A 142592-nucleotide genomic window follows, 5' to 3' on the forward strand; every position below is an offset into this window, starting at 1 on the left:
CATCTTCCTCCAGCTTCTATAGAAATTGCCTTCCTGTCAATAAAATCATTCAACTCTTCTTCTGTATTGATTATATATTGGGTGCCAGCTGTACTTGGTGATTTAGAAATAAAGGAGACATTGTCACTGTTTCATGTAGCTCACTGCCTAATGAGAATGACAGAGAAGGTAGTATGTGTCACAGATGGAATGTCATAGGTAAGAATAGGGCCTAAGAGGGCACGTGGGAAAAGATCCAAATTAAGACTTAGAGAGACAGGAAGTGTTCTGGAGAAAGGTGATGCCTAAAATAAATGTTAAAAAATGAGTATGGATTTGATAGGAGAGAAAAGAGGTTTTTAATGGAAAAAAGCAGCATGTGAACATAGTACATTCCGGCTGAAACACGAATATAAGATGTGGAGTAGAATGAGATAGAACTAGTCACCTCAAAGAGGACTCTTTCTGGCTCTCTGTGAAAATATTTCCACTGAACTGAACCTAACTGTATCTTAAGTGAGAGGAAGATGAGTCCCAACCTTAAATATGGAAGGAATCCCTCCTACCTACCCCTGAATCTCCTTGATGTGTCCATGAGGGTGGGAATCACCTTGTAAGAATTCTCTTTCCCTTTTTATGACTCAATGGTCTCCTCCACCCTGGTCCTTTTCATGCCCTGTCATGTGAGGCTAACAATACCCTGGAGTTCCTAAGGATGGGCAAAGCACTCGGGAAAACAGGCAGCAATTGGATAATCTGCTTCCTCTCTTGTGCTTTTCTCTCGGGTATAATTCTTCAGATGCTGTACTTCTGCCTTGCAAACAAAGGGGCTTTCTGATCCCGAGGCGGCCCTGTCTTATGGCCATGTGCAGGTCAGCCATCAGCCCCACATTTCCCTCTCTGTAGAAACAGTGTCTTCTGCAATGTGATCACTGCCTTAGGCTTGAACAGGCACACTTCAAGTGAAGGACAATGTCTCACCATGCTCCAAGTATGGAACTCTAAGAATAAATGGGGTTGGAATACAAAGGGTGAATATGGAGGGGTTAAACCATTCATATATGAAAAGACTTACTGCACTTACCTACAGTTCCTTTCATCTTTAATAGTTGAAAAATATTCCATTTAAAGCCAGGTCTTCACTTTTTTGCTGATGAGTTTATGTACAAACTGCCAGTTTTCCTCCCTGAGTCCTGGCATTAGCCTAAGGGCAGAGAAGGAAAAGGCTGAAGAAGTCATTGATTTCTAACAAATCCCTCCATTGTAGGATAGGATCCTTTATGCATAACTTCAGTTTCCAATGGAGATTTCTCCAAATGAGGACTGATTAATCTAGACATCAGGAGCCTGGCTAGCAGCAGTGCCTGCTAGAGAAGGGAGACCCAAGTATTGAGGTAAAATCATGAGAAGGAAAGAGAAAATAATTCCTAAAAGACCCAAGGGAGATTTGCAATTCAATGGAAATTTCCCAGACTCCATCCGTGATAAATCTGAAAGAGGGTGACCCTTCATTCAGCAAGGGATGACTGGGAATGTTTCTGCCTCCATCTGCCAACACCGTCAAGCCCAGCAGCCCCAGAAGTCCTGGGGGGCAATACAGTGGGAATGAGAGAAAGGATGGAGTTTGACCAGTTGCAGAAGGCCATAGTCATCATCCAACTTTCTTCTTCAAGGCACTCATAGGAAATGTTTATTCCCCAGATAACACAGATACTGTGTCTTCTCCCTGAGGTCTTAAAATGATATTAGGAATCCCTATTCTGGCTTCTGGGTTGGCAAGTGATAGGAGCCCCCAGGGTATGATAAGATAGGGAAAGATTCCCTGAGCCATCACTAGTTTCTTCTGCTTCTCCCAGCCTTATACTTTATTCTCTAATAGTAGCACATACTGTACCACAAACCCAAACATTGTGTAGAATTCTGGACCATTGTTCACATTTTTCCATTTGTGTCTACTCAATCCCCCTGACTGAAGACTGGACTAATTCCTATTCATACCCAGTGTATTCTGGTGCATGTCTGTTCTTCTGAGAATCTTCTCCTACCTACCCCCCTCAATCCCACCACTCTGCCCACTCTCCAACCTGAACTGGGGCACATTCTGCTCACCTCAATCTCAATACTTAACCTATTTTATTGTAACTCTGCTTTCTCATCTGTGTCCCCTCCAGGCTCTGAACTCCTAGGGCGAGAATTATGTTTTGATCTCTGTATTTCCAGCACCAAACACAGTGCCTGGCATACATTAGGTGCTTAATAAATGGTATGTGAAATAAACTGCTCTGAACCTCAGACTTGAGGAGCAGCTGCTTTTGTGAGGTGAATACCAGTTAAATGATGGGAGGAAGAGTACACAGATCCCCCTGGGGCTAAGTATGGCTGGATTTCACCCTGCTGGACATACTCCTTTTTAGAGAAAACAAAAAACCTAAATGGAAGCATGGATGAGGCATAAGAAGTGTCATCACTTTATATTTTGAGGAAAGAGTAGGAGCAGGGACCAGTAGAATTGGCTGAGCTAAACCAAACCAAACGAAACTAGAAACTGAAGCTCTTGTTTGTGCAGTTATAGGAGGGAGAGGTCTCAGCAGGAAGAGAGACCCATGAAGTCTGAGAGCTAGTAAAGCACACTTAAACTATATGCGTTTTTAAATTCTGATTGGGGGCGCCTGGGTGGCTCAGTCAGTTAAGCATCCCACTCTTGGTTTCGGCTCAGGTCATGATCTCGGGGTTGTGAGATTGAGCCCCGTGGGGGGCTCCGCACTGGACGTCGAGCCTGCTTAGGATTCTCTCCCTTCTTCTGCCCCTCCCCATCTTAAATTAATAAATAAGTAAATAATAAATAAATAAATTCGGATTGAATTGTAACAATTAAAAGTACAGCAGAACAAGATGAGATCAAAGTCAGGTAATTTTTAAATGTTACATAGCTATTGGTCCAACTGACAACAGTTTTTTGTAAGTTTTCAGCTTACAACACTTTCAAATTGACTTGGTCATAGGAATAACCTAGTTTTTGCATGAAATAGAGCATTTGAGAAGAAAACATTTATTTATTTTTAAAACATAAAACATGCTTGTATGACTCAAAAATAAAAATATAAAAATGTATAGATTAAAAAGTCCTGGTCATCCCCCTCCCCATCCACCTTATATCCATTCTCTTATTAATTATTTTCATTATTTTATTGTACATCCTTTCAGTGTTTTTGTGTATATAAGCAAATATCAGAATGTTTATTTACCTGTGACTTTCTTATGCTGCTCTGTACCTTGTTTCTTGTTTTAAGATACCCTGGAGAACTTTCCCTGTCTGTACCTAGAGAGCAGAAAGAAAATATTTAAATAAGGAGACTACTAGCTTGACAAATGTGTTCAATGAATGGATGGCAACATTCCTGAATTATACTTCTGCTTTAATCATTGTCTGATATCTCTTCACCAATTTTCCTCATCAGTAGAAGTCCTACTGTGGTAGAAATTGTATCAAAAAATTTAATTATCATTTTGTGAGAAAAAATAAGTTGTAACAAACTTCCGGTTATAAAATAATTAAGACATGGGGATGTCATGGAAGCAAGGCGACTATAGTTAATAATATTGTATTGCATATTTGAAAGTTGCTAAAAGAATAGATCATGAGGGAGTCTGGGTGGCTCAGTCAGTTAAGCATTTGCCTTTGGCTCAGGTCATAATCCCAGGGTCCTGGGATCGAGCCCCACATTGGGCTCCCTGCTTAGTGTGGAGTCTGCTGGTCCCTCTGCCCCTCCCCCCACTTGTGCACTCTCTCTCTCTCAAATAAATAAAATCTTTTAAAAAAGGAGAATAAGGGCGCCTGGGTGGCTCTGTCTGTTAAGCGTCTGCCTTCGGCTCAGGTCATGATCCCAGGATCTTGGGATCTAGTCCCACATCGGGCTCCCTGCTCAGCAGGGAGCCTGCTTCTCCCTCTCCCTCTGCCTGCCACTCCCCCTGCTTGTCCTCTCTCTCTCTGTCAAATAAATAAATAAAATCGTTAAAAAAATTTTTTAAAAATTAAAAAAAAGAATAGATCTTGAAATCTGTATCAAAAGAAAAAAATTTTGTAACTATGTGGTGACAGATGTTAACTAGATTTATTGTAGTGATCTTTTAGCAATATATACAGATAACAAATCATTATGTTGTACACCTGAACTAATATGTTATATGTCAAAAATAATAAGTTATAGCAAAATAATATATATGGGATTTGCTTCAAGACAAAGTGATTGGGGGTATGGGTAAAATTAGCTTGGCCATGAATTGGTAATTCATGGAACCGTGCACTGTGATTCATAATATTTTCTATTTTTAGTATGTTTGAAATATTTTATAATAAAAAAGCCTCAGAAATATGACAATCAAGTCTCTAAAGAAAATTCTAAGTTTTTAGAAATTAGCTAAAAATTAATGAAGGTCAGAAATACTTTCCTAAAGATAGCAACTCTAATTTCACAGAATTAGCCAACTAGCCACTAGGGAATGTCAAATATCATGTGGGCTACTCAGAGCCAGAAAATGTAAAACTATAATGAACTACCAACTCCAAGAGGAATTCAACTCTCTCCTCTCTCAGCAACACCCTGTTTTCTGATCCGAGGTAATGGAGGCAATGTAGAAACACACACATACACACAGAATCATAGTTCAGAATGGGGAGATTGGATTGGAATAATACACTGAGCACAGAAATCTATCTTTTTTGCTATGACGAATTCCTTAAAATGAAATAAAAATTATATTTTCTCTTTCTCCTTTTCTTGCCTTTTCATTTCTTAAAAGGGTAACTGCATGACAACACAGAAAAACAAGGCAGGGTGCCATCACCAAATCTATATAAAAGGAACTTCCAGGAGGGAAAAAAAAAAGTCAGATAATTGAATTTAAAAGAACAGAGAAATACAATGGAAATCTAAAAGACAAACAAGAGATATCTATCCCATAGTCCTTAACTGATACATTTTAACTGATATCCAAATATCACCTGGCTTTGAATATAGCCACAGTGGAAAAAGAAGGATAAAACAGGACAAGTGACCTCAGAGGAAACAGGTACTTAAAAGTAGAAAAGCAAACAATCTTTAATTTTTCAAATTTGTATTAATAATATAATTTAAATTTTCATAAATCAAGAAAAAGTTGTTATAAAAATTAGATTCTAAGAAGCAAAGATTTCTTTAATAATGAAATTATCAAAATTCACATAATATAAACATATAGCAATTTTAAAAGGGATTTGGCTGAAGACAATTTTCTTTTTTTTTTTTTTTAAATTTTATTTATTTATTTATTTATTTATTAGAGAGTGAGCAGGAGAGAAACAGCATGAGAGGGGAGAGGGTCAGAGGGAGAAGCAGGCTCCCCGCTGAGCCGGGAGCCCAATGTGGGACTCGATCCCAGGACCCTGGGATCATGACCTGAGCTGAAGGCAGTTGCTTAACCAACTGAGCCACCCAGGCGCCCTGAAGACAATTTTCTACAACATAGAACTAAGATGAAATATGAGGGAAATGTTAGGTGACATAAAGGTAGACAAGTATCTATGAAACAAATAGAGGGTGCAGGGGCCCCTGGGTGGCTCAGTCAGTTAAGCATCCGACTCTTGATCTCAGCTCAGGTCATGATCTCTGGGTTGTGAGCTTCACCCTGAGTGTCCAGCTCCTTGCTCAGTGCTCAGCGGGGAGTCTGCTTGAGATTCTCTCCCTCTCCCTCTACTCCTCCCTCCACTTGCGTGTACTCGCTCTCGCATTCTCTCTCTCTCTCTCTAAAGTAAATAAATAAATTTATAAAAATATTTAGAAAAAAAAGAATAGAGGGTGCAGAAGTAGACCCGAATATACATAGCCACTTGATTTTCAATAAGAGAAAAAGATTCAGCGCAAAAAGTACTGTCTTTTCAACAGATGTTGCAGAAATATTTGGATATCCATATTCATAAAATGAACTTTGGTCTACACCTTAGCCCATATACAAAAATTAAGTTAAATGGATCATAGACTTAAATGTAAAACTGAAAAATTTTAAACTTCTAAAAATAGAGTAGAACATAATCTCTGTGACTTTGATTTAGTCAGATTTCTTAGAAACTAAATCAATGCTCAGCCCATAAGACAGAAAATGATAAACTGAACTTCATCAAAATTAGAAGTTTTCTTTCTCAAAAGAAGCTGCTAAGACAACGAATAAACAAGCCACAGGCTGAGGAAAATATATTGAAATCATATATCTAATAAAGGACTTGGATCTAGACTATATTTAAGAGCTCTTAAAACTCATTAATAAAAAAACCAACAACTAATTTTTTAAATGGAAAAAATATTTGAGCAGCTCTACAATAATAGTTGGAGATTTCAACACCCCACTCTCAAAAACAGATAGATTAAGTGGACAAAAGATGATGTCAGCACTGTAAACCAACTGGGCTTCATAGAACACTCCACCTAACAACAGGTTCACATGGAACATTCCCCAGAATAGACCATATGCTAGTCTACAAAGCTAGTCACCATGAAATAAAACCTTGAAATCATATAAAGTGTCTTTTTTTTTATCACAATGGAATGAAACTACAAATCAGTAACAGAAGGAAGTATGAAACATTCACAAATGAGTGGAAATTAAACAACACACTCTTAAGCACCACTTGGGAAATTAGCTACAATAAGGGAAATGAGAAAACTGCCATTCCCCCTGCTTGTGCTCTCTGGCTCTCTCTCTCTCTCTCTCTCTCTCTGTCAAAAAAAACAAAACAAAACAAAAACAAAACAAAACTCAACATAATCTACAGATGCAATGCAATCCTTATCAAAAATCTCAACCGCATTTTTTTTTTCAGAAATAGACATGCTGATTTTAAATTCTTATGGGGTTGCCAAAGACCCCAATTATCCAAACTAGTATTGAAAAATAAAAATAAAGTTGGAGGATTCACATTTCCTGATTTTAAAACCATCTACAAAGCTACAGTACTCAAAACAGTGTGGTATGGGCATAAGCATAGATATACAGGCCAATGAAATAGAATTGAGTTTAAAAATGAATCCATACATCTATAGTCAAGAGTGCCAAGACTACTCAATGAGGAAAGAAAAGTCTTCAACAAACAGTGCTGGAATAGATATCCAGTTGTTGCAAAAGAATGAAGAATGCAGGGGCACCTGGGTGGCTCAGTCGGTTAAGCATTTGCCTTCAGCTCAGATCATGATCTCAGGGTCCTGGGATCGAGCTCCCGCATTGGGCCCTCTGCTCAGCAGGGAGTCTGCTTCTCCCTCTCCCTCTCCCCTTCCTGTGCTTGTGCTCTCTTTCTCCCAAATAAATGAATAACATCTTTAAAAAAAAATGAAGAATGAAGTTGGACTTTTAGCTCACACCATATGGAGAAATGAACTCAAAATGGATCAAAGACTCAAATGTAAGAGCTAAAACTTTAAAACCATTAAAAGAAAACATGAGGGTAAATCTTCATGACCTTGGTTTGGCAATAGATTCTTAGACAAACACAAAAAGCACGAGCATCAAAAATTTTTAAAATAGATCTATTGTACTTCATCAAATATAAAGACCTTTTTTTTTTTTGAAGATTTTATTTTTAAGTAATCTCTATACCCAACATGGGGCTTGAAATCACAACCCTGATATCATGAGTCACATGCTCCACCGACTGAACCAGCCAGGTGCGCCCAGATAAAGAGTTTTGAGTATCAAACAACACCATCAAGAAACTAATGCCCTTAAAATATGGTAAATTTTCATGGGTTATTTTGGCACTTTCTATGCCTCCACTTTTTCCTTCTCCTTTTTATTGATTGGAAATACAACTTCCTCTGTTGACCCTCAAATGTTCTTACCTTTTCTATCCTATTTTCTATTAGTAATCATTTGCTTTAGTTGCCCTTACATTAGGGCATATATTAAAAATCTATCATATTTTTTTTAATTCATAAGAGCTCTTTTTTGTTCTGAGTGGCTTGTTTGTTTGGTTATGCAATACCCCTTTTTATCTTATGATTGCAAATATTGTCATTGAGAACATTAATGACATTTTTTGAAAAATGAAATTATCAGGGTGCCTGGCTGGCTTAGTTGGTAGAACATGTGACTGTTGATCTTGGGGTTGTAAGTTTGAGCCCCATGTTGGGTATAGAGATTACTTAAAAATAAAACCTTAAAAAAATTTTTTAAGTAAAATTATCTTCTCCCTATAATAGTCACTGTTTCCTCCAAGTTACCTTCTCCTGCTTACTTGTTTCAGACAAATAAAATCACATTAGATGATTCTTTTCCCAGCAGTTGGCTGATCCTTGGTTAAATGTTTATATTTAAGAGAGGGAAACTAAGTTGTTTGGAAGCTCTGAGTGCATGTGATGTGGGAAACAAAGGCAAAAGAAAAGAAATTAACTTTCCTTACTGCCTACAGCCAAGTCCTTGAAACAGGTCGAGTGACCTTCCTCTGGGAGCTCAGCTGCCTCAGTGTTGACGCTTTGCTAAGGCAAAAGGCAATCTTAGCCTGACCCCCAGGATCTTGTAAGTCTTCTTTAAGATACAAATATTCCTTTGGAAACTCCTTTATCTCTACCCCCCAAGATACATGCTGGCAGTCATCCTCCAAGCATATGGTCCACTGATATACACCTGAAGGGTCTCATGACTGAGGGATTCTAGACAGTAATAAATGACCTTTTTCCTAACAATAGCTAGCTCCCTCAAGGTACTAGACACTTGTTTCCAAAATACCTGGGAGGCTTATGCTGTCTGTAACCCCCTCCCAACTTGAAAGTATATAATCAGTCACCCCTCATAACCCCAGGGCAGCTCTGTCTGCCCACAGGTCCTGTCCCCGTGCTTTGATAAAACCACCTTTTTGCACTGAAGACATCTCAAAAAATCTTTCTTGGCCATCAGCTCCGAACCAACCTTCAAACAACATCATATGGATGGTACTTGATGATTCTGGGCCTCACTCTGCGGTGATATGGCTGGCTTGTATTTTAGGAAGCACCAATGCTAGTATCTTCATATCTTTCCTTTTGGACTTGTCAGATAATGCAAAGAAAATTCTTCAGTTTCCTATCTAGCTGCCAAATATGTGGCATTAAAGTAGGAATCACAGTAACCAGTAGGCATAATTTATTTAATCTCCTAGTTTCAAAAGTAAAAGACCCTATGCTTTACCTGTTCCAGAGACAAATCATCCAGTCTCTTGCTGGGAGTGGGAGAGGGACAACAATCAGCCTGGGTAATAAAGAAGGTATAGAGAATCAAACTGTTTCTTAAATGTTTTCCAACCAATTCTTAATTTAGCCTTCCATTCTTTCTACTTCCAAAAATGTAGAGGGACTCTGAAACAAACTGAACTGATTCTTGGTTTTTCTCACTGCTTGACTAGAATTCATCTTTTTCAGCCAATTTTTGCATGTCATTTACTGCTAAATTATCTGTGTTTCATCTTCTGAAATTTTGTTGCTATTGTTTCCTTTTCTGTGCTATAGTTTTAGTGGGGCTTCAGGAGAGAGTGAATATAGATGTATGTATTCAATCTACCAGATTTATGCCCATTAAATAATTTTTTTTTTTTTTACCAATTTCTTTGTTGACCTTTCCTTTTTGTATCTCAGTCTGTCTTTCAAGGCTCATTTTCATTTTTAGGGTAAATTTTTTTGGATGTTCCTTTAATAAAGATCTGCTGATCATTAACCCTTTCAGTTTTTATTTATTAGAAAATGTCTATCGGACCCTTGTTCTTGATAGTTTTTCTGCATACATGATTTTATGCAGTTGTACCAGCTTCTCTTCCCAGATTCTCTCCTCTTCCTTCCACTTCCCAGCCAGTGGCATGCATATTAATTCTGCTGTACTGATCCATCTCTCCATCTCCCTCATCAGTTTTCACCTGGTTTTAGCTGTCTGTGCTTCCACCCAGACCCTCAAGCCCACTCTTTCATGCTGTTGAGAACTAGCAAAAATTTGCCAATAGGCTGATTGGATCAGGTCTGGTGCCAGTTCTTTTTTGGTAAATTTTTAAATTTTTATTTTTAAATTTAAATTCAGTTAATTAACATATAGTGTTTTATTAGTTTCAGAGGTAGACTTCAGTGATTCATCAGTCTTATATAATACCCAGTGCTCGTTGCATTACGTGCTTAATGTCCATCACCCTCAGGTTCCAGTTCTAATTTAAAAGCGCAACTGTGGGGTAGCTCCATTTGCAAAGGACAAGATTGTATAGGTTCCTTCCAGTGGGAATCAAACCAGTGACCTAAGGATTCCTACATAGATAAAACTATAGTCCTGCACTCTACCAGCAAAGGCACATCCTGAGAGTGTTTGGAAAATTCTTTGTTTACCACAGGCAGGAACCTTGTTTGGAAAGGAGGCCTGGAAAGATCTACACACCCTCCTAGAGTGCCATAGTCACCTGTGCCCTTCGGGTCCCACCAGGCCACTTCTCTCAGTCCCTGGCTTAATGTTATGACCATCAGCCACCCAGAGAGGTGAGGAATGACTCTTTTAGAACAACTCTGGATTTGAAGAGCAACAGTGGTGAAAAATGCCCAGAAGAGGCCAAATTCTGTAAGCTCAAGGCTAATGTCACCGTAGCCTAAGGTAGTGGGCCCTGGCAGGGTGTTTAATTGCAGTCATCCCTTCTCAATAGTCTCCACCAAGTGCTGCTTCCTCTCTTTCGAGCTTATTGTTCCAACTTGGTGAAAATGACTGAGAAAAGAAGTCTCTGCTCTGAAGGAGCAGGAGAGCTGTTTGCCCAGGCCAGGCCCTTGTCAGAGCCCCACCTCAGTTCTGCCCTTACCCTGCAGGCTCCTCAGTCACTCAGTTTTTTACTGGAGGTGTCTGCTTCTTGCAGCAGGTCAAGGTTTAATAGCATGATTGAGACGGCAATTTGCACTTCTAAGGGGAGAGGGTAACAGTGGCAGGATTTTTTATTTGGTTCAGAAGACCTTTTGTAAAATCTCCTGGGGTTTAACCCTGGGTCTTAAGGCATTCCAAGCAAGAAACATACCCAGATCAATGACCACCTGACAGAGCTGCTACATTAATTTAAGGGCTTTTAAGGGCTTCTACTGACCCTGCCAGTCACGTCAGGAACCCATGGACCAGCAGAAGTTTCCCTAGGACCTCCAGTGCTGCCTTCTCCTGGAGGACAATGGTGGGTTCTCTTAGCCCCTCCAAACCTACAAGTCAAAGCTCTCTGAGCTCTGAGGTTGCCTATAAGGGTGTTTCTCCAGTGTTGACTTCTCTTTCTGTATTCCTTCAGTCTTAAAACTATGCTGACCCAGGATTTGACTTGGCCCTTTCATATCCAATGTCAGAATTATTGACCATAAACCCACAAGGACATAAATAGGCCAGCTCCTCCTGGGCATCAGATCATCTGCCCATGTGCTCTGTACCCTACCCACCCTTTCTTCCACTTTTTGGTATTGCTCTCACTTTCACTATTATTTATTCTTGAATCTACTTTGCTGGTCATTGAGGCCTCAGCTCCTTCTGAAGACCATATCTGACCTGTGTTCTACATCAATCACACCTGACAGGAGCAAGAAGCCCCCATCTCTTACCAGAAGCCTTCGCATAATAGAAGCTATAATGTTTGTGAATATTCCACTGAGAGAGATTCATCTCTTTCATGAATGTGTGGACTCTCTCTTTGATCCCCAGAGGCCGACATGGTCTCCGTAGTCAAGGTTCATCCTCCTTAGTCTCCCTCATAGGAACTATAATAGACAAGTGAAGACTCTTTATGTTCCCCAAGCCAGTACACAGGAATCCAGGTGAGTGTATTCAGGAGGGATTCTAGGGGAAGATTTGGTTGGCTCAAGGCAGTCTACCTCAGTGAGACTTACAAGGTTGTCACCTTATAGGTCTTGCATTCCCAGGGGAAAGAGTGATCACTGTGGCCTGCTGATTCCCAGTGTCATGTGGGAGTCTTGCCTGGCAGGCCAGGGTTTCTTTCAGACCCAGCTGTCTCTCTGTGCTCTAAATCTGGAGTTGCAATTGTTTGCACATGGCGGGCAAGTATTCAAGTTGGGTTAACTCTATCCTAATTTGTTCTGAAGCTCAATTTAGAACCTCTCCCAAATGGTGCTTGTAAAGAGGCTATATGCTCAGAAGTTAGTGATGGCAGTGTAAATCAGGGCTCACAAGTTCAAATCTCAAGGGGGCTTTGGGGGCTGAATTGTGCATTAACTACCAGATATTTTCAGCTTCTTTTTTTTTTTTTTAAGATTTTATTTATTTGACAGAGAGAGAGAGAGCAAGCGAGAGCGAGAGCAAGAACACAAGCAGGGGGAGTGGGAGAGGGAGAAGCAGGCTTCCCGCTGAGCAGGGAGCCCGATGCGGGGCTCGATGCGGGGCTCGATGCGGGGCTCGATGCGGGGCTCAATCCCAGGGGATCATGACCCGAGCCGAAGGCAGACGCTTAACGACTGAGCCACCCAGGTGTCCCCGGATACTTTCAGCTTCTTAACTCTCTCCTGCTGCATTTGACAGAAAGGAGTAAGCTCCTTCTTTACTGAAAAGGATTTTGCACTTTAGGATTTTGGCTAGAAAAAAAATCATTTTGGTGCTCTCTCCTTGCTGTACTGATGTAAGTTGATTTTGGTGGACCACATTCTGGGTCATGGGACACATGTTAACAATTTTAAAAGAATAGAAACTATATAATTCTCTCAGATCACAATGGAATTAAACCAGAAATCAGTAACAGAAAGTTGGAAAATACCAAAATATTTGGAGATTAAGCAATACACTTCTAAGTAACTCATGGGTCAAGAAAGAAACATAAAAGGACATTTTAAAAATATTTTGAACTAAATTAAAATGAAAACACAGCTTATCAAAATGTGTTAGATGCAACAAAAGCAGTGACTAGGGGAAAATTTATTGCATTAAATACATACATTAGGAAAGAAGAAAGATCTAAAATCAATAATCTAGACTTTCACCTTAGGAAACTAGAAAAAGAAGAAGAAATTAGATCCAAATAAACAGAAGAAGAGAAATAATAGTAGAGCAAATATCAATGAAATTGGAAACAGGAAATTAATAGAGAAAATCAATGAAAGCAAAAGATGGTTCTTTGAAAACATTAGCAACATTTATAAACCTCTAAATAGGCTAACCAAGAAAAAAATAGAAAAGACACAAATTACTAATATCAGAAATGAAATAGAGGTATCACTACTGATTTCATGGACATTAAAAGGATAATATGAACAACTCTATGCCTATAAATTTGATAACTTAGGTGAAATGGGCCAAATCCTTAAAAGACACGTTTTACCAAAACTCACACAAGGAGAAGTATGTCATATGAATATGCCTTTATATATTAAAGAAACTGAATCAAGAATTTATAAACTTCTAAAAAAAACAAAACAAAACACCGTGGTTTCACTGGTGCATTCTACCAGACATTTAAGAAAGAAAATAGAAACAGAAGGAATACGTCCTAGTTCATTCCATGAGGCCAAAATTACTCTAATATGAAAACCAGACAAAAACATTACAAGAAAGGAAAATTACAGATGAATATCTCTCATGAACACAGATACAAAAATATTCAACACATATTAGCAAATCAAATCCAACAATGTATTATATACATCATGACCAAGTGGGATTTATTGTAGATATGAAGGTTCAGCATTCAAAAACCAGTTAATGTAATCCATTACATCAGCAGGGTAAAGAGGAAAAATCATATAATCATATCAACTGATACAGAAAAAGGCATCTGACATATCCAACATTCATTCATGATAAAAACTTTTAGTAAACTAGGAATAGAGGGGGACTTTCTCGACTTGATAATGAACATCTACAAAACCTACAGCTAACATCATACCTAATTGTGAGGAACTAGATGCTTTTCCCCTAACATCAGGAACAAAAAACAGCGATAACCTCTTTCATCACTCCTATTCAACATCATACTGGAAGTCCTAGCTAATGCAATCAGATGAGAAAATAAAGGTATACACATAGAGAAGGAAGAAATAAAACTGTCTTTGTTCACAGATCATATGATGGTTTATACAGAAATTCCCAAATGGACAAATAAATAAATAAATAAATACACTCTCCTGTAACTAATAAGCAATTATAGCAAGGTTACAGGATACGAATTTAATATCTAAAAAATCAACTGCTTTCCTATATGCCAGTTAGTATATAGGAACAGGTGGAATTTGAAATTTAAAACACAGTATCATTTATACTAGCACAACAAAAGAGAGAAATCTTTAGGTATAATTCTAACAAAATATGTATAAGATCTATATGAGGCAAACTACAAAATGCTGATGAAAGAAATCAAAGAAGAACTAAATAAATGGAGAGTTATTCTATGTACATGGGTAGGAAGGCTCAATATTGTTAAGATGTCAGTTCTTCCTAACTTGATCTATAGATTCAACACAGTCCCAATAAAAATCCCAGCAATTTTTGTGATATCAACAAACTGTAAAGTTTATATGGAAAGGTGGAAGACCCACAATACAGACCCACAATTCACATAATACTGAAGGACAAAGTTGGAAGACTGACACTATCCAATTTTAGACTTAGCATACAGCTACGGTGATCAACTCACTAATGGTATTGACAACAGAATAGACAAACAGATCAATGGGATAGAATAGGAAACTCGGAAATAGATCTACAGAAATATAGTGGACTTTGAAGAAGTGGCAAGGGCAATTCAATGGAAAAACGGGATAGTCTTTTCAACAAATGGTGCTGAAACAAGTAGACATCCACATGCCTTCCCTCCCCAAATGAATCTAGACACAGACCTTACACCTTTCACAAAAATTAACTAAAAATAGATCATAGATCTAAATGTAAAACACAAAATAACATTTCTAGAAGATAACTTAGGAGAAAATCGAAATTACCTTGCCTTTGGCACTGACTCTTGGTATAACACTGAAAGCACAATCCATGAAAAAGTACTGTTACAGTGGACTTCATTAAAATTGGAAGTTTCAGCTCTGTGAAAGACACTGTTAAAAAGATGAAAACACAAGCCACAGACTGGGAGAAAATATTTGCAAAACATGTATATATGGTAAATAACTTGTATCCAAAGTAAAGAACTTGTATCCAAACTAAAGAACTTGTGTCCAAAATATAAAACGAACTCTTAAAACTCAACAATAAAATAGCAAGCAGCCTAGTTTAAAAAACGGATAAAAGATCTGAAGAAACATCTCAACAAAGAAGACATACAGATGGCAAATAAGCATGTGAAAAAGCATCATGTATAAGTAGGAATTGCAAATTAAAACAATGAGATACCACCACATACCTATCAGAATGGCTGAAATCCAAAACACTGACAACACCAAATGTTGACCAGAATGTACAATAACAGGAACTCTCATTCATTGCTGGTAGGAATGAAAAAAGGTACAGCCACTTTGGAAGACAGCTTGTCCGTTTCTTGAAAAGCTCAACATGGACTTACCATATGATCTATGATCTAGCAATCATGCTCCTATGTATTTACCCAAATGAGTTGAAAACTGATTACACAAAAATCTGCACATGAATATTTATAAAAGCTTTATTCATAACTGCCAAAACTTAGAATCAACCAAGATATCTTCCAGTAGGTGAAGGGATAAATAAACTGGTACATCCAGACAATGAAATATTATTCAGTGCTAAAAAGAAAGGAGCTAGAGTGCCTGACTGGCTCAGTTGGTAAACTGTGTGACTCTTGATCTCGGAATTGTGAGTTCAAGCCCCACCTTGGGTGTAGAGATTAAAAATAAAATCTTGAAAAAAAAAATAAATAAATAAAAAGAAATGAGCTATCAAGCCATGAAAAGACACAGAGGGAAAGTTAAATGCCTATTGCTAAGTAAAGGAAGCTAGTCTGAAAAGGATACTGTGTGATTCCACTATATGATATTCTAGAAAAGGCAAAACTATTGGGACAATAAAAAGACCAGTGGTTGGGGTGCCTGGCTGGCTCAGTCAGTGAAGCATGTGACTCATGATCTCAGGGTTGTGAGTTTGAGCCCACGTTGTGTGTAGAGATTACTTAAAAATAAAATCTTAAAAAAAAAGGTCAGAGGTTTGGAAGGGAAGAATGAATAGTGGGGCACAGGACATTTGGGGGGCAGCAAAACTATTCTATGTTACTACAGTGATAGATACATGAAATTATGCACTTCTCAAATCTATAAAACTACACAACCGAAGAGTAAACTCTAAACTATAGACTTTAGTTATATAATAATGTATCAATATTGGTTCATCAGTTATAACAAATGTATTACATGAATGCAACATTTTAATAATAGGGGAAACTGTGGGGAGTATAGTGACTCCTTGTAATTTCTGAGCAATTTTTCTGTAAACCTAAAAGTGCTCTAAAAAATAAAGTCTATTGAATTTTTAAGAGGTTAAGACTCCGATATCTAACAATGTAAATTAAAGGTGAAGAAAAAACTAAGTTTCCAGATTTTATTAATATGTGTTAGATTTTAAAAGTGATACTTTTTAATTGTCTGTCTTTACAATATCAAACTTGAATTATGTATGGGATATCAATGACCTCACATAACTTAAAATACTCTGCAAACCATGCAGTTCCTTCTGACTTTTTTTTTTTTTTAAAAGATGTCATTTATTTATTTGACAGAGAGATTGACAGTGAGAGAGGGAACACAAGCAGGGGGAGTGGGAGAGGGAGAAGCAGGCTTCCCACCCAGCAGGGAGCCGGATGTGGGGCTCGATCCCAGGACGCTGGGATCATTACGTGAGCTGAAGGCAGACGCTTAACGACTGAGCCACCCAGGCGCCCCCCTTCTGACTTTTGAGTGACTAGAAACAGTGGCACTTATGTGGTATTGGCTTTTTGAGCTATTGAAAGCTATAAGGTAGTTCTTTAATTTGTGAAATCCGAGCACCTTTGGCCCCGGGGATAGTTGAAAAATATGATTCATGTAATGTCAAGTTTTTAAACAGAAGTACTTTGAGAGTTTGTTACAGATAATGAAATAGTTTGTGTTTCTCTTAGGTAGATGATAAAGAAAAGCACTTTTTTTTTTTGTATGAACATTCATCTATCTTTAAAAATAATTTTAGTATCCTTTTCTTTAGATATTAAAAGTTATTTTCCTGAAGAAGCTAAATATTTCACATAAAAACTCAAAGAAAAATTTTAAGGCTTTTAAAATGCTTTATTTAAAAACTTCAGGACGTAGATATATTATTTGCTATGTTTTAGGAGAACCCATTTGTTACGGAACCTGGACTGGATTGCCCGACGGAAGAACCAAGCGGCACCTGGAGATCTTGGAGGCTAGGAGGTTTATTTAGCAACGGCGGGCTCCGAGGAGAGTGGTCTCCAAAGGTCTGAGCCCTGAGCACAAACAAAGGGGGCAATTTATACACTTCTACTTCTGCATACTTGGCACTTTGGGCCCATGCGCGAAGCAGGGCAGGGAGAAGAACCCGGATTGGTCTACGCGGGAAGCAGAGCAGGGAGAAGAACCCGGCAGAGCCCCGGGGCAAGGACTGGGACACTCTCCCTGGCTCGGTCGACCATTTCGGACACAGATTTTCCTTATCACATTTTTTCTAGATGAAATAAAAGCTAATCAAAAAATTATTTCAGGAATGACATTGCTTTAAAAACTGATGAAAGAAGAAGCATTTGGGATGGTTATCAATTGGTTTTCTTATAAACTCGTAGGCATTCTTCATATATTTGGGATGTAAATCCTTTGTCGTATATACAAATACATTCTCTACTCTGTGGCAGGACTCTTCACTCAATGGAATTTTTAATTTTATTTTATTTTTCAATGAAATGTTTAAATGAGAAGATCTTTCTTTTAATGCAGCCCAATTTATTAGTTTTATCTCTTTATATTTGTTTTTATATATCTTGTTTAAGAAATATTTGCCTATCTCAAGGTCATCAAGCTATTCTCTTATGTTTTTTAAAATAAGCTTTACTGTTTTACATTTCACAGTTAGGTTTATCATTTATCATTTTACATGTAATATGTGCTTTGTTTTGTTTTTTTTTTTCCTGTTTTTATTTAATTTTTTTATTGTTATGTTAATCCCCATACATTACATCATTAGTTTTAGATATAGTGTTCCATGATTCATTGTTTGTGCATAACACCCAGTGCTCCATGCAGAACGTGCCCTCCTCAATACCCATCACCAGGCTAACCCATCCTCCCAACCCCCTCCCCTCTAGAACCCTCAGTTTGTTTTTCAGAGTCCATCGTCTCTCATGGTTCTTCTCCCCCTCCGATTTCCCCCCCTTCATTCTTCCCCTCCTGCTACATTCTTCTTCTTTTTTTCTTTCTTAACATATATTGCATTATTTGTTTCAGAGGTACAGATCTGAGATTCAACAGTCTTGCACAATTCACAGAGCTTACCAGAGCACATACCCTCCCCAGTGTCCATCACCCAGTCACCCCATCCCTCCCACCCCACCCCCCACTCCAGCAACCCTCAGTTTGTTTCCTGAGATTAAGAATTCCTCATATCAGTGAGGTCATATGATACATGTCTTTCTCTGTTTGACTTATTTCGCTCAGCATAATACCCTCCAGTTCCATCCACGTCGTTGCAAATGGCAAGATCTCATTCTTTTTGATGGCTGCATAATATTCCATTGTATATATGTAATATGTGCTTTGAATCAAGATTCATTTCCCCCATTGTGTTAGGTGAATGATCCATCACCATTTATTGAAGACAGTTTTCTACCCTACTGCAAGCTTTGGGCCCATGCGCTATAGTGTAAGCTTTGTCATAAATCAGTAGCCAACCATTCACCTATTTTTTTAAAAATTTTTTTAGAGAGAGAGAGTGAGGCGAGTTGGGGAAGGGCAGAGGGAAAGGGAGAAAGAGAATCTCAAGCAGACTCCACACCCAGTGCGGAGCCCGACACAGCATTGGACATGGGGCTCAATCTCAGGACCCTGAGATCATGACCTGAGCCAAAATCACAAGTCAGACACTTAACCAACTGCACCACCCAGGTGCCCCAACCATTCATCTATTTCTAAATTGTACTGTTTCATTGGTATATTTGCCTATCCTTTATCACCACCGCACTGACTAAATTGTGTTTTCATAGCAATTCTGATTATTATCTGATACAGCAAATCTTCTCTATTTGTTCTTTTCCAAGAGTCTATTAACTAGTTTTGGCCCTAGCATACCCATACATACTTTAGAATTGTCAAGTTGCACTACCAATTGTGGAATTTTTATTGAATTTTAAGATCATAGATTACTTTGAAAGATTTGACATTTTTATAGTATTGAGTTTTCCAGTCCATAAACATGGACTGTCCTTCCATTTGTGTAGATTTTCTTTCATTTTCCAATAATAGATTTCTTTTTCTTTTCTTTTTTTTTGGGGGGGGCGCTTTATACAGTGAAGATTTATTTCTCACTCATATCACAGTCTTGTGGGCTACAGCAGCGGCTTGGAGATCCAGGCTTCTCAATGTGAGGTCGGCACAGTGACCAAGGATGAGGAAGAGAGCACAGAGTTGGCACAGTGGACACTTACATCACTTGTGCTCACACATCTCTGGCCAAGACTTCTCACCTGATCAGCTTAACTGCAAGGTATGGGGTGGGGGGAGGGTGTATGTGAGCCCTCACACCTCACAACCTCACCAGGGAGACTAGAAGGAAGAAAGAGGGGAGAAGAGAAGGTGCTTGAGACTAACTATTGTCATCAAAAGCCATCCTACCCACCAAGAGGGAGAAACACCTAGGAGGGAATTCATTCATCAGTTGGTGCATCTTAAATCCTACAAATGGTGTCAACAGTATTGTTACTTTGTAGATTTCTTGAAATTTTCTCTTTACACAATCGCTTCATTTTCATTTCTTCTACTGAAAACTTTCAGTATAATGTTGAATAGGAGATTAGTGGACATCCTAATCTTTTTTTTTTTTTTTTTTTGGACATCCTAATCTTGTTTCAGTCTCAAACAGAAATCTAACGCCATTTCACCATTAAATATGTTGTTAGATACAAGATATAATGAAAAATTTTTTTTGGAGATACACTTCATCAAACTAAGCAAATTGTCTTCTATTCCTAGTTTACTTATCATTTTTATCATGACAGATATTGAATTTTATTAAATGAATTTTCTGCATCTATTAAAAATAGTCATTATTTTTCTCCTTTGGTCTGTTAGTGTGGTGAAGTACATTAATTTTTCTAATGTTCAATCATTCCTACTTTTATCTAATAGCTCCAGTTCTGTCTTTATATATATCTCTATTTAGTGTGCTAGCTTTTTGTTTAGAATTTTTATATCCATGTTTATGAATGAAATTGGCCTATAGTAATTCTCTTATGTTCTTGTCTGCTTTTGATATACAATTCACACTGGCTTCATAATATGAGTTATTTCCTTAAATGTGGGGATTTTCTAGTTATTTTCACTCTGAATTTTTACCTCTCTCATATTTTGGCTGAGTAACGATTCTCATCTTTGTTATTTCTCCAGTGCCATCAAGTAGATGTTTTCAACTTTCAGGTTTCCTCAGCAGTAGGGTTAATTTGAATATCTTACTGTGTAATTCCCAGACACTTCCTCATTTGCTTTTCACCACAGAAAACCCTGGGCTCTTTACATGGGATATGTGTCATCTCTGGTTGTTATCTTAGAAGAAATTTGGGCTTTTTTTTGTCTTCCAATAAAGCAGGTCTTTTTACTCCAAGATGTAATGATTCACTCAGACCCCTAATCTTTCTTGAGCTGATGTTAAAATGCCTTAGGCCAGTTAATAATTTCACATTAGCTGGGTGTCTGTCCTGTGCAAGGCAGTGTGCAAGGTACTGATGATACTAGAAAGAATAGAGCACTGCCCCAGATTTCAAGGAGCTCACTCCTAAAGAGGATGTGGACGTATACTATCAGTATAGTGTGATAGGTGGAAAGGCGAAAGTAATCTAAGAGTACCAAAGAGACAAAGAGGAGGAGAACCTAATTGAGACTTGGGGAGCTAAGAAAAGATTCTGTTAAAAGATGATCCTGAAACAAGTAAGAGAGAATAGGAAAGAATTTGATGAAAGACAGGCAGAGGGATGAAAGCAGAGTGAGAACCTTGCCCTCACCTGGTGTTTATTTTTTTTTTAAAGATTTTATTTATTTATTTGAGAGAGAGAGCACGAGTGGGGTGAGGGGCAGAGGGAGAAGCAGACTCCCTGCTGAGGAAGGAGCCTAACTCGGGGCTTGATCCCAGCACCCTGAGATCTTGATCAGAGCGCAAGGCAGACACTTAACCCGACTGAGCCACCAGGCACCCCCACCTGGTGTTTATAAGCCAGGAAATATGGCACATTTTCACTGAGTCACAGAGTTTGGGTGCAGGTGGGAGTGGGGGGAATGGAATTAAGTTAGTTACTTCAGGGGCGCCTGGGTGGCTCAGTCAGTTAAGTGTCTGCCCTTGGTTCAGGTCATGATCCCAGGGTCCTGGAATTGAGCTCCGAGTTGGGCTCCCTGCTCAGGGGGAGCCTGCTTCTCCCTCTCCCTCTGCTGCTCCCCTTGCTTCTGCGCTCTCTTTCTCTCTCTCTCTCTCTCAAATAAGTAAATAAAATCTTTTTTTAAAAAGTTAGTTACTTCAGATGTAGCCCTTTTGGGGCCTCCAATATTTTCAGTAAAATATTAAGATGAGAGGAAGAAACACCCACCTGTAAAAAGAGCAATACTTCCCGTCTTCTAAGGCAGCGTTGGCCTGCCGCTGAGGGTGGGTCATGCTACAGGACAGAGAGGCAGGAACTTGGTCCCCCTTTTTGTGACTCAGATTTTTGCCCCATTACCTGACATACTGAGGGGGACAGTGAGGCTGCAGGGATGAGAAAAGCCCTGGGAAACCAAGCTTAGGAAGAAACTGCTTGTTTTTTAGGCATTCATTTCAGGTGTGGCGTCTCAGACCCTGTTCTTCTGCCTGGTCAAAAAAGAGAGGGGAGGCTGCCTTCTGATCCTGAGTCACCATAATATTTTTCATGGCTACCAGCCTCCAGGACCGTACCTTCCCCTATTTTAGAAAGTTTTATTTATTGGAAAGTGCTCAGTGATTTTAGGTGGAGCAGGCTCTGATTTTATCTGATATCTGACTTTTTTTTTTTTTTAAGTAGGCTCCTTGCCCAGGGTGGGGCTTGAACTCACAACCATGAGATCGAGTCTGACACTCCAGGACATTCTACCAATGGAGCCAGTCAGGCACCCCTCTGATATCTGATACTTAATTAAGGGAACTGTGCCACAAAATGCCCCAAGATATTTCAGTCTGTGTACAATATGGGACTTAGCAGGCAAAAGTGCACCTGAGAGGAAGATAGCCTTCATCCTCCATCATGGACAGATGCTGACGTTTTTCCACTCTCCCTTCCACCGTTACTGATTGAAAATATATCCCACTTGAGGCTGGGTCTTATGTTTCCTCATTTATGGATTTTACATGCCAATAGTCACTCTTTTACCAGTCTTGGACTACAACCTTTTATTTTTTTAATTTTTTTTATTTTAATGTAGGCTCCATGCCCAACGCGGGGCTTGAACTCATAGATCAAGAGTCATACACTCTATCAGCTGAGCCAGCCAGGCACCCCAGGCTATATCCTTCTTGATTGCTGGTATTAGCCTAGTGCAGAGATGGAGGAGAGTGACAAAAGCTTTGGTTTCTAATTAATTCCATTATTGAAAGGTAAACATTTTTATTTGTATCCTGTTTAGAGCCATTTAGTTGACACTGGGATGGCTTTGATCCAGGCATCAGGAACCCAGCTAGAGGCAGTACTTGCTGAGAAAGGCTCCCCAGGTGGTAAACAGATGGTGAGGTTTGAGGAGAAAAGACAATTTCAAGAGATCTTATTTTGGGGGGAAGGCAGGGAGTACCTGTGTGGTTCAATCAGTTAAGCATCCAACTCTTGATCTCAGGGTCCTAAGTTCAAGCCCTGTGTCCTACTTAACAAAAAAAAAGGATTTTTTTTTTTAAGATATTAGTTTTAAGCAATCTCTACACCCAAACCAACACGAGGCTTGAATTCACAACCCTGAGATCAAGAGTCGCATTCTCAACTGACTGAGCCAGCCAGGAGCCCCTCCAGAGATCTTGAATGGAAATTTCTCAATTCCCTATTCTTGTCAAATCTAAAAAGAAGCAAACCCTTATTTTGACATAAGATTTTTCTCTCTTGCCATCTGCAATATTTCTGCCTTTATCTGTCAGCTGACCCAAGCCAGGCAGTGACAAAAAAAGTATGTGCAGAGAAAATGATAATGAATGGAGGTGAATGTTGAAGTACATGGACATTATCCCTTTTTCTTCTGCTGACCATTCTGGTAGAATAATATTCAGATCAAGTGATAAAGCCATGGTATCTTCTTTATGAAGACTCAAAAGAGAAATCTTCCCCTTGCTTCTGGGGTGGGCAGCAATTAGAACTGTAGGGATATGATGAGATTGGATAAAATTTCATGCATAATTATTGATATCTTCATTTCTTGCTAGTCCTGGGGTTGTATGTATGCTCTAGTGATACCATATATGGTAACACACAAAATCAACACTCTTCAAGTGTCTGTTTATTTTTCCTAAAACTGTTCTGCATCCAGTGAACTCACCTGATCACAGATTTACTCTCATTTTCTAAAACTCAACTGAGTTCAGTGCACTGGCGCTACCAGGAGACCTCCCACATTTTCTACTCTGACCTCCACCCCAGCCTGAATTAAAACTTCCCAAGGTTGATTTTAGTTTTAGATTTGCATGGAATGTTCTATTTACCTCTATTGCAGTTTTCAGGACATTATATTGTAATTATCTGCTTCCATCTATCTGCCCCCTACAGACACTAAACAGTTTTAGGGCAATGCCTATATTTTAATCTCTATTTCCCTGGCACAATTACAGTACCTGAGGCAGATTAGGTGTTTATAAAAAAGCCTGTGAATAAAACATACCTGAACACCAGTCCTAAGGAGTGACAGCTCTTTTGAATCAATATGACATAGGTTCTTGAGCTAAGAGGATGCAGGACTTACTATATACCCTTATTGAAGGATACCTGTCTCAGTTCATAATTCTCAGGGCACATTTCTTAGTAGACAAGAAAAAAAAATCTAAATGTAATGGTGGAAGCATTAGCTCAGTGCATGAAGAGGTAGAATTCTAGAATGTTGAAGAGAGGCCAAAGATTCCATCCTTGATTGCAAGACCCTAATTTTTGCATATGGTGACATTCAAACCTCAGGTCTCTTTGTGGAGGAAGAGCTATAAAATCCTCATGTAGATCACCTGTGTGTGCCAAATGGTGTGAACAGAGTAGGAAAGATTATTGCTCTTACAACAAGAGCCACAAGCCTCCAGAGGCAAAAAGTATGATACAAATAAAACCTGCGTCTCCCAGGAGCAACAGTTGAGACACGAGACCAGCCACCTAAATAGGCCACTGACAGTTATAATCAGCCCTCTCAAACTGCATTCACAAAACTGCATTTGCATCCTATCAATGTCAGCTAAAGTGTAGTAGAGAATTGGCAATTACTTGAAAGTTCTCCAATGGCAATTCTGTACAAATACTAGGTTAAGCAGGAAAATGAGCAATTTTTGTCTCTCTAGGTCAAATATGTATACAGCATCAGAGTCAGGAAACAAAAACACACAGAGACAAAGAGAACAGAGTACAACTGGAGGACAGATACAGAGTGAAAGAGTAAAGTCTTCAAGGATGCCATGGTTGCCGGTGACCCCTGTGATGGCCTATATGCTTGTCTGCTTCCAGGGCTTGCCCTGGGCAGAGCCTGTTTGGCCACCTCTTTGGCAGGTATCTGTCCATTTGGGCAAACTGGTGCTGGTGGCAGAGTCCAGAGCACAAGTGGTGGGTGCATAACACTGTAAAGTGCCCGGGATGATGTGGGAAGTGGTCTGGACGGCTCCAAAAAGCAGCAGCAAGGTGGACTGTATTGTGCTGCAGGCCATGGGTCTGGTGACCGCGGGAAGATGGTGCCGGTGTGTTCCCTGGGGAGAGCATACGCGTAGCTGTACGAGTTCCGGAAAGTGTTTTCCTGGCTTCGGCCTGTGTTGCTGGCCTTTGGCACTAGCCGGCCGAGGTCTTCATGATGGCCAGCAAAAGCATCAGGCACCTCCTTCGAGCCGGAGTCGAACCAGCGACCTAAGGATGTCCACATGTGTCTAGTCTACAGTCCTCCGCTCTACCAGCTGAGCTATCGAAGGGCGCACGATGCAGAGGCTGAGTCATTGCCCTTTCTGGAAATGACGGGGCCAAGACACCGCCCGTCCCAGGTGCACGTTGCCTCGGATTGGTCGGAAGCTCCCTTTGAAGAGAGCCAAACACACGCTGCGACCGGACGGTAGCCAGGCACCCCCGGGCGGCGATTTTCAAGACCGCTGGGCCGGGCTCTCACCTGTTGCCTCATTTCTCCTCCCCGAGTTCTTTTCTTCAGTGGGGAGGGGAGTACGGCCGACCGTCGCGGGGCCAGAAATCGGATAAGAGAGGGAGGGGAAGGGGGCGTTGGCGAAAGGGATGCGTGAGTTCGGGTGGGGCAGGGCTTGCGGAGGAAAGGAAAGGGGAACCCACCCCAGTGGGCCCCGCGTAGGCGGCCGCGAACCGCTGGACCTCAGGCTCAGGTGGAGGCCCCTCAAGGAACGCCCCCTCTCAGCGCCCTCGCCCCTGCCCCACCCTGGGTTCCGACGTGCCCGCACCCACCCCCATCCCCACCCCACCCACCCACGCACCACGCACCCGGCCCGGCTGCCCCCCAGGACCTCGGCTCACTTTCGGCGCGGGGACCCTTACTGGGAAGTGGTGGGGAAAGGCTCTGGGGCTGGGCGGGGAGACCACGCCCACAGGGCCCGGGAGTCGCCGCCAGCCTGGCTCCCCTCCTCTTGGAGCTCCCCTCCTTGGCTCCCCTCCTCTGCCCACCGACCCGGATTCCTTTGGCAGAGGCGGCTGCTCCCTGAAGTAGCTCACGGTTCTGTGGGCTTCCCGGAGGCTCACCAAAGACAAGAGGGACAGAGATCACCGGTGGGATCCCGGGTGGACTCCTTTGCCCTGGCTCCGCGTCTTTCACAGACATTTCAGATCCCACCTGGTGTGAGCTCGCCTTCCCCAGAACACCTACCTCAGCCATCCAGCGAAGGTGCCCCAGAGGCACGGCAAGCCTCACCCAGTGCCCTTGCCTGGAGCGAGTGTGTGGTCACTGCCTGAATGGGCGACAGGTCTGTCTGCGCCTGTGAGGACAGGGGGAGGGGCAGCTCCTTCTGTGAGGTACCAGGCAGGAAGGGTCAGCCTGGAAGAGGGGGGCTCACCCTCCAGTGTGCTGCTCACCAGAGACCACTGCCCCCCTGGCCACACTCTCCGACTAGCTATTTATTTCCCCAAAGCTAGGTTCCCAAAGACTGAGCACCTCCACATGGCATCCAGGGGGCATATCCAAGAAGGCCTAAATTTCTATCTTTGTTCCCCTTCCACTGGTCTCTGCAGATGGCGACATTCAAGGCTGGCGATTCTCCGTGGCTGCAGAACAATAGGCTCCTCCTGAAGTCACTTGTGGGCCCCCAATGACGCGGCCTCCTGGACCAGTGCAGACTCCACCGACTCAGGCTTAATTGGAGTTAGCAGTGGGACAGTGGGATTGCATGCTGAGATTGCAGGGGGGTGGAGGGATGGGGAGCAGCTTGTCAAGAAAGGAAGACGTGTGGGGATACACAGTCCACAGTTTGAGAGTCAGAGCCAGAACTGAAAAAGGCACTTGTGGACTCAGGGGTCAGGGGAGGGCAGGGCTTCAGAGAGCCACACTCCAATCACAGTGCCCCTGCAAGTCCTCTCTGTGATGCATCCCAACTGCGCATCAAGTCTCTGCACTGTCCTTCCACATGAGGGAAGAGTGCAAGGGCCACTGCCTGGTGCTTCTCTGCGCCCAAACTCCCCATCCCACCGTCACTAGCCCCACACCCCCGTCACCTGGCTCTGCCCCTTGGTAAAGCCCTGATCTTTTCTACTTCATGGAAGCTTAACCCATTTCCTCCCAGGTGCTTTCTGACTGGACCACCCCCATCTGCTTCTTGGGGGTGGATAAGGTGGCGAGGGGAGGTGCTGTCCATTTCGCCTTAGGTGGTCAGTGCCCAATTTAGCAAGCTGGTTGGAATCCGCAGACCAGTGGCCTGTGTGAGGAGGTAAATGTGTGACAGAGGCTACCTACGCTATCAGCCCCAACCCCCACTCCCTCTACACTTCTGCTCCCTGCCTTCAGCCCCTACGGCCCTCATTCTCAGGGCTCTCTCTGAGTTCGGTCTATGTCTGCCCTTTTGCTTTCAAACTCCCTTTCTCTCACCCTGTTTCTCTCTCTCTCTTTCTCTCTCTCTCCATCAGAAGTAGCAGGGGAATCTGTGCAAGGTGTGTTTACCACCATGGTACCGAGGGTGAGCAGTCACTGCTCTTTTGAAGGAACTAAAACCCACCTGCAGCAAGAACTGATGTGAAGGCATGTGCAAGTTAAGTTTACGAGGGGCCACAGCCCTGTCCTCACACTGACAGCAAACCTGAGCGGGTCACTGAAGTTCTCATGGTGACCCTCCAGGTCGACTGAGAGCCCCGCTGTCTTTTGCTCCTGCCACTGTCAGCCTCCCTCATAGAGGAGTACAGCTGGCATTGGCTTGGACAAGGTCAGGGCGGCGGTTCTGTCCCACAGCTGGATGAAGTAGAGTGGGAAGACAGTTTCCTGTTTCTGTAGGTGTCTCTATTTATAAGCCACTTGAGTGACTAGGAAGGAGACAGACAGAGAGTGGGAAAGAGAGACCCGCAAGTAAGGGCACACAGACAGGCAGAGAGATAGAGACAGAGTCTGAGGTTGGGCTAGACAGAAGCGAGACAGTAACCATCCTAGGAGGAAGCTGAGAAGGGGACTGAGACAGAGATTGAGGGGGTGGGTTTTCAAGAAGGATGCCATGGTTGTCCAAGACCGCTGTGATGGCCTGTGTGCTTATCAGTCTCCAGGGCTTGCCCTGGGCAGGGCCTGTTTGGCCACCTGTTTGTTTGGGAGGGATTTGTCTGTTTAGCAAAAACGGTTGGCAGATCCCAGAGCTGGAGCAGGGGGTGCACAAAAGGGGAAAGGGCATGAGATGAGGGGGCTGGCCAGGGCTGCTTGATAAGGCACGAGTAACAAGCAGGCCCTGGTTTTTGTGCTGCAGGCCATGGGTCTGGTGACCGCGGGAAGATGGTGCCGGTGTGTTCCCTGGGGAGAGCATACGCGTAGCTGTACGAGTTCCGGAAAGTGTTTTCCTGGCTTCGGCCTGTGTTGCTGGCCTTTGGCACTAGCCGGCCGAGGTCTTCATGATGGCCAGCAAAAGCATCAGGCACCTCCTTCGAGCCGGAGTCGAACCAGCGACCTAAGGATGTCCACATGTGTCTAGTCTACAGTCCTCCGCTCTACCAGCTGAGCTATCGAAGGGCGCACGATGCAGAGGCTGAGTCATTGCTCTTTCTGGAAATGACGGGGCCAAGACACCGCCCGTCCCAGGTGCACGTTGCCTCGGATTGGTCGGAAGCTCCCTTTGAAGAGAGCCAAACACACGCTGCGACCGGACGGTAGCCAGGCACCCCCGGGCGGCGATTTTCAAGACCGCTGGGCCGGGCTCTCACCTGTTGCCTCATTTCTCCTCCCCGAGTTCTTTTCTTCAGTGGGGAGGGGAGTACGGCCGACCGTCGCGGGGCCAGAAATCGGATAAGAGAGGGAGGGGAAGGGGGCGTTGGCGAAAGGGATGCGTGAGTTCGGGTGGGGCAGGGCTTGCGGAGGAAAGGAAAGGGGAACCCACCCCAGTGGGCCCCGCGTAGGCGGCCGCGAACCGCTGGACCTCAGGCTCAGGTGGAGGCCCCTCAAGGAACGCCCCCTCTCAGCGCCCTCGCCCCTGCCCCACCCTGGGTTCCGACGTGCCCGCACCCACCCCCATCCCCACCCCACCCACCCACGCACCACGCACCCGGCCCGGCTGCCCCCCAGGACCTCGGCTCACTTTCGGCGCGGGGACCCTTACTGGGAAGTGGTGGGGAAAGGCTCTGGGGCTGGGCGGGGAGACCACGCCCACAGGGCCCGGGAGTCGTCGCCAGCCTGGCTCCCCTCCTCTTGGAGCTCCCCTCCTTGGCTCCATACTCAAAGTCCTAGATCGAGAAGCCCCCAGAAAACTTGAAGTTTCTTTTCATCATTCTTTTAAGGACACGGGCTACCTCCGTTTCTTCACCCCCTCCTTGAAATGAAGTTTCTTGAGCAGCAAGAGCAGTCTCAGGGGGTCGCTACTGCAACGCTGAGATGCCAACATGGAGATCTGGAAGACCACTAAAGTCCTAAAACCGTCAAATTCGAAAGGAATGAGCATCTGCTCTCTCTCTCTCTCTCTGAGAGCAGAAAGGAGACATCTCCAAGTGTTTTAGGAATAGAGTGTAAAACCATATAAGGGCTTCGCCTTCTCTGAAGAAATAATGTAGCAGAGCTGCAAGTGTGAATGAACTCTTTGATACCTCATCTGGTAAAAGGAAGGACTGTAGAGTTCCGCTGGCCTCTTTAGGTTTTTGGTCAGATTCCAGTTCTAAGTAGGTGTTCACGCATTTGCAAATGCCCTAAATCTCCATTGATAAGTCATGCTCCCTCGTGGGTAGGATTTTGTGGCCTTAATTAGCTTGAATCTTCCTTTATCTTCCTAAGAAATTTGTAGCAAGACTGAGAGGAAGCCAACAGGAATAAAACATAGTCGGCACCTGCAAAAGGCCCACAGCTTTCTCCTGTGCTACAAATTTCATTCACTCGGTAAAATACTTCTCTTGTAAGCCCTGGGTGGGGGATGAGCAATCCACAGCCTACAGGGGAAAGGAGGCTTTCTCGATGAGCCCTGCTCTCTCCAAACCCTTCCTCCACTTGCTCTTAAGGTTAGGACTTCAGAACACAAATCTAAGCTATAGGGCTGAGATGTAAAGAAAGGTAGTTACTATCAGAAAAAAAAAGGCAGAGCAACCCTCCACCTGTGGTAGCGTGGCCGAGCGGTCTAAGGCGCTGGATTAAGGCTCCAGTCTCTTCGGGGGCGTGGGTTCGAATCCCACCGCTGCCAAGCGGAACTTTTTGCCAGTTGAGGAACTGAGGTCAAAGGATGACGAATAACCACTCCAATGCCTTGATAGGGTAGCGCTGGAGTGGGTGTCGGGTGAGTGGATGAGTACACGAGGATGGAGGCTGAGCTTTTCAGATCAAACCGTTCAAGTGCAGAGGGCACCTGTTTTCTGGCCAGGTAGTGCTCCGGAAAGCCTTGCCATTTGGCAATGTTCTGATATAAATCTTCAAAGACCAAGTTCACCAGGAGGTTAGGGGCGAACAGAGAGCAGCACTCAAGTTCCCTGCCGACAAATTCTGCCTGTCTCAATGCACCCCTCAAAGCCATGGCCAGGGCCCCGGAAGGAACATCCTCTCGAGGTCTTCCTCCAAGCTCAGTGACACAATGTGCTCATTTTTCCGAGAAAGACGTCTTAGTGAGAAGTGACAGGAGAAAGTCCCCCAGCTGCGCAGACTCCAGACTGGGGCTTCCAATCCCTGCAGCTACCCTCTCTCATCAGGCAGATTTCATAGTCACAGAATATTCTGCCCCTGTTTACAAGTCGCCTTCATTTGCTAGCTGACGCCATTTTTGAAGAGCATTCGGGTTCCGTCCGGTTTTTGGACCCGGCACGTCATGTCCAAAAGAATCACTATATCCCTAGAGCGGTAGTTCTTAACTCTGTCTGTTCATGAGAAGCACGTGTGGAATTTTTAAAAATTCTCACATGGAGGCCGAGCTCTAGACCAATGACACCGTAATCTCCAGGGGTGGGATCCAAGCCTCGGTATTTTATAGTTTCCCAAGTGCAGCCAGCAGAGAAAAGCAGTGCCTCAGGAGATTTCAACAAGCCATTCTATTCCTTTTAAGGACATCTCACTTGTCCTGCCGGTCACGTCAGACCAGCTGGAGCCAGCGACTGTTTCTGGGGACACCTGCTGTGACACAGCCAAGAAAGGTCCTCCCCGGGTTCAATGCCTGGGTGGCAGTTGCCAAATGCTGCTTTGCTACCATTACCAGACCACAAACCACAGCACGTGGATTGCAAAGGACCACAGATTACAATGAGAAGCCACAGATAAGAATGGCTCTTCCCTAGTCCCTCTAGGTTCCTCTATTTGTCCTTCAGTCTTGTATTTTTATGCATCTCAAGATGAACGAGGGCTTCTCACTCCCTTATCTCCTCCCGCACACCTGGGGTGAGCTCTGGATTGAACGCCTTAGTTCTAGGAGCAAATACATCCCTAAATGACAGCTGAGAATGGGCTTTCCAGTACATGATTGCATGGATCTTAAATGGCTCATTTAATCCTCGGAGGCTAACTATCAATATATTCTAAAGTATTCACTTTTCCATGGCCTTTTACACAGTTTGTAGAAGAGGTGGGACAGAGAAGCCTCTCCCAATGTCACTGCGCTCTTCCCAAAGCTTCAGCCCAGGAATCTGGGAGACCGTCGGAGGCCAGGAAGCTTGGGGGAGAGGCTGGAGCCACTCTCAGAGCGATCTGCACTGACACTTGAGAGATTTTCTAGGTTAGGAGAGACTAGAAGTCGTAGTGGGTATTGTGCAGGATAAATCCAAGGTGAGGGGGTGGGGGGGGAGAGGGGCGTTGTAGCTGGGGCTGCCTCCAGACTCAGACGCGAAGGCTGCATTTTCGCAGATTCTGTTCCTCTCTGGTGGGGGGGGGGGGTGCGGCGGGCAGAGCCCGGGGCTTTATCTTAGAGTGTGATTGCCTGGGGAGGGTGAGTTGCAATTTTAGGGACAAGTATCTGTTACTTCTTCCTTCTGCCAGTTTTGTTGATTGCAGATCAACAAATGAAGGTCTCTCTTAGAAGAATACAATAAGAAGCTGTAACTCAGGAGTTAGTGCACCAGGCAGGGGCTAAAAGGTGAAATCCAGTCTCCTCCCCACCTAGTTGAACACTTCAACAAGTTGAATCCACAATATATAAAATAACAATATATCTGAATCCAGTGGTATTTATCCCAGAAAAGCAAAGCTGGTTAATATTCAAAATCAATCAATGTAATTTATTATTTCAACAGACTAAAAAGAAAAATCATATGATCTTACTAAAAAATGCAGACAAAGCATTTGACAAAGTCCACTTTCATTCCTGACACAAACTCTCAGCAAATTAGGAAAAGAAGGAAACTTCCTCAACCTGATAAATGGAAACTATGAAGAACTTCACACTTAAATGATACAAGACTGAATGTTTTCCCTGTAAGATGGGGAGCAAATGTAGACATCTGCTTTCATCACTTTGTTCAACATTGTACTGGGGATTCTTGCCCAATCAATAATGGAAAAAAATTGAAATAGAAGGCATCCAGGTTTAAACAAACAAGTAAATCTATTTTTTATTCCAAGAAAATGTGAATGGCTATGTAAAAATCCGACAGAATCCACAGAAAGCTATAATAAGTGAATCTAGCAAAGTTGTTGGATACAAGGTAAATATTAAAATTAATTGCGTATATTACTGTTTATACTCTATCTACATATGTATAATTGTACCTAGCAATGAACAATCAGAAATTGAAAATTTAAAAAACAATTCAATTTACAACAGAATCATTAAATATGAAATACTTAGGGATAAAATATGTCCAAGATTTGTACACACAAACACACACACACACACACAAATGCTGAGATGGATGAAAGAAAACCTAAATACAAGGAAAATCATGTCACATTTGTGAATGAGAAGACTCAATATTGTTAAGATATAAATTATCCCTAAATTGATTTATAGATTCAGTGTAATTCTAATCAAAATAACAGTAAGATTTGGTTTTTATTTATTTTTTAAGACAAGTTTTTTATTTTAAAGCATATTTATTTTTAGTAATCTCTACACCTAATGTGGGGCTTGAACTCACAACCCCAATATCAAGAGTCACTTGCCTTCCAACTGAGCCAGCCAGGCACCTCTGGCTTTGTTTTGTTTTGTTTTTAGAAACTGACCAGCTGATTCCAAAAATTGACATGGAAATTCAAAGACATAGCATGCCCAAAACAACTTTAAAAAGAACGATAAAGTTGGAGGAAAGTAACTCTGCCATCAAGATGTATAAAAACTACTATAATCAAGACTATAGCATTGGTGGGATGCCTGGGTGGCTCAGTCACTAAGTGTCTGCCTTCAGCTCAGGTCATGATCCCAGGGTCCTGAGATCAAGCCCCGCGTCGGGCCCCCTGCTTGTCGGGAAACCTGCTTCTCCCTCTCCTACTCCCCCTGCTTGTTTTCCCTCTCGAACTGTCAAGTAAAAAAATCTTAAAAAAAAAAAAAAAAAGACTATAGTATGGCATTAAAATATGAAAAATAGATTTATGGAACAGGAGTACAGAGATAGAACCACACATAATATTATCAATTGATGGCTGACAAAGTTTCAAAGGCAATTCAGTAGAGAAAGGTAGCCATTTTTAATTTATTTTTTATTAAGTTTTTAATTTTAATTCCAGTATAGTTAACATACAGCATTATATTAGTTTCAGGTGTACAATATAGTGATTTAACAATTCTATACATCACTGAGTGCTCATGATAAATGTACTCTTTAGAAAGGTAGTCTTTTCAACAAATAATGTTAAAAAAATAATTTTGATCCTTACTTCACACCACATAAAAAATTAACTCAAAATGGATCATAAACCCAAACCACAAAATATTTAGAATGAAATCTTTGTCACCTTGTATCAGGGAAAGATTTTTTTAGATGCAACACCACAAGCATGATCCATAAAAGAAAAATGTGATTAATTGTACTTCATCAAAATTAGAAAACTTTGCCCTTCAAAAGGCACTGTTAAGGTATTGAGAAGACAAGCCACACAGTGGGACATAATAGTTGCACCCTCTGTCTTTAAGGATGATTTTGCCTCCGAGAGGACATTGATAATGTCTGGAAACATTTTTAATTGTCATAACTGGGGCAATGTTACTGGTATCCGGTGGGTAAAGACCAGTGATGCTACTAAACATCCTACAATACACACGACCCCCAATCCCCACAGTAAAGATTTATCCAGTCCAAAATGTCACTACTGTTGAGGTTGACTAGAGTAAGAAGCCACATGGACAATCTTTAACTCTTGCCTCCTTTAGGGCACAGGCCAGTCAGGTTCCAACACCATTTACTAGAATGAGCCCGTAACTCCTTCTTGAAGTCCTGAGGAGGGGACAGTGCCTGGATTCAAATCTGTATGCAGTATGTATTCAAATCTGTATGCAGTATGTATTCAAATCTGTATGCAGTATGTATTCAAATCTGTATATATGTATCATAATCATGCCCAACGCACCCTTTGGGTACCAAAGGCTGTACACATACATGGGGCAGGAAAGGCATTGCCCTCAAAGGCCAGAAAGTGAGAATGTTTCTTAAAGAGCCCTAATTCTGACTTCAAACCCATCCTAGGACTCTTTTTGAGCTAGGTGGGAGTCGGGGTGGTCTTCCTTGCCTGGCTAAGCCTGGTTGTTGAATCACTTCCCTGAGCTGGTGAGCAGCCGCCTCCCTCAATGATTAGCTTCCTGATTAACACATCCTTGCTGTCCTGTTGGTGGACTTGGAAGGAGAGACAGAAAGGGGGGTGGGGGTGGCGTAGTAGTGCGGTCCCCAGAGGCAAGTGGAAGGAGAAATAAGACAGAACACCCTATAGGTAACTCATTAGGGGTCTGAGAGGCAGCACCAGGGACCACAGGGACACTTTGGGCGCTGTGTGCAACTGAATTTTTTACTTCGGCTCTGAGTGGGACTGCCGAATTTTTTCAAGTTAACTCTTAGGAGCAAATGATGAGACAAAGGCTCACTTCACTCCCTGCTCCCTTCTATGCACACCCTTACCGTTTACTGCACTTTCAAAGTTATGTCAAGATCCCAAAACTCTCTCTCCTCTCTAGAGTGCCCCAGGTTAAATGCCATCCCTTTGGCAAGCAAGGCCTTATTCTCTCCCTTCCGAACAGAAGGGGGATCGAGGATCCGGAGGAGTGTGTCTTTTACGGATCAGCTTGACTTACGAGCTGCCTGTCGGTAAACTGAGTCATTCATTCACTAGTCGCATTCCGTCGGTCTAGAGCCGCGTATTCAGAAAATTCAGATATTGGAGTTTGAGATTTGGTCAAAACCCGCAGGAACCTACACTTTTATTTGAAGTGAAGATGAAGGCTGTGACTACTTATGAATAGAAACAAAACCCTGGCAGCGGTGGGATTCGAACCCACGCCCCCGAAGAGACTGGAGCCTAAATCCAGCGCCTTAGACCGCTCGGCCACGCTACCAAACCCGCAAGGGAGTTTTGTCTACACTTCCAATCATATCTTTCTGCTCTTTTTTTTCAGCGTTGTTTTCTGAACCTCCAACTGAGACCAAGACTGTAGATATTGCCAAAGGACCCTAAGGAAGAAATTCTTCCTCCCTCTCCCACCCCCCACCCCGGGACTCCAACCTGCATCCGCCCAGCCAGAACAGCTCTTCTCACTCCAGAAGCTGAAGGGAAAGATCTTTAAAAACAAACTATCCGCTCCGGAAGCGAAGCTCTTGGGATCTAGAACGTAGGAGCACTCCGAAGACAGGGGTCGCGTCAGCTTCCTCCTGGCGCCCAGTAAGCGCTCAAAAAGTATTTATTGAACGGAGGAATGAATTCCTTTTCACTCCAGATCGCTTTGGGGTGGGGGTGGGGAGGGTGCTGGTGGTGTAAAGAAGACCAAAGCTGCAGTCTGCTAAATTTTGAGTTTGATGCTTTTCAGTTCTGAAGCCAGAAAAGAAGTCTTGGAGCCTCCAGGAAGCGTAGGACGTGAGTTAAAAGGACCGAGAAAAAAGCTTGACTCCTAGTCCCCTTTTGCTCCTTGAGACCCACCTGCAGATAGGCGGTGCCAGTCTATGCCCGCTCGCTAGTCTTGGCGGAGCAGAGTCTGCAGAGGCTTCCTCCCCCAATTCTGCTTGCCGGAAGAGAAGAAGCCTGTCTCAGGGTGGGTGGATTCCTGCGGCTGGGAAGCTTTCAGTACCTTTCTTTAGAACCTATAATTCTTCGTTTCCCAGAGAGGTCCCCTTTCCCCTGCGCAGCTGTAGCCCCGTGGCGGCTGTTATTACTGGCGACTGGGGAAGGAGTTGGCTGGAGACACCCTTACCTGGGAACAGAGCCCAGATTCTGAGCCCACACTGGGGCTCCTAGCACACAGGATTCCTGAGAACTCAGCGTGCTCCCGCTCCTCATCCTCCCCAGAAGCCCAAGCCTGCAGGCCCCTGGTGAGGAGCATACGAACAAGGCCAGAATGGAGGAGAAAAATAGATTCTCACCTCCTCTCCTCTTGATACAGGGGAGAGTAGCCACACCTCAGTTCTCCATACTTTAGCGTTTCTGTCTTAGGGCCCACCAAACTTGGGATTTCCATGCACCTTATATGAAAAGAATTCTTGCTCTTTTTGATTGAAACCAAGTGGAGATTACAGAACGCCAATATGCTGATGTGTCTCTTTTGCTAGTGTGTGACAGAAGCAGAGAAATTAATTCACAGTTACTGCCCAGACTTCAGAGAAAAACAGGTGCCTTTCTCAGCCAAAGCTGGGGGATGTGGTTGGAGGATGTTTCAGCCAATCTGAAGGCAGAAATTGTGGCTCCCTGATGACATCCAATCACATTTGGATAAAATTATTTATTTGATAAAATTAAAGATATTTGGGGACAAATTTACACAAAGAGCTTTAAACAGGGAGGTTGTATATGTTTATGCTTTATATTTCCCTCTCTCTTACAAATATCCAGTCTCGGGCAGAGAAGAAGCACCCAGACCTGGCTTACTTTCTTAAAAATAGACAATAGTCATTGTCTATCTTAATCAATTATGCTTCCCAAGAGAAGGGAAAAATAATCCCATGATGGTATTGGGAGGTTCTCAGGACACATGAAAGGGATTTTCCCCCAGATCTTCCTGTGTCCCTCCCTCCCTCCTCAAATATACAGAAGTCCTAATACCTCAAAATGTGAACTTATTTGGAAATAGGGTCTTTACAGAGGTAATCAAGTTAAAATGAGGTCTTTAGTGTGGGCTCTAATCCAATATGACTTGTGTCCTTAAAAAAGGAGAATTTTGGGCATAGAGACAGAGATCTCTTTCTCAAACCCCATAAATTTCAACATAAAAGTGAAGGGAGAGGGATGGGAGAGCAGTGCTAACTCTGAGATGTTCTGTGGACTCTCAGAAAAAGAACTGCAATGCATTTTGAAGGGTATAGGTGTAGGCATATTGGGACCGAGGTTCCCTACTGGTGTGGAGACAAATAACTAAAGAGAGGTGGGCAGGGTTTAAAGCATAGAGCAGTGGTTCTCAAACTTTAGTGTGCACCCCAATCACCTGAGGGCTTGTTAAAGATGTTGCTGGACTCAACCTCTGGAATCTCTGATTTAGTAAACCAGGGGCCTGAGAACTTGCATTTCTAATAGGTTGTTAGGTGATGCTGATGTTACTGAACCAGGGACCATGCTGTGAGAATCACTGCCATAAAGATCATTTTTGTATTTTAGACTTCTGATAGAAGTGAGGAAAAAGAATTGAGGAAGTCAAAAGATCTGCAGACCTCTTGGGAGCAGTGCCTAGGGAAGATGTGTGCTCGATGTGACAGCAGTGGGAATAAATGAGAAGTCTTATTTATAAGTGAGGGAGAAAAGCCTGGCAAAATAGGACATTCTCCCAATACTGGAGAATGGTAGTGGCCAGTTTACCACTCTTGGGATGCCAATAGAACTTTGACCTATGGATGCCCACCTCTAGAGATACTAGAGGTCTCAAATGAGCCACACAAAATGGATTCAAATGGTGCTATCTTCTGAGGTCTCTGGCCATGTCTATTTGTCCTGCTGGGCATGACATAATGATGCAAGTGTGCAGGAGAAACTAGGAGAAATGCTTGCAGCCTTACCCTCTCCTGGACCATTTGGAAAGCTCTGTACATGTCCAAAATAATCGCCCGAGGCCCCCCCAGGAAACTTGCTGCTAAGAATCTTTCTCATCTGTGAAAGAAATTCAGAGACTTGAAGCCTGGGAAGCCTGAGGTCCCAGAACAATGCAAACTGCAAGATCTCAGCCCAAGAATACAGAATCTCATCCACCACTATGTGGTTTCTTTCTTGTTTGACTTTCTTTTTTTTTTTTAAAGATTTTATTTATTTGACAGAGAGAAAGACAGCCAGAGAGGGAACACAAGCAGGGGGAGTGGGAGAGGGAGAAGCAGGCTTCCCGCAGAGCAGGGAGCCCGATGCGGGGCTCGATCCTAGGACCCTGGGACCATGACCTGAGCCGAAGGCAGACGCTTAACGACTGAGCCACCCAGGCGCCCCCTTGTTTGACTTTCAAGAGTAGAATATTTTGTCTCCCGATTTCAAAGACTTAACACAGACCTCTGTATGACTATTGGGGCAGAGATCCTACAACTGTGCTCAGTATTCAAAGAAAACAACCAAATTATAAATACAGTTTATATTTACAATCTATTTCACTAGATTTTCTAAGTCCAAGTATATATATATTTTTAATCATATCCACTCTTTGGGCTTAGACAAGGTGGAGTCCACATCCTTGATAGTAGTATGCTGTACTTGCACTCTCCTTTGATCCTTGATCAGAGACCTAAGGGTGTCTACCAGGATGTACATCCTATCGTCCTCCACTCTATCAACTGAGCTACCAAAAGATGCATAGTAAAATTTGTGGAAAATATCTTTAGGAATCTATCCAGTTTTTTCTCACAATCACGTATTGGTTACTTACTGTGTTGATTAAATCTTTTAGGTCCTTACTGATTTTTTGGTCTACTTGTTTAACACCTACTGAGAGAGGATTGTTAAAATACCCAGTGATGACTGTGAAAAAAATACAAATAAATATCCAGTGATGATTGTGTATTTTTCTATTTCTCCTCTTAGTTCTGTCAACTTCTGTTTCTTATATATCTTATTCTTACAATGCTTTTTATATTTGCTTCTTATATTTATTTTTATCTTATAAAACATATCTTTTTATCTTTATATCTTACAACAACCTGTGTTATTAGATACAGAGAAATTCAGGAATATTGTGGGGTTTTTAAATGGAATTTATTTGTTAGGGCAGTTTCAGGTTCATAGCAAAACTGAGTAGGAAGTACAAAGAATTCCTGTATACCTCCTGTCCCCACACATGCACAGCTTCCTCCGCTATTAACATCCCACACCAGAGTGGTGTATTTGTTACAATAGATGAACCAACATTGACACATCATTTTTACACAAAACCATAGTTTACATTAGGGACTCTTGTGGTTTCACATGAATTTTAGGATTGTTCATTTCTATCTCTGTAAAGAATGACATTGGGATTTTGATAGGGATTGCCTTGAATCTGTAGATCACTTTGGGTAGTTTGGATATTTTAACAATTTTAATTCTTCCAATCCATGGACACCAGATGTCTATTTATCTGTGTCTTCTTTAGTTTCCTTCATTAATGTTTTATAATTTTCAGTGTATAAGTCTTTCACATCTTTACCTAAGTATATGTGTATCTATATCTATAAATAACAATTTTCCTATAACTTAAGAGTTGGTTCTCTTTTATCACAAAGACTACTTCTATTTCCTCTTTCCTCATGGCAGTATATCAAGTATTTGAGCATGGTGATGATGTCCCTCAAGTTTTCTCTTTTGCATATCTAAGATCTTCGGTTCCATTAAACATTCTTCCTCTAATGTGCTAGCCAGCCAGCCAGCCAATCAGTCCTCCGCATTCCTGGTGGTTCACCTGGCATATGCCTGAGAGCAGTGCTTACAAAATCATCCTGATAGAAAGAAAGGTGGACAGTCGTAAGCTGTGTAAGGAGGAAGATATCAAAGTCAAAAGGACAATAGTGGGAAGTCTGAACAGAGGTAGCCAGAGAAAGCTTTTACAGAGACCAGAGTAATCTTCAGGTGACATTTAAAGGAGCTATGGAAGGCAGAATAAGTCAGCAAGAATTCCTGGGCACTGTGCAAGGGTTTATAGGGTAGGGCTTGACTTTTCAATCCTTAAAAGGTTTCCTTTAGAACACAAGCAATCAATTTTGTAGAGAGTCAGCTGAAACCCTTCCTTAGCCTATTGATGGAACCAGTGGCTCAAGGATAGCTATACAATAAACACTACTGTGCCCCTCCTCTGGCTGAGCTATCTATGGATCTATGCCACATTTCCCCACTTTGTGTTTAGGATACTGCCAGGTTTGAGTCTCTTAATAGATGGGACAGAACAGTCCTACAAGTTTGTTGGGTCCAAAAGGGGGGCAAGGGGCACTAATGAAATGCAGAAATGAAGTCTTGGGGAGTCACTATTGTTTTTAGTGTCACAAGGTTGGATCTTACAGGTTTGAACCCTGGCCCTCTGGTGCCCAAAGTGAGAATCATGTGTAATGAGAATCCTATCATGAGCCAAAGGCCTGAACAGCCACATCCTTTGAAGGACATGCATTTTCATTGAGACCCATCCCAGGCAGTTTCTGGTAAGTCTTGTGATGTCCTTTATACACTTTAATTACTCTGATCCCCTTATTACCCAGTCTTAGTTTCCTCACACTCTGTTAAAAACATGAAATCTCTTGCTCAAATCCTGCAATTAAGCTCACCCTGTTTGGGATTGAAGGCCATTCCATCCCGGCCTAAGAAAAGCAGAGTCTTATAGAAGCTGTGAGTCCAAGAAACCTCCTTTTAGCATCCCCGTAGCCTGTCCTACTTGCCAAGACCTGAGAGCATCCAGATGCAGCTCAGATCACACCCAGTGCCGCTCAGTCTAAAGAAAAGCCAAAAGATGAGTGGCACTGGTCATCCACTTAGCAGGACAGAATGAGACTTCTTTTAGTGGAAAGTGTGTTTCCTTGGGAGTCTGAAACCATGCACTGGCTGGAGAAAGGAGGTTAGAAAGTTTTCAGAGGAAACCTGCCCTAGCAAGGCTGAATGCACATGCCATGTTAAACTGATTCTACCTAGTGTTTGGCTGAGGACATTGCCTTAGAGATTCTCACTCTCAATAGGTAACCTTATGTTTATGTTTAGGTAACTCCTCCCCTTTTCTGTATAGATACTCTGTGTGCTGGTATCTGGCACACCATTTAGTGACCACATACATAGGAGAATTGACACCTGAATTCAGATTGGTTTCCTAGAATTTACACTTACACTGGATGAGAGCTGGAAGGCCCTTGAAGATTTTTAGTGCTTGTTTACCAAGAATTCCAGGAAGAGGAAAATAAAAGATTCCATGGTATTCCAGATTTCTGTGGGTTGAAATCTCCTTTTTTTCTCTACACATGCCTCTGCATTTGTTTGCTCTCCATTTCAAATACTTATTAATGCCCTGATATGTGCTGATCACTTTGTTAGGTATGGAGACTCAGAAGTATGAATCATACAACTTTCCCCTCAAGGAGCTGAGGAATAAACTAATGCATATGATTCTTAAAACAAAATGAACTTAGTAGTCTATAGCTAAGTACACTAGAATCTCCTTCCCTTTTTCTTTGCCTTCTCATTTGTTCTTTCTTTGTGTCTTTTGTAGCATTTTCAAAAAGATGGACATCGGTGGGGTGCCTGGCTGGCTAGGTTGGTGGAACATGTGACTCTTGATCTCAGGGTTGGGAGTTCAAGCCCCACATCTCTGGTGTAGAGATTACTTAAAAATAAAATCTTAAAAAAAAAAAAAAAAGATGGGCAAAGGAATAGATAGGAAACCACAACTTAGAAGTAGCTCTGGAAAATTAAAAAATAAAATTAAAATGTGTGCTATCTTTTGACAATCTTTCATATAAGATGAAGAAATATGGGAAGGAGAACAGAAAAATTTGACAATTTCATAAACAACTGAATATATGTTGAAGGGGTAATGTCAATCTGGATGCTTACTTCTAGGTGCCATGGGTCACCTCCATTATACCTGTCTTATTCGGTATCTTGAGAGTGGGAGTGAAGAGGAAGGAATGGTAAGGATAAAAAAAAAAGTATCATGGGTTTCAGAGGAGAGAAGAGATGAAATCTACTCTGTAAACAGCAAAGGCATTGTGAATTTTATAAGAACATCGAGATGGGTTTTCTAGGATAAGTAGTGTTTGACAGGTATGGTGAAATGAGAAATCATTCTAGTTGATGAAGCAAATGGTCACAACTGAAAAAGGTGTGAGTTCTATTTGGGGAATTATAAGTGGACTGGACAAAGATCTGTTGGCAATTTACAGCAGTCATTTGGTAAATGTTGATCTAAATATTAGAAGTTAAAAGCAGTAAGGTAGAGAGACACATACTGAGAGTACTTTAGTGTAGTTGAGAGTCTTTAAATTGAAAACAATTTTTGCTAAAATAAAAAAGGAGGATTTCTGTGATAATCCAGGAAAATCTCATAGATTCCAAAAGTGGAACACACTGAGGCTTCTGGAGTGGGCCATAGCTAGGGACTTAGAAGGTGTCCGGGCTCCCTTTCTTGATATCACCCCTCCTTGCGCTTTGGCATGCTCTCGCTTGTGCTCTTTCTATGGTAATGTTTTCTCTGCTTCTCAGTTCATGTGGTGAAATATGATTGATGTTACAACTCTTACAACTCTAATTTCCTTTCTAGTAATTGTGGGCTAATTAATTTGGACCGAACTCCTTGAAGAAAAATGATAAAAATACTGGATAAGATTTTACCAAATCTTAAAAGCATCAAAGTACTAAAATGGTAGCAAGCAACTACTAGGCCAGAATCTAAGCAAAAGATGGAATCTGAGAGGTAAGGGAAGCACTGACCTTTGTAGCTCTGAAGACATTTGCTAATTACTGCAAAATTGGGCTATAGTTTTGGCGGACTCTTTGGATGGGAGAAACAAGAGGAACAGATGTCAAGATCCAGCACCTACCCAAAATGGAAAATCAAGTAAGACATTCTCCCCAAATATTAAGTCTAATATTAATTTAACATTAATATTAAAGAGCTATTCGCTTAAGGCAAGGATGAACAAGAAGTAAACCTACCTCTATCCTCCCACTTCCAATAACTGTTTTGGAGCTCAGCAGAAATCAGCTGAGCTTAGCAAGGAAAACTGGAAAGAATGAGCTTTCAACTTTTCCTCAGAAGCTGTGACCACAGGTCTCCATTCTCCCCGATTTGCAGTTTGGGTTTAACATCATCTTGAAGGCTCAGGAAATGTCTGGCCAATAACTTTTTTTAGGATCCTTTTGGGTTGATAGTGCTCTAGATGCCTGGGAGAAACAAAAGATATACATATATATATGTATGTATTATAATATATATATTTTTTCAGGAAGTCACCTTCATCTTTGCCTCAAAAATTCACTGCATATAATTTTCCCAAGACATTGAGCAGTGCACAAAGATGACCAATTATACAAGGAAACAAAGTAACATGAGTAAGAATCAAGTAGAACAATAGATAGAATAATATTGGGATTATCAGTTATACATATTAAAATGAATATAATTAATGTGTTTGAAGAAATAGAAGACAAGCTGGTGAATATCTGCAAGGAATAGGAAATTCAACAATTTGACTTAACTGTTGGTAGGATTATAAACTAATACAGCTGTTATAGCAAACAGTATGGAGGATCCTCAAAACAAAAACAAAACAAAAAACAAAACCAGAACTACCATAAGATCCAGCAATTCCACTTCTGGGAATACATCCAAAGGAAACAAAAACACTAACTTAAAAAAAGATACCTGCGTCTGCATGTTCGTGGCAGCATTATTTACAATAGCCAAGATATGAAAACAACCTAAGTGTCCACTGACGAATGAATGGATAAAGAAGTTGTGAGATATATATATATATATATATATATATATATATAATGGAATATTATTTAGCCATAAAAATGAAGAAATCTTGCCATTTGGGACAACATGGATGGAACTTGAGGGCATTATGCTAAGTGGAATAAGTCAGAGAGAGAAAGACAAATACTGGATAATCTCATGTATATGTGGAATCTAAAAACAAAAACAAAAAACAAAATCATAGAAAAACAGATCAGATTTGTGATTACCAGAAGCAGGGGTTGGGGAAAGGGTATAGGAGAGAGGTTGTCAAAAGGTACAAAGTACTTTTTACAAGATAAATAAGAACTTAAGTACATGTAATGGACAGCATGATGACTACAGTTAACATTGCTGCATGATATACATGAAAACTCTTCAAAGATTAAATCCTAAGAGTTCTCATCACAAGGGAAAACTTTTTTCTTTTGTTTTTTTTATTTCTCTTTTTATTATATCTATATGAGATAATGGATTCTAACTAAGCTTATAGCAGTGATCATTTCACAATATATGGAAGTCAAACCATTAGGCTGTACACCTTATTTTTTTAATTTTTTAAAGATTTTATTTATTCATTTGACAAAGAGAGAGAGGGACCACAAGCAGGGGAAGCAACAGGCAGAGGGAGAAGCAGGCTCCCTGCCGAGCAGAGAGCCCCATGTGGGGCTGGATCCCAGGACCCTGGGATCATGACCTGAGCCAAATGCAGATGTTTAACTGACTGAGCCATCCAGGCGCCCCTAGGCTGTGCACCTTAAACTTATATAGGGATGTATGTCAATTATATCTCAATAAAACTGGAAAAAAATGTTGGCTTCATAGTTTTGAAAAAGAATCAGAACTTCTAGAATTGAAAATTACAGTTTATAATTACATTGACTCAGTGGGTGGATTTAACAGCTGATTAAACATACCTGTAGCAAGCATTACTGGATTAAGAATATGTTATTCAGAATGCAGCATGGAGAGACAAAAAGAAAATATGGAAGAGAAGGTAAAAGAAATGAAGGGCAAGGTATGAAGGTTTAACTCCAGTTTCATAAATAGAGAAAGAAAAATAAAGCAAAACAACACTTGAAAAGCTGACCACGAATTTTCCAGACCTGAAGAAAGATAATGATCTATGGACTTAAGAAATCCCATATCTCACCACTGAAAAAATATGGGATTTCCCTATGGTATCATTCACTCCTGTTTTATACATCTAAATTGAAATCTTCCCTGGATGAATCTAACTGGTGGAACCTAGGTCACATGCCCACTCCCAGCTGCTAGCTGGGAAAGCAAATTTTCTAGGACAGACTTACTTATAATATGTGAAATTACCAAATGTAAGGACAATATTCAAAAAATATTGGACATCCACTCATAGGACAAATGCCCGCAACAGAGTTATTCAACTCATGTTCAGGCCTCAGCAGTTTTCCTTTTGTACTCTCTTCCTTCAAGAGCCCCTAACTCTTAGAGGCTCTAACTCAATGGATAATTTATGTAATTTGATCTAACCATGATTTACCAATCTTATGGACTTCTAGACACAAGAGTATTCTGGCTATTGTACAATTCCCATAAACTCCCCCAATCTCACTTCAAATCCAGCCTACCTAAATCCTTGCACTTCATCTTCTGCCCTTTCCAGGTACCCATCTCTCCTTTAGACTTTCTTTTTTTCCCTGCAAACATCATCTTGCTTTTTCAAGGCATAATATTTGAGAGTCCTCCCTGACTCTTTCATCTTTATCATCTCTTACTTACTCTTTATTCATATCTAACTTCAGCCAAATCTGCCTTCCCTCTAGTTCCCTCATTCCTTCCTTCCTTTCCAGGTCCATAACTTGACCCTCTTGCAGCTTTATTTGAGCGTCTGCACCATGGCTAATCTCTGATGTACCTCTGACTCTGGTTTCTCTTCCCTTCAATTCATTCTGCATATCCATGCCCGGTGAGTTTCCATTTTCAATTTTTTAAAAATTTAAATTCAATTAGCCAACATAGAGTACATAGAGTTCTGATGCAGTGTTCAATGTCCAGTTGCAATTTTTTAAAGGGTGTAACTTCATTCCAGAAATCTCTCAGTCCCCTATTAACCTGACTTCTTACCTTCCCTTATTTCCAGGAGGGCAGATATCTGCCCCAGCTGGTGTTCTGCCTCCGCTCCTTAAGCCTCGGTTTTTCTTTCAGACTCTGCTCATACATTTTCTTCTACCAGAGATCACTCGGCCCCCAAACGTGTGTCTTAACCTCTCAAGTGCAGCTCAAACCCCACCCCCACCTGAAGGACTGCCTCTGTGAAGGCTCACACCGCAAATCTGCGAAGCTTGGCTCTGTCCACCAGCCGCTCACAGCAGGCACAGCTACTTTTCACTGTTCTCTTTCATAAAAACTAAAGTTTTCTTAATCCACAAGACTATGACAGGGACTTCAAGTTAAAGACCGTATCTGATGCCTTGTTCCTAGTGCACATCCCAGCACAGAATTGGGAGTTCAGTGTTTGCTGCATGAAGGAATGAATTAAATAACGAATTAACAAATGCTTGCTCTGGCGCAGAGACTCGAGCTGTAAGAAAGGTCCCTACACATAAGGAACTTGAAGGAAGTTGAAAGTCGGTGGCTATCCTGAGTCAAGGAGAAAATCAGTGGGAAGGCCCAGTTTCAGCGGAGAGACCTGTGGCAGTCAACTTCCTCTACGCCGCGTCTCTCCTCTTAATTTTTAGACTGCGGCCGGGGGCGGAGGGAGGGGTGAGGTGGACTCTGTGTTATAATGTGTTGGGTTAGGCAGAGTTCTGCAATCTTAAAATAGTGGTGGCTGTTATCACTGGCCCTCATATTGCGTTGTCCCTAGCAAGAGCCTGCAGACCAAATTCCAACAGTAAACAGATTGAAACGAAGTTCGGATTTTGTCTGCTTCTTACACTTAATTCCTCTAACAAAGACCCAGCATAAAAACTTTCCTTTTCAAAGAAAGAAGCAAGATGCTCGTCCGCGAGGCCCTATAGCTCAGGGGTTAGAGCACTGGTCTTGTAAACCAGGGGTCGCGAGTTCAAATCTCGCTGGGGCCTTCCATCTATTTCTTATCGTTTTAAATCCTTACTGGACAACCCCCCTTCCAGTAACCTTAACCCCTGCGGAAATTCGGTTCATGTATCGTCTCGCCGCAGTCCCGACTACCCGAGTAAACCACGCTGAGCGGATCCGCTTCCTCTTACGCGCTACTGCGCAAGTGCGGCTCTGCTGCCTGGATTGTGGCGGAGTCCATTACAAACTGCGGGAAACGCCGCCTGCCTCCGCGGACGCCCGGGCGGTGCCGACCCGCCGCGAGAGCCCTTCCCGAGGGCCGCCGGAGCCCGAGCCGGGCCGAGGGCGGTGGGGGAAGACCATGGAGTCGAGCCCAGTGTCTCGCTCCGCACAGGCTTGGAGCCCAGAACAAGCTCCACTCCCCAAAGGGGAGGAGGCCCTCGGGAGAGAGTAGGCTGTCCAGCAAGGTTTCCTGTTTCAGCCGGTTTTCGAACACTTCACTATCCCAGCGGGAAAACGAAAGTCGAGACTTGGGTCACTAAGTTTGTTATTGACTCAGAAGAATTGCGGCTTCCTCTTTGAAAAACCTTAAGATATTTTCTCCAGAAGTCCTTTCTCGCAGAAACATTGGGGTTACCCATATGTGCTATATTCCACATCCTCTCCCTCCCCGAGTCTGTGGACGTACAAACGGAAGAGAGTTGCGGTTCGCCTGTGCAAACGCGCCTGAATTCCGAGGCGAGCACAGGAAGTGAGGAAATGCGAAGAGGCGCGAGCCAGAGCCGGGAGGCCCGCCCTCTCTGCCTGGCGCGGGGCTGCGCGAGCGGAACTGTGTGTCCCACCGCCGCACTCCCTAGTTCTTCGAGGCCGAGGTGGCGGCTTCCACTCCACGCATACCACGTTGGGAGGTCCCGGGCCGCGCGCTCCCGAAGCCAACGGCCCCCCGGACGAGCAGATGCCCTCGCCCCGGCGGCCTCGTGATGCACGGGGTCTCGGGGTGCCTGTGAGGAGCCCACGGATTGGCCCCCCACCCCTCGGTGGAGTAGGGGAATCCAGCTCTAGAAGGGTTGTCCCCAGAACTGCGGGCGGGACTTTCTCACAAGCTGGCTTTGTGACTCTGCGATGTCCACCCGCCGGCAGAAGATCGTTTCTCACACGCCTCTATTTGTAGATGTCCTGAATAGGTGACTCTAGAGAGGTGCTTTCCATGCCCCCTTCGATAGCTCAGCTGGTAGAGCGGAGGACTGTAGTGCGCTTCCTGTGTAGTCATCCTTAGGTCGCTGGTTCGATTCCGGCTCGAAGGAGGAGCTGCAGTTTTGGGGTTTGCAGTCATCCAGGGAGCCGTTGCCCTACTTGTTTCCTCCGGGGCTCTTTGTCTTCTAGAGTCGACTTCTCCAGCCTCATTCCTGTGCCAAAGAAAACGTTTGAGCTCGCCAAGCACATGTGAACAAATGGATCCCGTTGGGCAGTTTCTTATATTGCGAGGAGGCGAGTGTGCGCCAACTTTGTTAGCCAATTGGAAGAATTCTAAGTTAACCTTCCCTCAGATGTTTCTTTTGGCTTCTAGTTGATCCTCGATTGCTGCCTGAAGTCCACGGTTCGGAAACCCGAAACCTCTCGTTGATACAGAACCTTATGCATAAACGCTGTGTGCGCATGTCTGCGCCATGCGGCCTGGGGGCTCCAGTTTGCGGAAGAAATCGCCGACACTGGGTCTCTCGTCCCGAGTGTCCGCCCCCCTCCGTACACACATCCATTACACGGCAGTTTTAGTTTATTTATCTTTTTGCACATATTTATAGTTCTACAAAAAAGATTTTGAGACAGAACAGGAAAGGGTAACAGGATTTGACGCGAGTTGGGGTGAGACTGGGAGAAAGAATTCCAGACCGAAGAAACAAGTGAAACAAAGGTGGGGAGATGGAACACTTGATTCTCCTTCGGGGGCCTGGACAATCCGAACACACGCCAGACTGGCGCACCTCCCACCGATTCCGGCTCCCGGCATTTTGATGCCCACCATTTTCCGCCCCTAGAATGTTAGGCTCGCGCGACGTAGTAGCAGCCTGACACGCTTCCCGCGCGTCCAGCCTGGGGCTCAGGACCCTCCAGCCTCGCAAGCGAGCTCCGCTCGGGTCCTCGCACTTCCGCCGCCTTCCTACCAGGCCCCCGCTAGGCTCGAGCTCGCGCCTAGAGCCGTCCGGAGGTGCTCGGTGGAGCTCACCCACGCGGCCTGCTGTCTGGAAACTGCCCCTCCTCACCCCATCCGGCCTCTGGAGGGGTCCAGGATGTGGATCGGGAGAATAAGCGAGGCTAGGACCCGAGTCAGGTTTCAAAAGAGTGAGACCTCATGAAGATGGGAGAAAGCAAAGCAAGGCAAGAAGTAAATGTCACAATGTGGAACAGAGCTCCGGGGCAGCCTGGCGGCCAACTGCAGACGGGAAAGTATTGTTTAGAGGAAACACAGGCACGCTTTTATGGCCGTGGCTCGTTGGTCTAGGGGTATGATTCTCGCTTTGGGTGCGAGAGGTCCCGGGTTCAAATCCCGGACGAGCCCTAGTTTTTGATTTTTTTTTTTTTTTTTCCCTCCTTCCTTCGAAACTATGCAAAAGTTCAATTCTGTACAAACTTTCTCGCTTTCCGACTGTTCTGCACAAGAGAGGTGCGCTGAACCAACGCGTGCCAGTGGGGGCTGATGAGCTCTGCGGGGAGAAACTGCCTGGACTCTCCGCCAGCGGACACCTCGGAGGGACCGCCTCGCTCCCGGGAGCAGGGGCCGGTGTCCCAAGGCCCGCTGTCCCCGGAGGCTCTGTCCTCGCGGCCGCTGCGCGTGGGGGCTCGGATCTGCAGGCCCTCTCCTTTCCCAGGCAGGGCCCGCCCGCGGCGCCCACTCCAGAGGCAGGTCCAGGCGGGAGGGGCCTCCCGGGAGAAACAGGGCGCGGTCCCAACTGCACAGAGGCTCCGGCGCCGCCCTCCTCGCCCGGCTGCATCCCCCGTCCGTTCGTGTACACACACGCACGGCGACCCCACCCAGGATCCAAAGCAGGATTTAAAAGGACGTCTTTGCGTCTTCCACAGCTCCCTATCATCATACAAGGGGGGATTAGAAGCCGGTGAGAAAAACTTTCCACCGTCCTGCGCGTTTCTGCAGCCCTGTTCCCTGGCCGAGGTGGGTTCACGTCCTGCTCTCTCTCCTCCTCCTCCTTGTCAGTAGTTTTACCAAGAGCGTTTGGGCCCCTTCTTAGCAGAGGCAGTGTGGGGCTCCTCGGGGAGGCGTTTGCAGAACCGGGTTGGAGCCGCTGAGGAATGGGAAGAAAGGTGAGTCTTGTTCTTTTATGAGTTAGCGAAGTCTGCATTCCCACCCTGAGATTTACTTCCCGCAGCTGAGCAGAGACGGCTGCGTGAAAGTCTAGTGCCTAGAATGTAGGCTCAGAGGAGGGTGCAGAATTGGCGAACGGAATGGAAGCCCAGGAAGGCCTGCACTTGCTCACACCTAAGGATTCTTTACTTGGTACACAGGTTGATCGCCAGATTTATGAAGCAGGCCTTCCTTGTCCAGTTTTTGCCAGCATAACTGCCTTTTGGGACTTGCGTATTTGTTTTCTGGTGACTCACTTCTGTCTCCTCACCCTTAACCCACCCGTAGCCAGGGTTGCAAAATTCTGGGAGACACTGCCAACAGCCTCCTTTCTAAGCTTTCTTACTAGAATGTTGGGGTCCTCAACCTCTTTACTCTGAGACAGCGTGTCATGTGGTAACACATGGGCAAAACGGAGCATCTTTATTTAGGAAGGACAGTAAAAACAGTTTCAGCATCATTCTGGGTCTAGGGAAATCTCAAATGAGGCAAGACCCTCCCTCTGTGTCCTTAAGAACCTTATAATCAAGTCATAAATGTAATCACTAGAAACTCAAGTGGCATAATTATCTGAACCCCACTGACCAACTTCCCAGAAGCAGCCTCAAGTATTCGAGGAACTACATAACTACACAGTTACTAACTAGCTCCTGCAGAAGGACACTTTTGTTACACACACTTTATTTTAAGCAACTCTTTTTTACAGGTAAAATATTTTTGAAATTCATGGAAATATTTAGTAGGTTTCCTTAAACAGCAACTTTCAATGGCACCTTTAAAATTAGTTTTAATTTTCTAGAAATTGCTAGTGTGGAATATGAAAGCCGTGTGGTACATTGGAAAGCTTTTAGTCCCTGGACACCAGATGTTCTTGGGCCAGTGCAGAAACACCTCAGTTTCCTCATTTGTACAATGAGGGCTTGATAGATAGTCTCCAGGTCTCCCTCTTTCTTATTCTATGACTTCATGGGGTGGCAGGGTGTTAGTAAGATGGCACTTACAGAAAAGAAGGTCTCTAGTAATGTGGACAAGAGCTATGAAGTTTGGCAGAAAGGACAGGGAAAACCATTCCAGGAAGAGAAGAATGGCTCTGGCTATTGCTGAAAGAGCAGATGTCAGGTTACAAGCAGGCAAAGGTAAGAGATTTGTCAAGTTATTGTTGGAAGCATTTGCCCATGTGATTCAGAAATTAAAGTAGATGGCTAAGAAAGTGGACCAAAGCAGGCCAAATGAAACCCCTCATTAGGAGTTTCCATTTAATCTGTACTTGAGCAAAGAGCAATCTTTGTTAAAGGTTATTCTCAGAAGAACACCTTGAGATATCTGGGAAAGAGAATGGGCACAAAGCTCAGAGTTTGTTGAAAAGTGAATGTGTAATTTTTGTCTTTGTTTGAAAATACACAGGCATGTCAACAAGACTTTGGCCCATTCTCCCTCAGTCATAGTGTCCCCTCTTCCTGAAGACATGATCCTTCTTTTCATTGGATCTTCATCCTCTTTTAACCATTACTTCTGTTAGTAAATTAGTTTCATGCTTATAAACCTAAAAAAAATGTTAGAGTTAAACCAAATCTAGAGATTAGTCACTTCTCTCCATCACCTAATTTTATAATTTGTCTTAAGGACAGAATTAAACATATATACTCTGTATAAAGGGTAAAGGACACCAGCACTTGAGTCCTTAGAAGGAGAACCCTGGGCTTCCTGTGTCTTTGTGCAAGGTGTAAAGAAGAGACAAAGGAAAATTTTCAGGAAAAGGGGAATGACTTTCAAGCTGAAGCTGTCAAAACATTTAAAAGAATATATGATTGGGCTTTTTTCAATTGACAATTGCTTCACCCCTATTAAAATTACTGAGAAGAGATATATATAATTCCTTGTTGTAAGTATTTTGAAATACAAATGAGTAAGCACTTAGATGCATTTTAATGAAATAGTCAAACTTTTTTTTCCCCAAACCTTTATTTTATGTTTCATCAAAACCTCATTGTGCCAAGCTGAAAAGAAAAGAAAAGAAAGAAAGAAAGAAAAACAATTAGAATGAAAGCAACCATTCGCCATTCACCTAGCTGGCTTTTTGCCTGGTCAACTATGTGGGGGAGGTTGTGAATTCTCCCCAAGTTGTCAAGTGAAATCCTAGAGGTGAGGAAGGGACCTGGCTGTACTCAGAGGTGAAAGACTGCTCCCCAGCACCACAGCATAAAGCTAACATCAGAGGCTGATCTGTTTGTGTGAGTTGGTGTTTGAACTGGTGTTTCAAGCCATGGGACTGTGTGTGTGTGTGTGTGTGTGTGTGTGTGTGTGTGTGAGTGAGTGATGTGGGAATGGAGTACCTTATCTCTGCCTTTAGGTGATTTATCAGAGAAGGATCCTGTTGATGAAGTCATCTTGATCCCCACAGACTGGGAGTTGGCAGCTTCTTCTGTAGTCTGGGATTGCTGAGGCCTTAGGGGTGTTGTATGGGCCTGGCAGTGTCCTCCCCACCAAATGACTGGCTTATAGCTCTTTAGAACTCACTTCTTCAGCATCTATTTAAAAAGTAATAAGTAATATATGATTCACTTAAAATAGGTACCACTCAAATCGTGGGTTTGCCTACAAAAGGAAAGTCAGCATTAGGACACTCTCTTAGATACCGGTAGAGGCCCCACTCAGCGAGCCCCATGTCTTGTTGATTCTCTCAGTACCTAAAGGACTTTGAACTTTGGTATTTGGCAGAACAGTTGTGTGGGCAGAGACGCCTATCCCTTCCTTTCAGAGACTTCAGTGACTCTGAGGCACCAGGTACTGAGGGAGAGGCAGTTTGTGGCTGTGTGCTTGGTCCTTTTCTCACTTCCTTAGACTTTTTTCCTTTTAGCTCAGAATTTGGGTGGAGATGCAGGAAAAAGGGAAGAGGACAGGGGAAAAAAGTGACGCTTAAGCAGGACTCTGCCTCACCACAGCTGAAAAGCCCGTGAAGTTTGCCTTTTTCAGGTTCGCCATGCTGCCCACTTTTCTCCCTCCTCAAATCCTCAGGCCATTCCAGTTACCAAAAACTATTCTTCTTTTTTTAAGATTTTATTTACTTATTTGGTGGGGGGGGGGGGGGAGAAGAGTATGTCAGTAGGGAGGGGCAGAAGCAGACTCCCTACCAAGCAGGGAGCCTGATGTACGGCTTGATCCCAGGACCCCTGGATCATGGCCTGAGCTAAGGCAGATGCTTAACCGACTGAGCCACCCAGGCGCCCCCTACCAAAAACTCTTCTTAAGATAGCCTCTAAAGTATAAGCACAAGCATGTGTGAATCACAGACAGCTGTTTAAGGAGCTAATCCTCCTAGGGATTTTTGCATAGGAACCAATACCTAAGAAATGAAGGTCAGGATTTACCAGTAATACCAGAAGCAGAGTTTTTCTGGGAACCTTGAAAGCCTTCCTGCTCTACCAGGGAATTAGGCCTACCTTGTTTGGTAACTGGTACCAAACCCAATTGTGTCTGTAAGTCTTAAGAGAAGCCAGGAGAGTTTGTATGGTTGGGATCTCCAAAGTGAGATCAGGTGGTACATTTCTAGAAGCAATGAGGGATAACAAGAAGAACTTGGGGCCTAGGAGTCAGTCACTCTTTGAGATACTAAGAATGCAGAGATGAATGACACAATTATTCTTCTCTCTAAGGGTTCCATCTAATGGAGAGACAAGAAGACTAATTAATCATCAAAGGATGATGGCTAATGGCCTGTTTGCCAACCTAAAGTAAAGCCAGATCCATCCCACCCATGTTGTAAGAACTCCAGACCAGCTCACATTCTTCTCCGATTATTCCTGAAGTTCCCAGGGGGTGTAAACATATTTGCAAACCAGCCCCTTTAACCTAGACAGTGAGGCTGCCATTTACTTCTTTCTTGCTCCACCTCCCTGGGTGAGGTCTATCCCTGCCCTACAAAGGGGCCCATGCTGCTGAAAATGTCGAAAGATGCCAGCACGCAGTGTCCTCTTCCTTTTTGATAGAGCAAATGGTCTGACCTTTTGCTCTAGCTCTTGTCCAGACTTGCCTCAACTCTGTCCCAATGGGATCCTCATGTTGGGGAAGGTACTTTACCTCCCGACCTACCCCCATACCACCTCCGGTCAACCATGGGGTGAACTTCTTCACACTAACTTGCTGTGTGCTTTCTGAATCTTAGAGAGATTTAATGAAACAACCTTGATTTCTATGAAAGTTGTTACTGCAGTGCCCTCCTCGCTCTAGGCTCCGGGAGGCCGGGTCAGAGGGGATGTGAATGGAGTACACTGTAGTCCTTGCCCACCACTGCTCCATGGCCTTGGCGTCTTTCTCCCTCCTCTCATCATGTCCTTCTCTATGGATGAATCCTTTCCTGGGACATCACAGACTCTTACACAGCTAGGCTTCACTCAGGCTGACTCACCAGCTTTTCACACACAACAGGACACATCTGAAGTCTAGAGTCAATGCAGCTTTAAGCCGTCAGCTTGGGATTGCTGCTCTATGCTTGCCTCAGCGCGGTGTGTACTGGGTACAGAGAAGCCCCAAAGGAAGATGTGGGCAACTTCTCCTGGCATGGGCTGGTATTGAGGAGAGCCCGTCAGACTCAGAGGAGGTGTTGCTCAAGCCAAGTCTGGAAAGATGAGTAGTTCCTCTCCCTGAAGATAAGGAGTTTGAAGTCTGACAGCACCATCCCTCTGCTGTTTGATCAGGGAGTTTCCTTCATAAGAAAAACTGACTTACGTGTAGCACCCACCTCACACAGTCCTGGTGACAGTCAAATATAATCATGTGTGTGAGAGATTCATAAAACCAAAGGCAATGACTATTATTATGACGATAATTATTACGATGATTTCAAGTGCAGTTATTTTATTGGCAGGCCGCCTGTCTTTATTGACACCTCAGAGACAGGCAGACTGAAAACTTGAAGGTAGATGGATGACAACCGAGGGTTGAGGATTTTTTAAAAATAGCACTGTTGGAGATTCAGCACCAGCGGAGGTGGTTACTGAGGGTCCGTGAAACAGTTGGCATCCTGCTGCTGCCTGATATTTGAAACTATAGGATCTTTATTAAGTGATCCCAGTAAACTTTGACCCAGTTGGCTTGTTTCTGTTCAATCAACAAATCCACTTTGTGAGTAGATGCAATATCAGTGTTGCATTGATGGTGGAGATAATCAATTTTGCAACTGCGTTACAGAGAACAGAAGATTGAGTGCTCAGGATTAATCTCTTGTGAACAGGTAAGGATGAAAGGAAGGAGAAGCCCTGGAAATACGGCAAGGAGACTTCTGAGGGTTAGTGGCTGGAAGGTTGAGGTCCCGGGCAGGGTACCAAGAGCTGTCACATAATCTTCTCTAGGAATGCTTTCCTGGTTCTGTGGAATTGATGAAAGAGCCTACTTAGCATCTTTTCATGAAACCAAATTATGTGGGTAAAAACAAAGGACAGTGGGACAGCATCCTGCTGAGAGGCCACATCTTACTCTGCAGGCTTCCTCCAACAGGGTTCTTAGAGATGGCCCATAAGATCAGAAACAACATCTCCTGGATCCAGATCACCGCATGTCCTGTCATGGGCAAGAGTCGGAACCACAAACATCAGAAAAAGGCAACTGTGGGACAAAAGGCCATGTTTATCAAAGTTGGCCTCCCAGAACAAATCTCTAATTCATGTGGGTTAATGTTTGACCCAGTCATGCCCAGGGAAAAGGTGAATGACTCTCCTCGTTTGTCCAAGAGGAGTGTCCTTGGTTTTTATGTCTCTGCCAGTACCAGGGATCTTTAGACCTAGTCTTCCCTCCCCGTTCATCTGATCACTATATAATCAGAACCGAGAGGGGCCTCTAGGTTTGCACAGCTGGAACCCATCTCCAGGAACAAACAGCTGGAACCCATCTTCAGTTGGAGGGAAACTTCCAGACTTTTGTAAGACTCTTCCACCTGGGTAATCTATTTCTCTATTTGTTTATATGTATACTATTTCTAGACATCCACCCATTTCAATGAAACCATTTTTTCCCTTTTAAAAACTCTTGGCCCAAGTTCATGAATTAAGAAGGAAACAAATTAGATTCTAAAGTTTAAAATGCAAACAGATTTCTTCTGGCATAGCCTAAATATGGATAAAGGGAAATTAGTAAGACTGGGAGCAAGTGGTGATTTAGGAGGGATTCCTAAATTGTGATAAAGTCCCCAAAGATCTAGGAAAAGCATCTGTTGAAGGGTTATCTGGAGCCTCTGCCCCAACATTATATGTGGCTTAACAAGGAAAGAAACAGAGTATACTTTTAGCTCTGTTTTCTCGTAATCTTTCCTGCGAATTTCTTTCCTTAAGAAAGTTTTGGATGCTCTTTGAAAGCACAATGGAACAACACATGCCAAGATCAAAAAAAGGTATACTGGCAGGTTGAAGAGAAGAAAGAAGGAAGGAGATAGAGAGAGGAATATACATTGGGTGGGAAGCTTCCAGTTTGAAGAATATTGCCCTAGAACATATAAAAGCGTGAAGGTATATTTATGGAAGTTGTAACTGTAGTTACAATCATAAACTGTTAACTCCCTGGTGCATAAAATTTGATGGATCTCTTGAATACAAAACATTGCCTGTGGGGAGAGAAAGAGTATATTAATTTTTGTGAAGACTAAGGGTTTGGTTTGAGACAGAAGGTGAAGTTAGTTTAAAAAACAAATTGTGGGACAAATTCCACTGGCAAAAATATGACAGTTATGTGCTTGGGTATAGAAGGATATGTGTGAATGAGTTTGACCACCAGATGGGAGGCTCTGCACACTTGGCCTAGGCAGATTCACTCCTGCACCCCATATGATCTCTTACTTGTTTTCTCCCAGTTCCATTTCAACCCCCATTTTGGGGAAATTTAGTATGGAATATATATATATAAGTGAGGAAGTTATGAGTGGGAGAGCAGATGTTGATACCGGTAACCCTAGTGTATACTTGCTAGGATTTGATTTCTGGTTGTCTTAGGGAACTAGGATTACAATAAACCTGGGCAAACCTTAGCTGAGTTGTTAGAGAATGAATGTGCAAATTCTGCAAATGAGAAACAAAGATATCCCTTAATCTCTAAGACTGAGACATGAGGGCCTTCAACCTCCAACAAGCAACTGCTTTTTTTTTTTTTTTAATATTTTATTTATTTGACAGAGAGAGACACAGCGAGAGAGGGAACACAAGGAGGGGGAGTGGGAGAAGGAGAAGCAGGCCCCCCGCCGAGCAGGGAGCCCGATGTGGGGCTTGATCCCAGGACCCTGGGATCATGACCTGAGCCAAAGGCAGATTCTTAATGACTGAGCCACCCAGGTGCCCCAAGCAAATGCTTTTTTAAGGATGTGAAACACCTATGTAGTGTCAGTCCAATGCCTTAACTAGAGGTGGTCTGTGGGCTTGGCTTACCTGCTGAGCCTTAAGGAATGATGCATCTCAGTTAACCTGTTAGCTATTTCTTCCAGCTGGTGCCTTTTGCCACCAACTAAACTTACACACAAACTTGTCTCTGCAATCCCATTCTAGTGGAAGAAAAGGAAAGGAAAAGAAAAGGCTCTTTTATGCTTAATGAGAACTGTGGAATTTCAGGCCTTAACAGTTAGCGACTCTCTTTTTACAGATGAACAAATTTAGGCCTGGAGAGGAAAATGAAGTCAATCATTAAAAACATAATTATTGAGGCAGGCACTGTGATTCAAGGTGACTAAGATGGGCTCTGCCCTCCTATTGATTACACACCAGTAGGAAACACTGACAAGTAAACAGGTCATTGTTTGCCCAAGACCACATAGATAATGGCTTGGAAATGGCACTCATGAAACCTGGCAACAGGTAAATCTTTATTTGATGATATCCTTGTGGACAGATCAGCTTTGTGACTTTTGTTTGCTTTGACACTTAATATTTAGTAAAGTGTCCTTGATCTTAATATCTAAAGCATAGAGTGTTTGGACAGAGACTCTAGGCAGACCTGCGGGCTCACGCTGCCTTCTGTGAGCAGCAGTATCCCCACAATCTGTATAATACTGGCGCTTCCTACCAGGACCCACCGTCTCTTCCGTACCCTGGAATGGTTGGGAACATTCCTACACACCACTGCCACTTAGTGACTCTTTTGGGTACTACCAGCTCTCGTTTTACTTCCTGATTTTTTTTTTTTTTTTTTAACTCTGGGACTCTGACTCTGCCAGAGAGCTGTGACTGTGTGACCTCTAAGGTCCCTTCTACCTTGAGATCCTGTGATTCTACAATTACCTTTGATTTTTGAAGGCAATTTTTGTCCATTGCTGAGCAAGAAACTTAGTTGATTTCAAATCAGTAAAACTTTGATGAGGTCTTCCAAAAAACTAAAAAAAGAAAGCACACCCAGGAGACTGAAAAGCACAATATAAACTTTTTTTAAATTTTTATTTATTTATTTCCAGAGAGAGGGAACACAAGCAGGGGGAGTGGGAGAGGGAGAAGCAGGCTTCCCGCCGAGCAGGGAGCCCGATGCGGGGCTTGATCCCAGGATCCCAGGATCATGACATGAGCTGAAGGCAGACGCTTAACGACTGAGCCACCCAGGTGCCCCTCAGCTGCTATTTATATCAGTATTGTGGAATAGTCAAAAGATTTCTTAGCAGTGCACCAAATCTGTTTATAGTTATTATGAAACAGATAAGGTGGATCAATGCCAAATGTTGATGAGAAAGAGAGCTCACTTTGCTTACTCTTGTCACACGTCTTTCCATGTAACCAGCAAAACCCCAGATTCCCTTGTTTTTCTGGATTCACAGTCATACTCCCAGGGCTGTTTAGCAACAGTACAGGCTTAGTGTTTTGTTATAGTCTATATTTGTTTAATTCAACACACTAGGACCTATGGCCTCTGTGAAGGCTACAAAATTATTTGATATGAAAATCATGTTTATGACTTACACACAAGAAAGCACAAAATAAAAATTAATAATTTAATGTCTATGAAAATGTACCATTTATTTTTAAATTTAGTATTCATAGGAATTATATTACATTTAAGGATAATTTGAAGGTCAAATTTTTCTCCCATTGCAAGAATTTCTCAGTATGTGTGGGGATGATTGCCAAAAAACACCCAACCCAGTCATAAATTAAATGAAGTACTCACAAACAATTTAGAAACAGAATTATAAAAATCCTTTTTTTAAATTTTATTTTTGAGAGGGCGAGAGGTGGGTAGGGACAGAGGGAGAGAGAGAATCTTAAGCAGACTCCACACTTAGGGTGGAGCTGAGGCAACATGGGGGCTCAGTCTCACAACCCTGAGATCATGACCTAAGCCAAAATCAAGGGTCTGACACTTAACTCACCGAGCCACCCAGGCGTCCCATAACATCAGTTTCAAATTTACAGTGAAAATCATTTTTATTGTTGGATGTGGGGGTATTCACATATATTTGATATAATGTGTAGGACTATGGTGAATTTCATCATTCCAATTTTAGTATATGTGCTGCCAAAGCGAGCATGGACTATGGTGGTTTTTAAAGGCTCTGAATATTCTTTACAATTTTCTCCAAAGAACTAAAGGTATAATCAGAAACTACCTGCTGCAGACACCAAGTATCTCTCAATTCTCAAATCTTCAAATTTCATAAGAAATACAATCTTAAAAGTTCATTAGGGCGCCTGGGTGGCTCAGATGGTTAAGCATCTGCCTTCGGCTCAGGTCATGATCCCAGAGTCCTGGGATCGAGTCCCGCATCGGGCTCTCTGCTCCTTGGGAGCCTGCTTCTCCCTCTGCCTCTCTCTCTCTCTCTGTCTCTCATGAATAAATAAATAAAATCTTTAAAAAAAAAAAAAAAAAAAGTTCATTAAAAATTGTTCTCTGTTTTGTTATAATCTATATTTGTTTAATTCTATTTTTAATTATCTATCACTGAGTTAAAATCATGTTCTGGGAAAAAGTACCATGTCTACCCTGTGGGTGTGCGTTTGCGTATCTGACACACCACCCCTGGGATGTGTGAGTTCTAGAGTTTGAGATTGACAGCTCTTTCTTGAGAGATAAAGGCAGAAATCCTCTTCTTCTTTTGAGAAAAATTTGAGAAGTTATTGCAGCAAATTGTAAGGTCTTTGACTTGATGAAAAGATCTAAGGAGGGGGGCCAGGCTGGCTCAGTGGCTATAGCATGTGACTCTTGATCTCAGGGTTGTAAGTTTGAGCCCCATGTGTGTCATAGTTTACTTAAAAAAAAAAAAAAAAGCTTAAGAAAAAAAAGCCTAAGGAGTTGTTTTGGGGTTTGTTTTTGTTTTTATCCCATGGTAACATCATTTGCCTATGGTGTAACAGTCTATGTACACGTGCAGGGAAAATTCGACAATATTCTTTGAGAATAATCCGAAGTGTTTCCAATGCAAGAAGCACCTAGGAAAAAGCTTTTATTCTTTTTCCAGTCCTCCGTAAGAGTTGACCCCAGACGGACCCAAAGGATTACATGGGTTCTTCCATGTTCCTTCCTGGTCTTTCTAAATGGTACATCATAATTCCACCTTTGGCCATGAAACACTTACTTCTTGGGGAACTAGGTCTGTCTCCCTTCACCTGAAGATCAAACTGCTGTCAAATGCTCTTCTCACAGCCAGCCGACTGACTGACTTGAGTACCTAGAATCTTGTCTTCAACAGTCCTCTGATTGACCCTTCCCTGGGCTCAGGGTTCCCTAAAAGTCCCCCTTCTTCATAGCTCTCACCCCCTATCTTACTGTCTCATCTCAGGAAATTGGAGCTCCCAACCCTTCCCCATGGATGCTACATCCTCTTTGAGGGAGGCATTTGGTGTGTCTTGATTGATGGTCTTTGCGATCCAGGACCTAGCACAGTGGTCTGATACCTGCAGGGGCGTGTGTAAAGTTTGTTATTATAGTAATTGATAAATGAATTACAGAGTGTGGATGGATTTTGTAATGCTATGACTGACCGCAGGGTAGATAAATACTCAGCAATTCTGAGGGATAGGAAAGAATGGTTGGGGCAGGAAGTTGTGTTCAGGAAACATTTTTTTTTTTTTTTAAGATTTATTTATTTGTCAGAGAGAGAGAAAGAGGGAGATAGAGCATAAGCAGGGGGAGCAGCAGGCAGAGGGAGAGGGAGAAGCAGGTTCCTCGCTGAGCAGGGAGCCCAACACAGGACCCTGGGATCATGACCTGAGCCGAAGGCAGACGCTTAACCGACTGAGCCACACAGGCGCCCCTCAGGAAACTTTTAAATAGACTTTCCAAAGAAAGGGATTGACGGAAAGTTTAGGATTAATGAGGAAGGGAAAAGAAAAGATGTAATTAGCTGACTGAAGATACCTGATTCATGTCAGAGAGGAAAGTCCCTGTTCCTTTAGCCTGATTGGGCAATGCTGTTCTTGTGCCCCTACCACACCTCCTTTTGCCCTTGGCAGGAGTCTTTGCTGGAAGAGATGGTGATGGGCCTGGGCCCCCTGTTGTTGGTCTTCATGCTGGGTCCGGGTCTGACCCCACCAGCCCTGACTCAGGATGACTCCAGGTACAGACGCTTCCTGACCGAGCACTATGATGCCAAACCAAGGGGCCGGAATGCCAGATACTGTGAAAGCATGATGGAGATACGAGGCCTGACCACACCCTGCAAAGACACCAACACCTTTATTCATGGCAACAAGGGCAGCATCAAGGCTATCTGTGGAAATAAGAATGGAAACCCTTATGGAGAAGCTTTAAGACTAAGCAAGTCTCCTTTCCAGGTCACCACCTGCAGGCATGTAGGAGGGTCCCCTCGGCCTCCGTGCCGGTACAGAGCTACCCCAGGGTTCAGACACGTTGTTGTTGCCTGTGAACACGGCTTGCCTGTCCACTTTGATGAGTCCTTTTTCCGTCCATAACCAGAGGCCACAGCTGGCTTTGCTCTCCTTTTCTTGCATTTCCCTCCACATCCCAGAACGGCAACATTTATGGCCAGGGGCCCAGAGAATGAGCTGCCTGGATCTCTTGTTTTCCATTTTACAACACGTCTAATAAATAAAAGTGTCTCTGAAATCAGTAAGAATCAAAGTCTTCCCACTAATTATTGGCCTATTAATCTTACCCCATTTTCTCGATTCAACTGCTCCCTGAGAGGATTGGATAGAATAGAAATGCCCTTTTCCTTATCGGTCAGTTCCTTATCAGTCAGTAAGGAGGTGGACTTTAGCTTTCTGTAAAGGTAAGGTGATTAGATTCATCTTACAGAGAGAACTAGGAAAATTCCAGGGCTCATGGCAACTGAACAGAATTTTCAGAAGGGGCAAATAATAAGCCAATATTACTTTTACAAATATTAAACCTTGAGGAGAACAGTTTAGGACTAAATACCAACAGATTCATTCCACTTTCTCTCTTTCACACACATGTGTGTGAATGCCAAGGGGCAGCCACCTCTCGTCTTAAGCAGGAGGTAATTTTTTGATGTTGCTTTGAATGGAATGTTCCTAGGGTATTCTCATGGCTATTTTATATAAGGATCAAAAAGTGATTACTTTATTATTTACTTATTTATTCATTATTACATTATTTTCTCCTTAATCTCTTACTTTATTGACCAAGGTCTGGCTACTTTGAGATCTTAGGGAAGTCATAGAAAGATTCCAAACATTATCCCTTATACTTCTTCAACTAGATTTGGTTTTCAAGTAAACATACACTTAGGTTGACGACACTTTCTTTGTAAAATATACTAATCGATCCACCGGTTAAGTGATTAACTTCCTGTTAACTTAATTTCTATCAACTGGTGCCTCAATATTTTATTTGGAAAGTAGTTAATAAGTTACAGTTATAAGTCACAGTTTTGCTATCTTGTGAATATGTAACTATTGTGGTCACAGTATTCCCAACGGTGGCCTCCCCTGCTGCCCACATTGCCCTGAAATGGGTGCAAAACCCTAGTTGCTCAATACTCAGGTTATAGACCAGTATCTAGGTGCCACCCAGGAGAGCCCGACCTTGCTGAAAATATTCAGATTTTGGGAAGAAGTGATGGAGGAGTAGGTTACTAGTGTACACTCAGCCCATGAATCTGTCCACTTTGAGTTATCTATTTCAAAATTGAAAACACTGTCTGTAGTTAGGGAGAAGAGTTTTCCAAACCTCTCTTATTAGAAAATTTGCTTGTTATAAAATCTCAAAAACCCCTTAAGGAATAAGAAAATTCCAGTTTTTGGTAGAATATTTGGACCCTTTCTCAGGTTCTCCAGCCAGTACCATCTCCCTGATATGAAGTGAAGTGACTTCCATACAGATCATTGCCCCACTCAAGCTCTTGATGGAGAAGGTCAAAGGTCTGGACCGTTATTACATTGATCACACCATATTTATGAAAACTGCTGTCTTCTCCAAACATCTGCTTAGAGCATTAATCATTGCATACTCTGCTCTAGTGTTAAGGCAAATGACCGTTTCCTGGGAAATCGCATGGCAGTGGGATGGGGGTGCTTCCTGTCCTGCTGATGGAGCTAGCAGCTGTGAGCCAATCCTAGTCACTTTTGCTCTGGGTCTCTTGTTCTCTCACCGTCAAAAGCTGTTTAGAATGAAATATCAAGTCACAGGCAGGTCATTTTATCTCGAGCGAATCATTTGAGGAATTGAAGTGCTGGTCGGCTGTACTTTATTGACTTTGCAAGGAAAAGAGAAGAAAAACCTCAAAAATGTCAAATCCTTCGAGGAATGGTGGCATTCAAGGAAGAAAATTCCATGCAACTTGGAGAGAACAAATTTCTCTAGAGACACAGTGGAAATTCTAGTAGGCTTTTTTAAAAAAGCCTTATATGGGGCACCTGGCTCAGTTGGTTAAACGTCTGCCTTTGGCTCAGATCATCATCCCAGGGTCCTGGGAAGGATCGAGCCCTGCATCGGGCTCTCTGCTTGGTGGGGAGCCTGCTTCTCCCTCTCCCACTCCCCCTGCTTGTGCTCGCTCTCTCGCTCTCTGTCAAATAAGTAAATAAAATCTTTTTAAAAAAGGCTTATAGTTTCTTGGGAATATAAGTACTCTACAAAATAAAGGGAAGGGGATCCAAAATATATGCAATTTGCTGTAGTCATTCACTATTTTTATCAGATTGAAGGAAGCAAAGGAAACCAAGAAGAATGGAAATTGTGAAAAGATCATTGCCAACACTTACTAAACACTTATCAGAGGCTAGGCATTGTGATAAGCACTTTACATTGATTTTATCATTTATTCTTCATAACATCTCTAAGAGGTAGGGACTGTGATTATGCTCATTTTACTTATGAGAAAATATGCCGAGAGCTTAAGTAATTTCCCCAAGGTCACACAGTTAATGTGGCAAAGCTAGGTCTTTGGGATCACAATATCCAAATTAGTTCTTATTGAGAGTCAATCTGGTGCAGCAGAAAAAGCCTTTGGGACAAGCTCTGACCAAAAAGTATGTGTTGGGATGATTTGGGGATCATTTGATTTTCTGTTGTACCTAGAGCCTTGAGATGTACCCATTGATGTTTACATGGGATTTCGGGTGGCAAATATTTTTCCCTGTCTTGTTAAATCAGTCAGTTGGTGTGGCTGAGGCCATGGGTTTGCTCTTGCATGAATAGTTTACATCTTCTCTGTAGCCAGTTATTTTGCTAAGACGTGATCTCAGTCACAAAGAAGCAGGATGAGAAAAAGTAGACAGAACTGTGCAAGATGAGAGGTACAAGATTAGATTTGGGGAAAACAACCTAAAGTACACCACTGTGATGAAACCATTACCCGAGGGCTAAGTGTGCCTTCAGAAGTTATATCCATTGGTGCTGGGCTGAGGGGTAAATTGAACATCATTTCTCCCTGCCCCCTTCCTCTTGCAGCTCCTTCGTTCCCTCTCTTCCTGACTCCATTTCTCATATCAGCTACAGGCACAAGCAATGACCTAGAACTTTACAACTTTCTGTGTAGAGGCAGAAGGCGGCTGTGAACCTAGGAGGTGGCATGGAAAAGAGAGAGATGGTTCTGTTTCATTATGGTCATTACCACTAACCAAAGTGTAGGCTTAGGTGGAACAGATTGCAGGTCCCTCATCAGCCATTTCAGTTCCTTACGCGTGTGATCCGACACCATGAAGCAGCTTTTCTGAAAATGAAGGACAGTAGTACCCAGAGGTATCATCCCAGGAATTCAGCTGAGGCTGGACGTGGACTGCACGTGTAGAAATGGGCCTGTCTGACTCAAAAAGTTGCCCTGGCTACTTTGGGTTTCTCACTCCCTGTTGAATGGAGCTGATTTTTCTTTGCCCTGGTGAGGCAGCCCTGCCCCACAGCAAGAGTCAAGTAGTTCAAGGTTTGACTCCATGTCAGTCCCAGACTGACAGCCAGAAGGCAGCGTCTAGCTAGTTAGTGTTGGTGAGTGACCCCCACCTTTGCTCCCGCCCTATTCCACCTCTGATTGAATTCTGTTGCTAGAGACAAGCAACCCTGAGTATAAACATCGTTGGTATCTTGAATATTTAGGAAGTGGGATGGGAGAAGCAGTCAGAGGATGGTGGAAAGAGTACAGATTTTAGAGCCAGATAGACCTGGTTTCCTTTCTTTAGTCAACCAAAGCAGTGTTCTAAAATCTTTATCACAGTGCTTTTTTTGTTGTTGCTCCAGAGGTTTCTGTTTGTTTGTTTTTTAACTCTGTAAAACAAATGTTTATTCCCACCATCAAGAGAGGTCAACACAAAGATCTTGTAACCAGAGAATATGGATAATTCCCAATAGCTGTGGACAAGGCAGGCAGAGCATCGAGGATAGATGCATGACAATAGACTCTATCACCAGGGCCTAGTGTTTGGGGTTGTACAAGGACACAGGAAAAAAAAAAAGACACAATCCACGTCCTTTTTTGTGGAGATTGTGCTGTTTAAATTCATTTTTTAAATGTTTCTTAGCTTAGTGGTCAATTCCACAAGCCTGGAAAATACCTTCACTCACTATATCCATTTCATTTCATTTGTTCACGAGCTCACTCATTTCATTTATTTATTCAGCCAATATTCACTACCTTCAAAGCACGGTGGCTGGGTACTCTGCTTTTGTAGGGGTTCTTTACAGAGGATGAACCGGATTTCCAAAATGACCTGATTTTAATACCACAGGAAGAATAGCCGCAGGAGAGGAAAGGCTAACCCCAGTATTACTCTGGCCTCTTTTCTGCACCTTCCTCAATTCCAGATGTAAGGAATGAAAATCAGTTCACAAATTTGCTCTGAAAAATCATGAGTCTATCCAAATTTTCGGGAATCAGAGTCTCTAGAGGACCAAAAACTCCAAAGATCTTATGACCAGAGAATAACCTCAAGAGACGGTCAACTCCAGTTTCACCTAGATCTGCCTTTCCTTCCCGTTCCTTCTCTGACCACGGAGGCCAGATGCCCTGGACGGCCACGCGGTCAGTGCCTGTCCTGAGTGGCTGTACTTGCTGCAGCAAGTTCTCTCCATGAAAGAGAATGGTTCTTGTTTTCAGAGAAAAGCGTGTTTTGCAAACTCTTTGCTCTTGGGAAAGCAGACGGGAAAAGTTGTGAGCAGAGAAGAGTGGGGAACTGGTACAGATAAGGAGGAAAGAGGAGACTAGAGTTGAGGCAATGTCTATTTGCCGTTCCCAACACCTCTCCCCACAGTGCCCGCATCTCACCTTCCTTTCTCCTGCCCCTTGGGTTTCTGTCTAGGCATCTCCCAGGTAGTGATGGCTCTCCAGAGGACCCGTTCCCTGCTTCTGCTCTGGCTGCTGACCCTGCTGGGGCTGGGGCTGGTACAGCCCTCCTATGGCCAGGATCGCATGTATCAGCGATTCCTGCGGCAGCATGTGGACCCTGAGGAGACAGGTGGCAATGACACCTACTGCAACTTGATGATGCAAAGACGGAAGATGGTGGTGCGTCAGTGCAAGCGCTTCAACACCTTCATCCACGAAGACATCTGGAACATTCGTAGTATCTGCAGTACCGCCAATATCCAGTGTAAGAACGGCAAGATGAACTGCCATGAGGGTGTAGTGAAGGTCACAGACTGCAGGGAGACAGGAAGTTCCAGGGCCCCCAACTGCAGATACCGGGCATCGGCGAGCACTAGGCATGTGGTCATCGCCTGTGAGGGTGACCCCCAGTTGCCTGTGCACTTGGACAGATAGACACCAGCTGGCGGCCCTTATGGCCCGGTGGTTGGCCTTGAACTTACTCCTTGAATAGCAGTAAGTAATGCATTTGAGCTGCCCCAGGCTCTATCTCCTCTATTTCTGACTCTTTTTCTCTTTATAACCCATTCTGTTAAGCACATTGTATCAAAGAGAAATGGAGACATAAACTTATAATGAGTCTGGGCTTTTCTGTAGTAAACTTTTTGGCTTTCTTTTATAATACTGGTCAGTTTAGCTCTCTCAGATCCTATCCTCTGGAATTTAGTCATTATATGGATTTATATAGCATTTTAAGCATTTCAAAGTACTTTCATCTAAATCATGTCATTTTAATAGCACAGCAATTGTGCGATGTTGCTGATGTTGTTATATGTAGGAGCCCAAAGTTCAGGGACTTGTGGAAAACCATGAAATTAGTGGAAAAGCTGATACAGAAACCCAGTTGAACTGGCTCCTAATCCAGGCCTTTTTCCACTTCATCACGAGGAGCGTTTTGAAAGTAACTGCTTTTGGTTATTCCCAAAAGTCAGCTGTTGGGAGAAGCATTAGAAATTTGGAAATGCATGCTGGCAAAATGAGAGCTCGGTCTGGATAATCTGGCTCCCTTGTTGTGCTGGGGTCTAATGGCATCAAGAAACGATACAAGAGATTTACTTTCTCTCTTCCCAGACTTTTGAATCACTCTAGTAAGTCAGAATATTAGAAATGTTCTAGATCATTTAAGACTCATTCACTCTTCCTGACGGAAACATCTTTCATGTTTTACTTGTAATAAAGACCTTAAACTGCAGATATCTGAGAAGGTTGTGCTAAGGTTCTTGTGGGAGTATTTTTTTTTCCTCCTACCCTCTTTCAATTCTTCAGTTTATAAGCATGCACACACCTTAATATCCTCATACACTCTGGTCAAAGACTAATGCCCACCAGATCCATGACCACGACACGGAAACCCTTTCTCATTTACTCCAAGGGAATGAACCCTCTCAATGCTCACACCCTTCCCTTCTCCCTTTGACTATTTTAAACAAATTGGGGAACAGAGATGTATGCAGACACTAGCTGCTAAGGAAAGGAAGTGTGTGTGTGTGTGTGTGTGTGTGTAAGGACTAAACTGAAATCATTTGAGTTACAGCAGATACAGAAAGAAATCTTTTTTAAAAAATTGATTTGGTATACATATACATTGTGAAATTATCCCTACAGTCAGGCTAACAAATTCATCACTTCACATAGGTATCCCTTTGTGTGTAGTAAAAACACATAGGATTTATCCTGTTAGCAAATTTCAAGTTTATAGTACTGTATTGCCACCTGTTAAGAAAAATTAACTGAGTAAATTGTTTTAAAATAACTTTCTTTTTTTAAAGTTTATTTATTTTTAGTAATCTGTACACCCAAGTGGGGCTCGAAACCACAACCCAAGATCAAGAGTCACACACTCCCTGACTGACCCAGCCAGGCAGCCCTTAACTGAGTAAAATTTTAAGATCTTATTGGCTTTATTCAATGATTCATGGATCAGGCAGCGTCCAATCTAGCAGAGAGAAAGGAGCTCCAAGGCAGGAGGAAACAGGAACAAGGATGTTATGCTAGGAAAAAGAGCAGGTCAGTTATTGCAAAGTTACCTTCCTTTAGGGAATGGCAGGGATCTATCAGGCAGATTAACTAGTGCTGAACAAGCAGGTCCTGATTTCTGGCAGAGCCAAACTGTAGTTAAGTCTCAATTTGGTGATGTGGGGCTTAGCAGAAGCAACTCCTTTTTGAGTTTTAACATACTTACAGTCACTATGCTATACATCAGATCTCCAGAATTTATTCAGTTGCAAAACTGACATTTGACCAACATTTCCCCATTTCCTCTACTTCCCAAGCCCCTAGTAACCACCACTGTACTCTGCTTCTATGAGTCTGACTATTGCAGATTCCACATATAAGTGAGATCACACAGTATTTGTCTTTCTGTGTCTGGTTTATTTCACTCAACATAATGTCCACCAGGTCCACCCATGTTGTCAAAAGTCACAGGATTTCCTCTCAAGTCTGAATAACTAATACTAATTCCATTGTCTGTTTATACCATATCTTCTTTATCCATTCACCATCACTAACCATCAGGGAAATGCAAATCAAAACTGCAACGAGATATCACCACACATCTGATATAGGATGGCTATCAAAAAAAAAAAAAAAAGAAAAACAGATAAGAAGTGGTGTAAGTGTTAAAGTGCCTGACAATAAGCTTTTGATCGCCAAGGCATCCGTTTCAAAGACATCCATCTCAAATACACACATTCCTAGCTGTACAGCTAGATAAGGAGCGATGGCATCCCACCCATGAAATTCCCCCTTTAGCCCTGGGTGACCCTACATAACTGACCATTTGTGTGACCCTGCTTTTCCTTTCCCATGCTTTCATTCCCACTCTTATGTTTTAAATTCGCCAATAAAAAGTGAAACCTCAAAATCCTGGGCATCCCACCCTTGACTCCAATAAAGGCAGAGCCCCGAGTGTGTGCGCTCTTTCTCTACACAAGACCTCGCTGTGGGGCTCTGGGTGTGCCATGTACCTTCCAGAATATATGAGGTTATTAGCCTCATTTTTTTCAAAGCTCCCTGAGGGTTGTTGCTGAGGTGTATCTTGCAATCATCATAAGAGCCACAAGGGTCAGCTCAGCCACAAGATTGGCTCTGGATGGGAAAATGTCTGTGGGGGCCGACCTCAAATAGTGCGGGCAGTGTACATGCCTGCAGGCATCCCTAGTTGATGGCATCACTATCTAATAGCTGAGACCAACACAAGACAGTGAGGATATGCAGAGAAGAGAACCCTGGTACACTACCGGTGGGAATGTCAATTGGTGCAGCCATAATGGAAAACAGTATGGAGATTCCTCCAAAAATTAAACATAGAACTACTAGGGGATCTGGGCGGCTCAGTCAGTTAAGATCTGACTTGACGTTAAGCGTGTGCCTTCGGCTCAGGTCATGATCCCGGGGTCCTGGGATCGAGCCCGGCGTCGGGCTCCCTGCTCAGTGGGAAGCCTGCTTCTCCCTCTCCCACTCCCCCTGCTTGTGTTCCCTCTCTCGCTGTGTCTCTATCAAATAAATAAAAAATCTTAAAAAAAAAACAAGTCTGACTTGATTTCAGGTCAGGTCATGATCTCTCCGCTCAGTGGAGTCTGCTCAGTATTCTCTCTCTCTCTCTCCCTCATCCCCTCCCCTCTCCCAAAATGAATAAATAAATCTTGTAAAAAAAAAAAAAAAATTGAACTACCATAGGAACCAGCAATCCCACATCCGGGTGTTTATACAAAGGAAATGAAATCAAGATCTCAAAGAGATACCCACACCCCTATGTTCATTGCGGCATTGTTCACAGTTGCAAGACAAGGAAACAACCAAAAAGACCATCAACAGAAAGAAAATTTTTTTTTTTTAAGTTGTATTTATTTAAGTCGCCTCTACACCCAATGTGGGGCTCTAACTCACGACCCCGCGATCAAGAGTTGCATATTCTTCCGCTTGAGCCAGCCAGGTGCCCCCAAAAGTGAAGGAATTGTTAAATTTCAGTGGCAGGTTAGTGAAAATAGAGATGTTAGTTTTTTTCCCCTGTGAAAATTAATAAAAGGAAACCTGGGTTAGAACGGCTGTGGGGACCAGCAGGGGGCGCTCTCATGCCCCACCACTCACACCAACTACAGATCCAACCGGAAAAGACTACTTTGCAAGGCAAACTGCTTTACTAGCCCAGCAGGAAGATAGGCTTCCCCACCCTGCTCCTCAACGGTCCAGCCAACTGAGTTTGTCACAACCCAGCCAAAGCAAAGTTACTACACTTCGAACCCACAGTTTACTCCAATGCACTTTCTGTTTACAACAGCCTTCCAAACTTCCTCCTTTCCTCTAGAAAAAAGTGCTCCTCTCCTTTGTTCAAGGACTTGCCTATGGTTTAGCTGTAGTTTGCTTGTCCCTGATTACAGTTCTCTGCTATTCCTGAACAAGCCCATTTTTACTGGTAAAATAACGTAGTTTTATTTTTTGAGGTTATCATGCCATACCAGTTCATGACTCTATAATATCCATCCATGGAGTCCTTGGAAGCCCATGGATTCCAGGTTAAGACAACCTAAGACATTATCATCATCTGCAGGAGGAAATTTGTTACTGTTACGGTTTTGAGTAAGAGCTGTATCAAAACACTGAAAAACTGAATAATGGTTAACAAAAGGACATATCAAGGAATTAATAGAAAGGAGTTAGAGTCAAGGAAAATGTTTAAAGAAAGAATATAATTAACAAATGATTTTAAATTTATATTCAAGGGATAATATCTCTTTAGGAACTCAAATTAGAAGCCACACCCAAGGAACCGCTGGTAGACAGAACTCGAGGAAGCAGACCAACTAAAGAGCTCTCAGAAGCAGTGGTTAACAGACTTGCCTGGGCCGCTTTGGTAGTTGATTTCTGCAGATGTAAAGGGACATGTTCCTACCGGTCAGTTTCCGGTGCTTCCTAACTGGCTTTATTTCAGAGAAGCCTTAGAGCTTGTGGCTTAGCTCGTAGCTGAATGTATGGATGTATGGATGCTTTGGGTTCACAATAATTTCTCTTCCACTTCAAAAGTAGAATATCACACTTATTTCAGAAACACTGGATTAACTGTTTAAAATTGGCAGTGACTGGGGTAGAACAACCTTATGATGGTATTATCAACAATTTAGATCAACATTAACACTTTATTATTTAAAAAACTACTTTCACATGAATTACTTCCTATGATTCTCAAAATTCCTCACTGAAGTCCTATAATATACTGTAAAATAGGATGCCTTGGAAACCTGTGGCTCTCTCTCTGAGCTTGTCCCTCCACACATCAGCCCTCCTAGCTTCTCCCTGCTGCCTCTCTCTGCATTCACTGAGTCACTACCCGGTCTAGGTCTTCAGTGGATCACATGAACTTGTTAGGGAAGGCTATGGATATATGGTCATATGATGGCCATCTTAATTTTTCTCAGAGTCATCTTTCTTTTTTTTTTTTAAGATTTTATTTTATTTTATTGTCAGAGAGAGAGAGAGAGCATGCGCACATGCAGGGGGAGCAGCAGGCAGAGGGAGATGCAGGCTCCCCAGTGAGCAGGAAGCCCGATGTGGTACTTGATCCTAGGACCCGGGGACCATGACTTGAGCAGACACTTAACCAACTGAGCCACCCAGGCGTCCCTGAGAGTCATCTTTCAAGTCCTCCAAACCCAAGTGCCCAGAATTCCTGTCTTTTTACTCTCTTTCTTCACCCAAAAATACTAGAGAGTAGTTGGATTTATGGAGTGTGATCTGAGACAACCAGTAGAGGGCAAAATGGAGTCTCTCACATCAAGTGGGACCCTGTGTCAAACAGGGGTCTGTGTCAAGCCGTGACACAGAAGTTAAAGGTACTGCAGCTAGGAGATATTCCCTGGGACCAGTGTCAGCTGGCACCCCAGAACTGATAAGGAGCAGAACCAGAGGAGTTCTGCAGGGGCCTAAAACCAATTCAATCCCTTTAGAAAGCGGGGATTTGGGCATCAAACTGTCAGACTCTTCAGACCTGACCCTTCTGTGTCTGACCACTTAAAAAGGCAACTGCTCCCCAAGGTTCTTTCTCACTGATCTCCAGACAGAACTGAAATCCTTTCCTCCTTGAACATAAGAAGCAGTGAGTGCCCAGAGCTGCCCCGGATCTGACCAAGGCCTTATCTCAACTGTGCACAGACTGACTTCAAGTTTGGTTCGTTAACTTACTACATCTTTCTGCTCTCTGCTTTGTTCTGTGGTTTGTCTTCTGCCCCGCTCTGTGTGCTGTGTAAGAAACTGAGTTGATCACATGGTGAAATGTCATTGAATTTGGAATCCTGAACCTGTTTTATAATTGTGATTTAACTTTGCTTTATGATTGACTAAAACTGACATTGTGGAAAGACACAACTTATGTGTGGGCCTTCATAGTGTGCTCATGAAGTTGGTGTAGAGGGCAGGATTCCATGTCATTGACTCATCATGTGTTAGAAAATTTAGTAGAATCAGAAAAGACTCCTAAAATCTTGAATTGACTATAAAAGAACTAAAAATAAACTGTGGAATAATCTGTGTGAATATAGACTTCCCAGGCATCTCACTGAGAGTGAAATCCTAAGGTATGGGCACTGGCAGGTGAAACGGAGACCGGCTCTGTGCAAGGAGAGGTTGGCAGCAGAAGCTCATCCAAGGCTTACCCCTCTGCATGCAGGGCATGAGATGGAACTAGCCAAAGCTGAGACCAAGGGAGATTGCCTCAGAAAGGCACTTGGAAGGCTAAGAAAAATTTAAGCATTGGGGACATTGCAATGATACATGCCACTACTGACCAAATTAATCTATGACTTGGCAGAAAGATGTGAACAAAAATTGTGGAAAAATCTGTACAAATATCGCAGGTATAAGTGGGAAATAGAGCTCTACATAGTTAAGAAATTGTATATAGCAGCTGCTAGGTTACAAAAAAGGAAAAATGATGTGGGCACTAGGTAAATGCCTAAAAAGGATGGTGAAAAGGGCCAACAGGCCTGATGCCATACTTTGTATAGAAGACCCATGGTACCCCATGGAGTTAGAAGTTAGAAAGAAGCTCACAACCACGACCCTGGGAAATGTAATCATGGATCTGAAGGACCCTAAAAATGTAAAGCCCTTAGTGTCCTGAGTGCCCATTGTAGAGGTTCCCATCTTACTGATGAAACCATCTCGCAGCTAGACCAGGACAGGCAAAGGGGCAAAGAGCTAGCTAATAAAGTAATAAGGAAGGCCAAATCAATGAATAATTTAAGTTTAAAAAACAATAAACTCTTAGGACCCCAGGATCCCCATCCTGAGGTCCCAGGAGACTATGATAACCCCTGGGCGGGGGGATTATCACAGCAGACCTACAATTACAAGGAAGAAAATATTAGATTATAGTAATGGACAAGGAAAACCTGTGGAAGTAGTGGAGGATAGAGAATACACTCGTGCTGAGCTTCAGAAGATTAGAACACATTTTTGTCAAAAACATATATCTGATGTAGACTGGTTGCTCCATGTGCAAATCTCTAGTAATATCCTATACTGATGACAATAATGACAAATAATGAGAAGGAGCAATTAAGACAAGAAAAGGAAAAGTTAATACAGCATTTAAGGGAACAGGAATGAACTATTAACAATGAAAAAAACATCAGACCCAGACATTCATTGCAAATTTCTAGGAATTCAATGGTCTTCTGAAGGAAGTTACCAGGTAAAGGAATAGATAAAATACAAGCAATAGGACTGCCTAAAGATAAAACAGAGGCACAAAGACTTATAGGCCTTTTTGGATCTTGGAGACAGCACATACCATGCTTCAATGTAATTTTAAAACCCATATACAAAATAACTAGAAAAGCACAGATTTTGAATGGACAGAACAACAACAGGTTTTAGATACATTAAAGGATTTCATCAAGACATTTCAAACTATCCAGCACCAGGAAAACCATTGAGAATAGAAATATTAATGAGTAGAAAAAAAAAAAAAAAGAAATATTAATGAGTAGAGACTATGGTACACGGACAAAGAAAGAACACAAGCCTAATTTTCTACCAGTAGCATTTTGGACTACAAAGTTTCCATATTCAGAACCTAAATATTCAATATTTGAAAAACATATATGATTGCTCTATGAAGCTTTAAGAAATACAGAACTCCTAATGGGAAACCAAAAAATAATAGTGCAGAGTCATATACCTTTGCTCCATTGGATAAAACTAAGCCTGGAAGAATTGACAGGTATCCAGATTGATTTGAAATCACTAACTTGGAAATGGTATATCCAAGGAAGGGACACTTCTTTCCAGGGACAACCAGGACTCCTCACCGAGGAGATACATAAGACTGAAACAGACTTGTGGGAATTCATTCTGAGGGAAGGACAAATCCATATTCGAAACCTAGGGAAATGGGGCCCATCCTGCTCTAAAGGTCTATCAAATGCCTGGTTTACAGATGGGTCGGCCTCCGTAATCTCTGGAAAAACAGAATGAACACGTGCAGCATGAGACCCCAGGACAAGCTGATCCTCAGAGAGAAAGGTAAGAATCAATGGGCACAACATGCAGAATTAATTGCAGTACTATTGGCTGTAAGAAAAGCAATAAACGAGAATCAAGCACCATATATATTTTTACTGACTCATGAGCAGTAGCAAATGGAATAGCCCTATGGTCAGGAAAATGGAAAAGAAATGATTTTAGGAGTGCCTGGATGGCTTGGTTGGTTAAGCGTCAGACTCTTGGTTTCCACTCGGGCCATCATCTCAGGGTCGTGGAATTGAGCCCTGCGTGGGGTTCTTTGCTTAGCCAGGAGTCTGCCTGAGATTCTCTCCCTCTCCATCTGCACTCCCATCAAATATAAGTAAATTTTTTTTTTTTTTTTAGAAAGAAATTTTTCTGCCATTTTAAAATAAATGGCAAAGACTGTGGTCAAGTGAATAATGGGAAGAATTAGACATAGCCTCAGAGAGAATGAAACATATGTTACACACGTGTCAGCACATAAAAGATAACACAGAGGTCTCAAAATATAATAATGAGGTTGATGCATTGACGAGAAACATGAAGGCAATAGAAACAAAGGAAGGATTGAAATTAAAATTAAAAAGGGATAAGGACGGATGGAGACACACATTGCCACTAATAATATTAAACAGAGAGGGATGGAAAATGGGAGGGACCTCAAGTACCACCATTGAAATTAAAAAAGCAGGGAAACCGATATCACAGAAATAAGGAACAACAGAAAGACTAATAACCCCACATACAATTATGGAAATACATAGAAAGGACATATAGGAACGCATGCCTTAGATAAATGGTTTCCTGAAAGAAATCTTAAGGTCATTTGGCAGGAAATAAAAAGAGCATTCCAAGGATGCCTTCCGTGTAAACAGATGATAGATAAATGCAGGTACACTGCACCAACAGACACATACAAGCCCACCACGTTTAATTTCACTATATAAATAAACTTCTGTGGGACCATTAAATCACAGCTATCAACAGAAATATGCCACTAGCATGGTAGACACATATATACAGGATTAGGGATAGCTATGGCTGCCTCTAGTCCTTCAGCTCATGCAACAATAGGAGCTCTAGAGTCATGGGCAGCTCACTTTGGAGCACCAGGAACAGTAGAACGTGATCAAGGAACTCATTTTACAGCCACCTCAGTTGAAAAGCTCTGTGATCTATAGGACTTAAGATGGAATTACCATCTAGGGCGCCTGGGTGGCTCAGTCGTTAAGCGTCTGCCTTCCGCTCAGGTCATGATCTCAGGATCCTGGGATCGAGCCCCGCATCGGGCTCCCTGCTCAGAGGGAAGCCTGCTTCTCCCTCTCCCTCACTTGTATTCCCTCTCTTGCTGTGTCTCTCTCTTTCAAATAAATAAATAAAATCTTTAAAAAAAAAAAAAAAAAGATGGAATTACCATCTAGTTAACCACCCTACAGATGCTGGATATATAGAGAGATTTAATGGATCACTAGGAAAAGAATTACGATTGATAGAAAATCAAGGAAGTTTTCAACAGGCCCTGGATGTAGCTTACTTTTTGCTAAGTCAAAGAGACACATTAGAAAAAGGTAGTCCTTGTAAAATGTTAGACACCCTATTAACTTATCTTCTTTCTTTTTGACTTAATTTACTTCTCATTAGATGTGACTTTGAGTTGGAGTCCTTTGCCTTAAATCCTTACTTAAGTTTGCTTGTTTCAGTTTAATGTACCCATCTTGTTTGGATATGATGTAATTTTTATCTTATATGGTTTGAATTTTATTGATTTTGCTTTATTTCTATTAAAAACTTGATTAAATAACCTAAACATGCCTTTTGCTATGTTACCAAACTAGTACTGCGATCCTGCTTTAAGACATGTTTGATTCCTGCATGGCCCTTACAGACTTTGCCATGAGGAATCGCGGGGTGAAATGTAGAGAACAAAATGGAGTCTCTCATGTCAAGTGGGACCCTGTGTGAAACAGCGGCCTGTGACAAGTAGTTAAAGGTACTGCAGCTAGAGATATTCCCTGGGACCAGTGTCAGCTGACACCCCAGAACTGACAAGGAGCAGAACCAGAGGGTCTACAGGGGCCTAAGACTGATTTAGAAAGGGGAGGAATTGGCAGCACAATGTCAGACTCTTCAGACCTGACCCCTCTATGTCTGGCCACTTAAAAAGGCAGCTGCCCTCGAAGGTTCTGCCCCATTGGCCTCCAAAGAGAACCTTCCTTCCCTGCTGGAACATAAGAAAAAGTGAGTGCCCAGAGCTGACCCAGACTGACCAAGGCATTATCTCAACTGTGTGCCCACAGACTGACTTTGAGTTTGGTTCGTTAACTTACTACACCCTCTGTTATCTGCTTTGTTCTGTGGTTTGTCTTGTGTCCTGCTCTGTGTGTTGTAAGAAGCCAAGTTTAATCACATGGTGAAATGTCATCGAGTTTGGAATCCTGAACCTGTTTTATAATTGTGATTTAACTTTGCTTTATGATTGACTAAAGCTGACATTGTGGAAAGACACAACTAATGTGAGTGCCTTCATAGCATGCTCAGGACACAATCCCCATTCGGTCTATCAGCATATGATTCCCTGTTATTCAAGGAATGCTTGACTTGAGCTGGGTTTTGAGGTGCACCAGAGTTTTTGTAAATCCCAATGTGTTTCTATAAATACCAATATTTCTCTATCTAATCCTGTTGACATATTTCCCATTCAAAGAGAGAATCAAGAGACTATACGCCAGGATGCATTGCTACTAATATGCTTTGAAGAGAAATTCTGGGTATAAACGATCATTACGACTAAAAAACAGAAAAGAAAAATTTTGTTCTACCCCCTGTGAAAGGTGAAAGAAAATAAAGTCACTTGTGGGGTATCTGACTGGCTCAGTTGGTAGAGCATGTGACTCTTGATCTTAGGGTCATGAGTTTGAGCCCCACATTGGGGGTAGAGTTTACTCCAAAATAAAAATAAAGGCACTTATGTCAAGGGGGTTTAAAATGGAGCAGGGAGGTCATTAAGAGGTGGCCCTTATGCACATCCTCACTGGGTGGAGTCATGAATTTTGAACTGGGCCAAAAAGACTGCAGAACACCTGCAACTTACTACAGTAGCTACTGGCCTTTGCATAGTGATTGCCTTAGCAACTAAATTTGTTTAAACAAATTTGGCTAAAGAAATTTAGGATGAGGATTAGTTTTCTGGCACCAACACCAATCAAAATTCCTTGTAAACAATGTATAAAAGCTTTCCCCTTTGGGGCTCCTGGGTGGATCATTCAGTTAAGGGTCTGCCTTTGGGTCCTGGGATGGAGCCCCAAGTCGGGCTCCCTACTCAGTGGTTTGTCTGCTTCTCCCTCTGCCCCTCACCTCCATTCAGACTGGCTCTCTCTCTTAAATAAATAAATAAAATCTTAAAAAAAAAAAGCATTCCTCTTTTCTGTCCAGAAACCCCTGTTCTTTGCTCTCTAGTGGGACACTATTTGGCTTGTGTAATCAATATGCACCAAATTACAATTCTTTTTTTTTTTTCTGCCTTAGCAATTTTAATTTAGAAATTTATCCTACAGGCTTTTGTTCATGGGTACAAATGTTGTTCACACTACTTGTAACAGCGAAAGATTAGAAAATTTTAACTGCCATTTAACAGGAGACTGGATATACAAATTATGGTTCGACTGAACACCGGTCCACCCTGTGTACCACTGGGGGCAGGAACCACGCTGCTGCTTTGTGCCTCCTGAACTGGGTCATCAGCCACCTTCATCAGCTGTCCAAAGCAATAATGTTTTACAATTTGGCAACTTGGTAGGTAAAAAAGGGCATAATCTTGTTTTAATTGTTATTTCCTTCATTGCTACTGGGGTTGACTTTTTTCATGTTTATTGCCCCTTGTGCATTTTGAGTTCTGTAAAAAGTTCACAAAACATGTTTACAACATTTGTTGGTTTTTTTATTTTCACTCTGATATTGTGAATACAGACAGGAGTAAAACACTGTCATTCTAGGTGCTTTTATTACCTCTGTAATAAAAAGAGATTGAGAAAAGAAAAACAAACAAAAGTTTAAGAGCATATATCTCCCGTATATTGGAGATACCCAGAAAAACTGAAAAATGCCCCAAAATGGCTCAAGCCACCACCTTGAATACTATCTTCAGCTAAGGACAAAAGAAAGATGTTGGAATGGGGGTGGGGAGGCCAATTATGGGGGGTTACCAGGAAAAGCCCAGCAAACAATCGTTGAGTTTTGTTAGGCATATTTAAGTCAGTGCCTTCTCCATTAATAAGAGTTTCTTTTCTTTTCTTTTTTTTATTGATAACAGTTTCTTGTGATTTATAGACTCATCTTTCTCTTTCTGGTACTAAGAGGGAGACACGCTTACAAATGGAAATTTCCTTTATAAATGTAAATGTTCCTTTAAAAAGGCTAACTTCCACTCTGGCTTCAGAGCTTCTCCTGTGTTTGTGGTTTCTTAAAAATCACCAGCTCAAAATCATCCTTATGCCCAAGAGGTAACATTTGGAGTGGCAAACTCTGCTACCCTTCATGCCTATCTCATAATAAGGTGGCCCAGTGAGAAACTCAACAAAGTTGGCTTAGCTAGAAGCAGACTTTAAAGAAATGCATTGATAGGAAACACATTCAAGGATCTCACTTTATGCCTAAATTGCACCTTTGACAACATCCTCTCCCCTCTCGATGAAGATTCCACAGTTCACAACACCAGAGGTGGTGGTGGTGGTGTTTTTCCCACTGAAGTTCTCATTGAACATAGCCTAGTCATCTGGGGATCTTTCCCCAGATGTTTTTCAGGGAGTGAATTTAGGAGATAGATCTCTGATTGTCCCCTGATAAGTTCAGATTACCCTACTCCCATATTACTCCTCCCCAGGGCCTTATCATTCCCCTGTACCCAGAAGCGAGTCTTTGATATTGGACACCTTTGCTCCAGGCTATTCTCAGAGTGAACTTAAGTGTTCTAGATGAGAAGACACAGGAACAGGTTCACATTGGAAGGCTGTCCTGCACCCCTGCCAGGCTTCTAATCAGTTGGAGTGCTGTACCTCTCACTACCATTCCTTTCTTCACTGCTGCAGACTTCCTGGCTCTCTGCTCTTCAGATCCACATATTGATTTCCTCGACCAGTGACACCTGAGTGTTGGATCTGAACAGGGTGAGTTTGAGTTAGGGTTGGTGCTGAGGACCAGCACCACTGGGAAAGGCCCAGAAACACTGGAAAGGGCCTCACTCAATTTCTAGACGGAAGAGTTAAGATAGGAAAGTGATCGAATTTGTAAGAAGCAAAGACATGAATTCAACTCAGGATTAATCCCAGTGATACAGTCTCTCCCCTCAACCCCCCCACCCCTACTCCCACTTCCTCCCCAGTCTTCCCAAGCATAATGCATTGAAGCAGCTTGAATCCTGGTCTTCTATCCTGGTTAGGACCTTTGGGCCAGGTATAGGGTAGTCCAGATATGAATGTGCCTACTCTGTCTTCTGTGCCTGATAGAGCACTTGACACGATAGAGGACGAAAAAAAATTTCCTTCTATCCTTCAAGATTCTTCCAGCTAGTCTAAGATTGAAGCTGACACAAGACAGATTTAATAGGAGAAAAAAAGCAAAGTTTTGTTATGTACACATAGAGGCCCAAGAATGAAATTGAGATCCCAAAGAATTGACCGAGGCAGACAGTTTTTATATATTTTTAACAATGAGACAATATATTTGTGAGGAATTGATAGGACAGACAAAACAAATGTTTGGGAGTTTTAAGGAATTCCAAGCAGAATCTGGGCTGAGGTAGTAGATTTGTAAAAAGTAAGAAAGTTTGTTTATACAGCTTTCTTGGCTTTAAAATCCTTATCACTGGTGGCCAGCTCAGTTAGTGGCACATGTGACTCTTGATCTCAGGGTTATGAGTTCAAGCCCCATGTTGGGCATAGAACTTACTTAAAAAATACTAAAAAAATAAGTAAAATCCCTATCTCTGGTGATAAGAATGTCTTTTTTATTTCTTAATACAGGGAGGGTACCATTCATAGGAGAGATTCCATTTCTGCTTTTACAGGGACAGAAGAGGATCTGAGTGTCCTTGCACTGGCTGTTTTCCAAGTAGCTTCAATTCAAAATTATCAATATGCCTGGGACACCTTATGGGGTGGCCCGTCCTGGGTCCCTGCAACATTCTCAGAAGTGCTTTCACTTACATATCTCATTAGATTCTCCCAGGTCTCTGAGGCAGCTATTCTTAACCCCATTTGTGGACACAGTGCTCAGAGAGTTGAGAAGAGGTTAGAGATTCCATAGGACCAGCTGTACTCCTAGTGGTGAATGAGGACGGAGAGCTGGTTTAAAGGGGAGATTTTTCCAAACAACTCCATTCCCTAATTTTGACCAGAGTAGCTCCAGAGAGGGTAGTTTCAATCTGGTACTTGATTGATGAGAACAATCTTTCAAAACTGGAGTTCCTATATGATTGCATTCTGAACAACAAATCAAGATGGTTTATAATTATGATAATGAGGTAAATGGCCACTGAGAAGTATGTGGGTGGTCAGAAGTGATAACAGGTTTCACACAGGCTTTGGGGAAGTGTTCTAAGGAAATCGGGATTAGAAAAACACCATTTTGCAGAATCATTGTAACTGTAGCCTGGGGTTTGAGGGAAAGTATCATCCAAGTCTTCACCTAACTTCCTCATTCCCTTAGAGTGTGACAACCCTTTCCACTTCACAGTCATAAAGCTTAAAATACCATTTTCTTTTAGAACCATGCTCTTCAGAGAATTGATCTGGACTGTCAAACAGAGTTAGCTAGAGGATGATGGGTTCCTCAGTTCGGGTAGAAGAGAGGGCAGACAGCAGGTGTTTGAAATTCTCAAAATAAACTTCACTTATTTTTGACCATCTTGTGTTAGTCTCAGTCAGGTTCTAGCATATTTTCAGTTCTTGTAAAGTTTACTACCTAATGAGATTTATCCTCTTCAAGCCTGGGAACAAAATGGTAAAGTTGGGCCCCAGTGCCTACATTGGCAAGAAAGGAATTTTAAGGTGCAGGTCAACTCTTAAGGCAGTGTTGAGATAATGCTTTCCTCTCTCTTCCCTGTGGACCCGCAGGTGGCTCTGGTGACTGAAATGGCATCCTCTCTAAAGGGCCTCGGCCCTCTCTTGGCCCTGCTGTTTTCCCTAGGTGGGCTGCTTGTACACAGCCAGAACCTTTCCTGGAGGGAATTCATGAAACAGCACTACCTGAGCACAAGCTGGAAATTCAGCGACTACAAATGCAATGATCTCATGAGGGAAAGAGAAGCTCCACGAGACAGGAACTATCACATCTTCATCTATACCTTTTGGCACAAAATCGAGCATATTTGTCTCAGGAAGTGGAGAGACCGTTACAGAAATGTATATATATGGGCCCAGCATCCCTTCAAAATACTCAAGTGCTACCAGGAGGGCAACCAAAAGAGCTACAGAGAGCAGAGCAGCTACAGCTACATTGAATTCCACTGTGGTGCAAACGGGTATGTCGATGGCATAGAGGACATCCAGTTGTTAGACATCAAAAAATAGAAAGTCTACCCACACCCCCAGGTTCGAGTAGAGTGTCCAGCGCTTCCCAAGTGGGAGCCCCTGCCTACATCAACAGCCCTTGCTAGTCCTTCCTTTGCATTTATGTGCCAATGCTTTCCAACTACTTACAGTTAGGCATCATCACATGCTTTCTTCCTATCAAAACCACCTGCACGGTTTCTCTGCCTGGAATACCCTTGTGCCCTCATTTATCTGATTTGCTCTTACAGTTTTTTAAGATTAAGCTCATATGGCTTCTCTGCTTTACTGAACCAGGGACGTTCCTGATGGTGACTCTCCTTATACTGACCCAAGCTGAATGGTCTTCCCTTTCCTAAATAAAGTATGTCATTCCAATGTGTGTGACATTTATATATGTTACGGGTTGTATGATTGGAGGAGTGATACAGATTATGCTTGGATACGATGTGTGCAGAGTGTGAGTTTAAGGTGTGTGTCATTGGACTCATTCCTTAAACATGTCTTTAAGGAAATGCATGCATTTTAGATAGGTCAAGGCATTATGTTTCTTGAGGAATAATAAATTAAGTAGAAGATAATGGCAGAAATGAGGTTATCTGATAATAATCATTTTCACTAGGCAGACATATAGAGTGGGATATGGGACTTTAAAATGTAGCCTTCAAGAATGGGTCTCAAGATTTAAATTTTGTTGGAGGAAAGAGGAAGTAAATTGCAGAAGGAACTGTTGAAGACACGAGTAAGTAACGTCCATGAGAATTCTGTTTGCTAAATGAGGAAGAGAGATACAGAGAAAGATAAACCTTCACTTCATATAAGTTTTCCTTGAACAGGTATGGGGAGGAGAAATGTGAAACATTAAAGTACCTTATGTTCTTTAGCGTCCCGCATTGTTGAATGACTCTAGTCTTGAAACAATTGGAGAAAATACCAAGGTCATAACATTTTCAGTTAGGTGGCTGCATTCCTACTCCTAGATGTCTAGGCCCAATGAGTAGCCAAGGAATCTAGGTTGGTCATCATGTTCCAAGGGCAGCTCCTCAGCTTTGCAATTTTCCAGTGCACCTGGGGGTGAGCAGACACTGGGGAGATGATGACCTATAGTAACCAAACTCACAAGAGATTAGTGTTAAACCAGTAGTTCTGTATCAATAATCAATTTGCAGATGAGGAATACTGATTGTTTCTCTCAGTTGATAAAAGCTGCTTCAAAATGTAGGGCGTGGGGCACCGGGATGGCTCAGTCTGTTAAACGTCGACTCTGGATTTCGGCTCAGGTCATGACCTCAGGGTCATGAGATCCAACCCCACATCCAGCTCTGTGCTGAGCTTGGAGCCTGCTTGGGACTCTCTCTCTCTCCCTATCCCTCTCCCTCTGCCACCTGCCCTATACTCTCACAAGCTATCTCTCTCTAAAACAATGAAAACAAAAACAGATAAACAAATAAAACAAAAATAAAATGTAGTGGCATATTTTGTGGTAGTATATTCTGGTTGCCTATACTTATATTCCAGAGTGGTCTATTCTGGTCTCCCACAGTAAGTTTTCACAAATACTTCATTCTAAAAACTCTAAAAATTCCTTTTATTAAAGGGTTAAAAGATGGTGGTTGAAACCACATGGAAAGGAAATGGATTAAGCACAACTAATATAATAGTTTTGTGTTGTTGCTTGTTTTTTCCCACATCCACTTTCCCCCATTTGGATAGCTGCATATTCATTTCCTTTCTGGAACTATGCTCCCCCTGCTTGTGTGCAGTATTGGTGGGGTTATCCATCAGGGTTTCGAATCCCCTCTACTGAGTCAAGTGATGGTCATGAGATGCAAGCTAGGCCAACCAGACTCTTTCTTATAGGAGACCAGAATGTACTACCCGAAAAGATGGCTCTTTGGCACAAAGATGATTTTGAGCTGATTATTTTGAGAAACAGAAGATGGAGGAGAAGCTCTGAAAGCAGCCTATAAATCACCCATTTACAAATAAGGGACATTTATCATCATAGAGAAAATCTCTATCCCTAAGGGTGTTTCCCTATGTCTAGTAACAAGATAAAGATGACTCTAAATCACAAGAAACTCTTACCAATGGAGAAGGCACAGGCTTAACTCTGCAAAACAAACTTTGTTTACTATACTTTCCTTGCCAACTTCCTGGAGCCTGCCTTCCCCACACTCTTCTTCCTTTGTTTTAGCTGAAGATGGTCTGTTAGCCCAAGGTCTCACCACCTCTTGGAATGACCTTTCCTGATGTGAAGAACAAAGGCAAAAGAAATGTAGAAAGAACATTAAATTTCTTACAACTTGCAGCCCATTGACAAGTACTTGGGACAGGCAGAGTGGCCTTCTTCTAAGAGGTCAGCTGCCTCAATGTTAATACTTTGCTAGGGGAAAAAGGTAACCTTAGCCTGATATTACCTCAACCCCCAGGATCCTGTAAGTCTCCTTTAACATATAAAAATCTCTTTGGAAACTTCCTTTATCTCTACCCCCCCCCCCCGCCAGGTTATATGTTAGCATTAATTCTCCAAGCCTATGCCCCACCGATAGACATCTGAAGGGTCTCATGACTCATGTTGTACTGGACAATAGTAAATGACCTCATCTTAACAGCAGCTAGCCCCTCAAGGTCCTAAAACCCTTGCTTCCAAATTCCTTAGAGACTTTGGCTATCCCTAACCCAAACCCGACTTAAAAGAATAGAATCAGCCACTACTCACAACCCCAGTGCCGCTCTTTCTGCCCACGGGTCCTGTCCCCGTACATTAATAAAACCACCATTTTTGCACCAAAGATGACTCAAGAATTCTGTCTTGACCATTTGCTCCTGGACCCCAACATCACCACATTTCACACCAATCCCTTCATTTCTCCCATGTATATATGACATATCCATGCTAATAAACTTTCGTTTGTTTTTCTGTCTTATGTTATAAAGGCCATAGCTGAGAAGGAAGGAGAGAAGAGAAAGATTGCTTCTTCCTCTACACTATCTTCTGAGACTGAATCTCTAATAGTGATGCAAGTAATGTGGGAAACAAAGGCAAAAGAAAAAGTTAAATTTCCTTACTTCCTACAGCCCATTGACTAGTCCTTGAAACAGGTAGAGTTGATGAGGGAGCAGAAGGCTATCTGAGGACAGGCAGAATCTGACACTCCACACACCCCCCCCCCCATGAGATATATGTGACATTCCTCAGGCACTTCTGGCTGCCCTAAAGGAAAAACAAATAGTTAACTTACAGAGATTACAATTCTGCAAGACATGAGTCTCCCTCAGTTTACAAAAGTCTTAGCAATTTACAACAACAAAGTGTTTCTATCAATGTCTAGTTTCTAGTAGGAAATGTAGATACAATTAAATGTCCTTATAATCTGCAGTCCATTGACAGATACTTGAAGGGGGCAAAGTGTAATTTCCTCCAGGAAGTTCCCAACTATCTTACTGTCAATGCCTTACTAGAAGGAAAGACAATCTTAACAGGTAATGGCAAGGCCTGCGGTATCCTGTGAGTCTTCTTTAACATACAAAAATCCTTTTGAAACCTCCCTTTTCCATACCTCCCCCAATTCGCAAGTATATAATCAGCCATACCTCACAAACCCAGGGCAGCTTTTTCTACCCACGGGTCCTGTCCCCGTGCTTTCATAAAACCACTTTTTGCACCAAAGGTGTCTCAAGAATTCTCTCTTGGCTGTTGGTTTCAAACCTTAACATCTTTCCTATATCATCTACACTGGGAGGGTGATGCACCCCAACTCCATGAAGAAAGAAGCTCCTTCACTAGGGACCCTCCCACCTTACCCTTGGTATCTCTTTATCTGGGTCTTCATCTGTCTCCTTTATCCTATCCCTTAAGAAACTAATAAACCATCAGTGTTTCCTTGAGTTCTGTGAGCACTCTAACAAAGTAGTGGAACAAATAAAGTGTTGGGGGAAGCTCAGATTTATAGCCAGGCAGTCAGAAGCATAGGTGACAAGCTGGACATGCAATTGGCAACTGGACCGGGGGAGTCTTGTGTGTTTGTGGTGTGTTTTCTCCTAAAGAACTGAAATAAGGGAGCTCAAAACACTAAAGCTTCAGGGAAGGAAGCACTCAACGGTTATCAGGAAGTCATCATTTCCTCACAACTTCTTTGAGGAAGTTATCACTTCTTCTTTGTTCCTTTAAGTAGGCTTGCTCTTCCTGTGTCTGCAGGGATACTGGCTTTATTTTTTTTTTTTTTTAAGATTTTTTATTTATTTATTTGAGAGAGAGAGAATGAGAGAGAGCAAGCACATGAGAGGGGGGAGGGTCAGAGGGAGAAGCAGACTCCCTGCCGAGCAGGGAGCCCGATGCGGGAGTCGATCCAGGGACTCCAGGATCATGACCTGAGCCGAAGGCAGTCGTTTAACCAACTGAGCCACCCAGGCGCCCGGGATACTGGCTTTAAACAGTGAGTTGGAGAGTGTGGGTCTCATCCACACTGTGCACAAGAAGTGCATCTTCCAAGCCCTAGGTTCCCTTTCCTCTTTCCTAGGGCTCGGAACCCTTCCCTGCTGCACGCAGGCTGCGCTGGCATACCTGGCAGAGGAACAGCAGACAAAAGCCTCTGAGCCTGGGACTAACCATGGCCTCTGATCTCAGCGGGAGCTCCAGCACGGAGACCTGGTAAGAGGAGAACCCCGGGGGCTGGGGAGAGTAGAGCCGTGAAGATGGCCAGAAGGTCCAGGTCACATAGATGGAGGAGAAATATTCCAGGAGGGAGGAGGGAAGAGACAAGTTTCTGGACCCATGAGTACAGGACAAAGAGAAGAATGGAATCTGCCAGTCAGAAGAAAAGTCATCTTACCTCACATTCCTCCTCCCTGGGCTTCAGGTCCTTCATAGAATTATGAGACTCAAGTCAGAAAGAAGATGGTTTTTAAAAAGTAATGGACAAATGAAATGTTGAAAGGCACACTAAAGAGCTAAATGGTTGTGAATAATAATTTTGCTCTTTTGGCTTCTACTACTATCATTCTCTCATTTTCTTCCCTCTTCTTACACAGAAGAGATGATGCTGGATCTTCTGAGACCCTTTCCTCTCTTCCTGTTGCTGCTGGGATCATGGGGGCCAGGACTTGCCCCTGGTGCTTGGGTTCAACTCACTAGGTTTCAAAAGTTTATAATTCAGCATATAAGTGTAGGTCCTGTACAATGCAACAATGCAATGCATGCTGTCAATAATCTTAATCGGATCTGTAAGCCTCAAAACACCTTTCTGCATGACACCATCCAGATACCTGTCTGATACCTGTCTTTTGCCCAACATACCCTGCAAGAATAAACGGAATAACTGCCACCGGAGTGCAAATCCTATTGACATGACTTACTGCAATCTCACTGGAGGGACATATCCCAACTGCAGCTACAGTACTACTCTCCAGAACCAGCTCTACACTGTTGCTTGTAACCCTCCTCAGCCGGGTGACCCTCCCTATCCTCTGGTTCCTGTATACTTAGACTAAGACTAAGGTTTCCATTACGTTCCCTCTCACTTGGTGCAGGTTCTCTCATGATCTCTTCTGCCTTTTCTTTTTCTTTGTTGATTTCCATGGTTCCCATCGAAGAAGAAGGGGAGTGGGAGAATTAGAGTCCCAAGATGCCAGAGCAGAGTTGCGGACAAAAGTGATCAGATACTTTCCCGCTTTGGAGCTGTATTTTGAAAGAAGGCAAAGGAAGAGGGCAAAGAAAGACCCAGGTCCCCTATTTTTAATCTTGGAAATTCTGCCAAGCTTTATTGCATTGTGTTCACAGCAATAAAATCATTTTCTGTTGCATTGTAATGACCTTGAGTGTGTGTGTTTGGAATGCCTTTCACATCATTGTCAGCCTGGGGTCCTCTTGATTGCATTTGCCAACATTCTCAGGAGAACTATTTGGGCCCTAGGTGACTTTTGAGGTTATTCAACAACCCAAGGCTTCTGCCACTTCCCCCACCCCTGTGTCTTTTGGACTTTGGAGCAAGAAAGTTCGTCATCCCTTTAAACTCTGCTCATGGCTTTTACATATTTCCCTTGAAACCATGGTCTATATTTATTTGGAGGTGGCATGGATACCTCATGGAGTGTCCATAGTACTTTCATGAACAGGTTCTAATCCTGACAACCGACACATCCTACATCTTTACTATTGGATCCCGTATTTCATCAGATAATGTTTTGAATATAAGTAGTAGTAGGGATAATAATCCACTGTTGCCTTAGTCAATTCTCCCATGATCTCTTGGAATGCATGAAGAGAAAGCAGAGATCAAGAAAAAAAAAAAAAAAAGCACTGGGGAACGAAAAACGTTCTTCCCTTACCTAAATACTGAAATATCACAGAAGTAATGGTGTTTTGGAACAGATATTGGATTTAGACACTGAAGGACAGGAGTTAAGTATGTGGCTGGGATGCACCTGGGTAGCTCAGTGGGTTAAGCTGTTAAGTCTCTGCCTTGGGCTCAGGTCATGATCTCCAGGCCCTTGATTCGAGGCCCTTCTAGCTCCCCGCTCATAAGGGAGCTTGTTTCTCCGTCTCCCACTGTCCCTCCTCCACCCTTGTGCTCATTCTCTCTCTCTGTCTCTCTCAAATAAATAAAATCATAAAAAAAAAAAAAAAAGAATTTGGCTGGGATTAAGAATTTAGGTTCTAGATGTAGGAGGGAAAATAATTTTCCCTTCATCATTCTAGGTTCTTGGATGAAACCCCCCTCCCAGATTAATAGGACAAATACTATTTTAATTATGTACCTACATATGGTAGCCTCATAAAAAATGAGACTAAAGTCAGCTAGCCATCTGAGGCTTATGGATCTCTAGTCTGCTTTCAGAATTTCTCTTGGTCTACATTTTCTCAAAATAAGAAGCTTAATATAATTCTTATGCCAAAAAGGGATATTTTGGGTCAACATATTCTGCTACCCTTTATCAATCAATCAATGACTGGATCACTGTGAGATAGTAGAAAATATATATTGATTTCTCCCTCTGATTCTTGGCACAGAGCTCCTGAAACCCTTGTATATTCCTAAGTGATAAGAGCACTGGGAACATCTTTGTTCTTGGCAGTCAACTGGGTGGCCCCTGGATGGGGGCGGATCACCAGGAAGATCCAGCCATGATTAAAAGCATGGCAATTTCAGCCTCACCCACATCCTCCACAGAGGGGAGAAGGGATGGAAATGGAGGTAATAATTTATCCTGCCTGTGTGATGTAGCCTCTATAAAAATCACAAAGTATGGGGTTCAGGGAACTTCCAGGTTGGCAAACACGTATGATGTGGGAAACAAAGGCGAAAGAAAAAATTAAATTTCCTTACCGCCTACAGCCCACTGACAGGTCCTTGAAACAGGCAGAGTGACCTTCCTCTAGGAACTCAGCTGCCTCAATGTTAATACATTACTAAGGCCAAAAGGCAATCTTAGCCTGATCCCCAAGATCCTGTAAAAATTCCTTTGGAAATTTCCTATATTTTTACCCAAGCCCCCCCGCCCCCACCGAAGATATATGATGGCAATCATCCCCTAAGCATATGGCCCACCAATATACATCTGAAGGGTCTCATGACTAAGGTTTTACTAGACAGTAATAAATAACCTTTTCCTAACAATAGCTAGTCCCCTCAGGGTCTTGGAAACATTGCTTCCAAATTCCTTAGAGACCTACCCTATCCCTAACCCCCTCCCAACTGGTAAGTATATAATGGGCCACTTCTCATGACCCCAGTGCAGCTCTTTCTGCCTAGGGATTCTGTCCTAGTGCTTTAATAAAATCAACTCTTTGTACCAAAGATGTCTCAAGAATTCTTTCTTAACCAGAGGCTCCAAACCCCAACTAATTCCTACATCACAAGGATTCTAAGAAAAAAAAAAAAAGTTAAAGTGGATTCATGACCTTTAGGCCCTATTTCCAAAGACTGATCCTTCTCTATTTTTTCATAATGTAATTTCTCCCAGAACCTTCCAAAAAATCCCTACCCCATTTCCACCACCAAAATTATACTGACTCTATAAATATTCTTACACATATTTCCAACCTACCACAAAACTCGATTCATATCCATACTCCTGGTAGTGAGTGGGTATGTGGGGATACAGAGAGAGAGAGCGCTTGCTACACTATCTTTGCTATTTGTTCTGTATTGAGAAATTTCTTATCCCATCTGCTTTTGTAAACTTTCCGCATTGTATAATTCTTAGATTTTTTAAAAAAGATTTTGTTTATTTATTTGTCAGAGAGAGACAGAGCACAAGCAGGGGGAGCAGCAGGCAGAGGGAGAAGGATGCCGGACTCGATCCAAAGACCCTGAGATCATGACCTTTTCTGAAGGCAGATGCTTAACCAATTTAGCAACCCTGGTGTCCCTCCTAGGTTTTTGTTTTGTTTTGTTTTGTTTTGTTTTAAGTGGGGCTTGAACTCAAGATCTGAGATCAAGACCTGAGCTGAGTTCAAGAGTCAGTTGCTTAATTGACTATGCCACCCTGGCTCTCCTGCATTTTATAAATCTTAAATCCTTCTACTAAAATCTTGAAGAATCCTGGTTTTACCAGCTAGTAAAATGTCCTAGGGCAACCATTGGTACTGAACTCAAACTTGTCTGTGCCCCAATGTACAGTAAGCCAACGTGTGAGACACTGGTTTGAAAGCAAAGAAAGTTTTTTTATCATTAGAAGGGCAGCCCAACAAGAAGGCAGCAGATCATTCCTAAAGTTGCTTTGCCCTGTTGAGACTAGGAACAGCTGACATATATTTGGAGAAGGAGGTGAACACCTGAGCGGAGGGTAAGGGCCTTCTTGAAACCTTGATGGTGGTGGGGCACCTTGAAACAATCTGGAGGTATGCATTCTGCCAGACAATGACGTGGCACTGGGGACATGAGGCATCAGGTAATTTTATGGCAAAGGTTAGCATCTGTTTCCCGTCAGATTCTTATCATCAATGTGCAAACAAATACCCGAAACTGGCCCTTCTCCTTCATGCCTATGGGTCTCTTTCTTACCAAACTCCAACTTGTCCATGCATCCAATGTGCAGTAAGTCAAATTCTGAGACACTGGATTTAAAGCAAAGAAAGTTTTATAGTCAAGGAGAAAGCAGGGATCATTCCTAAAGCTGCCTTGCCTGATTGAGCTTAGGGACAACTTATATACATGAAAGGAAGATAAGGGGTTTCTTGAACTTTGTTAGGAGGTCCTTGAAACAATCTGGAGGTAAGCATTCTTGTGTAAAATGATGAGCTATGTGGGACCTGGGATCAGATATATCAAAACAGATGTTACTGTCTGGTTCTTGTTATGTTTTTACAATCAGTGGGTAAACTCAGAGTAGGAGTAAAAAGGCAAAGTTAATGATTGATTGTGCATGGGGTTTAGAGGTAAGTAAATCAGGGGCACCTGGGTGGCTCAGTCAGTTGAGCTGCAGACTCTTGCTTTCAGTTCAGGTATGATGTCATTGGTGGTGGGATGGAGCCCTAAACCAGCTACATGGTTGGTGGGGAGTCGGCCTGGGGATTCTCTCCCTATGCCCCTCCACCCAACCGTGCACTCTCTCTCTCATTCTCTCTCAAATAAATAAATAAATAAATAAATCTTTCAAAGAAAAAAGAGGTACGTAAAAACATAATTAAGTAGGGAACAAAACAACATAGACCTAAGTTAATAATAGTTTTGCATATGCTTTCAAAACACGTCCGGGAAGCATGTGTCCAGCCTTCACACACTGTTCCCTCTTTGGGATGACCTTAACATGCTCTTCACCTAACTTCTAATTAATCCTCACAATCAGCTCTTGTGTTGTGGCCTTATCTCTACCAGCTCCTCACAGTCCCCTGGCATGTCCTCCACCAAAGCCAAAAGAGCTATTTATAGTTATTAGCATACAATGTATTTATCTACTTATCTGTCAGATAAATAGTGGAAAAGCTGAGACAAAAATCCAGTTGAACTGGCTCCTAATCCAGGCCTTTTTCCACTTCATCACGAGGAGCATTTTGAAAGTAACTGCTTTTGGTTATTCCCAAAAGTCAGCTGTTGGGAGAAGCATTAGAAATTTGGAAATGCATGCTGGCAAAATGAGAGCTCGGTCTGGATAATCTGGCTCCCTTGTTGTGCTGGGGTCTAATGGCATCAAGAAACGATACAAGAGATTTACTTTCTCTCTTCCCAGACTTTTGAATCACTCTAGTAAGTCAGAATATTAGAAATGTTCTAGATCATTTAAGACTCATTCACTCTTCCTGACGGAAACATCTTTCATGTTTTACTTGTAATAAAGACCTTAAACTGCAGATATCTGAGAAGGTTGTGCTACAGTTCTTGTGGGGGGATATTTTTTTTCCTCCTACCCTCTTTTAATTCTTCAGTTTATAAGCATGCACACACCTTAATATCCTCATACATTCTGGTCAAAGACTAATGCCCACCAGATCCATGACCACGACACGGAAACCCTTGTCTCATTTACTCCAGAGGGAATGAACCCTCTCAATGCTCACACCCTTCCCTTCTCCCTTTGACTATTTTATTTATTTATTTATTTATTTATTTTTCTTTTTTTTATTATTAACATATAATGTATTATTTGTTTTGGGGATACAGGTCTGTGATTTATCAGTCTTACACAATACACAGCACTCCCCACAACACGTAACCACCCCAATATCTATCACCCCGCCACCCCATCCCTCCCACTCCCCTCCACTCCAGCAACCCTAAGTTTGTTTCCTGATTAAGAGTCTCTTATGGTTTGTCTCCCTCTCTGGTTTCATCTTGTTTATTTTTTCTCCTTTTCCCCTCTGATCCTCTGCCTTGTTTCTCAAATTCCACATATCAGTGAGATCATATGATAATTGTCTTTCTCTGATTACCTTATTTCACTTAGCATAATACCTTCTAGTTCCAGCCACATCATTGCAATTTCATTTTTGATGGCTGCATAATATTCCTGTGTGTGTGTGTGTGTGTGTGTGTGTGTGTGTGTGTGTGTATACACAAGAAGATGTGATATACATATATATACATCTTCTTTATCCATTCATCTGTCAATGGACATCTGGGCTCTCTTCATAGTTTGGTTATTGTGAACATTGCTGCTATAAACATTGGGGTGCCGGTGTACCTTCGGATTACTATATTTGTATATTTGGGGTAAATATCCAGTAGTGCAATTGCTGGGTCATAGGGTAGCTCTATTTTCAACTTTTTGAGGAACCTCCATACTGTTTTCCAAAATGGCTGCACCAGCTTACATTCCCACCAACAGTGTAGGAGGGTTCCCCTTTCTCCACATCCTCAGCAACATCCATCGTTTCCTGACTTGTTAATTTTAGCCATTCTGACTGGCATGAGGTAGTATCTCATTGTGGTTTTGTTTTGTATTTCCCTGATGCCGAGTGATGTTGAGCACTTTTTCATGTGTCTGTTGGCCATTTGGATGTCTTCTTTGCAGAAATGTCTCTTCATGTCTTCTGCCCATTTATTGACTGGATTATTTGTTCCTTGGGTGTTGAGTTTGATAAGTTCCTTATAGATCTTGGATACCAGCCCTTTATCTGTAATGTCATTTGCAAATATCTTCTCCCATTCCGTGGGATGCCCCTTAGTTTTGCTGACTGTTTCCTTTGCTGTGCAAAAGCTTTTTATCTTGATGAAGTCCCAAAAGTTCATTTTTTGTTTTTGTTCCCCTTGCCTTTAGAGACATGTCTTGAAAGAGGTCATTGTGGCCAATGTTGAAGAGGTTACTGCCTATGTTCTCCTCTAGGATGTCTCACATTTAGGTCTTTCATCCATTTTGAGTTTATCTTTGTGTATGGTGTAAGAGAATGGTGCAGGTTCATTCTTCTGCATGTGGGTGTCCGGTTTTCCTAGCACCATTTATTGAAGAGACTGTCTTTTTTCCGTTGGACATTCCTTCCTGATTTGTCAAAGATTAGTTTACCATAGAGTTGAGGGTCCATTTCTGGGGTCTCTGTTCTGTTCCACTGATCTATGGGTTGGTTTTTGTGCCAATACCATGCTGTCTTGATGATCACAGCTTTGTAATATAGCTTGAAGTCAGGCATTGTGATGCCCCAGCTTTGGTTTTCTTTTTCAACAATCCCCTGGTGATTCTGGTTTCAATTTCAGGATTCTTTGTTCCAGGTCTGTGAAAAATGTTGATGTTATTTTGATAGGGATTGCATTGAAAGTGTTGATTGCTCTGGGTAGCATAGACATTTTCACAATGTTTACTCTTCCAATCTATGAGCATGGAATGTTTTTCCATCTCTTTGTGTCTTCTTCCATTTCTTTCATAAGTGTTCTGTAGTTTCTAGAGTATAGATCCTTTACCTCTTTGGCTAGGTTTATTCCTAGGTATCTTATGGTTTTTGGTGCTACTGTAAATGGAATTGATTCCTTAATTTCTCTTTCTTCAGTCACATTGTTAGTGTATAGAAATGCAACTGATTTCTGTGCATTGGTTTTGTATCCTGTCACATTGCTGAATTGCTGTTTGAGTTCTAGTAATTTGGGGGTGGAGTCTTTTGGGTTTTCCACATAAAGTATCTTGTCATCTGTGAAGAGAGAGAGCTTGACTTCTTCTTTGCCAATTGGAATGCCTTTTATTTCTTTTTTGTTGTCTGATTGCTGAGGCTAGGACTTCTAGTACTATGTTGAACAAAAGTGGTGAGAATGAGCATCCCTGTTGTGTTCCTGACCTTAAAGGAAAAGCTCTCAATTTTTCCCCAAGAGAATGATATTCACTGTGGGCTTTTTGTAGATGGATTTTTGTGATATTGAGGTATGTTCCCTCTCCCTTTGACTATTTTAAACAAATTGGGGAACAGAGATGTATGCAGACACTAGCTGCAAAGGAAAGGAAGTATGTGTGTGTGTGTGTGTGTGTGTGTGTGTGTGTGTAAGGACTAAACTGAAATCATTTGAGTTACAGCAGATACAGAAAGAAATCTTTTTTAAAATTGATTTGGTATACATATACATTGGGAAATTCTCCCTACAATCAGGCTAGTTAACAAATCTATCACCTCACATAGGGATCCCTTTGTGTGTGTGGTAAGAACACTTAAGATTTACCCTAACAGGGGCGCCTGGGTGGCTCAGTTGGTTAAGCGACTGCCTTCGGCTCAGGTCATGATCCTGGAGTCCCGGGATCGAGTCCCGCATCGGACTCCCTGCTCAGCAGGGAGTCTGCTTCTCCCTCTGATCCTCCCATCTCTCATGCTCTCTCTCTCTGTCTCATTCTCTCTCTCAAATAAATAAATAAAATCTTTAAAAAAAAAAAAAAAAGATTTACCCTAACAAATTTCAAGTTTATAGTACTGTATTGCCACCTGTTAAGAAAAATTAACTGAGTAAATTGTTTTAAAATAACTTTCTTTTTTTAAAGTTTATTTATTTTTCGTAATCTGTACACCCAAGTGGGGCTCGAAACCACAACCCAAGATCAAGAGTCACACACTCCCTGACTGACCCAGCCAGGCAGCCCTTAACTGAGTAAAATTTTAAGATCTTATTGGCTTTATTCAATGATTCATGGATCAGGCAGCGTCCAATCTAGCAGAGAGAAAGGAGCTCCAAGGCAGGAGGAAACAGGAACAAGGATGTTATGCTAGGAAAAAGAGCAGGTCAGTTATTGCAAAGTTACCTTCCTTTAGGGAATGGCAGGGATCTATCAGGCAGATTAACTAGTGCTGAACAAGCAGGTCCTGATTTCTGGCAGAGCCAAAACTGTAGTTAAGTCTCAATTTGGTGATGTGGGGCTTAGCAGAAGCAACTCCTTTTTGAGTTTTAACATACTTACAGTCACTATGCTATACATCAGATCTCCAGAATTTATTCAGTTGCAAAACTGACATTTGACCAACATTTCCCCGTTTCCTCTACTTCCCAAGCCCCTAGTAACCACCACTGTACTCTGCTTCTATGAGTCTGACTATTGCAGATTCCACATATAAGTGAGATCACACAGTATTTGTCTTTCTGTGTCTGGTTTATTTCACTCAACATAATGTCCACCAGGTCCACCCATGTTGTCAAAAGTCACAGGATTTCCTCTCAAGTCTGAATAACTAATACTAATTCCATTGTCTGTTTATACCATATCTTCTTTATCCATTCACCATCACTAACCATCAGGGAAATGCAAATCAAAACTGCAATGAGATATCACCACACATCTGATATAGGATGGCTATCATTAAAAAAAAAAAAAAAAAACAGATAAGAAGTGGTGTAAGTGTTAAAGTGCCTGACAATAAGCTTTTGATCGCCAAGGCATCCATTTCAAAGACATCCATCTCAAATACACACATTCCTAGCTGTACAGCTAGATAAGGAGCGATGGCATCCCACCCATGAAATTCCCCCTTTAGCCCTGGGTGACCCTACATAACTGACCATTTGTGTGACCCTGCTTTTCCTTTCCCATGCTTTCATTCCCACTCTTATGTTTTAAATTCGCCAATAAAAAGTGAAACCTCAAAATCCTGGGCATCCCACCCTTGACTCCAATAAAGGCAGAGCCCCGAGTGTGTGCGCTCTTTCTCTACACAAGACCTCGCTGTGGGGCTCTGGGTGTGCCATGTACCTTCCAGAATATATGAGGTTATTAGCCTCATTTTTTTTCAAAGCTCCCTGAGGGTTGTTGCTGAGGTGTATCTTGCAATCATCATAAGAGCCACAAGGGTCAGCTCAGCCACAAGATTGGCTCTGGATGGGAAAATGTCTGTGGGGGCCGACCTCAAATAGTGCGGGCAGTGTACATGCCTGCAGGCATCCCTAGTTGATGGCATCACTATCTAATAGCTGAGACCAACACAAGACAGTGAGGATATGCAGAGAAGAGAACCCTGGTACACTACCGGTGGGAATGTCAATTGGTGCAGCCATAATGGAAAACAGTATGGAGATTCCTCCAAAAATTAAACATAGAACTACTAGGGGATCTGGGCGGCTCAGTCAGTTAAGATCTGACTTGACGTTAAGCGTGTGCCTTCGGCTCAGGTCATGATCCCGGGGTCCTGGGATCGAGCCCGGCGTCGGGCTCCCTGCTCAGTGGGAAGCCTGCTTCTCCCTCTCCCACTCCCCCTGCTTGTGTTCCCTCTCTCGCTGTGTCTCTATCAAATAAATAAAAAATCTTAAAAAAAAAAACAAGCCTGACTTGATTTCAGGTCAGGTCATGATCTCTCTGCTCAGTGGAGTCTGCTCAGTATTCTCTCTCTCTCTCTCCCTCATCCCCTCCCCTCCCCCAAAATAAATAAATAAATCTTGTAAAAAAAATTGAACTACCATAGGAACCAGCAATCCCACATCCGGGTGTTTATACAAAGGAAATGAAATCAAGATCTCAAAGAGATACCCACACCCCTATGTTCATTGCGGCATTGTTCACAGTTGCAAGACAAGGAAACAACCAAAAAGACCATCAACAGAAAGAAAAATTTTTTTTTTAAGTTGTATTTATTTAAGTCGCCTCTACACCCAATGTGGGGCTCTAACTCACGACCCCGCGATCAAGAGTTGCATATTCTTCCGCTTGAGCCAGCCAGGTGCCCCCAAAAGTGAAGGAATTGCTAAATTTCAGTGGCAGGTTAGTGAAAATAGAGATGTTAGTTTTTTTCCCCTGTGAAAATTAATAAAAGGAAACCTGGGTTAGAACGGCTGTGGGGACCAGCAGGGGGCGCTCTCATGCCCCACCACTCACACCAACTACAGATCCAACCGGAAAAGACTACTTTGCAAGGCAAACTGCTTTACTAGCCCAGCAGGAAGATAGGCTTCCCCACCCTGCTCCTCAACAGTCCAGCCAACTGAGTTTGTCACAACCCAGCCAAAGCAAAGTTACTACACTTCGAACCCACAGTTTACTCCAATGCACTTTGTTTACAACAGCCTTCCAAACTTCCTCCTTTCCTCTAGAAAAAAGTGCTCCTCTCCTTTGTTCAAGGACTTGCCTATGGTTTAGCTGTAGTTTGCTTGTCCCTGATTACAGTTCTCTGCTATTCCTGAACAAGCCCATTTTTACTGGTAAAATAACTGGTAGTTTTATTTTTTGAGGTTATCATGCCATACCAGTTCATGACTCTATAATATCCATCCATGGAGTCCTTGGAAGCCCATGGATTCCAGGTTAAGACAACCTAAGACATTATCATCATCTGCAGGAGGAAATTTGTTACTGTTACGGTTTTGAGTAAGAGCTGTATCAAAACACTGAAAAACTGAATAATGGTTAACAAAAGGACATATCAAGGAATTAATAGAAAGGAGTTAGAGTCAAGGAAAATGTTTAAAGAAAGAATATAATTAACAAATAATTTTAAATTTATATTCAAGGGATAATATCTTTTTTTAATGTTTTATTTATTTATTCATGAGAATCAGAGAGAGAGAGAGGCAGAGGCAGAGGGAGAAGCAGGCTCCCCACCGAGCAGGGACCTGATGCGGGGCTCGATCCCAGGACCCTGGGATCATGACCTGAGCCGAAGGCACACGCTTAACCATCTGAGCCACTCAGGCGCCCCTGGGATAATATCTCTTTAGGAACTCAAATTAGAAGCCACAACCCAAGCAGCTTCTGTTACAGAAGCTGGTAGACAGAACTCGAGGAAGCAGACCAACTAAAGAGCTCTCAGAAGCAGTGGTTAACAGACTTGCCTGGGCCGCTTTGGTAGTTGATTTCTGCAGATGTAAAGGGACATGTTCCTACCGGTCAGTTTCCGGTGCTTCCTAACTGGCTTTATTTCAGAGAAGCCTTAGAGCTTGTGGCTTAGCTCGTAGCTGAATGTATGGATGTATGGATGCTTTGGGTTCACAATAATTTCTCTTCCACTTCAAAAGTAGAATATCACACTTATTTCAGAAACACTGGATTAACGGTTTAAAATTGGCAGTGACTGGGGTAGAACAACCTTATGATGGTATTATCAACAATTTAGATCAACATTAACACTTTATTATTTAAAAAACTACTTTCACATGAATTACTTCCTATGATTCTCAAAATTCCTCACTGAAGTCCTATAATATACTGTAAAATAGGATGCCTTGGAAACCTGTGGCTCTCTCTCTGAGCTTGTCCCTCCACACATCAGCCCTCCTAGCTTCTCCCTGCTGCCTCTCTCTGCATTCACTGAGTCACTACCCGGTCTAGGTCTTCAGTGGATCACATGAACTTGTTAGGGAAGGCTATGGATATATGGTCATATGATGGCCATCTTAATTTTTCTCAGAGTCATCTTTCAAGTCCTCCAAACCCAGGTGCCCAGAATTCCTGTCTTTTTTACTCGCCTTCTTCACCCCCTAAATACGAGAGTAGTTGGATTTGCAGAATGCAATCTGAGACAACCCATAGAGAGCAAAATGGAGTCACTCACATCAAGTGGGACCCTATGTCAAACAGGGGACTGTGTCAAGGCATGACAAGTAACGACACAGTAGTTAAAGGTACTGCAGCTGGGAGATATTGCTGGGAGCAATGTTAGCTGACACCCAGAACTGATAAGGACCATAACCAGAGGAGGTCTACAGGGGCCGGAGACTGATTCAACGCTGAGAGCTGACCTGGACCTTATCTCAACTGTACGTCCACAGACTGAGTTCATGTTTGGTTCGTTAATTTACCACACCCTTCTGTTATCTGCTTTGTTCCGTGGCTTGTCTTCTGTCCTGCTCTGTGCGCTGTGTAAGAGGCCAACTGGAATCACATGGTGAAATGTTGTTGAGTTTGGAATCCTGAACCTGCTTTATAATTATGATTTGACTTTGCTTTATGATTGACTAAAGCTGACATTGTGGAAAGACACAACTAATGTGAGTGCCTTCATAGAGTGCTCAGGACACAATCCCCATTCAGTCTATCAGCATATGATTCCCTGTTATTCAAGAATTCTTGACTTGAGCTGGGTTTTGAGGTGCACCAGAGTTTTTGTAAATCCCAATGTGTTTCTATAAATGCCAGTATTTCTCTATTTAATCTTGATGACATATTTCCCATTCAAAGAGAGAATCAAGAGACTATATGCCAGGATGCATTGCTACTAATATGTCTTTGAAGAGAAGTTCTGGGTATAAACTGATCATTCTGACTATAAAACAGAAAAGAAAAATTTCACTCTGCCCTCTGTGAAAGGTGAAACAAAATAAAGGCACTTATGGGGTATCTGGCTGGTTCAGTTGGTAGAGCATGTGACTCTTGATCTTAGGGTCATGAGTTTGAGCCCCACATTGGGGGTAGAGTTTACTCCAAAATAAAAATAAATAAAGTCCTTATGTCAAGGGGGTTTAAGATGGAGCTGGGAGGTATTAAGGAGGTGGCCCTTATGCACACCCTCACTAGGTGGAGTCATGAATTTTGAACTGGACCCAACTAAAAGACTCTAAGGACTCTATGGAACATCTGCAACTTGCTACAGTATCTATTGGACTTTTGCATAGTGATTGCCTTATCAAGCAATTATGTTTAGCCAAGATTAGTTTTCTGGCACCAACACCAATCAAAATTCTTTGTAAACAATATATAAAAGCATTCCCTTTAGGGCGCCTGGGTGGTTTATTCAGTTAAGAGTCTGCTTTTGGATCCTGGGATGGAGCCCCAAGTCGGGCTCCCTGCTCCATGGTTTGTCTGCTTCTCCCTCTGCCCCTCTCCCCTTACTTGTGCTTGCCCACTCTTTCTCTCTCTCTGTTAAATAAATAAATAAAAGCTTAAAAAAAAATTCCCCTTTTGGGTCAGAAAACCCCTGATTTTTGCTCTCTAGTGGGACATTATTTGGCTTGTTTAATCAATTTACACCAAATTACAATTCGTGATCTCAAATAAATGCTTCTGCTTAATTATTGCCTCCTTACAATTTTTGGTGGGCACTTTCTAGGTTCTTTTATTACCTCTGTAATAAAAAGAGATTGACAAAGGAAAAACAAAAAGAAGTTCAACAGCATGTATATCTCCTATATATATGGGAAATATCCAGAAAAACTCAGTAAAACACCCCAAAATGGCTCAAGTCACCACCTTGAATACCATCTTTAGCTAAAGACAGAAGAAAGACATTGGAATGGGGCTGGGGAGGCCAATTATAGCAGGTTACCAGGAAAAGCCCAGCAAACAATGGTAGGGTTTGGAGTGCCTCGGTGGCTCAGTTAGGTGTCAGCCTAAGTCTCAGGTCATGAACCCAGAGTCCCAGGATAGAGCTCTGCATCAGGATCCCAGCTCAGAGGGGAGTCTGCTTCTCCCTCTGACCCTCCCAGCTCTCATGCTCTCATGCTCTCACTCTCTCTCTCAAACAAATAAATAACATCTTTAAAAAAAAAAAAGGTAAGGTTTGTTATGCATATTTAAGTCTGTGTCTTCATTGATAAGAGGTTGTTTTTTTTTCCTTCACTGATAAGAGTTTATTGTGGACATTTCTCCAAAGAAGGCATACAAATGGCCAACAGACACATGAAAAAATGCTCCACATCACTTGGCATCAGGGAAATACAAATCATTTTTTTTTTTTTTTGAAATACAAATCAAAACCACAATGAGGTACCACCTCACACCAGTCAGAATGGCTAAAATTAACAAGTCAGGAAACAACATTGGCGAGGATGTGGAGAAAGGGGAACACTCTTACACTGTTGGTGGGAATGCAAGCTGGTGCAGCCACTCTGGAAAACAGTATGAAGGTTCCTCAAGAAGTTAAAAATAGAGCTACCCTGTGACCCAACAATTGCAGTACTGGGTATTTACCCCAAAGACACAAATGTAGTGATCTGAAGGGGCACCTGCACTCCAATGTGTATGCCAGCAATGTCCGCAATAGCCAAACTATGGAAAGAGCCCAGATGTCCATCAACAGATGAATGGGTAAAGAAGATATTATATATATATTACAGAATACTACTCAGCCTTCAGAAAGGATGAAATCTTACCATTTATGTGGACGTTGATGGAACTGGAGGGTATTGTGCTGAGCAAAATAAGTCAATCAGAGGAAGACAATTATCAAACTGTTTCACTCATATGTGGAATATAAGATATAACACAGAGGATCTTAGGGGAAGGGACGGAAAACTGAATGGGAAGAAATCAGAGAGGGACACAATGAGAGACTCTTAACTATAGGAAACAAACTGGGGGTTGCTGGAAGGAAGGTGGGGGCGGATGGGGTAACAGGGTGTCAGGCATTAAGGAGGGCACGTGATGTGATGAGTCCTGGGTGTTATTTGCAACTGATGAATTACCGAACTCTACATCTGAAACTAATGATGTGCTATATGTTGGTTAATTGAATTTAATATTAAAAAAAGAGTTTCTTGTGCTTTATAGTGTCATCTCTCTTTCTGGTACTAAGAGGGAGATACACTTAAAATAAATTACCTCTTCCTAACAATAGCTAGCCCTCTGAAAGTCCTGGAATCCCTGCCTCCAAATTCCCTAGAGACTAACAGTATTTCTAACCTCCTTCCAACTTGAAAGTATATAATAGGCCACACCTCATGACCCCAGTGTAGCTCTTTCTGCCCAAAGGTCCTGTCCCAATACTTTAATAAAACCACCTTTTTACACCAAAGACGTCTCAAGAATTCTTTCTTGGTTATTGGCTCCAAACCCCAACCAATTGCTACATCTCAAGGATTTTAAGGGAAAAAAAAGTTAAAGTGGATTCATGCCCATTAGGCCCTGGTCTCCTGAATCACCTAAAGATTCAGCTATTTTCAAAGACTGATCATTCTGTATTTTTTCATAATGTAATTATTCCAAGATTCCTTCAAAATATCTCTACTCCATTCCTACCACCGTTTAAAAAATATTCCCCCTAAGGTACCTCAAATAGTGGTATCTCAATTTGTGGTGCTTGCAACGAAAAAAAATCTTTTTTTTTTTTTAAGATTTTTATTTACTTATCAGAGATAGAGCGAGTGAGAGAGAGAGAGAGCACAAGCAGGGGGAGGAGCAGAGGGAGAGGAAGAAGCAAACTCCCCACTGAGCAGGGAGCCCGATGTAGGACTCCATCCCAGGACCCTGGGATCATGATGTGAGCTGAAGGTGGACACTTAACCGACTGAGCCACCCAGGCACCCTCCCATCAGATTCTTATAATCAGTGCCCAAACAAGGGGTAGAGTGAACAAGGCAAAGTTAATGATTAATCATGCACAGGGCTAGAGAGGTGCATAAAACATAATTAAGCAGGGACCAAAACAGAATGTGAAGGTAAGTTCATAATATAACTAATTTAAGTACAGTGCTGCTTATGCTTTCAAAACAGGTCCAGGAACCAAGTGTCCTGCCTCATCATCAAAATTCAAAATTAAACAACAAAATTCAACTGAGCAAATTGCAAGATCTAATTCATTTTATTCAATGATTCATGAATGGGGCAGCATCCCACCTAACAGGTAGGAAGGAGCTCAGAGGAGCTGTAGAAGAGGGAAGGCTTTTATAGGCAGGGCTGTGGGGCAAGGAAATTTTAGCAAAAGAAAAAGGATTGTTTGAGGCAAGGTCACTTTCTTTTAGGGGAAAGAACAGGGGTGCTTATCACGCCATTGACCTCCTCTTCCTTTGGGTAATGGAAAGAGCCCATGTGGCAGATTATCTCCTTGGTGCTGACCAGAAATTTCCTGACTGATGAGTTGAGATGACATTTCCTGGAAGGTTGAAAGTGCAGTTTGGTTAGGTATGAAGCCCCAGCTTGGTGACTTGTCCTAGCAAAAATGACTGTATCTTGAGCTTGTGGTGCTCTTTGTCACATTCCTAAATTTCCATTCCAGACACAGGAGGCACACATTCTTATTTCCCCCAGTAGTCTGATTATAGGAAAGCTGTAAGTCCAAGGCTGGAGGTCAATTTGCCTAATGGAGGAATTCTAACCCAATTAGAAGGAAGGAGGGAATGCCACTGTGTGAATGTGTGGTTAGTAACATCCATGCTGCCTCAAGGAGATGCAGTAAAGAGCAGAGCAGCGAGACAGCAGATCTGCAGTTTTTGGATTTGTATTTTTTTTTTAAGATTTATTTTATTTATTTTAGAGAGAGAGGATGAGCCGGAGATGCAGAAGGAGAGGGAGGGAGAATTCCAAGCAGACTCCACACTGAGCCCAGAGCCCCACTCAGGACTCCATCTCACAACCCTGAGATCAAGGCCTGAGCTGAACTCAAGAGTTAGTTGGTCACTTAAGTGACTGTGCCACCCAGGCGTTCCAGATCTGAAGTTTTCTAACTGAATTTACCCTTCAATTATATTTCAGTATAATGATCATTTAAGAATTATAATAGAATGCAGTGGGTGCTAGTAAGTTCTAGAAAAATGAAGGCTGAAACAGTAGTTCTGTGTCTTAGAGGGGAAAGCTCAGAGGAGTGGATATCTGAGCACAGCCTGGAAAGATGGCTAAGTAACCAAGCAGACGAGGTTAGAAAGACTATTCCAGGCAAAGGAACCAACACCCGTGAAAGTGTGAAGTGTTAAACTATATTTTTTTCTAAAAGGAAAAAACATGGCTATCATGAAAGTTTATATAATAAACCCATGTAAATGAATAAACTCATGAATAAATCCCTTTTATTCAGCTCATTAACTAGTAAGGAATTTGGGAACATGGTAAAAACAATTCAAATGTGATCTTGGTTTATAGAAATTTCAATTCTCTGCTGGACAAAATTCATTTGCATTGTAGTGAAGAGGAAACATCGGCGTTATCAGCAGTTTTGGACAATTTCATTTGTATCCTGCAAGTCAAACCAAGGTATACATGTGTGTCTGTTCATCCTCCGTGGATCTGCTGAATAACCCCTGGCAACCCAATGAAAGGACACACTGTAATCTCTTTGGTCCATTTCGGAGTCTTGGACAGTTTTCCCCTCAGCAGATATGGAAAACTTACTACTTATACAGAAAAATATGTAGAGTTCCTTATGACTGGTGTGGAAAAAAGAAGGAAGTCATAAGATATAGTCTGACCTAGAAACTGGACAAAAAGAAAAAGGCATTACATGCCTGAATTAAGCAATGGGCTAAGGATTGGGGGCCATTTTGACAGCCAGGCCTGTAGCTCTGCAGAAACGATAAAACTAAACCTCCCATAGGAACGTGGAGCTCATCAGGTAGTGTCAGTCTCTGACTCACTGTTCTGACCACTCACATGTCAGATGCCTGACACAGAAAGACTTCAGCAACCATGGAAGAGAAAGTGCTCTAAGGGGTCTGAATATGGTTGATAGTTGTTGTCATAACTCTTGTTTGGGTAAAGATACTAATGTTCTGTTATTTCGGTGACAACATTTGGTACTATTCCTTTTGCGATCAGCAAGCATATAAAAGTCTAGGGAAAGGAACAGCCCAAAAAGCAGGTCTTTGACCTAATCCCCTTCCAGCCAGGCAGGAGTGTGCAGAAGACACAGGTGTTTTTAAACAGAGACCCCACAATGGACACATCAAATGGCCTGAACTTGCTTTAGGATTGTGGGGCTGGAACAAGGGCCAAGCCAACCACCAGGGTCCATTCCCAGCACCGGGAGCTTCTGACAGAGTTCAGGACATGCTACTCCAGAATATAGCAACTTGGCAAATTGAAACTTTTAAGTTGAAGAAATTTGAGAAAGGACAGGTTCAGGAAGGCCTTTCTAACCTTCTCCAGAAACAGGTCATAAGACCGTCCTGGGAGAGGGTTTCCTATACCCAGAGGAAAGGAGCAGCCTTATCTCCAAAGATGGAGAGACATCGGACAAAAGTCTTGCTACGTTTCCCCCCATTTATTACAGTTAGCTCATACCCTTTGTTCTATCACATCTTTCCACCACTTCCCACCCTTCATCAAACCTAGCATACAAACACTCAAGTTTAACCACTTCTTTTGGGCTTCATTTCCTAGGGAAGACTCCCATGTCACCTTAAACCTATGTGAAATAAATGTGAATGCTTTTCTCCTGTTAATCTATTCTTTTGTTATGGGGGCCCAGCTGAGAACTTAGAAGGGTAGAAGGAATGGATACTTTTCCTCCCCTACACTTGTAAGATTTGGGATAATTTAAGAGAGATAGGGAGGAGAGGTAGACTCTCCCAACTGTGTCCTCCCAGATCTGTCTTGCACTTTCCTTGGGGTAGCAAGACAGTCATTCACCTGCCTGAATTAAGACAAAGTGGAAACTTTGTTTCAGAAATAGATAGAAGGCCAGTCTTGAGCACTTGGGCACTGGGTGAAAATCAGTGTCAGCTAAGAAAAATGGTTCTCCACTAGGAATGGGTGTGAAATTCACGGTGGAGCTCATCAAACACAGACAAGAAAAAGACCTGGTTCCCAAAGATTCTTTTTCAGGAGGCCTGGGATCTTAGGATTCTTAAAAGTTTCTTAGGCACGGGGCCCCTGGGTGGCTCAGTCATTAAGTGTCTGCCTTCGGCTCAGGTCATGATCCCAGGGTCCTGGGATGGAGCCCTGCATCGCATCAGGTTCCCTGCTCCGCAGGAATCCTGCTTCTCCCTCTCTCACTCCCCCTGCTTGTGTTCCCTCTCTCACTATATTTCTCTCTGTCAAATAAATAAATAAATAAAATCTTTAAAAAAAAAAAGTTTCGGGGGCAGAGCAAGATGGCGGAGGAGTAGGAGACCTGGATTTCGTCTCCTCTCAGGAATTCAGCTGGATAGGGATCAAACCATTCTGAACACCTACAAACTCAACAGGAGATCGAAGAAAAGAATAGCAACAACTCTCTGAACAGAAAAGCGACCACTTTCTGGAAGGTAGGACATGCGGAGAAGTGAATCCGAGGCGATATTTGGGAGGATAGACGGCGGGGAGGGGCCTCCGTCGGCCGCTTCTGGCAAGTGATAGAGCCACGGAGCACAAAATCGGAACTTTTAGAAGTCGGCTCTGCTGAGGGACGTCACTCTGGTGGCTAAGTGGGGGGTGGAACCCTCGCGGGACAGTGTGGCCTCAGGACCCTCGGGGTCACAGAAAGACCGGGGGTGCCTGAGTGCGGCAGAGCTCCCAGGTATCGGAGCGGGGAAGCCGGCTGCAGAGACGGAGCCCAGGCGCGGGCTCTCAGCTCGGGGTTGCCATAAACCGTGATCCGCGGCACAGTCGGGCCACTGCTCCTCCAGCAGAGACCCAACAAGCGGCAGATCTGGGGAGACTCACCTTCTTCCCCTGGGAGGAGAGGTGCGGGAGCGCACTGCAGGGATCTGCTGGGTTTGGGGACTCCACCCAGGGTCGGGTGCCAGAGATAGAAACGCTCGGTCACAGGCCGGGTGAGCGCGGAGTGCGGCCGGAGACCGGGGACATGGGAGTGACTGACGGCTTTTCTCTGGGGGCTCGCTGAGGAGCGGGGCCGAGTTATCGGCTCCTCCGGGGCGGAGACTGGGAGGCCGCCATTTTCACTCTCCGCCTCCAAAGCTGTACGGAAAGCTTGCAGGGAACAAAAGCTCCGGAGAGCAAACCCGAGCAGATTACTTAGCCCGGACCGGCAAGGGCGGGGCAATTCCGCCTCCAGCAAAGACATTTGGGAACCACGGCAACAGGCCTCTCCCCCAGAAGATCAGCGAGAACAGCCAGCCAAGACCAGGTTTACCGATCAGTGAGAACGGCAGAACTCCAGCGCTAGGGGAATACTGCACATAGAATTCATGGCTTTTTTACCATGATTCTTTAGTCTTTCAAAGTAAATTATTTTTTTTAACTTTTTTTCTTTTTTCTTTTTTTGAATTTTTCTTTTTCCCTTTTTCAACCAACATCTTATCAATCCCTTTTCTAAAAAAACATTTTTATTTTTCATTTTTAGAGTCATATTCTATCCCTTCATAGTAGTTACCTGTATTTTTGGCATATATATATAAGTTGTTCTCTCTTTAAAATTTTGAGATAGTTTCTTCTAACAGATCAAAATATACTCTAAATTTCTAGTGTATGGTTTTTTTCTACTCCCCTGCCTGATCACATTCTCTCCCTTTTTTCTTTTTTTTTTTAAATTCTCTTTCTTTTTTCAAACAACTTATCAATTCCTTTTATAAAATTTTTTATAATTTCCATCTTTACAGTCATATTCCATCCCTTCATCATATCAACCCTTATTTTTGTACATATGTAAGTTTTTCTTTCTTTAAAATTTTGGGAGGCACTTTCTTTTAACAGACCAAAATACACCCAAAATCTAGTGTGTGGCACTGATCTATAAACCAGCCTGATCATATTTGATCACATTCTGTTTTTGTTTTGTTTTGTTTTGTTCTGTTTTTGTTTGTTTTTATCTTTATCTTTATCTTTTTCTTTTTTCTTTTTTTCTTTCTTTTTCTTTTTTCTCTCTTTCCCTTTCTTTTCCCACTGCTTCAGGTCTTTTCTGATTTGTTTAGAGTATATTTTCTGGGGACGTTGTTATCCTGCTAGCATTTTGTTCTCTCATTAATCTATTCTCCTCTGCACAAAATGACAAGACGGAAAAAATCACCTCAACAAAAAGAACAAGAGGTAGTACCGACTGCCAGGGACCTACTCAATATGGACATTAGTACGATGTCAGATCTAGAGTTCAGAATCATCACTTTAAAGATACTAGCTGGGCTTGAAAAAAACATGGAAGTTATTAGAGAAACCCTTTCTGGAGAAGTAAAAGAACTAAAATCTAACCAAGTAGAAATCAAAAAGGCTATTAATGAGGTGCAATCAAATATGGGGGTGCTAACTGCTAGGATAAATGAGGCAGAAGAGAGAATCAGTGAGATAGAAGATCAAATGATGGAAAATAAAGAAGCTGAGAAAAAGAGAGATAAACAACTACTGGATCACGAGGGCAGAATTCGAGAGATAAACGATACCATAAGACAAAACAACATTAGAATAATTGGGATCCCAGAAGAAGAAGAAAGAGAGAGAGGGGCAGAAGGTATAATGGAGCAAATTATAGCAGAGAACTTCCCTAATTTGGGGAAGGAAACAGGCATCAAAATCCAGGAAGCACAGAGAACCCCTCTCAAAATCAATAAGAATAGGTCAACACCCCGACATCTAATAGTAAAACTTACGAGTCTCAGAGACAAAGAGAAAATCCTGAAAGCAGCTCAGGAGAGGAGATATGTAACCTACAATGGTAGAAACATTAGATTGGCAACAGACTTATCCACAGAGACCTGGCAGGCCAGAAAGGACTGGCAGGACATATTCAGAGCACTAAATGAGAAAAATATGCAGCCAAGAATACTATATCCAGCTAGGCTGTCATTGAAAATTGAAGGAGAGATAAAAAGCTTCCAGGACAAACAAAAACTAAAGTAATTTGCAAACACGAGACCAGCCCTACAAGAAATCTTGAAAGGGGTCCTCTAAGCAAAGAGAGAGCCTAAAAGCAACATAGACCAGAAAGGAACACAAACAATATACAGTAACAGTCACTTTACAGGCAATACAATGGCACTAAATTCCTATCTTTCAATAGTTACCCTGAATGTAAATGGGCTAAATGCCCCAATCAAAAGACACAGGCTATCAGATTGGATTAAAAAACAAGACCCATCGATTTGCTGTCTGCAAGAGACTCATTTTAGAACCAAAGACACCCCAAGATTTAAAGTGAGGGGGTGGAAAACCATTTACCATGCTAATGGACACCAAAAAAAAGCTGGGGTGGCAATCCTTATATCAGACAAATTAGATTTTAAACCAAAGACTGTAATAAGAGATGAGGAAGGACACTATATCCTACTTAAAGGGTCTATCCAACAAGAAGATCTAACAATTGTAAATATCTATGCCCCTAACATGGGAGCAGCCAATTATATAAGGCAATTAATAACAAAAGCAAAGAAACACATCGACAACAATACAATAATAGTGGGGGACTTTAACACCCCCCCTCACTGAAATGGACAGATCGTCTAAGCAAAAGATCAACAAGGAAATAAAGACTTTAAATGACACACTGGACCAAATGGACTTCACAGACATATTCAGAACATTCCATCCCAAAGCAACGGAATACACATTCTTCTCTAGTGCCCATGGAACATTCTCCAGAATAGATCACATCCTAGGTCATAAATCAGGTCTCAGCCGGTACCAAAAGATTGGGATCATTCCCTGCATATTTTCAGACCACAAGGCTTTGAAACTAGAACTCAATCACAAGAGGAAAGTCGGAAAGAACTCAAATACATGGAGGCTAAAGAGCATCCTACTGAAGAATGAATGGGTCAACCAGGAAATTAAAGAAGAATTAAAAAAATTCATGGAAACCAATGAAAATGAAAACACAACTATTCAAAATCTTTGGGATACAGCAAAGGCAGTCCTAAGAGGAAAGTATATAGCAATACAAGCCTTTCTCAAGAAACAAGAAAGGTCTCAAGTACACAACCTAACCCTACACCTAAAGGAGCTGGAGAAAGAACAGCAAATAAAGCCTAAACCCAGCAGGAGAAGAGAAATAATAAAGATCAGAGCAGAAATCAATGAAATAGAAACCAAAAGAACAGTAGAACAGATCAACAAAACTAGGAGCTGGTTCTTTGAAAGAATTAACAAGATTGATAAACCCCTGGCCAGACTTATCAAAAAGAAAAGAGAAATGACCCAAATCAACAAAATCATGAATGAAAGAGGAGAAATCACAACCAACACCAAAGAAATACAAACAATTATAAGAACATATTATGAGCAACTATATGCCAGCAAATTAGATAACCTGGAAGAAATGGATGCATTCCTAGAGATGTATCAACTACCAAAACTGAACCAGGAAGAAATAGAAAACCTGAACAGACCTATAACCACTAAGGAAATTGAAGCAGTCATCAAAAATCTCCCAAAACACAAAAGCCCAGGGCCAGATGGCTTCCCAGGGGAATTCTACCAAACATTTCAAGAAGAATTAATACCTATTCTTCTGAAACTGTTCCAAAAAATAGAAATGGAAGGAAAACTTCCAAACTCATTTTATGAGGCCAGCATTACCTTGATCCCAAAACCAGACAAAGACCCCATCAAAACGGAGAATTACAGACCAATATCCCTGATGAACATGGATGCAAAAATTCTCACCAAAATACTAGCCAATAGGATCCAACAGTACATTAAAAGGATTATTCACCACGACCAAGTGGGATTTATCCCTGGGCTGCAAGGTTGGTTCAACATCCGCAAATCAATCAACGTGATACAATACATTAACAAAGGAAAGAACAAGAATCATATGATCCTCTCAATAGATGCAGAAAAAGCATTTGACAAAGTACAGCATCCTTTCTTGATCAAAACTCTTCAGAGTATAGGCATAGAGGGTACATACCTCAATATCATAAAAGCCATCTATGAAAAACCTACAGCGAATATCATTCTCAATGGGGAAAAACTGAGAGCTTTCCCCCTAAGGTCAGGAATGCGGCAGGGATGTCCACTATCACCACTGCTATTCAACATAGTATTGGAAGTCCTAGCCACAGCAATCAGACAACAAAAAGAAATCAAAGGCATCCAAATCGGCAAAGAAGAAGTCAAACTCTCACTCTTTGCAGATGATATGATACTTTATGTGGAAAATCCCAAAGACTCCACCCCAAAACTGCTAGAACTCATACAGGAATTCAGTCAAGTGGCAGGATATAAAATCAATGCACAGAAGTCAGTGGCATTCCTATACACCAACAACAAGTCAGAAGAAAGAGAAATTAAGGAGTCGATCCCATTTACAATTGCACCCAAAACCATAAGATACCTAGGAATAAATCTAACCAAAGAGGCAAAGGATCTGTACTCAGAAAACTATAAAATACTCATGAAAGAAATTGAGGAAGACACAAAGAAATGGAAAAACATTCCATGCTCATGGATTGGAAGAACAAATATTGTGAAGATGTCAATGCTACCTAGAGCAATCTACACATTCAATGCAATCCCCATCAAAATACCATCCACTTTTTTCAAAGAAATGGAACAAATAATCCTAAAATTTGTATGGAACCAGAAAAGACCCCGCATAGCCGGAGGAATGTTGAAAAAGAAAAGCAAAGCTGGCGGCATCACAATTCCGGATTTCCAGCTCTACTACAAAGCTGTCATCATCAAGACAGTATGGTACTGGCACAAAAACAGGCACATAGATCAATGGAACAGAATAGAGAGCCCAGAAATGGACCCTCAACTATATGGTCAACTAATCTTTGACAAAGCAGGAAAGAATGTCCAATGGAAAAAAGACAGTCTCTTCAACAAATGGTGTTGGGAAAATTGGACAGCCACATGCAGAAGAATGAAACTGGACCATTTCCTTACACCACACACAAAAATAGACTCCAAATGGTTGAAAGACCTCAATGTGAGACAGGAGTCCATCAAAATCCTAAAGGAGAACACAGGCAGCAACCTCTTCGACCTCAGCCGCAGCAACTTCTTCCTAGAAACATCGCCAAAGGCAAGGGAAGCAAGGGCAAAAATGAACTATTGGGACTTCATCAAGATAAAAAGCTTTTGCAAAGCAAAGGAAACAGTCAATAAAACCAAAAGACAACTGACAGAATGGGAGAAGATATTTGCAAATGACATATCAGATAAAGGGCTAGTATCCAAAATCTATAAAGAACTCATCAAACTCAACACCAAAAGAACAAAGAATCCAATCAAGAAATGGGCAGAAGACATGAACAGACATTTTTCCAAAGAAGACATCCAAATGGCCAACAGACACATGAAAAAGTGTTCAATATCGCTCGGCATCAGGGAAATCCAAATCAAAACCTGAATGAGATACCACCTCACACCAGTCAGAATGGCTAAAATTAACAAGTCAGGAAATGACAGATGTTGGCGGGGATGCGGAGAAAGGGGAACCCTCCTACACTGTTGGTGGGAATGTAAGCTAGTGCAGCCACTCTGGAAAACAGTATGGAGGTTCCTCAAAAAGTTGAAAATAGAGCTACCATACGATCCAGCAATTGCACTACTGGGTATTTACCCCAAAGATACAAAAGTAGGGATCTGAAAGGGTACGTGCATCCCGATGTTTATAGCAGCAATGTCCACAATAGCCAAACTGTGGAAAGAGCCAAGATGTCCATCAACAGATGAATGGATAAAGAAGAAGTGGTATATATATACAATGGAATATTATGCGGCCATCAAAAGGAATGAGATCTTGCCATTTGCAACGACGTGGATGGAACTGGAGGGTATTATGCTGAGCAAAATAAGTCAAACAGAGAAAGACATGTATCATATGACCTCACTGATATGAGGAATTCTTAATCTCAGGAAACAAACTGAGGGTTGCTGGAGTGGGGCGTGGGGTGGGAGGGATGGGGTGACTGGGTGATGGTCACTGGGGAGGGTATGTGCTCTGGTAAGCGCTGTGAACTGTGCAAGACTGTTGAATCTCAGATCTGTACCTCTGAAACAAATAATGCAATATATGTTAAGAAAGAAAAAAAGAAGAAGAATGTAGCAGGAGGGGAAGAATGAAGGGGGGGAAATCGGAGGGGGAGAAGAACCATGAGAGACGATGGACTCTGAAAAACAAACTGAGGGTTCTAGAGGGGAGGGGGGTGGGAGGATGGGTTAGCCTGGTGATGGGTATTGGGGAGGGCATGTTCTGCATGGAGCACTGGGTGTTATGCACAAACAATGAATCATGGAACACTATATCTAAAACTAATGATGTAATGTATGGGGATTAACATAACAATAAAAAAAAAAAAAAGTTTCTTAGGCACTTCTGATGTGAGGCCAGGGTTGGGAACTCCAGATAGGCACAGGGGTAATCTGACACTGTTTTCCTCTGGTAGTGGGCTTGGGGTGCTATCAAGTTGTGGACTGCAGAGGGAAGGGGGGGTGTGGTTATAGAATAGGATAGATGAGTGCTAGGCAAACAGATAGCTTGTTTTTTGTTTTTGTTTTTTGCCTGTTTTTTTTTTTATATCAATTGGATTATTTGTTCAGAGAAGTTTTAGATTTACAGAAAAATTCAATAGAAAGTATAGAAAATTCTCATATGCTTCTCCCTTCCCTGCTCTCCTACCCACACAGCCCAAAGTTTTCCTGTTATTAACATCTTGCATTAGTGTGGTACTTTTCCTATAATTGATGAGCTAATATTGATTATTATTAAGTCCATAATTTAATTAGGATTAATTCTTTGCATTACATAGTTCTAGGGGTTTAGACATTACATAATGTCATTATAGGAGAGGAAACCGTTTTCCTCAGCTCTCTTATGATCTCTGGCTGGGTCTGAAAATTGAACTGACAGAGATAAGTAGGAGAAAAGCATACAAATTTGATTAAATTTTTACATGTACGTGGAAGCCTTTCACAAGGGAATGAAGACCTGAAGAAGTGACGATAGCAGGATGCTTTTATACCTTTTAGACAAAGAAACAGTACATTTGTGAAGAATTGACAAGATAAAGGGATTTGGTCTATGGGTTGTAGTGGTGAAGAAGTAACTAGAGAGAAAAAGGTTAGTTTTTTTTTTTTTAATTAAAATGCAATTAACATATAGTGTATTATGAATTTCAGAGGTAGAGTTTAGTGATTCATCAGTTGCATATAACACCCACACTCATTACATCATGTGCCCTCCTTAATGCCCATCACCCAGTTACCTCATCCCCCATCCCCCTCCCTTCCAGCAACCCTCATTTTTTTTTTCCCGTATTAAGAATCTCTTATGGTTTGTCTCCCTCTAATTTTGTCTTATTCTATTTTTCTTCTCTTCCCCTATGATCCTCTATATTTTTCCTTAAATTCCACATATGAGTGAAATCATATAATTGTCTTTCGATGACCTATTTCATTTAGCATACTACCCTCCAGTTCCATCCACATTGTTGCAAATAACATGATTTCATTCTTTTTAATGACTGAGTAATATACCATTATGTATATATATCACCTCTTCTTTATCCATTCATCTGTCAATGGACATTGGGCTCTTTCCATATTTTGGCTATTGTGGACATTGCTGCTATAAATATTGGGGTGCAGGTGTCCCTTTGAATCACTATGTTTGTATTCTTTGGGTAAATACCTCATAGTGCAATTGTTGGGTCATAGGTAGCTCTATTTTTAACTTTTTGAGGAACCTCCATACTGTTTTCCACAGTGGCTGCACTAGTTTGCATTCCCACCAACAGTATAGGCAGTTTCCCCTTTCTCTGCATCCTTGCCAACATCTGTTATTTCTTGACTTGTTAATTTTACCCATTCTGACCAGTGTGAGGTGGAATTTCACTGTGGTTTTGATATTTATTTCTCTGATGTCAAGGAATGTAGAGCAGTTTTTCATGTGTCTGTTGCCGTTTGTATATCTTCTTTGGAGAAATGTCTGTTCATGTCTTCTGCTCATTTCTTGACTGGATTATTTGTTTTTTTGGGTGTTGAGTTTGATAAGTTCTTTAAAGATTTTACATGCTAGCCCGTTAGCTGATAAGACATTTGCAAATATCTTCTCGCATTCTGTCAGTTGTCTTTTAGTTTTGTTGACTGTTTCCTTTGCTGTGCAAAAGCTTTTTATCTTGATGAAGTCTCAAAAGTTCATTTTTGCCTTTGTTTCCCTCGCCTTTGGAGAAGTGTCTAGCAAGAAGTTTCTGCGGCCGAGGTCGAAGAGGTTGCTGGCTGTGTTCTTCTCTAGGATTTTGAAGGACTCCTGTCTCACACTTAAGTCTTTCATGCATTTTGTATTTATTTTTGTGAATAGTGTAAGAATATAGTCCAGTTTCATTCTTCTACACGTGGCTATCCAATTCTCCCAACACCAATTGTTGAAAAGACTGTCTTTTTTCCATTGGATATTCTTTCCTGCTTTGCTGAAGATTAGTTGACCACAGAGTTGAGGGTCCATCTCTGGGTTTTCTCTTCTGTTCCATTGATCTGTGGGTTCTTTTTTTTTTCCTTTTTTTTTTTTTTGCCAGTACCATACTGTCTTGATGATTACAACTTTGTAATATAGCTTGAAGTCCGGTATTGTGATTACCACCAGGTTTGATTTTTTTTTAAATATTTTATTTATTTATTTGAGAGAGAGAGAGAGAATGGGAGGGAAGAGAAGGAGAGGGAGAAGCAGACTCCCTGCTGAGCAGGGAGACTGATGCAGGGCTCTATTCCAGAACTCTGGGATCATGACCTGAGCCAAAGGCAGATGCTTAACCAACTGACTCACCCATGCGCCCCTGGTTTTCTTTTTCAACATTCCGTTGGCTATTCAGGGTCTTTTCTTGTTCCATACTAATTTTAGGTATTATTTGTTCCAGCTTTGTGAAAAATTTTGATGGTATTTTGATAGAGATTACATAGAATATGTAGATTGCTTTGGGTAGCATAGATATTTTAACAATATTTGTTCTTCCAATCCATGAACATGGAATGTTTTTCCATTTCTTTATGTCTTCCTCAATTTCTTTCATAAGTGTTCTATAGTTTTCAGAGTACAGATCATTTACCTCTTTGGTTCAGTTTATTCCTAGGTATCTTATGGTTTTCTTGTGTAATTGTAAATGAGATCAATTCCTTAATTTTTCTTTCTTCTGTCTCATTGCTAGTAAATAGAAATGCAACTGACTTTTGTGCATTGATTTTATATCCTACCACTTTGCTGAATTCCTGTATGAGTTCTAGCAAATTTTGGTGCAGTTTCTTCGGGGTTTTCCACATAGAGTATCATGTCATCTGTGAAGAGTGACAATTTGACTTCTTCTTTGTTGATTTGGATGCCTTTTATTTTTTTGTTGTTGTTTTATGATTGCTGTGGCTAGGACTTCTAGTACTATGTTGAACAACAGTGGTGATAGTGGACATCCCTGCCATGTTCCTGACCTTAGTGGAAAAGCTCTCAATTTTTCTCCATTGAGAATTATATTTGCTGTGGGCTTTTCATATATGGCTTTTATGATATTGAGGTACGTTCCCTCTATCCCTACACTGTGGAGAGTTTTAATCAAGAAAGGATACTGTATTTTGTCAAATGCTTTTTCTGCATCCATTGAGAGGATCATATGGTTCTTGTCTTTTCTTTTATTAATGTGGTGTATGACATTGATTGATTTGCAGATGTTGAACCACGCTTGCAGCCAGGAATAAATCCCACTTGGTCATGGTGAATAATCCTTTTAATGTACTGTTGAGTCCTATTTGGCTTGTATTTTGGTGAGAATTTTTGTATCCGTGTTCATCAGGGATATTGGTCTGTTATTCTCCTTTAGGGTGGGGTCTTTATCTGGTTTGGGATCAAGGTAATGCTGGCCTCATAGAAGGAGTTTGGAAGTTTTCCTTCCATTTCTATTTTTTGAAACAGCTTCAGAAGAATAGGTATTAATTCTTCTTTATTTTTTAAAGATTTTTTTTATTTATTTGAGAGAGTGAGTAAATGAGACACAGAGAGAGAGAGAGAGAGCACAGGAGCATGAGCTGGGGGACGAGCAGAGTGAGAGGGAGAAGCAGGCTCCCCACCGAGCAGGGAGCCCAACATGGGGATGGTTCCCAGGACTCTGGGATCATTACCTGAGCCAAAGCCTGATGCTTAACTGACTGAGCTACCCAGGCACCCCAGTATTAATTCTTTAAATTTTTGGTAGAATTCCACTGGGAAGCCATCTGGTCCTGGACTCTTGTTTGTTGGGAGAATTTTGATTACTGCTTCAATTTCTTTGCTGGTTATGGGTTGGTCCAGGGTTTCTATTTCTTCCTGTTTCAGTTTTGGTACTTTATATGTTTCTAGGAATGCATCCATTTCTTCCAGATTGCCTAATTTGTTGGCATATAGTTGTTCATAAAATGTTCTTAAAGTTGTTTGTATTTCTTTGATGATGGTTATGGTCGCTCCTCTTTCATTGATGATTTTATTAATTTGGGTCCTTTCTCTTTTCTTTTTGATAAGTCTGGCTAGGGGTTTATCAATCTTATTAATTCTTTCAAAGAACCAGCTCTTAGTTTCGTTGGTCTGTTCTACTATTCTTTTGATTTCTATTTCATTGATTTCTGCTCTACTCTTTATTATTTCCTCTTCTCCTGATGGATTTATGCTTTATTTGCTGTTCTTTCTCCAGCTCCTTTAGGTGTAACATTAGATTGTGTATTTGAGACTTTTTTTGTTTCTGGAGAAAGACTTGTATTGCTGTATACTTCCCTCGTAGGACTGCCTTCCCTGCATCTCAAAGATTCTGAACAGTTGTGCTTTCATATTAACTGGTTTCTATGAATTTTTTTAATTTTCACTGGTTTCTATGAATTTTTAAAATTTTTCTTCATTAATTTCTTTGTTGACCCATTCATTCTTTTGTAGGATGCTCCTTAACCTCCATGTGTTTGTGTTCCTTCCTAATTTTCTCTTGTGATTGAGTTCAAGATTGAAAGCATTGTGGTCTGAAAAAATGAAAGGAACAACCTTAATCTTTTGGTACCAGTTGAGACCTGATTAGTGAAGCACTATGTGATCTATTCTGGAGAAGATTCCATTGTACTCAAGAAGAATGTGTATTCTGTGATTTTAAAGTGAAATGCTCTGAATATATCTGTGAAGTCCATCTGGTCCTGTGTGTCATTCAAAGCCATTGTTTCCTTGTTGATCTTCTACATAGATAATCTGTCCATTGCTGTGCCTAGGTTGTAAATTCCAATAATTATAAGATTATCGTATTATTATCAGTATGTTCTTTACATTTGTTATTAATTGGTTTATATAATTGGCTGTTCCCAAGTTAGGGGCATAAATATTTACAATTGTCAGAACTTCTTGTTGGATAGATGAAAAGGGTTAGTTTAACAAGGTTTGTTTCCAGATTCCTCTGGTACTACCTCTGGCTGGTAAGAGTTTGTCTCCAGGAAAAGAATTTATTCCCTGCCTTTAGGCAAAAAAGGGAGAGCCTTTTCAGCATTTACTGATTCTTAACTACCTTTGGTGTGAAAAAAAATTTTTATGTCAAAGAGCCAAACCAGACTATGTCAGGTTTCCTTCAGCCTGAACAAGGAATATCTCCTCATTTATTTAGACTTTCTTTGATTTCTTTCATGAGAGATTTATAGTTTTCCTCATATTGATCTTGCCTATTCTTGAGTAGATTCATATGTAGATATTTCATTTTTCTTTGGTGCTAATGTAAGTTTTTTTTTTTCAGATTTAAATTGTTTATTGCTGGTATATAAGAAAGCAATTGATTTTTGTATATTAACCTTGTATCTTGCAATTTTGCTCTAAAGAGACATATTTTTATCCTATAGATAATTGAAGACACTAAAAGCAAGAGTCTTCCACTAGTCTATTTATGCTCAAGGAGTATTAATCTGGAAGTGATATGTAGAACAGATTGGAAGGAAAAGAGGCTAGAGGCAGGGACCCTGTCCGTGTAAGAGGCTTTTCTGTGAGCCCTCCAAGAGACAGTAAGATTCTGAATAAGTATATTACAGCACTAATGGAAAAGTTAGAAAAGATTGAAGAAGGAAATACCCTAAATTGGCCCATGTCCTTCACACCTATGGATCTCTTTGTTACCAGACTCCAACTTGTCCATGCACCCAATGTGCAGTAAGCCAAATTCTGAGACACAGGATTTAAAGCAAGGAAAGCTTTATAGTCAAGGGGGCAACCCAAGGGGGATCATTCCCAAAGCCGCCTTGCCCTGTTGATCTTAGGACAACTTATACACATGAAAGGAAGGTAAGGGCTTACTTGAACCTTGTTGGGAGATCCCTGAAGCAATGTGGAGGTAAGCATTCTTGTGAACAATGAGGCACTATTTGGGACCTGGGATCAAGACAAATGTTACTGTCTGATCCCCGTTATGTTTCTACAATCAGTGGGTAAACAGGGAGTAGTAGTAAAAGCAAAATTAGTGTTTGATCATGCATGAAGTTAAGAGGTATGCAAAACAGGGATGCCTGGGTGACTCAGTCAGTTGAGCTTCTGACTCTTGGTTTCAGTTCAGGTCCTGATTTCATGGGTGGTAAGATTGAGCCCTAATCAGACTACACACTTGGTGGGGAGTCTATCTGGGGATTCTCTCCCTTTGCCCCTCCATCCACTTGTGATCTCTCTTTCTCTTTCTCTCTCTCAACTAAAAAAATAAATATTACAAAGAAAAATTAGTATATAAAACATAATTAAGTAGGGAACAACACAACTTAGACCTAAGTGTATAAGGCAACTAATACAACTATAGTTTTGCTTATGCTTTCAAAATGGGTCCAGGAACCAAGTGCCTGGCTTCCTCTTCACACACAGTTCCCTCTTTCAGATGACTTTACCATCCTCTTCACCTAACTTCTTTTTTTCTTTTTTTAAAGATTTTATTTATTTATTTGACAGAGAGAGACAGCGAGAGCAGGAACACAAGCAGGGGGAGCGGGAGAGGGAGAAGCAGGCTTCCCACTGAGCAGGGAGCCCAATGTGGGACTCGATCCCAGGACCCTGGGATCATGACCTGAGCCGAAGGCAGACACTTAACGACTGAGCCACCCAGGTGCCCCTCTTCACCTAACTTCTAATTAATCCTCAAAACTCAGTTCAGGTGTTGTGGCCTTCTCTCTACCAGCTCCTCACAGCCCCTGGGGTCTCCACCACAGCCGAAAGAGCTATTTACATTTGTAAATACAATGTATTTGTCTATTTATCTGACCATCTCTTTCATTAGATCATGAGCTCCTGAATCTGAGTAGCCTGGTATCTGGCCTAATTAACATAAACATAAATGAATAATTCATTCAAGTCCGCTGTTGGAACTCACAACACTACCAGGTACATGACAACTATTATATCAAACTTCCATCATGTGTTTTCTCCTAAAGAATTGAAATCATAGAGCTTCAAAACACTGAAGTTTCAGATCAGGAAGGAAGCTCTCCACCCATATCAGGAAGTCATCACTTCCTCAAAACTTCTTTGAGTCACATACTATAAGTAGGCTTGCTCTTCCTGTACCTGCAGTGATACTGGCTTTAAACGGTGAGTTGGAGAGTGTGGGTCTCATCCACACTGTGCACAAGAAGTGCATCTTCCAAGCCCTAGGTTCCCTTTCCTCTTTCCTAGGGCTCGGAGCCCTTCCCTGCTGCACGCAGGCTGCGCTGGCATACCTGGCAGAGGAACAGCAGACAAAAGCCTCTGAGCGTGGGACTAACCACTGCCTCTGACCTCAGCAGGAGCCCAGCACGGAGACCTGGTAAGAGGAGAACCCCGGGGGCTGGGGAGAGTAGAGCCGTGAAGATGGCCAGAAGGTCTAGGTCACATAGGTGAAGGAAAAATATTCCAGGAGGGAGGAGGTAAGTGACAAGGTTCTGGACCCATAAGTACAGGACAAAGAAAAGAATGGGATCTGCCAGTCAGAGGAAAAGTCATCTTACCTCACATTCCTCTTCTCTGGGCTTCAGGTCCTTCATAGAATGTGAGACTCAAGTCAGAAAGAAGATGGTTTAAAAAAAAATTCGACGAATGAAATCTTGAAAGGAGCAATAAAGATCTAAATAGTTGTGAATAATAATTTTGCTCTTATGGCTTCTACTACTGTCATTCTCTCACTTTCTTTCCTCTTCCTACACGGAAGAGATGATGCTGGATCTTCTGGGACTCTTTCCTCTCATCCTGTTGTTGCTGGGATCATGGGGGCCAGTGCATCCACTTGGTGCTTGGGCTCAATGCCCCACCAGGGCTCAATGGTTTGCAATTCAGCATATAAATGCGGGTCCTGTCCAGTGCAACAATGCAATGTCTGCTGTCAATATTTATAATCAGCGCTGTAAGCCTCAGAACACCTTTCTGCAGGACTCCTTCCACAACGTGGCTGCTACCTGTCTTTTGCCCAACAGGATCTGCAGGAATGTCCAGAATAACTGCCACCAGAGTGCAAATACTATTAGAATGACTTACTGCTATCACAGTGGAGGGACATATCCCAACTGCAGCTACAGTACTACTCTCCAGAACCAGCTCTACACTGTTGCTTGTAACCCTCCTCAGCCAGGTGACCCTCCCTGTCCTCTGGTTCCTGTACACTTAGATTAAGACTAAGGTTTCCATTACTTTCCCTCTCACTTGGTGTAGGTTCTCTTATGATCTCTTCTGGGTTTTGTTTTTTTTTTTCCTTTGTTAAATTTCCGTGGTTCCCGTCGAAGAAAGAAGGAGGGGAGTGGGAGAATTAGAGGGCCAAGATGCAAGACCAGAGTTGGGGACAAAAACAAACAGGATTCTTTTCTGCTTTGGAGCTTTGTGTTTTGATGGAAGACAACAGGGAAGAGGGAAAAGAAAGACCCGGCCCCCTATTTTTAATCTTGGAACTTCTGCCAAGCTTTGTTGCATTGTGTTCACAGCAATAAAATCACTTTCTGTTGCATTGTAGTGACCGTGAGTGTGTGTCTTAGGGATGCCTCTCACATCATTGCCAGCCTGGGGCCATCTTGATTGCATTTGTCAACATTCTCAGGAGAACTATGTGGGCCCTAAGCGACTTTTGAAGTTATTCAGCAACCCAAGGCTTCTTCTGCCACTTCCGCCACCCCTGTGTCCCTGGGACTTGGAGCAAGAGTGTTCTCCATCCCTTCAAACTCTGCTCATGGCTTTTACATATTTCCCTTGAAATCACAGTCTATGTTTATTTGGAGGTGGCACAGATACCTCAAAGAGTGTCTGGAGTACTTTCACACACAGGTTCTAACCCTGACACTGGTGCATCCTACATCTTTACTATGGTTTCTGCATTTTATCAGATAATGTTTTTATTTTTGTTTTTTTGAAGATTCCACTTATTTATTTGACAGAGAGAGAGAGAACAAGATCATAAGCAGGCAGAGCAGAGGGAGAAGGAGTAGCAGGCTCCCCGCTGATGAGAGAGCCCAAAGTTGGTCTAGATTCCAGGACCCTAAGATCATGACCTGAGCAGAAAGTAGATGCTTAACTGACTGAGCCACCCAGGTGTCCCAGATAATGTTCTAAATATAAGTAGGAGTAGAGATAATTAACCACTCTAACCTTAGAGTCAATTGTCCCATTATCTGTAGGAATGAATGAAGAGAAAGCATAGATCAGAAAAAAAAAAATCACTAGGGAATTAAAACATTCCTGCCTTACCTAATACTGAAATATCACAGAAGTAATGGTGTTTTGGCACAGGTAGTTGATTTAGACATTGAAGGACAGGGATTAAGAATTTGGCTGGCAGGCACCTGGATGTCTCAGTGGGTTAAGCTATTAAGCCTCTGCCTTAAGCTTAGAAAATGAATTTGGGGTCCTGTGTTCCAGACCAATGGAGATTCCCTGCTCAGAGGAGAACCAGCTTTTTCCTCTCCCCCTGCCCCTCTCCACCTATCCACTCCTGCATGTACTCTATCTCTGTCTCTCTCAAATAAATAAAATCTTAAAAAAATAAAAATAATAATTTGTCTGGGATTAAGAATTTAGGTACTAGGTGTAGGAGAGGAAAAATAATTTTCCCTCTACCATTTTAGGTTCTTGGCTGAGAACCCCTCCCCCATTACAAAAAGGCAACTTCATAGGACAAAAACTATTTTATTTATTTATTTATTTTTAAAGATTTTACTTATTTATGTGACAGAGAGAGACAGCGAGAGAGGGAACACAAGCAGGGGGAGAGGGAGAGGGAGAAGCAGGCCCCCCGCCAAGCAGGGAGCTAGATGAAAAATCATTTATGAAATGATTTTTATCCTATAGATAATTGAAGACACTAAAAACAAGCGTATTCTATTTATGCTCAAGGAGTATTCATCTGGAAGTGATATATAGAACAGATTGAAGGAAAAGAGGCTAGAGGCAGGGACCCTGTTCCTGTAGGAGACTTTTCTGTGAGCCCTCCAGGAGGCAATAAGAGTCCAAATAAGTGTATGATAGCACCAATGGAAAAGTAAGAAGAGATTCAAGAGGCAAATACCCTAAATTGGCCCATCTCCTTCATGCCTATGGATCTCTTTGTTACCAGACTCCAACTTGTCCATGCACCCAATGTGAAGTAAGCGGAATTCTGAGACACAGGATTTAAAGCAAGGAAAGCTTTATAGTCTAGGGGGCAACCCAAGGAGAAAGCAGGGGATCATTCCCAAAGCTGCTATGCCCTGTTGATCTTAGGGACAAGTTATATACATGAAAGGAAGGTAAGGGGTTTCTTGAAACCTTGTTGGGGAGTCCTTGAAAGAATCTAGAGGTAAGCATTCTTGTGGACAATGAGGCATTATGTGAGCAATGGGATCAGATACATCAGGACAGTTGTCGCTGTTTGGTCCCCATGGGTTTCTACAATCAGTGGGTAAACAGGAAGTAGGAGTAAAAAAGCAAAGTTAATGACTGGTCATGCATGAGGTTAGTAAGTAAATATATCAGGGACACCTGGGTGGGTCATTCTGTTGCACTTTGGACTCTTGGTTTCAGCTCAGGTCATAATCTCAGGGATGGTGGGACTGAGACTTAATCAGGCTACATGCAGGGTGGGGACTCTACCAGGGGATTCTCTCCCTTTGCCCCAACACCCACTCCTGCTCTCTCTCTCTCTCTCTTTGTCTCTGTCAAATAAATAAATAAATCTTTCAAAGTATAAAAGAGGTACATAAAAAATAATTAAGTAGCAAACATAATAACATAGACCAAAGTTAGTAATGCAACTAATACCACTCTAGTGTGCTTATGCTTTCAAAATGGATCCAGGAACCAATCGTCTGACTTTCTCTTCACACACATTTCCCTCTTTGGGATGACCTTACCATTCTCTTCATCTAACTTCCAATTAATCCTCAAAACTCAGTTCAGGTGTTGTGTCCTTCTCTCTACCAGCTCCTCACAGCCCCCTGGGGTCTCCTCCACCACAGCCAAAAAAGCTATTTACAGTTCTTAATATACAATGTATTTGTCTACTTATCTGACCGTCTCTTTCATTAGATCATGAGCTTCTGGATCTGAGTAGCCCAGTATCTGGCCCAAGGAACATACACATAAATGAGTAATTCATTCAAGTCCGCTGTTGCAACTCACAACACTATCAGGTACATGGTCAACTATTATATCAAATTTCCGTGGTGTGTTTTCTCCTAAAGAACTGAAATCTTAGAGCTTCAAAACACTAAAGCTTAAGATCAGGAAGGAAGCTCTCCACCCATATCAGGAAGTCGTCTCTTCCTCACAACTTCTTTGAGGAAGTTATCACTTCTTTATTGTTGCTTTAAGTAGGTTTGCTCTTCCTGTACCTGCAGTGATACTGGCTTTAAACGGTGAGTTGGAGAGTGTGGGTCTCATCCACACTGTGCACAAGAAGTGCATCTTCCAAGCCCTAGGTTCCCTTTCCTCTTTCCTAGGGCTCGGAGCCCTTCCCTGCTGCACGCAGGCTGCGCTGGCATACCTGGCAGAGGAACAGCAGACAAAAGCCTCTGAGCGTGGGACTAACCACTGCCTCTGATCTCAGCGGGAGCTCCAGCACAGAGACCTGGTAAGAGGAGAACCCCGGGGGCTGGGGAGAGTAGAGCCGTGAAGATGGCCAGAAGGTCTAGGTCACATAGGTGGATGAGAAATATTCCAGGAGGGAGGAGGGAAGAGACGAGGTTCTGGACCCATAAGTACAGGACAAAGAAAAGAATGGGATCTGCCAGTCAGAGGAAAGTCATCTTACCTCACAATCCTCCTCTCTGGGCTTCCGGTCCTTCATAGAATGTGAGACTCAAGTCAGAAAGAAGATGGTTTAAAAAAAAATTCGACGAATGAAATCTTGAAAGGAGCAATAAAGATCTATATGGATGTGAATAATAATTTTGCTCTTATGGCTTCTACTACTGTCATTCTCTCACTTTCTTTCCTCTTCCTATACAGAAGAGATGATGCTGGATCTTCTGGGACTCTTTCCTCTCATCCTGTTGCTGCTGGGATCATGCGGACCAGTGCAACCACTTGGTGCTTGGGCTCAACACCTCACCGAGGCTCAAAAGTTTGAAATATCACATATAAGATCAGGTCCTGTCCAATGCCACAATGAAATGCCTCGTGTCAATAGTCTTAAAGGCAAATGTAAGGGTGAAAACACCTTTCTACACGACTCCTTCCGCAACGTGGCTGCTACCTGTCTTTTGCCCAACAAGATCTGCAGGAATGGTCAGAATAACTGCCATCAGAGTACAAATCCTATTAGGATGACTTACTGCTATCACACTGGAGGGACATATCCCGACTGCCGCTACAGTACCACTCCCAAGTACCAGTTCTACACTGTTGCCTGTAACCGCCCTCAGCCAGGCGACCCTCCCTATCGTCTGGTTCCTGTACACTTAGATCGAGACTAAGGTTTCCGTGACTTTCCCTATCACTTGGTGCAGGTTCTCTTATTCTTTTTCTTTCCTTTTGTTGATTTCCATGTTTCCCTTAGAGAAAGAAGGAGTGGGTGCCTGGGTTCCTCAGTGGGTTAAGTGTCTGCCTTCGACTGGGGTCATGGTCCCAGCGTTCTGGAATCCAGTCCCATGTCAGGTTCCCTTCTCCGTGGGGAGTTGTCTTCTTCCTCTGCTCCACACCCTGCTTGTGCTCTCTCTCATATAAATAAATAAATCTTTAAAAAAAGAAGAAAAAAGGGGGGGAGTTGGAGAATTACAGGGCCACGATGCAATACCACAGTTGGGGACAAAAACAAACAGGATTCTTTTCTGCTTTGGAGCTTTGTGTGTTTCAAAGGAAGGCAAAGGAAGAGGGCAAAGGAAGACCCAGGCCTCATATTTTTAATCTTGGAACTTCTGCCAAGCTTTGTTGCATTGTGTTCACAGCAATAAAATCACTTTCTGTTGCATTGTAATGACTGTGAGTGTGTGTCTTTGGGATGCTTTTCACATCATTGCCAGCCTGGGGCCATCTTGATTGCATTTATCAACATTCTCAGGAGAACTATGTGGGCCCTAAGCGACTTTTGAGGTTATTCACCAACCCAAGGCTTCTTCTGCCACTTCCGCCACCCCTGTGTCCCTCGGACTTGGAGCAAGAGTGTTCTCCATCCCTTCAAACTCTGCTCATGGCTTTTACATATTTCCCTTGAAATCACAGTCTGTGTTTATTTGGAGGTGGCACAGATACCTCAAAGAGTGTCTGGAGTACTTTCACACACAGGTTCTAACCCTGACACTGGTGCATCCTACATCTTTACTATGGTTTCTGTATTTCATCAGATAATGTTTTAAATATAAGTAGTAGTAGTAGGGATAATAATCCACTGTAGCCTTAGAGTTACTTCTCCCATGGTTTATTGGAATGCATGAAGACAAAGCATAGATCAAGAAAAAAAAAAAAAGCACTGGGGATATTGTAAATTTCTCCCTTTATGTCTGTTAATATTTACCTTATGTATTTAGATGCTCCAATGTTGAATGTATAGATATTTACAATTGTTTAAAAAAAAAAAAAAAAGCACTGAGGTACTAAAAACATTCCTGCCTTACCTAACTACTGAAATATCACAGAAGTAATGGTGTTTTGGAAGAGGTAGAAGATTTAGAAATTGAAAGACTAGGATTAAGAATTTGGCTGGGATTAAGAATTTAGGTCCTAATTGTAGGGGAGGAAAAATAATTTTCCCTCTACCATTTTAGGTTCTTGGCTGAGAGCCCCTCAACTTCATTGTATTCCTGCTCTCTCTTCCTCTCTCTCTATCAAACAAATAAATAAAATCTTTTTAAAAAAGGCAACTTCATAGGACAAAAACTATTTTAATTATGTACATACATACGGGAGCCCCACAAAAATATTAGACTTAAAAGCAACTAGCCAATTGAGTCTTATGGACCATCCTGACTATGGAAAGGATAGGGGTCTAGGTCTTTAAAAGGGGGGAAGACAATTCAGAGGAAGGTGAGAGGAGGCAATGTTTGGGAAAGGAAATTTGCCCTCCCATGCAGATGACTCTCTCAGATGAAAGTGATCCCTGTAATGGCTCACTTCCTGTTACAGGCTCCTTTCTAATGTAAATTTCCCCTACAAAAGGGTAACCTCCACTCTGCTTTCAGAATTTCTTCTGGTCAGCACTTTCTCAAAATAAACAGCTTAACATTATTCTTATGCCAAAAAGGCATATTTTAGGGTGGCATATTTTGCTAATCCTGCATACCTTTCCCTTTCCTTGTCAACTACTAGATTCATAGGGCTAGCAGGCCAGTGTAAGTCAAAGTGCTTTGTAGACTGATCTGTCTTTGAGTAGCAGCCAAACATAATGCCTCTCAGAAAGGCCACCTACTGAAGTAGTTACTAGTGTGTCAATTATCTGCACTGCAGAATGGTTCTTTCCAAACCGAGCGAGTCCTTTAACAGGTGTGCTACTTGGACTCATCTTCCTTCATGCCACATATTTATGTCATGTCCTAGAAACAAAGACAGAAATATGAAGTTTCAGGTTTCAGGAGCCTGGATTCCAAGTGTGCTAAATACTGAAGGCCCCTCTCAGTAGGAAGACATAAGAAGGCCAGGACAACTTGGCACTTGAGAAAGTTGGTACCCAGTAGGGGAACTTATCTGGTGGGACTTGAGTCCTCCAATTTAGAGCAGCTTTCAATAGTATTCATCTTTGGGGCACCTGGATGGCTCAGTCATTAAGCATCTGCCTTTGGCTCAGGTCATGATCCCAGGGTCCTGGGATTGAGTTCCACATCAGGCTTCCTGCTCAGCAGGGAGCCTGCTTCTCCCTCTGCCTGCTGCTCCCCCTGCTTGTGTTCCTTCTCTCGCTGTCTATTTCTCTGTTAAATAAATAAATAAATAAATAATCTTTTTTAAAAAATAGTATTCATCTTTAAGCAGTGTGGCATTTACATCCTATAGTTTCAAAGTCTTCAAGCCAAGTCTGGAGGGAGTGGACACAAGGATCTGTGTTCACGTTTAGTGTGAACCAGTGTAGGAAAGTAGCAACATCCTCAGGGAAAGGGGTCTTCAGATGGCATGCGTCAACCTGATCAGTAATCACAATGGACTTATGTACTCTATAAACATTACTTGGACATTTCAGGAGATTCTAGGACAAAGTAACCTAGTAAAAGGCTGAATTTCCTTTCATTAAACCACTCAATTACTCACTCTTTCTCAAGCACTACTCAATTATGGTTATTTATACATTAGGGAACTCATAGATTAAAGTAATTGTGGGAGGGAGTAAGAATGAGGATAACTTGGGGAAAATCTTTTATGCTCAGAGGTGTTTGTTCTAAATTAATGGACCAGACCAAGATGGCCTCTCTCTCAGATTTGTGTTACTTCTGCGTGCAATCATGTGTTGTGGGAGAGTCAAGATATTCATTCACTAAATCAGATATTCATTTAGGTATATCCCTAAATCAGCTTCAATGACCTGACATTCTTTATAGAATGATCCAAAGTGGCAAAGCTTAGAAAGAAATTTAGCAAATGTTCCAGCAGCTCTCAACTCTGGTTTCATATGAAATTCACCTGGGAGCTTAAAAAAAAAAAAAATCAATGACAGGACCCCTGTGAGATAGGAGAAAATATATATTGATTTCAGCCTCTGATTCTTAGCACAGAGCTCCTGAAACCCTTGTAAATTCCTAAGTGATAAGAGCACTGGGAACATCTTTGTTCTTTGCAGCCACCTGGGTGGTCCCTGGATAGGGCTGATCACCAAAAGATGGAGCCATGATTAAAAGCTTCGCAATTTCAGCCTAACCCCCATCCTTGAGGGAGGGGAGAGGGACTGGATATGGAAGTAATAATTGATCCTGCCTGTATGAGGTAGCCTCACAAACACATTTAGGATGGGGGAAACAAATACAAAAGAAAACTAAATTTCCTTACTACCTACAGCCCACTGACAAGTCCTTGACAGAGGAAGAGTGACATTCTTCTAGGAATACAGCTGCCTCGATGTTACTACTTTGCCAAGGGCAGAGGGCAATCTTAGCCTGAAACCCAGGATCCTGTGAGTCTACTATAACATACAAAAAGTCATTTGGAGGGGCGCCTGGGTGGCTCAGTCTTTAAGCGTCTGCCTTCGGCTCAGGTCATGATCCCAGGGTCCTGGGATCAAGCCCTGCGTCGGGCTCCCTGCTCAGGGGGAAGCCTGCTTCTCTCCCTCCCACTCCCCCTGCTTGTGTTCCCTCTCTCCCTGTGTCTCTCTCTGTCAAATAAATAAATAAAATCTTTAAAAAAAAAAAAAAAAAAGTCATTTGGAAACCCCTTTATCTCTCCCCAACAGGATACGTGTTGGCAAACATTCCCCATACTTATGGTCCACTGATATAAATCTGAAAGGTCTCATGATTAAAGTTTTCCTAGAGAGTAATAAATGACCTTTTCCCAAAAATAGCTGGTCCCCTCAAGGTCCTGGAAACCTTCCTTCCCAATTCTGTAGAGACTTATCCTATTCCTAACCCCCTCCCAACTTGAAAGGATATAATGGGCCCTCTTCATGACCCCAGTGTATCTCTATCTGCCCTCAGGTCCTGTCCCCCTGCTTTAATAAAACCACCTTTTTGCACCAAAGACATCTCAAGAATTCTTTCTTGGCTGTTGGCTTCAAACCCTAAAATCTTTCCAGCATCATCTACACTGGGAGGGTGATGCACTCCAACTCTACAGGTACAGAAGCTCCTTCATTAGGGACCCTCTCAGACCTTACTCTAGCTATCTTTTTATCTGGCTGTTCATCTTTCTCCTTATCATATCCTTCCATAAACTCATAAAGCATAAGTGTTTCCTTGAGTTCTGTGAGCGGCTCTAGCAAATCATCGAATAAACAAGGGGGTGGTGGGAAGCTCAGATTTATAGCCAGGCAGTCAGAAGCACAGGAGACAAGTTGGACTTGGGATTGGCATCTGGACTGGGGGAGTCTTGTGGGACTGAGCCCTTATCCTGTGGGGGGAAGCTGACATTATCTCCAGGGAGGTAGTGTCAGAATTGAGTTAAATTGTAGAATATCTAGCCGGTGTGGCAGAGTAGTCTGCTGTAGGGAACCTCCCCCACATACACATGTGGTGTCGGAAGTGTTGTGAGTGTGTTATCAGTATGACAGTAAAGGAGAGACACAGAAGTTGTCCCAACTCAATCCCATTAAATGAATTTTATGAACACTTAATAAACAACTAAATGAATTTATGAGGACGGGGCCTGGGCTTTATGGAATTTTTTTTTTAAAGGTCCCTGCCTGACTGTAATGGGCAGTCTGATTTAGGAACCACTGTCCATCCAGAGGTAGGACCACTGGGCAAGGAGGGATGGGAAGAGGAGGAGGGGAGGGGAAGAGAGAGACCACATATAGCTCACAAAGGTGAAATAGTTACCACAATAGCCAAACTATGCAAAGAGCCCAGATGTCCATGGACAGGTGAATGTATAAAGAAGATGTGATATATATATACAATGGAATATTAGCCATCAAAAAAAGAAATCTTAGCATTTGCAACGATGTGGATGGAACTAGAGGGTATTATGCTAAGTGAAATAAGTCAATCAGAGAAAGACAATTATTATATGATTTCACTCATATGTGGAATTTAAGAAACAAAACAGAGGAGCATAGGGGAAAGGGGGGAAAAGAAAACAAGATGTACTCAGAGAGGGAAATAAACCATAAGAGACTCTTAACCATAGGAAACAAACTGAGGGTTGCTGGAGGAGTGGGGGGTGGGGTGATGGGATAACTAGATGATGGGCATTAAGGAGGGCAGGTGATGTGATGAGCACTTGGTGTTATATACAACTGAACCCTACCTCTGAAACTAATAATACACTATATGTTAATTAATTGAATTTAAATTAAATAAATTTAAATTAAAAGAAATAAAATAAAATTTTGAGTTTTGAGATTTCTTTATGTGTTCTGGATACATATTTAAAAATCAGACATCTGATTTGCAAATATTCTCCTAGTTAGTAGCTTGTCTACTCATTCTCCTGACACGTCTTTTAACAAGTTCCCAATGGTGTTTATAGCTTTATTGACATAGAGCTGAAACACAATACACTACGTATATGTAAAGAATACAATCTGGTAAGTTTTGACATATGTGTATACTCATGAAACCACCACCATAATCAAGATCATAAAGGTATCCATCCTTCCCCCAAATTTTCTTCATACTACTTTAGAATCCCTCCTTCCCGATTTACTGCCCCCAACCCACCCCAACTTCATAATAAGTTTCAAAACCAAGTGAGGTAAGCCTTTCAACTTTGCTCTTTTTAAAGTTGGTTTGGGTTTTGTTTTTGTTTTTTTGTGGGGTTTTTTTTTGCTATTCTAGGGGTGCTAGACTTGCTCAGTGGGTTGAATATGCAACTCTTGATCTCGGGGTTGTTAGTTTAACCCCTGCCTTAGGTGTAGAGATTACTTAAAAATATTATCTTAAAAAAAGTCTTTTGGCAGTTCTAGGTTGTTTGCATTTCCATATGATTTTAGAATCAGCTTATCCTCCAGGGATTTTGATTAGAATTGAGTTGAATCTATAGATCAATTTGGGGAGAATCCACATCTTAATAATACTGAGTCTTTAGACCCATGAATATAGGATGGCTCTCTTCTTTAAATTCTCTTGGCACATTTGTTGATTTTTAGTATAGAGGGGGTTCAGGATGTGCTATCCTAAACTATGGCACTTTGGCAGAATAAAAGTGAGCCTCATCAATCTGTTCCCATTCCTGGGATAAAGAGGGAAAACTTGGAGCCTTCCCTTCTGACCTCACTGACACCAAGCTCCAGGGCTCCAGTCCGGGATATAGGATGGGATGAGCTGTGTCAGGGATGAGGGGATGTCATGGTGGCACACTAAGCACTGATCCAAGAAATAAAAGATGTAATTCAAGAGGACTGGGAAAATTGGTGACAGGGTGTATCAGTTTGCTAAGGCTGCTATAACAACTACCACAGACCAAGTGGCTTAAACAACAGAAATATGGGACACCTTGGTGGCTCAGTCAGTTAAGCATCTGCCTTCGGCTCAGGTCATGATCCCAGGGTGCTGGGATCAAGTCCTGCATTGGGATCCTTGCTCAACGGGGATCCTGCTTCTCCCTCTGCTTGTGCTCTCTCTCTCTCAAATAAATAAATAAAATCCTAAAAAAAAAAAAAAAAAACAGAAATGTATTTTCTCACAATTCTGGAGGCCAGAAGTCCAAAATCATGGCTTTGGCAGGTTTGGTTTCTTCTGAGACTCTTTCTATGGCTTGAAGAAGGCTGCCCTCCTGCAGTGTCCTTACAGGGTCTTTTCTCTGTGCATGTGCACCCCTGACATATGTCCATGTGTTCCCACTTCCTCTCTTATAAACACACCAGTCACATTGGATTAGAGTCCACCCTAAGGGCCTCATTTTAACTTAATCACTTCTTTAAAAGCCATAGAGTGGACCCGCCATTCCTCAAAGCCCAAGAGAGGAAGGTAGAATTCTGGAAAAGTGAAGCTATATTTCCTCTAAGAAAAAAATAGATTTTCCTCCTACTCCTGAGTGTTTTGATCAGTGAACTTTCCAGAACAGGAAATCAACAGAACCAAGGGAACTATGCACCCAACTATGCCATCCTTTCTAATCTTGTTTTCTCATCCATTTTTTCCTCCAAGTCTCTCCAGACCTACTTCCTTCATGCCATATCTATAATTCCCTCTACCTTACTTTTTTTTTAAGATTTGTTTATTTATTTTAGAGAGAGAAAAAGAGCACATGCAAGTAGGGGGAGGGGCAGAGGGGGAAAGAGCGAGATTCCCAAGCAGGCTTTGTGCTGAGCACAGAGCCAACACAGGGCTGGATCCCAGGACCCTGAGATCGTGACCTGCGCTAAAATCAAGGGTAGGCCGCTTAACCGACTGAGTCACCCAGGCACCCCCCTCTACCTTCCTTCTTCTAACTTCCTCTGCTTTCACTGCCTACCCTGTCTCAACCTCAAGGCTCCCACTTAATCACTCTCTGGATGAGAGCAGATCCAGCTGGTGGGTCCAGGACTAAGAAGCATATCATAGGTCTCTCCAGTGGTACAGAACTGTCTCTGTGGAAAGAGTGGTCAGGGGATCAAAAAGAATGAAATCTTGCCATTTGCATCGACATGGATGGAACTAGAGGGTATTATACGAAATGAAATAAGTCAGAGAAAGACAAATACCATATGATTTCACTCATATGTGGAATTTAAGGAACAAAACAGATGAACATAGGGGAAAGGAAGGAAATAAGATAAAAACAGAGAGGGAGGCAACCATAAGAGACTTAAATATAGGGAACAAACTGAGGGTTGATGGAAGGAGGTGGGTGGGGGGATGGGGTAACTGGGTGACTGGCATTAAGGAGGGCACTTGTTGTAATGAACACTGGACGTTATATGCAACTGACAATCACTAAATTCTACCCCTGAAACTAATAATACACTATATGTTAACTAAATTGAATTTAAAGAAATTTTTTAAAAAGTGGGCAAGGGAAGGAATATTTAGGGTTTGAAAGTTTGGGGAAGGGAGTTGCATGGGTTTTTTTTGATGTTCAATCACCAAAAAATTATCTTTTCTGCCTAGAATTGCTTTACACCTTTGTCAAAAAACTTTTGATCAGGGACTCCTGGGTGGCTCAGTCAGTTAAATGTCTGCCTTCGGCTCAGGTGATGATCCCCAGGACCTGGGATCGAGCCCCACATCGGGCTCCTTGCTCAGCAGGGAGTCTGCTTCTCCCTCTGCCTGCCACTCCCCCTGGTTGTGCTGGCTTGCTCTCTGTCTGACAAATAAATAAATAAATATTTGTGTGGGCCTGTTTCTGGGTTCCCGATGTTGTTCTATTGATCTGTGTGTCTATTCTTCCACCAATTCACACAAAAATATGTACACAGCTGTTTAAAGCAGCTGTCTTCATAATCACCCAAAATGGAAACAACTCAATTGTCTTCCAGTGGGTGAATGGACAGACAAGCTATGGAACATCCATGCAATAGAACACTACTGAGCAATAAAAAGGAATAAACTATGGATCACACAACAACTTGGATGACTTTCAAAGGCATTACGTTGAGTAAAGAAGCCAGTCTTGGAAAGTTTCATACTGTGCAATTCTATTTGTACGATAGTTTGAAAAGACAGAACAATAGTGACAGAGAATAGATCAGTGGTTCCCAGGTGTCAGGAGGTGGGTAGTGTGTGACTATAAAAGATTAGTACAAGGGGAAATGGGAGTGATAGAACTGTTGTGTGTCCTGGTTGTGATAATGGTTGTACGATTCTGTCAGTGAGCCTCTTGCTCAAGTATAGAACCCAACAGTCATTTCTTATTGCACTTTCTTGAGGCATTGACGATGACCAGAACATTTCAACTTCCAGACCAGAAAAGCCCTGAAAGCAACAGAATGCCTGGAAAACCATCCCACACATCCCCTTCCCTACTCCAGATCATGGGCTGAACACATCCCCACCCCACCTGTGATCCTTGTCCGCTCTCTTGCAGGTACCACCCCCCCTCCCCCTGAACTTCTCCTAGAAAACTCTAGGTGTCCATCTTGCAGGAAGAGAGATCAGTTGTTAAGGCTTGAGCTTGCCACCTCCCCCAGCTGCTGGCACTGGAAACAAATCTCTCCCTTTCTCTTTTCCAAACTCTTATCTCTTGTCTTATTAGCTTCTCTTGTGATGAGTTTATCTGAGTTTGTTTGGCAACACTGTGGGCAGATCCAGCCAGGAGCTATGCTATGGATTTGTCCAGCCCCCTCAGGGTTCCTGGGATGGAGCAGTTGACCCCCGCAGGCCAAGGCTCCCTGTTCATTTCCCGAGGTAACGGCTGTGATAAATCATCTGGTAACAATTCTTTTTTTTTTTAATTTATTTTTAATTTGTTTTTTTTTAACATATAATGTATTATTTGTTTCAGGGGTACAGGTCTGTGATTCATCAGTCTTACACAATTCACATTGCTCACCATAGCACATGCCCTCCCCAATGTCCATCACCCAGCCACCCCATCCTTCCCACACCCCTCCACTCCAGCAACCCTCAGTTTGTTTCCCAAGATTAAGAGTCTCTTATGGTTTGTCTCCCTCTCTGGTTTCATCTTGTTTCATTTTTCCCTCCCTTCCCCTATGATCCCCTGCCTTGTTTCTCAAATTCCTCATATCAGTGAGATCATATGATACTTGTCTTTCTCTGATTGACTTATTTCACTTAGCATAATACCCTCTAGTTCCATCCATGTCATTGCAAATGGCAAGATTTCATTTTATGATAGCTGCATAATATTCCATTGTATATATATACCACATCTTCTTTATCCATTCATCTGTTGATGGACATCTAGGCTCTTTCCATAGTTTGGCTATATCTGGTAACAATTCTATATGTGTGTTAAAATTCAGAGAATCATAGATAGAAAAGATATATTTTCCTATTCTGATCATTTTTAGAAATTAAAAAAAAAAAGAATGAAAATTTGCAGGCAAAGCATAAAAGCACACACTCAAGGAATCCACAGACTTGGTTTTCTTCATTCCATACTTGGTTTCATGCCTCAGTTTCTCCATCTTTAAGATGAAGGTCTTGGAGCCAGATCACAAATGGCCCTCCTTGCCCTGACGCTCCTTAATTTCACAGGTCTATATACATGATCACATGTGTATCTAGCCATATGCACATACAGATTTTGTCTCTATGTTACAACATACAACATTATCGGACAGCCCTTCCCTTAAATAATTGTTCAGTGGTGTTTATGGGAGGGAAGGAGGAGTTTGAGGGAGGTGGGGAAGAGAGGCTGCCAAACATGCTGGCCTGAAGCAGGGCCCAGCTCTCAACCTCTATTTTTTTTTTAAAGGTTTTATTTTTAAGTAATCTCTACACCCAATGTGGGGCTTGAATTTACAACTCCCAAGATCAAGAGTCTCATGCTCTATGGACTGAGCCAGCCAAGCACCCCCCAACCTCTATTAGGCATGTTTCTAATGACACTCAGAAAATTCCAGGTCCCACTCTTGCGTTCTCTTGTTTGCTGCCCTAATCTTGCCTCAGCATTCGTCTCTCCCCTCTGCGGCATCGGAGCCAAACGAAAATCTCATGGGCTGTCAGGGTCCAGGAAGCCTAACAAGCCCTGGCAGAAGCGAGCTGCAGCTTTGACTCTCAGAGGCTGTCTGAAGTTGCCTGAGAATCTTCCCTAGAAGGGTGCTCCAAGTTGCCTGGATGACCCAGGGCTCAGAGGGAAGAAGTCTGAACTAAACCAGATCTCAATGAGGTGACTATTCTAGAGATGCCTACTCACATGTAGCCAAAAACCACATGCCCCTGGCCAGCACTGCTAGAAAGAGAACGGATGCTCCTCTAGATAGTCATCAGTGGAAGGAGACTTGGAAATTACCAAACACATCCCTCTCATTTTACAGATTGAAAAACTGTGCTCCAAGGGGGGCTGTAGGCTTGCCTTGGGACAGAGGGAGCTGATAGTGGGGCTGGGGTTAAATCAGGTGCCCTGGCCCCATTATCCACCCAGCTGAAGACTCACGGAGGGTGGAAAAGGAAGGAAAGTGATCCCGGGTGTAGGCCCTGCCCAGACTTGTCTCTAGAAGAAACTAGAAAATGGCAGATAGCAGTTATGACCTTTAAAGTACAGTCACCCTACTCTTTAGTAGAACATGCTCAGTGATACTCTGTGCTTCAGATGAACAACTCCTTCTTTATTGTTAATTAAGAAGACAGTAAGAGAGTGAGAAGGGAGATAAGCTTGGAGGCAGAAGGCCAAGAAGACCTCTTCTTACCCACACTTATGTAAGCCCTGAAGCAACTCAACGTATCCATGGATTTGCTGAAGGATTTGCAAAGGTATTATGCGACTTGTCCCCTAGGAAGTGACTCCTGGCAATGTTTTGAGGTGCTTCCAAGTGTGCCCCTGTCTCGTCCTCAGGAGGTAGGTTTTAACTCTGTGCCTTCTTTGTAGGACCCTCCAACATGAACCATGAATCATGCAGGTGGAGGGCCGTCCCACATTTATGATTGAGTCCCAAAAGCAATAGGGAAGTGTTTTCCGTGATGGTGGATAGATTCAGCACCCTCTTAGTGTTCCCACTTGCTCTGTGAGGGCTGAATCAGTCTAAGAAGACAAGAGCGGGGATTGGGAGTGGCCTTTCCTTTCAGTTAGAAAGCTCGAAGTGCAAACGCTGATGAGGTAGCACTTGGAAAGAAAGAACCGGGATGATTCTCAGGTACTCTGTTCAGTGAAGGACTCCTTTAGGTGTGGAGGACTGATCTGTTTTGACGTGGGGTAGTACTGGGCTGGGGGTGCTATCGGCTTCAAGATTGAAGGAAGAATTTACCCCTGAGAGAGGCAGGAGAGGATCAGCAAGGCAGAAGACACTATGATTTTGAGGGGACACTTGCAGCTGTAGGAGTAAGGAGAAGCTGGGACATGGAGATGGGCTTACCTGTCCACTGAGAATGCAGAATTCCTGAAGCTTGTTTTGAAGAATTTTCTGGAAATTAGCATTATCCTCCTTGAAAGAATCACTGGATATGGCCATTTCTGCCTTCAAGCAGATATTCACCTTAATATGTTAGCACCTCAAATTCAAAATTAATCTGCCCGGAAGGGGTTAGTACTCCTTTCTTTGTGGGGTAGAAATAGTCTCCCCACTGAACAGATGTCTCCAATTTGTTGCCAGATTATTTGAGGTGTTTCTCTCCTTGATTGTACCTGAGCCTCTCCAGGACAGGACTCTGTCTTTCCTCTCTCAGGTCCTCCTATTCAGAGCACTTTCCCTCCCCACCTGCTCCCCGGCTGTGCTGGTCTGGACCATTGTCACCACCTATCACTTTCTTCCCCAGACGGAAGCCCCCAGCAGTCCTAGGCCCAGAATGTGCAGGGAGTCAGAAGCCAGAGCTGGTGAATGTGCAGATATAAGGGCAGCAAAACCCAAGTGAGTGTTCTTAAAAGCTCCAGGAAAGTGTTCTCTTAGCACCAGCAGGAGGGAAATGAGGAGCTTTGGGTTTGGGAATAAGGGTGAGATGAACTTAAGACAAATTCTGGCTCAAGGAACCTATCGAGAAACTCCAACTTTCCTTCTCCATCCTCACTGCTAGTAAGGAGTGAGACTCCTTCCCATCACCACAGAAATGCAGGGATGTCTGGCCCCTGTCACCCGCAGCCTTTCTCCCCTCTACAGAAGTGAAAGGTTCACTTTACTTAAGAGAAACACAGTCTCTTCCAACATTTATGAATGTTGTACATAAGGACAATGACAGAACTGGTCAGACTGGTTGGAAGTAGGGCCTTTCTCTAGTTCTAGGAACCAGATGCAACTGTAAACAGGGAGTCAAAAGAGATGATGAAGTGATGACAGAAGCTGAGTCTCAGCATTTTCAAGGGCTGTATAGAAGCGGTGCCAGACACAGAGCGCTCACAGACCCAGGGCCCTGGAAACCCGAGTGAGAGCCACCAGTGAGCTCAGGGAGAGAGCCATAGCTCCATCCACAGCTCTTAGGGGTGTTTTGTTTGTCTGTTAATTGTTTTTTTTTTTTTTTTTAAAGTAGGCTCCATGCCTCCAGTGGAGCCTAACTAGGGGCTGGAACTCATGACCCTGAGATCCTGAGATGGAGACCTAAGCTGAAATCAAGAGTAGGCCCCTTAACCAACTGAGCCACCCAGGTGCCCTCCTTCACCGCACTTAGGAAAAGGGAGACTGCAGGATTTTCTTCCTGAGTCTACTCTGGTAGCAGAAAGAACAAGGACTGGAAGCCAGGAGACCTGGGGGTCTAGTCCCAGCTGTGCCACTAACGAGCAGCAGCCATGAGCAAGTCACTTACCCTTTCTGAGTTTAAGGCTGTTCCTCTATAAAAATGGGAATTACATTAGGTCAGGGATGGCAAGTGGCACACACACTTTTACCTCCATCCTGCCTTCAACCACATCGCTTATTAGACGTTTTTCTACAGCATTCTAAGCAGATCCTTCCCATTAAAGTGGATACACAAGTCAAAATCTACTTATTCTCCTTCAATTTAATAATCTCTACAGTCCCCTCTAGCTCCTAAATTGAAGGTTCTGACTTTCCAGCTAAGAGATGGCCATTTTTCTGATCTGGTAATCAGCATCAGCTCACTCAATAAAAGGAAATGATGGGACGCCTGGGTGGCTTAGTCGTTAAGCATCTGCCTTCGGCTCAGGTCATGATCCCAGGGTCCTGGGATCGAGTCCTGCATCCGGCTTCTTGCTCAGTGAGGAGCCTGCTTCTCCCTCTCCCTCTGCTTCTCCCCCTGCTTGTGCTCTCTCTTTCTCTCTGACAAATAAATAAATAAAAATCTTTAAAAAAAATAAAAGGAAAGTGAAAATTTAGGATCATAATTTCATCCACTCCTCCTCCCCAGCCAGGCGCTGAGCAGGGTCTTCTTGAGGTTACCCTGTCCCTCCTTCTGTGCCAGAGATTTTGGTATTTGAGCTTCACCCTTTATCAGCTCACCCAGCAGGACAGTCCCAAACTGGAGCTCCCTTTTATCTCAAATAGCCCATACTTTTTTTAAAGATTTTATTTATTTATTTGGCAGAGAGAGGGAACACAAGCAGGGGGAGTGGGAGAGGGAGAAGCAGGCTTCCCGCGGAGCAGGGAGCCCGATGCAGGGCTCGATCCCAGGACCCTGAGATCATGACCTGAGCCGAAGGCAGATGCTTAACGACTGAGCCACCCAGGCGCCCCTCAAATAGCCCATACTTAACACCTTAACATTTGGCAGCACGGAATTTCCAAGGAAAGGAATGATCTCAGGTCACTGAAAACCGAGTCAGAAGCAGAGGCATGTAATGATTCTGTTCCATGCTTACCCAAGCTAACCAGATTTGCAGTTCTCACTCCCAGCAGGAAAGCAATCACACAGACAGTATCAGAAATCCAGGTGGTTGCAACTGTGTTTTATTGAAAGAAGCAGTGAAGTGGTTCACATGGGGCCCACCTCACCCCCCAAACCACGAAGGGGCAAGCTCTGGGCGGGGAAGCATGTGTTTTGGATAGGAGCTCTGACTGGAGTTCTTTCCCTCAGAGCAAGGAAGGGAGAGGAGAGAAGCAGGTGCTACCATAGGGAGGTGGGGCATCTCGCTGCTCTGGCCTCAGGTGGAGACCTACACAGAAGCGTCAAAGTGGACTGGCACGTACGGGTTCCCCTCACAGGCCACGATGATGAATTTCTCTTCCTGCGTGGTCTGATATGCGCATCTGGGGTATTTGGAGCCATTCCTCAGGCGGCAGTCAGTGATGTGCATCCTGGAGCTGCTTCGGTGGCAGTTGGGCTGCCCATTCTTGCAGACAACATTTCCCTGGAGGCAGACGGCCTGGACATCTGGCAGAGGCTCGTGGACAAAGGTGTTCACCGGCTTGCACCGTCCATCTGTCATTCTCCGGCGCTCCATCATTTGGTTGCAGTAGCCAGAGCTGATGTTGGAGGTGCCCGGGTCCATGTGCTGCCGCTGGAACTTTTCGGCCCTTGATTCTCTGCCCAGAGAAGGCTGGACACAGCCCAGCACCAGCAGCACCAGGACCAGGAGTGGGAACAGGCTGAAGAACTTCTCCTGAGCCATGGTGGTCTCACTCCTCTGGAAGAGCCTAGCCAGGAAAGGGAGAGAAGAGAAAAAGCATTGCCTTAGAAAGAACCCCAGCTCCTACCTGTG

The 142592-nt window shown here is 42.5% G+C and overlaps 4 protein-coding genes, 2 long non-coding RNA genes and 7 other non-coding genes across 32 annotated transcripts in view; 8 read left to right on the forward strand and 5 right to left on the reverse strand.

Moving 5' to 3' along the window:
- Positions 1-25176: 25176 nt before the first annotated feature.
- TRNAY-GUA (transfer RNA tyrosine (anticodon GUA)) lies at positions 25177-25266 on the reverse strand. Its single transcript is given in 2 exon segments — positions 25177-25212; positions 25230-25266. It is a non-coding gene; the product is annotated as a tRNA-Tyr (tRNA).
- Positions 25267-28412: 3146 nt separating this feature from the next.
- On the reverse strand, positions 28413-28502 carry TRNAY-GUA (transfer RNA tyrosine (anticodon GUA)). Its single transcript is given in 2 exon segments — positions 28413-28448; positions 28466-28502. It is a non-coding gene; the product is annotated as a tRNA-Tyr (tRNA).
- A 1566-nt stretch (positions 28503-30068) lies between these two features.
- TRNAL-AAG (transfer RNA leucine (anticodon AAG)) lies at positions 30069-30150 on the forward strand. The gene has a single exon. It is a non-coding gene; the product is annotated as a tRNA-Leu (tRNA).
- Positions 30151-35339: 5189 nt separating this feature from the next.
- Positions 35340-35421, reverse strand: TRNAL-UAG (transfer RNA leucine (anticodon UAG)). Its single transcript has one exon. It is a non-coding gene; the product is annotated as a tRNA-Leu (tRNA).
- A 3790-nt stretch (positions 35422-39211) lies between these two features.
- On the reverse strand, positions 39212-47752 carry LOC118551868 (uncharacterized). 4 transcript variants are annotated; one of them, XR_013440618.1, is made up of 4 exons: positions 47065-47752; positions 43143-43370; positions 42918-43023; positions 39212-39952 (listed from the first exon to the last, which is right to left on the reverse strand). It is a non-coding gene; the product is annotated as an uncharacterized LOC118551868 (long non-coding RNA). The 4 variants fall into 4 exon arrangements; XR_004925284.2 differs by having other exon boundaries at positions 46051-47752; XR_004925283.2 differs by having other exon boundaries at positions 45842-47752.
- TRNAT-UGU (transfer RNA threonine (anticodon UGU)) lies at positions 46937-47009 on the forward strand. The gene has a single exon. It is a non-coding gene; the product is annotated as a tRNA-Thr (tRNA).
- Positions 47753-48178: 426 nt separating the features above from the next.
- TRNAY-GUA (transfer RNA tyrosine (anticodon GUA)) lies at positions 48179-48269 on the forward strand. Its single transcript is given in 2 exon segments — positions 48179-48215; positions 48234-48269. It is a non-coding gene; the product is annotated as a tRNA-Tyr (tRNA).
- A 1181-nt stretch (positions 48270-49450) lies between these two features.
- On the forward strand, positions 49451-49522 carry TRNAP-UGG (transfer RNA proline (anticodon UGG)). The gene has a single exon. It is a non-coding gene; the product is annotated as a tRNA-Pro (tRNA).
- A 118-nt stretch (positions 49523-49640) lies between these two features.
- ANG (angiogenin) lies at positions 49641-64304 on the forward strand. Of its 3 annotated transcripts, none has more exons than XM_036117995.2 (2): positions 49641-50134; positions 61732-64304. In XM_036117995.2, the coding sequence occupies exons 1-2, from the start codon at positions 49661-49663 to the stop codon at positions 62188-62190; spliced, it is 933 nt and encodes a 310-aa protein (XP_035973888.2). In that variant the 5' UTR covers positions 49641-49660; the 3' UTR covers positions 62191-64304. The 3 variants fall into 3 exon arrangements, with proteins under 3 accessions (XP_035973888.2, XP_035973895.1, XP_035973896.1); XM_036118002.2 differs by lacking the exon at positions 49641-50134 and adding an exon at positions 56124-56256; XM_036118003.2 differs by lacking the exon at positions 49641-50134 and adding an exon at positions 56143-56237.
- EDDM3B (epididymal protein 3B) lies at positions 49992-88915 on the forward strand. 2 transcript variants are annotated; one of them, XM_036117992.2, is made up of 7 exons: positions 49992-50134; positions 75493-75578; positions 79195-79352; positions 80645-80722; positions 82670-83076; positions 87628-87758; positions 88139-88505. In XM_036117992.2, exons 5-6 carry the CDS (start codon positions 82688-82690, stop codon positions 87701-87703), a joined length of 465 nt encoding a protein of 154 aa, XP_035973885.2. In that variant the 5' UTR covers positions 49992-50134; positions 75493-75578; positions 79195-79352; positions 80645-80722; positions 82670-82687; the 3' UTR covers positions 87704-87758; positions 88139-88505. The 2 variants fall into 2 exon arrangements, 1 of the variants encoding a protein (XP_035973885.2); XR_013440617.1 differs by lacking the exons at positions 49992-50134; positions 75493-75578; positions 79195-79352; ... (1 more) ...; positions 82670-83076; positions 88139-88505 and adding exons at positions 87345-87543; positions 88700-88915.
- RNASE4 (ribonuclease A family member 4) lies at positions 49996-68247 on the forward strand. 3 transcript variants are annotated; one of them, XM_036117998.2, is made up of 2 exons: positions 49996-50134; positions 66991-68247. In XM_036117998.2, exon 2 carries the CDS (start codon positions 67008-67010, stop codon positions 67449-67451), a length of 444 nt encoding a protein of 147 aa, XP_035973891.1. In that variant the 5' UTR covers positions 49996-50134; positions 66991-67007; the 3' UTR covers positions 67452-68247. The 3 variants fall into 3 exon arrangements, with proteins under 3 accessions (XP_035973891.1, XP_035973894.1, XP_035973892.1); XM_036118001.2 differs by lacking the exon at positions 49996-50134 and adding an exon at positions 56103-56237; XM_036117999.2 differs by lacking the exon at positions 49996-50134 and adding an exon at positions 56119-56256.
- A 33049-nt stretch (positions 88916-121964) lies between the features above and the next one.
- Positions 121965-127809, forward strand: LOC144378751 (uncharacterized). Of its 3 annotated transcripts, XR_013440621.1 has the most exons (5): positions 121965-122205; positions 122849-123003; positions 125922-126025; positions 126335-126465; positions 126843-127809. It is a non-coding gene; the product is annotated as an uncharacterized LOC144378751 (long non-coding RNA). The 3 variants fall into 3 exon arrangements; XR_013440620.1 differs by lacking the exon at positions 122849-123003 and having other exon boundaries at positions 121972-122205; XR_013440619.1 differs by lacking the exons at positions 122849-123003; positions 125922-126025 and having other exon boundaries at positions 121977-122205.
- Positions 127810-141818: 14009 nt separating this feature from the next.
- RNASE1 (ribonuclease A family member 1, pancreatic) overlaps positions 141819-142592 on the reverse strand; it is a 12172-nt gene continuing 11398 nt past the window's right edge. For all 10 annotated transcript variants that reach the window (XM_078078722.1, XM_078078724.1, XM_036117983.1 and 7 more), the window contains one exon: positions 141819-142527. In XM_078078722.1, the coding sequence (XP_077934848.1) occupies positions 142047-142527 (481 nt within the window). In that variant the 3' untranslated portion in view covers positions 141819-142046. The remainder of the gene's footprint in view (positions 142528-142592) is intronic.

The sequence above is a fragment of the Halichoerus grypus genome, chromosome 8 (assembly GCF_964656455.1).
Source record: "Halichoerus grypus chromosome 8, mHalGry1.hap1.1, whole genome shotgun sequence".
NCBI lineage: Eukaryota > Metazoa > Chordata > Mammalia > Carnivora > Phocidae > Halichoerus > Halichoerus grypus.

Coding starts and splice junctions, on each gene's coding strand:
- ANG (XM_036117995.2), top strand. CDS start 49,661: ATGAGCTCTGCGGGGAGAAACTGCCTGGACTCTCCGCCAGCGGACACC. Junction 50,135..61,731: donor AGCCCTGTTCCCTGGCCGAG/GTGGGTTCACGT, acceptor TGCCCTTGGCAG/GAGTCTTTGCTGGAAGAGAT.
- EDDM3B (XM_036117992.2), top strand. CDS start 82,688: ATGGCATCCTCTCTAAAGGGCCTCGGCCCTCTCTTGGCCCTGCTGTTT. Junction 83,077..87,627: donor TTCCACTGTGGTGCAAACGG/GTATGTCGATGG, acceptor CCTCTTTCCTAG/GGCTCGGAACCCTTCCCTGC.
- RNASE4 (XM_036117998.2), top strand. CDS start 67,008: ATGGCTCTCCAGAGGACCCGTTCCCTGCTTCTGCTCTGGCTGCTGACC.